Source organism: Marmota flaviventris, chromosome 19 (assembly GCF_047511675.1).
Source record: "Marmota flaviventris isolate mMarFla1 chromosome 19, mMarFla1.hap1, whole genome shotgun sequence".
Classification (NCBI taxonomy): domain Eukaryota; kingdom Metazoa; phylum Chordata; class Mammalia; order Rodentia; family Sciuridae; genus Marmota; species Marmota flaviventris.
Genome location: NC_092516.1, coordinates 39577648 through 39721826, shown reverse-complemented (window position 1 = coordinate 39721826; position 144179 = coordinate 39577648). Strand labels below are relative to the sequence as shown.

Here is a 144179-nt window from a genome sequence, read left to right as displayed (position 1 = left end):
TATATGTTAAGAATCAGTTACTATTATCTAGTATGCCTATATGAAAAAGATTTTATTTCTCTTTTCTAATTATGTAATTAGAATCACTCAAGAGCACTTGAACTGGGATGTGTGGTTTATGTTTCCCCCGTCAGGGTTGCCCTCTAATGTTGGTGAGTTCACAGGCAATAATAGGAAGGAAGACCAAAGAGAATTAGAAGCACAGAAACAGATGAAAAAGGAAATTTACAGACTAAAAATACTAAACCCTGGAGTCTGACTGCAATGTGATTTTCACTAATACTCTTAAGTAATTACTTCCTCTTAGGATAATCCTCATATACTAGCATTCTGAAGATTTTTTTTATGTACAGAGAGGAAGTTGTCTTCTATTCTTTCTAAAGTATTTTTAGTTGTAGATGGACACTATACCTTTATTTTATATCTTTCATTGTAACTCATTTACTTTTACAAAAATGGCAATCATAAATTATACAAGCAATAATAAATGTTGGTGAGGATGTGGGGAGGGGGGAATGTACACTCATACATTGCTGGTAGGACTGCAAATTGGTACAACCACTATGTAAAGCAGTATGGAGATTCCTCAGAAAACGTGGAATGGAACCACCATTTGACCCAGCTATCCCATTCCTCAGTTTATACCCAAAGGACTTAAAATCAGCATATGACAGTAATTTGCAGCCACATCAATGTTTATAGAAGTTCAATTCACAATAACTAAACTAAAGCACCAATCTAGTCCTTTTTTTAATTGTTTTATTAGTAGTTGTTCAAAACATTACAAAGCTCTTCACATATCATATTTCATACATTTGATTCAAGCGGATTATGAACTCCCATTTTTACCCTGTATACATATTGCAGATTCACATCGGTTACACATCACTTTTTTACATACTGCCATACTAGTGTATGTGGTATTCTGATGCCTTTCCTATCCTCTACTATCCCCCCTCCCCTCCCCTCCCATCACCTCCCCTCCCATCTTCTCTCTCTACCCCATCTACTGTAATTCATTTCTCTCTCTTGTTTTTTTCCCCTTTCCCCTCACTTCCTCTTATATGTAATTTTGTATAACAATGAGGGTCTCATTCCTTTACGATGCAATTTCCCTTCTCTCTCCCTTTCCCTCCTGCCTCTTGTCCCTGTTTAATGGTGATCTTCTTTTCATGCTCTTCCTCCCTGCTCTGTCCTTAGTTGCTCTCCTTATATCAAAGATGACATTTGGCATTTGTTTTTTAGGGATTGGCTAGCTTCACTTAGCATAATCTGCTCTAGTGCCATCCATTTCCCTGCAAATGCCATGATTTTGTCATTTTTTAGTGCTGAGTAGTACTCCATTGTGTATAAATGCCACATTTTTTATCCACTCATCTATTGAAGGGCATCTAGGTTGGTTCCACAGTCTAGCTATTGTGAATTGTGCTGCTATGAACATCGTTGTAGCAGTATCCCTATAGTACTCTCTTTTAAGGTCTTTAGGGAATAGTCCAAGAAGGGGAATAGCTGGGTCAAATGGTGGTTCCATTCCCAGCTTTCACAGGAATCTCCATACTGCTTTCCAAATTGGCTGCACCAATTTGCAGTCCCACCAGCAATGTACAAGTGTACACCTTACCCCACATCCTCGCCAGCACTTGTTGTTGTTTGACTTCATAATGGCTGCCAATATTACTGGAGTGAGATGGTATCTTAGGGTGGTTTTGATTTGCATTTCTCTGACTGCTTGAGATGGTGAGCATTTTTTCATGTACTTGTTGATTGATTGTATGTCCTCCTCTGAGAAGTGTCTGTTCAGGTCCTTGGCCCATTTGTTGATTGGGTTATTTGTTATCTTATTACTTAATTTTTTGAGTTCTTTGTATACTCTGGATATTAGGGCTCTATCTGAAGTGTGAGGAATAAAAATTTGTTCCCAGGATGTAGGCTCCCTATTTATCTCTCTTATTGTTTCTCTTGCTGAGAAAAAACTTTTTAGTTTAAGTAAGTCCCATTTGTTGATTCTTGTTATTAACTCTTGTGCTATGGGTGTACTATTAAGGAATTTGGAGCCTGACCCCACAATATGTAGATCGGAGCCAACTTTTTCTTCTATCAGACGCAGAATCTCTGATTTGATATCAAGCTCCTCGATCTATTTTGAGTTAACTTTTGTGCATGGCGAGAGAGGGGGATTCAGTTTCATTTTGTTGCATATGGATTTCCAGTTTTCCCAGCACCATTTGTTGAAGATGCTATCCTTCCTCTATTGCATGCTTTTAGCCCCTTTATTAAATATAAGATAGTTGTAACTTTGTGGATTGGTCTCTGTGTCCTCTATTCTGTACCATTGGTCCACCTGCCTGTTTTGGTACCAGTACCATGCTGTTTTTGTTACTATTGCTCTGTAGTATACTTTGAAATCTGGTATCGCTATACCACCTGATTCACACTTCCTGCTTAGAGTTGCTTTTGCTATTCTGGGTCTTTTATTTTTCCATATGAAATCCATTATGGCTTTATATATTTCTACAAGAAATGCAGTTGGGAGTTTGATTGGGATTGCATTAAACCTATAGAGAACTTTTGGTAATATCGCCATTTTGATGATGTTAGTTCTGCCTATCCATGAACAGGGTATATTTTTCCATATTCTAAGATCTTCTTCTATTTCTCTCTTTAGGGTTCTGTAGTTTTCATCCCTGTCTTGTTCCAGATTTTAGAGGGAATGCCTTCAATTTTTCTCCTTTCAGAATGATGCTAGCCTGAGGCTTAGCATAGATAGCTTTTACAATGTTGAGGTAAGTTCCTGTTATCCCTAGTTTTTCTAGTGTTTTGAACATAAAGGGATGCTGTACTTTGTTGAATGCTTTTTCCGCATCTATCGAGATGATCATATGGTTCTTACCTTTAAGTCTATTGATGTGGTGAATAACATTTATTGATTTCCGTATATTGAACCATCCTTGCATCCCAGGGATGAATCCTACTTGATCATGGTGCACAATTTTTTGGATGTGTTTTTGTATCTGATTTGCAAGAATTTTATTGAGGATTTTTTTTATCTAGGTTCATTAGAGATATTAGTCTGTAGTTTTCTTTCTTTGAGGTGTCTTTGTCTGGTTTCGGAATCAGGGTGATGTTGGACTCATAGAATGAATTTGAAAGAGCTCCCTCTTTTTCTATTTCCTGAAATAACTTGAAAAGTATTGGTATTAATTCTTCTTTAAAGGTTTTGTAAAACTCCGCTGTATACCCATCCGGTCCTGGGCTTTTCTTGGTTGGTAGTCTTTTGATGGCTTCTTCTATTTCATCCATTTATATTGGTCTGTTCAAATTGTGTGTATCCTCCTGACTCAGTCTTGGCAAATCATATGACTTAAGAAATTTATTGAGGTCTTCATTATCTTCTATTTTATTAGAATATAGGGTTTCAAAATAATTTCTAATTGTCTGCTTTATTTCTGTATCATCTCTTTTGATATTGCCTTTTTCATCCCGTATGTTAGTAATTTGAGTTCTCTCTCTTCTTCTCTTCATTAGCATGGCTAAGGGTCTGTCAATCTTATTTATTTTTTCAAAGAACCAACTTTTAGTTTTGTCAATTTTTTCAGTAGTTTCTTTTGTTTCAATTTTGTTGATTTCTGCTCTGATTTTAATTATTTCTTGTCTTCTGCTACATTTGCTGTTGTTTTGCTCTTCCTTTTCTAGGGCTATGAGATGAAGTATGAGCTCATTTATTTGTTGTTTTTTCTTCTTTTGAGAATGACCTCCAGGCAATGAATTTCCCTCTTAAAACTGGTTTCATTGTATCCCATAGATTTCGATATGTTGTGTCTGTATTTTCATTTATCTCTAAGAATTTTTTTATTTCCTCCTTTATGTCTTCTGTAACCCATTGATCATTCAGTAACATATTGTTCATTTTCCATGTGATGTAGGGTTTTTCCTTCCTTCTTTTATCATTGATTTCAAGTTTCATTCCATTATGATCAGATAAAATGCATGGTATTATCTCCACCCCTTTATATTTACTGAGGGTTGCCCTATGGCATAATATATGGTCTATTTTTGAGAAGGATCCATGTGCTACTGAGAAAAAAGTATATCCACTTGATGATGGTTGATATATTCTATATATGTCAGTTAAGTCTAGGTTATTGATTGTGATATTGAGTTCTATAGTTTCTTTATTCAACTTTTGTTTGGAGGATCTGTCCAATAGTGAGAGAGGTGTGTTGAAGTCACCCATAATTATTGTGTTGTGGTCTATTTGATTCTTGAACTTGAGGAGAGTTTGTTTTATGAACATGACAGCACCATTATTTGGTGCATAAATATTGATAATTGTTATGTCTTGTTGGCGAATGGTTCCTTTTAACAGTATATAATATCCTTCCTTATCCCTTTTGATTAACTTAGACTTGAAGTCGATTTTTTCCTCCAGCCAGGCCCCGCTCACCTGTGATGCTCACCACAATACTGGCTACACACCAGGTCTGCTGCTCCCGGGAGCCCTATTTTCTTGAACGACTGGGCACACTCTCCCTGCTTGCCATTCCCTCAGACCCTAAGGTTGTGGAGTGTGGGGCTGAGAACCTCCGGTAGCCATGCCCCGGGTAGCTGGTGCAAGAGACCTCAGTTGTCAGCGCTTGTGGGAGAGGTAGCCAGGGGTCCCAGGCCGCGGGTCCCGCGCCACTCATGGTTCCTTCGGTCTGACTATCGCGCTAGCGGGAGAGCTAGGAGGGGCCCTTGAGGCTTCCCCGCTGTGTGGAGAGGGAGGGCTAGGGGGTTACACACCTGCCGCAGCCAGTTTGAATGAAGTTATCTCCTCCGCCGCATTCTAGTGATCATTCAGTTCTCTGCCATGGTGATATCCCATGCGAATGGCGACAGTTCGTTCCCTTTGCCAGGTGTCTGATGCAACAGGTGGGTCCTGACCAGCTCTCCCAAGCCCCGTCTCAATCCTGTGGCCACTGCCTATGAAGGCTCGGTTGGTATTAACCTCCGCAGGTTCAGGAGTAGCCGACAAGTTGTTTCAGCAGGAGCATTTAGTGCTGACTCACAGCGGTTTGTCTGGGAGATGCAGGTGAACGGGCCCAATCTAGTCCTTTAATAGATGAGAGGATAAAGAAAATGTGAGATATATATTTTTTTTCCAATGGAATATTATTCATCTCTGAAGAAGAATGAAATTATGACATTTGCTAGTAAATGGATGGAGTTGGAGAATATCATGCTAAGTAAAATAAGCCAATCCCCAAAAATCAAAAGCCAAATATTTTCTGTAGTATGCAAATGCTAATTCACAATAAAAGGACATGGCAGTAGAGAAGAATAGAGTTACCTTAGATTAGGTAGAGGGAAGTGAAGGGAGGGGAGGGGTTGTGAGGATATAAATATATGACTGCATGACCAATGTGATTCTACAGCATGTACATTCAGAAGAATGAGAAATTATATCCCATCTATGTATGATAAATCAAAGTGCATAAATGCATTCTACTTCATGGATAACTAAATAAAACAAATAAAAAATGAAAGAAGCCATTTACAGAAATAAATGTGCTTCCACCATATGAAATGCAGAGCAAGAAAAAGTAAGAAATCTGAAATGCAGGCAATTTTGCCCTTCACTCTATGCATGAAAACTTTCCATATTCTAAGTCTTAGCTGTAGAATACATAGAAATTTCATAGAAAAGTTTGATTTTTTATTACTCAGATCAGTAGAAGCATTCTGAGTTATACAGAAGTGAAATTACTGACAACAGAAGGATTAATGGAATAATGCATATGATGTTTTACACAATGTCCATCAGGTAGTAAGCATTTTAAAATTGCTAACAAATTATCATCATCATCATCATCATCATCATCATCATCATCATCGTTGTTGTCTCTCAAGAGCTAAGGTGTTTTAATTGGTCTATTTCTGTTAAGTATGCTGAATGAAATTACTTTTCAAGAATTATTTTTAATTTATGTTCAAGGATTTATTTTATATATTCATACATAAACATAGCATAATTCATTAGATTCCATTCCCTATACTTCTACTCTCTTGATCTCACCAATATTTTCATGAGATCCCCCACTTTATCTCTCCTTTTCTAATGTTTGCATATGAGAGAAAACATTCAATCTCTGGCTTTCTGAATCAGGCTTATTTCACTTATTTCACAGCCTGACGTTCACAAGCTCCAGCAATTTACAAGCAAATAACATAATTCCATGCTTCTTTATGTCAGAGTAAAGCTACATCATGCACATGCATACTACATTTTCTTTATCCAGTTGTATGTTGACAGGCAATTAACAATTTCATAACTTGGCTATTCTGAATTGTGCTGCTATCAACATTGGTATGCATGAAGATATTGATGTTTGGTGGCATAGAATAACTGGCCAAAGATTTTATAACTAGTGACTGGCAGAATAGGAATTCATATTTTGGTGGTTATATATTTTTTGTTAATAATCGCCCCAAATAACACAAGTTGTATTCAAACACTTTTATAGTACACTAGAATTCTGTTGTGTTTCATGGTCCACTAGGAGGAAGAAACGGAAAAAAAAATATGAGGTTTTCCTCTGGGTCTTCTGCTCCAGCTTTGACCACTACAGTTCTATCTTATGTATTAGGTTTTCTCATAAAGTTTTATTTAAAAGAAATGTTCAAACCATTTTAGCATACCCCACTAATAAATTCTTGAAGATCTGGACTCATTATACATTCTTTTTTAACCCCACTATGCTGTTAAAATACCCTGATCTTTTAGCAGGCCTTCAAAGGAAGTAATGAAAGCCCTGGACCACACTGGCCCAGCTGAGAGGCTCTCTTCATCTGGGGGGTCCAGGACAACCACTGTCCAATTGTCTTCACAAATATGTGATTATTTCTTTAAAAACTCAATCCATGGGCTGAGACTGTGGCTCAGTGGTAAAGTGCTTGCCTAGCATGTGTGAGGCACTAGGTTCAATTCTCAGCACCAACCAAATAATATAGATTAATAAATAAATAAAGGTCCATCAACAACTAAAAAATATTTTTAAAAACTCAATTCACTGTTTCTTCACAATATCTGGGGTATTCCTTCTAATATCATGTCTCACTAAACTTCTCCCCAGAGAGAATTGATTTCTTGCCTAAATAGCCTTAGTGGATTTAATATCACAAATTGTGTAAGTAGGGGAAACCTATAAAAAGGGACAAAATTAAAGCACTATTTTTCATATAAACAGGTTTGTAAATCATATTTAATATATGAATCCTAATTTTAACAAACATGTAAAAACTCCTGAAGAAAATTTCTATTGTAAAAGCATACAAATATATCACATATTTTTTGTATGTTTAAAAGATGATTTAAAGTTTTCTCTAAAAACTATACAACTTTCAAGAGTAGTTTGGGTTTAGAAGTTAATTTTAATCAGTGGACAAAAATTATAATTGATAGCACTGTAATAAGGACAATACTTTATACCAGTGTCATGTTCTTTAAAATTAGGTTAATTTCAAGTATTCTCCGTAGCATGTTTGGGGTGATGTAATATACTTTGCTATTAAATATTTAAAGGTATTAATAGATAAGGACTTATTTAAGTACTTCTCAGATAAAGGGCAGGTTATTATAAGCTTGAGAAGAGGACTCCTCAGTGGGTGTATTATGAAGGAGAGAATAGTCCATATCCATGCATTGCCTTCTATTATGCTCCCTAACTGGAAGTACATTCAGGAAGTGGAGTTTCCTAGGAAGCTTTGTGCCTGCACTGAAATATACTAGAAACTTTCTTTGTTTCTTGACATACCAGTTTTAGGCCAAAGGACATGAGAAATACTGAGCACACAGGGAATTATATCCCAGCCCCTTATTGTCAGACAAGCATCGTATGGGTGTGATTTCAAGTAACTACTGTATCATCCCACATTTATTTTTTGAATGAGCATATGATATACAGGAAAGAAGTGGGACCAAGAATTGAACTTTGACCCATCTAACTACAAATGCCTTTGGTTTTGTTTTAACAACTGCTTTATATAACTCTGTGGTTTATGTCCTACTCAAAGAAAATAATGTTTTTGAAAAAATTGGCATCAATTTTCTGTTGAACATTACCTTTATATAGTCCTCTAGGATAGGATAGAATACACCATATTTAGTATCTATCTCTAAATGGTTGGTACAATTATGGAAGTGGATATAGCATTTTGCTACATGACTCTATTTTCTAATATCTTTAAAAAGAAAGAATGTGCTCTTTAAGGAAGACATTTTATTACAAAACTTGCAAACACAGGCAACTGTTACAATACACAGAACCATGCAAATTGAAAGGGTAAATTAATAATGCAATTCAGATATGCAAGAGTTTTAATTAATGTGATAGCATGCAGAGCAAAGACACTGAAACAGATAAAATAAGAATGAGAAAGTACGATTTTTCTGTACATTGTCTCCACAATTCAAGGAAAATCTAAAAGAATAGAGAAAATGTCTCATAAAAATTCTGCCTGAAATTAGTAAAACATATTTTAACTTAGACAAATTCTGCAACATTTCAGAATATTCTCAACCAAAACCCATAAAAATCTTTATGATAAAATTAAGTGCTTCTTTATTTCCAAGTAGCAAAACAGGAATACTACCATTTGTTGTGAATGAAAACCTTAGCCATTAAGACTTCCAGGTCCACTCTGAGAATACGTGGTGTGCTCCACCAGAGTCTTAGGTTCATTCCATTCCAAATATCCATCACATTGGTGCTACTTTCACACATAAGACAAGAGGATTATAGTATATTTTTTACCATTTCCACTTTATAATTGAAAAAGGATTTTTAAATGATTATTCACTGAAACAATTTTACTATGATCCAGAAACCATTATATACAGATATATGCAAAATATTTAGTATATACAGATATTCATGTATAGTACATACAGATATTCAAACTTGCATCAGGTGTAGTGGTCCATGTAGTGGTCCAGGCCTGTAATCCCACTGGGTCAGGAACCTGAGGCAGGAGGATCACAAGTTCAAAACCAACCTCAGCAAAAGTGAAGCACTAAGCAACTCGGTAAGACCTTGTCTCTAAATAAAATACAATATATGGCTAGGGATGTGGCTCAGTGGCCAAATGCTTCTGAATCCAATCTCTGGTAGCCCACCAAAAGAGAGAGAGAGAGAGAGAGAGAGAGAGAGAGAGAGAGAGAGAGAGAGAGAGAGAGAGAAAGTGTCAAACTTAGGAAGCTCCTGTTATACAAGCAGCAAAGGCCTTTCTTCAGTACCATGAACTCAGAGAGAGTATAGCTGATAAGTTATGAAAGATTTTGAAACAGAAAAAAAAGATCATTGGGTGTAAGAGAAAAAGCAACCCTCTAGCATATGCTTCATTCTTATCTGATTCTAAGGAGGCATTAAGCTTTGAGCTAATTTATAACTTTGTAAGGTGGAAATAACTAATAACAGAGTACCTAATATTTGTCTATAGAACTAAATTCTGTCTGGTGGAGAGAAAAACCGATCAATCTACATCCCTCCCCTGGCAGAAAAGCCAGATTATATCTATCTGTAAATTCATTTAACCATTACTAATCTAACTAGTGTAAGTTTTGGTACTTTGAAATATCCTTCTTTCTTCACATTTTCCCCTTTAACTTTTAACTTTGAGCAAACTCAAAGACATTAGCAATGTTGCAGATGCTCCAGTATCTTCTCTGCACTCTAATTCACTCTACTGTGTGTTCTCAATTGTCACATTAGTAAAAGGAGATGGTCAGTGATGGATGTTAGAAGAGAGTGATGCCCAACCTGGATCCTGACATTGACAAGTATGTGAGGGCACACGTGATTTCTACAGAAGTCTCTCTTTAGCCAACTAATCTGACATAAATTTGGTGTAAAATCACTCTCTGTATCCACCCCATAAGTTTTAGTATATTAACATTGATGTTTAATGTAAGACCACTCGTGCTTGAGCTGAAAGCTTACAGATCACATAAGAAACAAACAAACAAAAAGCATGAGTGGGATAGAAAATTGAAGGTAAATTTATACACCTGCTGCTCTCAATTTGAACCAACTGGAGAATCCAGGGAAGAGCATCATTGCCTTTTGCAGAAGACCATGCTTGGGCCCAAGCACTAATAAATAAAAAGGAAGGTGTGGACCTTGAGAGATATGTGAGACCACCTCCCTCTCTGACATGTCACCTTATTGCCATCATCTGAATACTGAATGAAATTCTGAAATTCTTCCTCTGTGTGTTAGTCAATTCATGTAGCATTCATAAAAATAACTCATACTACATTTAACTTCATTGCATAATTACCCTACTTTATCAAAAATTTATATGTAACTATCATCCCATTATTAATTCTTTATTTTAATTCTTGTGCTAAAGGAGTCTTATTAAGGAAGTAGGGGCCTAATCCAATATGATGGAGATTGGGGCCTACTTTTTCTTCTATTAGACACAGGGTCTCTAGTTTAATTCCTAGGTCCTTGATCCACTTTGAGTTGAGTTTGTGCATGGTGAGAGATAGAGACTTATTTTCATTTTGTTGCATATAGATTTCTGGTTCTCCCAGCACCATTTTTGAAGAGGCTATCTTTTCTACAACCTATGTTTTTGGAGATTTTGTCTAATATAAGATAACTATAATTATATGGGATAGTCTCTGTGTTCTCTATTCTGTACCATTGGTCAAAAGTCTATTTTGGTACCAATATCATGCTGTTTTTGTTACTATTGCTCTGTTGTATAGTTTAAGAGCTGGTATAGTGATGCCACCTGTTTCACTCTTCTTGTTAAGGATTGCTTTGGCTATTCTGGGTCTCAATTTTCCAGATGAATTTCATTACTGCTTTTCTATTTCTATGAGGAATGTCATTGGGATTTTGATTGGAATTACATTTAATCTGCATAGTGTTTTTGGTAATATGGTCATTTTGACAATATTAATTCTGCCTATCCAAGAAAAAGGGAGATCTTTTCATCATCTAAGGTCTTGTTTAATTTTGTTCTTTAGTAGTCTGTAGTTTTCTTTGTAAAGGTCTTTTTGCCTCTTTTGTTAGGTTGATTCCCAAGTTTTTTTGTTTGTTTTTGGCTTTGTTTTTGTTTTGTTTTGTTTTGTTTTTTAGGATATTGTTAAAGGGGTAGTTTTCCTCAATTTTCTTTCAGAGGATTTGTCACTAATGTACAGAAATGCCTTTGATTTTATATCCTGCAACTTTGCTGAATGATGAATGTAGATGCTTCATGGTTTGGGGCATATATATTTATAATTTTTATGTCTATTTGATATATGGTTCCATTAGCAGTATTAAATGTCCTTCTTTATCCCTTTTGATTAACTTTGGCTTGAAGTCTACTTTATTTGACATGTGAATGGAAACCCCTGCTTGCTTTCACAGTTCATGTGAGTGGTATGATTTTTTTCCAACCTTTCACCTTCAGTCTGTGGATGTCTTTGCCTATGAGATGAGTCTCTTGGAGGCAAAATATTGTTGGGTCTTTTTTAAAAATCCAATCTGCCAGTATATATGTCTATGTCTTATGATTGGTGAGTTTAGGCCATTAACATTCAGGGTTTTTATTGAGACATGATTTTCATTTCCAGTCATTTTTGCTTAATTTTGGTATTTAACTTGTCTTGGTTTCTCCTTTGATTAATTTTTCCTGTAGTGTAATACCTCCCTTTGTTGATTTTCATTGTTGTTTTTCAATTCCTCTTCATGTAATATTTTTCCAAGGGTGTTCTGTAGTGCAGGCTTTCAAGTTTTAACTTCTATTTATCATGGAAGGTTTTTAATTTGTCATCAAGTCTAAAGCTTAATTTTGCTGAATATAAGATTCTTGGTTGGCATCCATTTTCTTTCAGAGCTTGATATATGTTGTTCCAGGGCCTTCTAGATTTCAGGGTCTGGGTTGAAAAATCTGCACTTATTCTAATTGGTTTCCCTCTATATGTAATCTGATTCCTTTCTCTCATGGCTTTTAATATTCTCTCCTCATTCTGTATGTTAGACCCTTTCATTATAATGTGCCTTGGTGTGGATCTGTTGTGATTTTGTACACTTGGTGTCCTGTAAGCCTCTAGAATTTGGTTTTCCAATTCATTTTTCAGGTTTACAAATTTTTTTGATATTATTTTATTGAATAGATTGCTTATTCCTTTGATTTGGAACTCTATTCCTTCCTCTATCCCCATAACTCTTAAATTTGATCTTTTTATGCCATCCCATATTTCTTGAATGTTCTGTTCATGGTTTCTTACCATTTTCACTGTGTGGCCTACATTATTTTCAAGATTATATCTTTTGTCTTCATTTGTCTGAGGTCCTGTCTCCCAAGTGGTCTAATCTGCTGGTGATGCTTTCAAATGAGCTTTTAATTTGGTTTATTGTTTCTTTCATTTCAAGATTTCTGTTTGTTTGAGGATTTTTTTAGAAACTTTATCTCCCTATTGAAGTAATCTTTTGTATCCTGTATTTGTTTATGTAGCTCTTTGTCAAAATGATCTTTTGCTGCCTATATTTGCTCTCTTATATCATCCTTTAATTTACAGAACATTTTAATTATGTATGTCCTGTACTCCTTCTCTGTCATTTCTTGTGTTGTGCAGGCCATGGATTCTAATAATGTGATATCTTGATTGGTTTGGGGCACTTTCTTCCCTTGTCTTTTCATATTGCTTGTGTGTCTTCCCTTCTAGCTCTGTGGATTCTAGGCATTGCTGTTTTTACCCAATAGGCTTATAGTGCCCCTTTAGGGATCCAATACCTCTCCTTTGAGGTGAAGGACAACATTATCAGACCCCAATATAAACAATATATAACCTAAAAACAAATATTTGATAATAAGATGTTTACAGTTTGGTTCTAATGTACAGAAATGGTAAATTCAATTATTATCTACAATATACTCAGTAGGTTTGTAAAAGGGTTTACAGTTTCTGATGGTAGACAAAGAATCAGGGGTGAGGAGGAGGATGATATGCTGAGGAGGTAGGACATGAGGATATAGAGTTGTTATATCTTAGGAAGTGTGAAGGAGAAATCTGAAGAGGAAGATTAGTAGCAGGAGAAGAGAGAGGAAGTAAATTTGGGTAGACAAGTAAGTGGGAAGACAGTAGAGTACATAAAACAAACACAAATGTATATCAAGAAATGTTAAAATAGCAGAAATTGGTGGGGAAAAATTAAAATTAAAAAATAATAAAAAGAATGTACAACCAAACTGTAATATACTATTCAGACATCCCAGTTCTCAAATCCTAATTCATGCAAAGTACTTGGTTTCATGTATGTTGGGGATGTGAGGGCAGGAAAAAGGAAAGGGAGGGGGGACAAAAGAAAAATCTTGAAGGAAAACACAGGGCTTGTTTTAATTGGAGATCAGTATCTTTCCTGCTTCTTTTCTCAGAAGAAGGTGGGATTGTCTCCTTAGCTGGTGTTTCCGTCCTCGGGATGGTGAAGGTAACCAGGGTTTCATTGTGCCCAGTTAGCAGCTGATGATAGCAGGGGGCATTAGAAACTGGGTACCTGGAAGATGGTGACGAACATGACCCAAGATGGAGTCTCCAGCTTTCAGTGGTGGGGTGCCGGGTTGGGTGAGGGGAGCCAGGCAATAGTGTTGGACAATGAGTTCAGTGACACGCTCTGTAGCTTGCAGTGTTTGCTGACTTCAGAGTCTGTGTGAAGTTCCCAGGTGCAGGCAGTCTCTTGAATGTAAGGGACTATGTCTTCCACTGCAGAGTCCCAAGATGGTGGTGACCAGGGGAGAACCACTTTGGTAGATGGGGGTCCACCCAGGGTGGCAGTCAGAGTTCCTACTCATAGGAAGCTTCCAGGTGTCCTCTGTGGGAGCAGCATGTGATTTCTGTTTGTGCAATCAAAAGTTCTTCGTGGGAGCTGCTGCTGTTGATGGTCTCACTTGGGTACCCAGTACTGTGTGGATAAGTGGTTGGGAGACCTACTCTGATGCTGAGGCCTGGAGCTCTGGACAGGTGGTGCTTCCTGCACAGGGGACAGGAATATGGCTCACAGAGAAGCTGTATTGTAACTACTTGAATCCCAGGTCACAGATTGTTGCATATTCTGCCTCACTATGGCCCAGCATCTTGGATCCTCTTTCTTTTAAAAATAGTGCTCTTAACCTTAGGTCTATGATGTTTTGTATGATTTTAAGTTACTGTTTATTACATGGATCAAGTGTTCAACTTCATTCATCTGCTTATAGGTATCTGATTATTCCAGCACTATTTACTGAAAAGATTGTCCTCTTCCCCACAATGAATTGGATCCTTTGCTGAGCATTACTTAACCCTAAAAGTGAAGTTTTCTTTGTGGACTCTCAGTTTTATTGCTCTGTGTGTCTGTGATTATGCCAATTTTAATTATTTTTCATACATGCATATATTATTCTGTATTTATTGCTGATTCTTTATTCTTTTTCTTGGAGGTGTTTTTATGAGCCATTGTTGAAAAATATAGAAACTCTGAAGGGTGGGGGGCAGTCAATGCTTTAAAAAGCACTTCAACTTTGGGTTATTCTTATCTCTGGAACAGAAAATCCTGAGGAGTAGAAGTGAATTTTGCTACTGTGAGGTGTGCTTTCTTAAGGCAGAGAGTCACCCTCCAGCAGTTGATACATTGACTCTTGTAGCACTATAAACAAAAATAAAGCACTAAATAATCCATTCATTCCTTGTAGATTTCTTGCTCTGAAATTTTGGTTTTCTTACTAGGAAACAAAAGGAAGGAGAAAAAAGAAAACTTCAGTTGATTAACAAATCAGTTTAGGGCTGGGGTTGTGGCTCAGCGGTACAGTGCTCGCCTAGCACGTGCAAAGCCCTGGGTTCAATTCTCAGCACCACATAAAAATAAATGAACAAATAAAGGTATTGTGTACAACTAAAAAATAAATATTTTTAAAAATCATTTTAACTGAGTTAATTTTATCTCATGTTTTCTGAGTTTCTGAAACTTTTCTTATTGAAAATTCATACAAGTATTTTGTAGATTTTTAGAACTTACGTATGAAAGAAGAAGCAATTACTATAAAAATGTTCAAGTTATATTATCAATGTCTTATCTAAAATAAAAACAAATGCAAAACCAAAAAAAGAAAAAAACTACATCATATATATATATATATATATATATATATATATATATATATATTCTTTATTCATTCATCTATTGACAGAAACCTGGGCTTGTACCATAACTTGTCTATTGTGAATTGCACTGCTATAAACATAGCTATGCATGTATTGCTACAGTATGATGACCTTAATTCTTTCGAATAAGTATCGAGGACTGGTATAGCTGGGCCATATGGTGGTTTTATTCCTAGTCTTTTAAGGAAACTCCATACTGATTTCCATAGTGGTTGTAGTAATTTACAATCCCACCAACAGTGCAGAAGTGTTCCCTTTTCTCCACATATTCTACAGTGTTAATTATTGTCTTATTCTTGATGACTGCCATTATGACTGGGGTGAAGTTAAATCTATGTAGTTTTTATTTGCACCCCCCTAATTACAAATGATGTTGAAATTTTTAATATATTTGTTGACAATTTGTTTTTTTTCCTTTTTTATAGATTTTTTTTTAAATAAATACAGTGGAATGCATTACAATTCTTATTACACGTATACAGCACAATTTTTCATATCTCTGGTTGTATATAAGGTATGTTGACACTAATTCATGTCCTCATACATGTATTTTGGATAATGATGTATATCACATAATGTTGAGAAGTGTCTGCTCAGTTTATGTTCCCATTATTTGGGGGTTTAAGTTTTTTGAGTTCTTCTATATTTTTTATTTTAATTCTCTGTCAGAAGAGTTGCTAACAAAGATTTTTCTCTCCCTTTGTAGTTTGTCTCTTCACATTCTTAATTGTTTCTTTTGCTGTTAAAAACTTTTTAACTTGATATCATCCCATTTATTAATTCTTGGCATGATTTCCTGAGCTTTAGAAGTCCTATTGAGAAAGTCATTGCCTGTGCCTTTATGTGGGAGTACAAACCTCACATTTTCTTCCAGGAGATTCATTGTTTTGGTCTATTTCCTAGGTATTTGATAAATTCTAAGTTGATTTTTGTGCAGGATGGGCAATAAGGGTTTCATCTTATTCATCTACATATAGATAACCAGTTTTCCCAGAACTATTTGTTTAAAAGGCTATTTTTTCCTTCAATGTTTGTTTTGGGTACCTTTGTCAAGAATCAGGTGTGTGGGTTTGTCTCTGTGTCTTTTATTCTGTACCACTGGTTTATATATATGCAAGTATCATTCAGGTTTTGTTACTATAGCTTGCCGCAGTCTGGCTGGGCACAATTCAGGAGCCACTTGTCAAAAGAAATAAACTTTATTTTTAGAACACACACACCAAACCACACAGCTCCTCAGGAAAAACCTTCAGAGCCCAACTGCCACCACCGGCTTCCCACAAGCCTCTCAACCTCCCCCACTCCTCCTGCTCTTGAAGCTGATTGGCTGGGTCGCATGGGCAGAGCCAAAAAAAGTCCCCCAATGAGCAGCTCCATGGTCTGAAAGGGCAGGGAAACAGCCCAATGAGCATCACCACAGAGGAGCCAATCAGTTGGCAGCTAGAAGTTTGCTGGGGCTGCTGTGAGCCAATCATCAGCTGGCAGCTAGAAGTTTGCTGGGGCCCCTTCAGCTGTGGCTCTCAACATCCCCCCCTCTCTGTTTACACAACAAGCATGTGGCTTAGGGACCGTGCCTGCCTTAGGTTGTCCAATAGTACATATGGTCCTTACCCATCTTAGGTTGGTACCATTGCAATTGGATCTTACCCGTCATTGACTACCGGTCCAGCATACAGCCACACCTGTGGATAGCTCTTTGTATGAGCGGGGGGGTGAGGTTCTTTGCCTCACCTCTGTTGGCCCCCAAATTTTAGCCGAACGACCATGACAAGCAGAAGGGAGGAAGATACAATAAGCCAATTGATGGCTCCTTTTGGAAAAATTGTACCACCCATGACACCATCAGCAAAAATACCCCAACACTACCACAAGTCGCTGCAACAACAGATAGTTCACAATGCATACAATTGAGTTCACAATGCATACAAGTGATACATAGTCCAGGCAAGTTCTGCAAGCAGCTCAGTGATGGCTATTGCAGAAGCTGTAGATTGGTTTTATCTTTGTCTTCACCGGCACTGGGATAAAGATAGGAATTCTGGCAATAATGGCTGAAGAAAAAAAATTATGTAACATTCCAGAAGGCACTAAAAGAAAACAATTTTCTGAACAATTTACATTATCCTGAACAGAATTATTAAATATAATGAAAAGGAAAGGTGAAAGTAAACAAACAAATCTGTTAACCTCTTTTTTGTTCACATATTAAAACAATCCTCAACAGCTGTTTACCCAATTTAAATTAAACCATTTAAATCACGTGAATAAAAAAAAATTGGGGGGTCCATTTTTTCATGAGCACTCATCATATATGATATATAGACATATGTACATACAAACATACAATATAAAACACAAGTTTGCACACATAATATAATACATACAACACATAACATAACAGTAAAGGCCTTATAACTTTTTACAGGTGAAATCTCCATTGCAATGTTTAAAAACTCTATAGTCAAAAAATAGAACTGATCAGCAAAACATTGACCTAGGTCTGTATGAGCTCAAAAAACAAAATAGAACTTCATGATGTGGGAAAGGGTAATAATAAAGTATATATTGAAAAAAGCATTCTGGTTCTGTCGCAGATGTAAGGATAGCCAAACTGGAGTTTTGGATATAAGCTGTTATGGATTTGAGCCAAATCATCTTCTTTTTGGTCTGTAGAAATCTCTTTAGTTAATCTCTCTGGAATCCAAATCGGCTGCTGTTCTCCCTGTGGAAACACAAAAACAGACCCCCGACTCCAGACAATTACTGGGTCAGGACCTTTCCATTGTCCTGTTAGAATATCCTTCCAAAGTACCTTGGGCTTATGTACATTTTTTGGACACATATGCCTTTCCTCAGCACTTAGTCCTGATGAATCCAAATTTTAAAAGTTTAGAGTAAAAAGGGTTATTTTAAGTTTATCTTTGGGGGATATATACCCCTTCCCAATTCCCTCTTATTGCTTTAATAAGTACATTTTAATAGTTTGATGAGCTCTTTCAACTATGCTTTGTCCCTGTGGATTGTATGGGATTCCTGTTATATGAGTAATGCCAAATGATGAGCAAAATTGTTTAAAAGAGGTAGAAGTATAACCAGGGGCATTATCTGTTTTTAACTGTTTTGTAACGCCCACAGTGGCAAAATTTTGTAAGCAATGAGCTATAATATCTTTAGTTTTTTCTCCGGCATGAAGGGAGCCCATCAAAAATCCAGAAGAAGTATCAACTGTAACATGCAAATATTTTAATTTTCCAAATTCTGGCAAGTGTGTGACTTCCATCTGTCAAATATGGTTAGGTATCAGTCCTCTAGGATTGATTCCAAGATTAACTTGTGATAAAAATGTCACACAATTTTGACATTGTTTTATTATTTGTCTAGCTTGTTCCTTAGTTATTTTAAAATGCTTTTGTAAAGTATTAGCATTGACATGGAACTTTTTATGAAAATTTGTAGCTTCTTCTAGTGTAGAGAAAATATGTATGTCACATGTAGTTTTATCTGCTAAATCATTGCCCAAACTAAGGGCTCCAGGCAATCCTGTATGTGCCCTGATATGTCCTATAAAGAATGGATCTTTTCTGTCCTGGATTAGACTTTGTAGAGTGGAAAGCAAAGAGAAAACAGTAGAGGAAGGGGAAATCCTACCAGCATATGGAGGTGGCCTTGTTGGTTGGACACTTACGTCCTCTGGTGATAGAAAGGTGTTAGTAGCAGTCTCCTGTAGAGGTGGTGCTATTGGTTGGACACTTACGCCCTCTGGTGATAGAAAGGTGTTAGTAGCAGTCTCCTGTTGTAACTTTCCCCCTGATGGCTTTTTCTGCTCTAAACTTTCTTTCTCTGACTAGCTTGAGAGGCCTTCTCTTTTACTTGAATTTTTTCCTCTGTCTGACTAGTTTGAGAGACCTTCTCTTTTAATTGAATTTTTTCCTCTGTCTGACTAGTTCGAGAGGCCTTCTCTTTTACTTGAATTTTTTCCTCTGTCTGACTAGCTTGAGAGACCTTCTCTTTTACTTGAATATTTCTACTATAACTATAATACAACCCAACAAGATAACGCCAAACAAAACTGAAACAGAATGAAACAAAAGTGGAACAACAGAAAATCATTATAGCCTTTCTATCCTCCTGAAATGTCCATCCATCCTTTCTCCCTATCTGTTCCTCAGATGTGAGCAGTTTTTCCTCCATCTTACACATCTCCAGGGACAGGCAACTTAAAACAAAAGTGAAGCAAAACAAAAGAAGAATCTTAAAATAGCTACCCATCCTCTCACCCTGCCCTCAGGGGAGAGCAGTTTACCTTATCACTTACCCTCAGTCGTTCCTCCTGCAAGCCACCAAATGCCGCAGTCTGGCTGGGCACAATTCAGGAGCCACTTGTCAAAAGAAATAAACTTTATTTTTAGAACACACACACCAAACCACACAGCTCCTCAGGAAAAACCTTCAGAGCCCAACTGCCACCACCAGCTTCCCACAAGCCTCTCAACCTCCCCTACTCCTCCTGCTCTTGAGGCTGATTGGCTGGGTCGCATGAGAGGAGCCAAAAAAAGTCCCCCAATGAGCAGCTCCGTGGTCTGAAAGGGCGGGGAAACAGCCCAATGAGCATCACCACAGAGGAGCCAATCAGTTGGCAGCTAGAAGTTTGCTGGGGCCACTGTGAGCCAATCATCAGCTGGCAGCTGGAAGTTTGCTGGGGCCCCTTTGGCTGTGGCTCTCAACAATAGCTCTGTATTGTAATTTGAAGTCAGGTACCTGTGATTCCTCCAGCAGTGGCTTTTTTTGGCTTAAAATTGCTTTGACAATTGTGAGGCTCTGATTCTTCCAGATGAAATTTAGGACTGTTTTTTCCCATTTTGTGAAGAATGTTATTTGTCTTTTATTTGAAATGCATTGATTTTGTATATTCCTATTAGTAGAGTAGTCACTTTAACAATATTAATTCTATCTATCCATGAACCTGGAATGTCTTTCCAGTTTCTTGTGCCTTCTTTAACTTTTTCATCAGTGTTCTATAGTTTTCACTGTAGAGGTTTTCACATTCTTGTTTAGATTTTTCCTAGGTATTTTACTCTTTTGAAGCTTTTGTGAATGGAATTGTTTTTCTGATTACTTTCACAATGGATTCACTATTGGCATATGGGAAGGCTATTGATTTTTGTATGTTGATTTTCCAATCCACTACTTTGCTGAATTTATTATCTAAAGCAGTTTTTTGGTGAAGGGTTTTTTTTTTTAATCTTCTAAGTACAGGATCATATAGTCTGCAAATAATGATAATTTGACTTCTTTTCTATTTGCATCCCTTTTATTTCTTTCTCTTGCCTAATTACTTTGGTTAGAATTTCTAGTACTATATTGAATAGGAGTGGCAAGATTGGACATTTTTGTCATGTTTCAGGTTTTAAAGGAAATAATTTCAGTTTTTCACCATTCTATACTACGATATTGGCTTTGGGTTTGTCATATATAGCCTTTATGATATTGAGATAGATTCCTTCTACTCCTTGTTTCTTCATTGTTTGTATCATAAATGGGTGCTGAATTTTGCCAAAGGTTTTCTCTGCATCTATTAGGTAACTAATTAATTTTGGTCCTTAATTCTACTTACATAATGAATTACAGTTATTGATTTGGGTAGGTTAAAACATCCTTGCCATCTCTGAGATTAAACCAACTGAGTCATGATGTACAATCTTCTTAATATGCTGTTGGATATGATTTGTTAATATTTTATTAAGGAGTTTTGCATGTAAGTTCATCCAGGATATTGGTCTACAGTTATCATTTCTTTATTTGTTCTTCTCTGCTTTGGGTATGAATAAATTTGTAAATGTTTCCTCCCTTTCTATTTTATGAAATTGAGAAGGATTGAAATTAGCTTTTCTTTAAAGGTCTGGTATAATTCAACTAAGAATATATCTGGCACTGGGTTTTTCTTTGTTGGAAGACTTTTTATTATGGCTTCTATCTCATTGCCAGTTGTTGGTCTGTTTAGGTTTATTGTGTCTTCGTCATTCAACTCTGGCCAGTCATACATATTTAGAAAGGTTTTCCAACTTATTATAGCAGAAGTTTTCAAAATAGTGACTAATAAACCCTTGGATTTCTGGTATGTCTGTGTGCTTCCTCCCCTTTTTTGTCTCAAATTTTACAATTAGGGTCTTTTTTCTTTTGATTAGTTTGATAGGGCCTACCAATTGTGTTTATCTTTTAAAAGAACCAACTCTTTATTTTGTTGATCCTTTGTATTTTTTATTCTCAATTTCATTGATTTTGTCTCTGATCTTAAATATTTCCTTTCTTTTCTTCTACTAGTTTTAGAGTTGGTTTGCTTTTATTCCAAGAGCCTTGAGGTGCATCATTATATTGTTTATTTGAGATATTTTTAATTTTCTTATGTAGGCACTTATAGCTACAAATTTTCCCCTTAGAACCACCTTCACAGTGTCCCAGACATTGTATCCCTATTCTCCCTTGATGCTGAGAATCTTTTAATTTCTCCTCGGATTTCTTCTATCATTCATTTGTCATTCAAAAGTGTATTGTTCAATCCCCATGTGTTTGCATGTTTTCTTCAGGGCTTTTTGTGTTCAATTCTAAATTAATTATGATCTGATAAGATGCAAGGAATTATATTCTGTATGTGCCAAACGTTGCTTTGTGGCCTAAAATATGTTCCATTTTAGAGAAGGTTCCATAAGCCCCTGAGAAGAAAGTGTATTCAACTGTTGTTGGATGAAATATTTTCTAGATGTCTGATAATTTCATTTGATTTATATTTTTTTCAGATCCAAACTGTATCATTAAGTTTATGTCTGGATGACCTATCTATTGGTGAGACAGGTGTGTTGAAGCTACCAAATATTGTTGTGCTGGTTTTTATCTGAGCTTTAATTTGGTATTCCCTCTTTCATGTAATTAGGTACACCCATAGTTTGGGGCATAAATATTTACTATCATATCTTCTTATTGGATTGTTCACTTTACCAGTATGAAGTGACCTGTTTTAACTTTTCTGATTAATTGTGGCCTGAGGTTTCCTTTGTAAGATATAAAAATATCTGTTGCTGCTTGTTTGGGGCTCCATTCACATGGTATGTCAATTTCCATTCTTTCACTTTCAGCTTGTGGCTCTCTTTGCCTGAAATGTGAGTCTCTTGCAAACAACATATAGTTGGGTCTTGTTTTAAAATCCATTGTGCCAACCTTCTTTTTATTTAGAAAATAGAGACTGTTCACATTTAATATTACTATAGAGAAATGAGAATTAATTCTTGTCATTTTGTTTAATTTTAATATTTAATTGGGTCCTATTTCTCATTTGCTTAGCTACTCTTCAGATGATATCTGTTCATTTGTGAGCTCTGAGATTTGTTTTCATTTCTTTTGTGTGCAGTATTTCTTTAATGCAGTGCTGGTTTGGTTGGTTGTCATGATTCTTTCAGTTTCTGCTTCTCTTGAAAGGTTTTTATTTTCTCTTATATTTTGAATGATAGCTATGTTGGATATAGCAATCTTGTTGACGGTTATTTTGTTTTGTGACTTGGATCACATCATTTCAAGCTCTCCTGGATTTAGACTTTGTGTTGAGAAATCAGAAGTTATTCTGATTGTCTTGCATCTAAATGTCACCTGACGCTTTCCTTTTGAGGCTTTTAAAACTCTATCCTTGCTCTGTATGTTAGACATCTTAATTATAATTTGTCATGTATAGGTTCTTTTTAACCTTGTTTATTTTGGGTTCTGAATGCATCCTGTGTCTGAATGTCTATCTCATTTTCAAGAGAATTTCTGATATTATTTGTCTGAAGATGTTATCCATTCCATTAGCCTGCATCCTCTCATAACCCTCCTCAATTCCAATGATTCTTAAATTTGGTCCTTTAATGTTGTCCCAGAGTTATTTTGTGTTCTAATCAATTTGACTTCTTTTCATTTCTTTAATACTGTCTAAATATTCAAAGCTGGCCACATTGCCCTCCAGCTCTGAGATTCTGTCCCTGCATGGTCTATTCTATTTTTTTTTCTATTATCTAGAAAATAATAGAATAATATTTTTTTATTATTTAGAAAATGTTCAATTTCCAATTGAACATTTTTTTATTTGTTGTGTCTTTCAGTTCCAATATTTCTGTTTGTTTCTTTTTTCAATATTTCTATCTCCTTATTGAATTTCTTATTAATATCCTGTGCTGCCATATTATTCATTTGGTTGTTTTTTTTAATCTGTTCTCTTAGAATTTATTGATCTTTTTTGTGATATTCTTTTGAATTCTTATCTGATATTTCATCCATTTCAATGTCTTTGGAGTCAGTTGTTAAATTATGAATTATGAATATTGTATTACTTTTATTTTTCATAGTTCTTATATTCTTGTATTGTTTTTATGCATCTGTTGGGATGAATTTCTCTTCTATTTTTATATGTAGGACCTTCTTTTATATGTAGGCTTCTCTTACCAAAATACCCTACAGTGATCTATATTGAGAAACTCTCATAGACATGCTATCTATAGTCTTTTTTGTAATTTTGTCTGTATTCGCTGAAAGAATGGATGTCCAGGAGTGGGCCCTGGGACACCAATCTTAGCTAAGCCATTCTTAGTTGGGTCCTGATCATCAGTTTGTTTGTTTTTTCTCTTTTATTCTTTGCATTTAAGTACAGCTGGAGTTTGAAAATAATTAATTTATGTGTGAAGTAAAGTGTACTCTCCTTAGGCAGAGTTTATGTCAACAGAAGAGGCTTACCCTGTGAATTTGGAGCATCCCCATAGCTTTTCAGTACCTCACAGAAAAGGGGAAAACAAAAAACAGCAACAATTCATGCAAACAATATATAGCATTAAAATAAATACCTGGTGCCTACTATGACTCTACAACACTAATTTTCACAAAATCAGGAATGATGGGGTCAACAATTTTCAACAACAAAAACAATAAATGTGAATTAAATCTGGCATACCGAATTAATACTTCAAGTATCAACTATGCCATCCACAGCAGTAATAATTATAACAACATGAATGGTGGAGGCAGGACTATATAAACCAAATAGTTCTAAAAGATGGTAAAAGCACAGTTATTATGAAGATAAGAAGGTAGAAAGCAGTTAAGAATGTTCAAAATGTGGACAGAGCATGAAAAAGAGATGTAGCATGTGATGGAGGGGAAAATAGGAAAAATAAAGGGAGACAGGAAGAGAGAACAAAAGAAGTTATTAGCTAGCAGGAGAAGAAAGGAAAGAAAGAGAAACAAGCTAAAATAAAATTAAAATACACAAACACAAAACCCTAACACTCAAAAGACAAGGTGAGAAAAAATAACTATACTTTTAAAATCATTTAAAATATTAAAACTAAGGGAGGGAAAGAAACAAATGTGTATGTATTTTGTGTTCACAAACCAATCATGTACAGCAAGAACCCTTAAAAGGTTGTGAGGGAAAGATTCCTGGTGAAAAATGAAAAAATCTTCTCCACTGAGGTGTTCAAAATAGTCAAAAAGAATGGATGGTCACCACCTATGCACAACTGTCTTTCTTTTCATTTATTCTTGGGAAGTATATAGAGTAAGAAAGGAAAGAGCAAGGGTTGGGGTTGTTAACCCTTTCCTCCTTTTGTGTAGCTTATCAAGCTCTCAGTTGAAGTGGCCCAAAATTGAAGCTGGTTGAAATAATCTTCCTTTCCCACTAGTACAAGGTAGAACAGAATGGAACACACTTCAGATTGGAGTTTCTTCTGCATGGACTAAATAAATGCACTCCCAGCATTGGAGTTGCTGCAGAGTTGGAATTGCTGCAGAGTTCTATGAGCAGTTCTTTCTGGGAGCTGAGGCTTAGGTCTACTCAGGTCTCAGGGTATTTGTTGGGTATTATGTACTCTAAAGAGAATAGATCAACACATTCCTAGGGCCCAACAGATGCCAATCTCTGTTGGGAAATGGATCTCGGGAACTTCCTGGGGATTCTACTCACAGGGGAGGGGAGCCAGTCCTCCACACACTTTGCTGCCCATTAACACAGACTGCCCAGGCTTAGGTCCTGAATGTATTCTCAACAATCTGTTGATTCCTGACCCTCTTTAGTTGGACATGTGAGCTATTAGGCTCAAAGGGAAAATAAGTTGGACCCTATTTTTTTATGATTTGATTCCTCCTGAGTAAAATCTTATTTGTGCCTATTTCACTCATGTTCTGCTAGGTACACACCTTAGGCTACACATTACATGCTTGTTTGAGCAGTATAGTGATGTTTGATATGATTTCCTAAACTCTTGCAGCACCAAGCTGCATGGTGGCCTACTCAATGTGATTTCTGCCTTGTTTCAGTCAGCCTTTCCATTGCTATGACCAAAAGACCAAATGAGAATCAAGTACAGGAAAAAAAAGTTTATTTGGGGGCTTGCTATTTCAGAAGTTCAGTTCATGGTCAGCCAACTCCATAGCTCTGGCCTAAGATAAGGCAGAACATCATGGTAGATGGACAATGCCTATAGTTATTGTCCAATTAATTCATGTCAGTGTATTAATGCACTGATTAGGTTAAAACTCTCAGAAACCAATCATTTTACCTCTAATATTTCTTGCATTGCCTTACATATGAATTTTTGAGGGATGCCTCATATCTAAACCATAACATTCCACATCTTGTCCCCAAAGTACATACCCATTCTATAATTCAAAATACATTTAGTCCATAACCTTAAACATTTCAGCATTACCCAAAAGTCCAAGTCCAAAATCTCCTCTGGAACCCAAGGCAAACTTTCAGCATGAGCCTCTATAAAAATCAAGAACAAGTTACATACATCCAATATATAATGGCATTGAGGAAACATTTCCATTTCAAAAGGGAGAAACCTAGGGGCAAAGAAAAAAGGGATGGGACTAAAAGAAAATCAAATCTAGTATATGAACAAGTTCTCTAGATCCAAGTTCTCTAGCATCTAGGAAATATGGCATTGAGATGTTCTCTCCAAAGGGTTTGTGTAGCTCCACCCCTATGATATTGTTTTACAACACACATGGCCTCTCTCTTGGCTCATCTCTGCTCAATTCTTACAACTTTTCCTGGAAGACATCCCATCCTACTGGCATCTCTTAATCTTGGGAATCTCCATTGTAGCCTTGGCTTTCTTCTCACTTTTTCATGCAACATCCTTTCAGGAGCAGCCTGAAGTGACGTCAACCCTGCTGCACTTTCCCTGGCCTTCCAGACCTTCCTTTGAAATCTTGGTGGAATTTTCCATGGCCACCTAAGTCTAGCATCCTACAATCCTGAAGAACCAGCACCATGTGATTGATGCTGAGCTCTGCTGCCATCTTGAACAGTAGCCAATCCTCCTGGGACTACAGCTGTAGCAGCCTCTGAGTGCCTGTGGAGCTAAGCATAGTAAAACAACTTCCTAGGACCACAGTGCAAGCCAAGTGCCCCCATGGTCAAATCTCAAAGAAATGTTTACTTTACACCCTTGAACCTGAGATGGGTATGGTCTTGCCAATTCTTGTGATGAAGTCAAGCAATCATTCCTATTGCCTCTGGTTAAAGTAGTTAGCAGTTTTAGTGGCTGAAAATTCTTTAACTACCACACTTACTTCCTTAGCCACAGTTTTGCTTGAATTTTACTGGTCCATCTTCAAGCTCTTTCAAATCTTTCTGCTCTGCTTTCTGCTCCAGATTATCACAGTAAACTTGATCAAATGCTTCCAGTAATACCCCTGCTTTGGCTAAATACTGGACTGCTTTGAAATTTCTTCCATTGGATTAATCAGTCCATTGCATTTACATTTAGCTTCACAGAAAATCTTGGGACATGGGAAAAATATAAACAACTTCTTTGCCAGAACATAGCATGAATGGCTTCTAGTCCAATTTTCAATAGTCTTTCTCTTCTGAATGCACATGAGCTAAATCTTAGCAGTCCACAATCCTATCTGCAGTGTAGACTTCTGAGGTTCCACCAGAACCATCCATTAAGCTCTGCTTACAACATTCTTAAGCATTTCCAGCTGGCACTTCTACCACCTTTTAAAAGTCTCTTCAATATCTTCAACATAAATTAACTCCAAAGGCTTTTCTTTTTTAACATGCCATGTAGCCTACAAAAGACCAGCCATATTGTTTTTAATATTGGTTAACAATATCACCTAATAAAAACAGCATCATGATTGTTTGAACTAAATTTTAAGTTGCATGCTAAAAACTTAACCTCCCAAATTGGGCTATAACATCTTGGTAAAAAATGTAAGAAAAAATTATTTGATAAAGATGATGAGTTTTCACACCTGAAAATAATGTTTTTATTCCAGTCTATCTTGATCAACTGCTGGCAGAAACACATTGCAGATGTAATCTCAAGACTTTGTGGTGTGTACTTGTCACTACATACATAACTTACTACAGACACAGAGTTACAGAAATTTTGAACATTATTTGTATACAATTAAATAGACCACATTGGAAGAAGGCAAGAAGAACATAGGTCTCTGAAGTGCCAAAAAGTAAACTTAAGCCTGTTATGGAAGCATTGAAACATCAGCAAAATACTTTCAGATGGATACAGTCAAATAGATCCTGCTTCCAAGAATTCTAGAGAAAAATATGAGTTTATGGGTAAGAATCTGATAGAAAAGGGCCCAGGCCTGGGAAGATTTGCAATGAGAGAAAATCATCATCTTCTTATGTCTTCCTCCTCTTCCTCTGTGATGCTTACTTGCTTAGGATGTCCATTTTCCCAGAATACCTTACTCCATCACTCCATCAGAACCTGCTCTGAGACTGCAGTCCTTATATCTATAATGAGATGATGTCATTCCCTAAACCTCAGAGTATGTATTATATGAAACTTTCTGTCTATACTGTGTTTTTCTTCCCATTTCTTGGTTCTTTCTACATGACAGTAGTACCAATTTTTTGACATAATTATAAAAGCATGTGATATATCTTTTTAAATTATTTTTAGTTGTAGATGGGCACAATATCTTTATTTTTATTTATTGGTTTTTATGTGGAGCCAAGGATCGAACCCAGTGCCTCATGCATGTGAGGCAAGAGCTCTACCACTGATCTTCAACCCCAGCCCAATGGAATATATATTGTTCTAATTCAATCTCCAGTAACTCTCCTTCCTCTTTCCTCCCCCCAACTCCATTCCCTCTATTGATTTCTCTGCAATTTACCCTTAGTTTTTTTTTTTATTAATTTCTTGTGGATGTACAAAATGGTGAGATTTACTGTGGTGTATTCATATATGTACATAGAAACGTTATGACAGATTCACTCAATTGTCTTCCCTGTTTGCAACCCCCTTTCTTCCCTTTATTCCCCTTTGTGTAATCCACTGAACTTTTATTCTTTCCCCCACTCCTTATTGTGGGTTAGCTTCCACATATCAGAAAATATTTGATCTTTGGTTTGGGGGACCTGGCCTACTTCACTTAGCATGATAGACTCAAGATTCATCCATTTTCTAGCAAAAGTCATAAGGTAATTTTCATTTGTGGCTAATATATACCACATTTTCTTTAACCATTTATTTGTTGAAGGGCACCTAGTTTGGCTCCATAACTTAGCTATTGTGAATTTTGCTGTCATAAATGTTGATGTGGCTGTATCACTGTAGTATGTTGATTTTAAATCCTTTGGATATATATTGAGTGGGATGTCTGGATCAAATGGTGGTTCCATCTCTAGTTTTTAAAGGAATCTCCACATTGCTTTCCAGAGTTGTTGCATCAATTTGCAGTCCAATCAGCAATATATGAGTGATCCATTTTCTCCACATTCTCATCAACATATATTGATGCTTGTATTCTTTATAATTGTCATTCTGACTGGAGTGAGATTAAATCTCAGTGTAGTTTTACTTTCCATTTTTCTAATTGCTAGGATGTTGAATATTTTTCATATATTTGTTGGTGGTTCATATTTCTTCTTTTGAAAACTATCTATTTAGTCCCTTTGCCCCTTTTTTGGTAGGGTTGTGTGCTTTGTTTCATTTTGGGTTCTGTTTGTTTGTTTGTTGTTAACTTTTTTGAGTTATTTGTATATATTTGTTATTAATGCCCTATCTGAGGAGCAGGGGGCAAAGATTTTCTCCCAATTCTGTAGGCTCTCACTTCACGCTATTATTTCCTCCACTTTTTAATTTTAGGTCATCCCATTTATTATTTTTTTATTTAACTTCTTGCACTTTAAGAGTCTTGTTAAGAGAGTCAGTTCCTGAGCCAATATGGTGGTGTCGGGGGGCTACATTTTCTCCTAGCAGATGCAGGATTTCTGGTCTAATTCCTACATCTTTGATGCACTTTTTGTGTAGGATAAGACATAGGTGTTAAATTTCATTCTACTATATATGAATTTCCAATTTCCCAGCACTATTTGTTTAATAGGCTATCTATTCTCCAACATACATTTTTTGGCACCTTTGTCAAGTATGAGATAACTGTATTTATGTAGGTCTGTCTCTGTGTCTTCTATTCATTGGTCTTCATGCCTGTTTTGGTGCCAATATGATGCTTTTTTGTTACTATAGTTCTGTAGTACAGTTTAAGATCTGATATTGTGATGGCTCCTGTTTTGCTCTTCTCACCAAGAATACTTTGTCTATTCTGGACCTTTTATTTTTTCAAGTGAATTTTATGATACCTTTTCTATTTCTATAAATAATGTCATTGTAATTTTGATGGTAGCTGTATTGAACCTGTATATCACTTTGGAAGTATGACCATTTATACAATATTAATTCTGCCTATCCAAGAATATGGGAGATCTTTCCATCTTCTAAGGTCTTCTTCAATTTCTTTAGTGTTCTATAGTTTTCATTGTAAAGATCTTTCACCTCCTTTGTTACATTGATTCCCAAGGGTTTTTTCTTTTTTCTTTTAGGCTATTGTGAATGAAATAGCTGTTCTTAATTTCTTTTTCAGCATATTCATCATTGGAGTATAGAAAAGTGATCGGTTTATGGGTGTTACTTTTATATGCTACTTTGATGAATTAATTTAAGAGTTCTAGAAGACTTCTGGTAAATTATTTTAGGTCTTCTAAATACAGAATCATTCAGTTGGCAAACAGAGATACTTTGAGCTCTTTCTTTCCTTTTTGTATCCCCTTAATTTCTTTCTCTTGCCTAATTGCTCTGGCAAGAGTTTCAAGGACTGTGTTAAATAGGAGTGGTGAGAGTGGGCATCCCTGTCTTGTTCCTGTTTTTAGAGAGAATACTTTAAGTTGTTTCTCCATTTAGAATAATGTTTGCCTTGCGTTTGTTGTATATAGCCTTTAAAATGTTGAGGTATATTTTGTCCATCCCTATTTTTCTAGTGTTTTAAACATGGTATATTTTGTCAAATGATTTTTTTTATATCTATTGAGATAATCATGTGATTCTTGTCTTTAAGTCTATTTATGTGGTGAATTACATTGATTGATTCCATATGTTGAACCAACCTTGCATTCCTGGGATTAAATCTACTTGCTCATGGTGCACTATCTTTTTAATGTGTTTTTATGCAATTTTCCAGTATTTTCCTAATTTTTGCATCTATGTTCATCAAGGATAACAGCCACATATTTAGTTTAGTTTTAGCCCCTATGACACCACTTCTCAGTGCCAATTTCTTTTTTAACCAACTTGTTTATCACTGTGACCAAAAGATTTGACAAAAACAATGCAAGGGGAGCTCACCCCTTTAGAGGTTCAGTTCTTAGTCAACCAACTCCATAACTCTCCATAACTCAAGATTAGTCAGAACGTCATGGCAGAAAGGCATGTTGGAGGAAAACAACTTAGGACATGGAAACCAGGAAGCAGAGAGAGCTTGCTTGCCCCTAGTGACTCCTCCAACGACTCCCTACCTGCCTACAGTGATAGCCCAGTTAATTTATATCAGTGAATTAATGCACAGAATCATTTAAAGCATTCATAAACCAATCATTTCACATCTAAATTTTCTTGCATTTTCTTACACATGAAATTTTGGGGGCTACAGTTCATATATAAACCATAACACACCTCAGATCTCCATTTGCCAGCTGAGAAATTTATGGAACACTTATCAAACACCAGTTTGCTGTTCAATGTCTGAATCAACTAAGTTCAGGCTACTCTCCTGATCTACAGAATTTTCCATACCAGATATTTCCATCATGTTTCTATGCATTTTCCCACTTCTCTGTGGTGAACCAGCACTGCTACTACTGCTATGGCTGCAACCAGCGTGGCCCAAATACTCTTTCTTGTTCCTTGTTTATAGCACCCAAATTTCCAAGTCTCTAAGACACTCTTTTGACTGTTGAATACTGAATTTTAGTGAAATCCCTCTTTCGCCCACCTTGCTGAGGAGCAGTACTCTGCTTCTCATATCCCAAGACATGGAGAAATTAGAAATGCAGTTTTTCTCTAATGCATCATCTTGAATTGATACTCTTTTATGACTACTTAATTGTGGTCTAATTTATTCTTCAGTTTTTTTTACAAGGCTAATTTCCTCTTTAAAACTGGAAAAACATATTGGTAGTAAAGTACTTTTTATTATCATTTATTTCTAATGTTTTAATTAGTGCATTGTATTCATTCATAATAGTGAGGTTCGTTCATTTTTACATAATCACACATGCATAGAACATAATTTGTTCCATTTCAGTCCCCAATACTTCTTTCTTCTTTTTCCCATTTTCTCACCTTCTTCCCCTGCATGAGACAGTTTTTACTTTAAGTTATTTTAGTTCCAATAAGACACATTTTTCACCTTTTAAAACTTAACACCAAAAATCAAGTAACAGTCTGTTGGTATCCCAAAAATGTCTAGAATAATAACCCAAACATTAATCATCCTTATATTGTAATTTATTTTTAAAAATCAAAGGCTGCAATACTGTTAATAATGGATATTCATAGGCCTTTTCATTTTTCCAGCCATTGTAACAAAAATACTATAAAGTGGAAAATGTAAGAATAAGGTCAAGGGAATTATACCAGTTTTTAACAATCTCATTCCCTCTTTGGCTCAGGTTGGAAGACACATAAAAGAAGAAGGTTTATTGTAAACTGGGACTATTGGTGTGGTTCTTACACTAATCTGGGAAAATTACCCATGCTGACATCATCTTCTAAGCCAGGACTGCTCTTTGGATTGTCTTTATAAGATATTTGTGATTGTGAGAATAACCACTTGCCAAACCTGTCTTGATAAGTCTTTTCTTTTGTTGTCCTCATTGAAGGGTAAAAATTTGTTTTTTGAGGAACTTCATATTGCACATTTTCAGGAAGAAAGCAAAAATGTTATCCTCCCCTCATCCTAGAAATAAAGGCATGAGGGCTGGGGATGTGGCTCAAGCGGTAGCGTGCTCACCTGGCACGCGTGCGGCCCGGGTTCGATCCTCAGCACCACATACCAACAAAGATGTTGTGTCTGCCGAGTACTAAAAATAAATAAATAAAGAAAGAAAAAAAAAAGAAATAAAGGCATGATTGGGTTATTTGGGTTTGTTTGTTTGTTTTGTTTTATTTTGTTTTGGTGCTTAGCTTTTTGAGTTCTTTATATACCCTAGAGATTAGTGCTCTATCTGATGTGTGAGGGGTAAAAATTTGCTCCCAGGATGTAGGCTCTCTGTTTGCCTCACAGATTGTTTCTTTTGATGACAAGAAACTTTATAGTTTGATTCCATCCCATTTATTGATTCTTGGATTTAATTCTTGCATTATAGGAGTCTTATTAAGGAAGTCATCCCACATGATGAAGATTAAGGCCTACTTTTTCTTCATTGAGATGCAGAGTCTCTGGTTTAATTCCTAGGTCCTTGATCCATTTTGAGTTAAGTTTTGTGCATGGTAGAGGTAGGGGTTTAATTTCATTTTGTTGCATATTGATTTCCAATTTTCCCAGCACCATTTGTTGAAGATGCTATCTTTTCTCCAGTGCATGTTTTTGGCACCTTTGTCTAAAATAAGATAATTGTAATTTTGTGGGTTAGTCTCTGTGTCCTCTATTCTGTACCATTGGTCTACCAGTCTTTTTTGGTGCCAGTACCATGCTGTTTTTGTTACTATTGCTCTGTAGTATAGTTTAAGGTCTGGTATAGCAAGGCCACCTGCTTTACTCTTCCTGTTATCATCTCACTCCAGTCAGAATGGCATCTGTTATGAATACAAACAACAATAAGTGTTGGCAAGAACGTGGGAAACAAGGTACATTCATACATTTCTGATGGGACTGAAAATTGATGCAGCCAATATGGAAAACAGTTTGGAAATCTGGGAATGGAATCACCCTTTTACCCAGCTATCCCTCTCCTCAGACTATACCCAAAGGACTTTAAAACAGCATACTACAGGGACACAGCCACATCAATGTTTATAGCAGCACGATTCACAATAACTAAACTGTGGAGCCAACCTTAGTGCCCTTCAGTGGATGAGTGGATTAAAAAAAAGTGGCATATACACACAATGGAATTTTACTCGGCAATAAAAGAGAATAAAATCATGGCATTTGCAGGTAAATGGATGGCAATGGAGAAGCTAATGCTAATTGAAGTTAGCCAATCCCAAAATAACAAATGCTGAAAGTTTTCTCTAATATAAGGAGGCTGACTCATAGTGGGGTAGGAAGGGGGGAATATGGGAGGAATAGATGAATTCTAGATAGGGCAGAGGGGTTAGAGGGAAAGGGAGGGGCAGGGGATTAGCAAGGACGGTGGAATGTGATGGACATCATTATCCAAAATATATGTATGAGGACATGAATTGGTGTCAATATACTTTATATACAACCAGAGATATGAAAAATTGTGATATATGTGTTTAATAAGAATTGTAGTGCAAAAAAATAAATTACATGTATAAAGACATGAATTGGCATGAACATACTTTATATACAAAGATATGAAAAATTATGCTCTATATGTATAATAAAAATTGTATTGCATTCTGCTGTTGTGTATTTAAAAAAATAAAATCAATTAAAAATAAAGGTATGAAATTTCCTTTTTTATTTTTTAATACTTATTATTTTTAATTGTAGTTGAACACAATAGCTTTATTTTACTTGCTTATTTTTTTAATGTGGTGCTAAGGATCAAACCCAGGGCCTGCATGAGTGCTAGGTGAGAGTTCTACCACTGGGCCACAACCCCAGCCAGAAATTTCCTTTTAAATAATGACACTTAGAAGTTTACCAGCAGCATCCAAAATGAACAAAACAGCAGGGAACAAGTGCTTTTACTATATATTTTAGATTTCTTTGGTTAGGGTTCTCCCTATGTGGTGTTCATATTTCTTCTCTCAATTTATATTACCAAAGGAGAGAGAGAGAGAGAGAGAGAGAGAGAGAGAGAGAGAGAGAGAGAGAGAGAGAGAACAGACAGACACAGGAAAAATATGTATATAAACTTAGTGGTTGCTGAAACTGAGGAGGTTACTCTCTAGTATTCTGTGCAGGCATTTCCAGAATTGCAGCTTGCTGGAAATGCTGAGAAAATATTCTGACATTTTCATTTTGCAATTGTTTCTTGAAGAATTACAGTATATATTCTGATGTCCAAATCTTGATTACTCTTTTATTGCTTAGATGTTTCTTTGGTGTTGGTAAAGTTGTGGGTGTGCCTTTTGTTTTACTTTTGAATGGTCATTAATTCTTTAGGTCACCCTGCTGGTAGTAAAGGTGCCTGGGGAGCTGCATGTCAGTCAACACTACTCTGCTCAGTGGCCAGAACAAGGCTCTCATTTGGTGTCTCACTTGCCTTGGTCTCTTTCCCATCCTGTGAAGGAGCATTTGGAGGGCAACGCCTATAGTTATAGGGACACCGGTATCCACAGAGAGCAGGTAGTTGGTTTGGAGCATTGGATGCTTGTTGGTTTTCATCTTCATCCTCTCCAACAGCTGGCACAAGTGGTGGGCAAGAAGGTCCCCTAAGGTACCTTGGGCGAAAACTTGGATTTCTATGAGCTGGTCCCTGAAGCTGTGTTCCCTAGAGGACTCCATTCTTCATCCCTCCAATCTCACCAGTCTGCATTCTTTGGGGATGAAGAAAGATCCACAAGCGACAGTCAAAATTCTGTCCCATGTGGTAAGTTGGGAACCACCGGGGCCTCCAGTACTGATGGTGGTACTGGGGGCACCGCAGCTGACTCCTGGCCACAGAGAACTGCGCATCCTGGCAAGAGGGTCAAATCCTTCAGTGCTGCTTCTTACTTCCTCTTCCTCTTCCTCCCCAGCATAATTATGGGGAGATCCAAGGCGTTGGCCATAGTAGCCATATCTGTAAAGGTGCAGATAAGTAGCACAACAACTCCCTTCCATGGGCCAGTCACATTGGATGCTTCAGAGCCCATTTCTCCTTCAACCACATCAAACACTACAGTTTCTCTATCTCCTACACTAGGCAAGTATTTCTGTGGGTTATTCTTCTTGATTGCAGTCTGATGGACAAATACATCTTTTTTGGTGTCATTTTGATTTATAAATCTATATCCATTTTTGACATTGAACCATTTGACAGTACCAAGGACTTTTCTGGAAAGAATGCTTTTTCAGTGTCTACAAGGCCAGTAGTGGCTGAAGACGTGGGGGTAGAAGAGGTGGGGGCCGCAGTCCTGATGACAGCAGGGACTGAGTCCCCATAGGGATTTCCTGCAAAGATGGCTGAAGGCCCAGGAGTCATGGTGTGGAGCATGCTACTATCCACCAGGCTCTTTTATTATTATTATTATTTTAGTTGTTGTTGGACACAATACCTTTATTTTATTTACTTATTATTTTTATGTGGTGCTTGGAATTGAACCCAAGGCCTAGCACATGCCAGGCTAGTGCTGTACCACTGAGCCACCCAGCCCTAATCATTTTTATTCTTAATTTAAAAAATAAGGCTAAAGGCTCCTGCTGAAACAACTTGTTGGCTCCTCCATGAACCTGCGGAGGTTAATACCAACCGAGCCTTCATAGGCAGTGGCCACAGGATTGAGATGGGGCTTGGGAGAGCCGGTCAGGACCCACCCGTTGCATCAGACACCCGGCAAAGGGAACGAACTGTCGCCATTCGCATGGGATATCACCATGGCAGAGAACTGATGTCACCAGAATGCTGTGGAGGAGATAACTTCATTGAAACCGGTGGTGGCAGGTGTGTAACCCCCTAGCCCTTCCTCTCCACACAGCAGGGAAACCTCAAGGGCCCCTCCCAGCTCTCCCATGAGCACAACAGTCAGACCGAGGGAGTCAGGAGTGGCGCGGAACCCGCAGCACAGGACCCGCGGCGCAGGACGCCCGGCTACCGCTCCCACCAGCACTGACAACTGAGGTCTCTTGCACCAGCTCCCAGGGGCGTGGCTACCGGAGGTTCTCAGCCCCACGCTCCACAACCTTAGGGTCTGAGGGAATGGCAAGCAGGGAGACTGTGCACAGTTGTTCAAGAAAATAGGGCTCCCGTGAGCAGCAGACCTGGCGTGTAGCCAGTATTGTGGTGAGCATCACCGGTGAGTGTGACACGGGGCCTGGCTGGAGGAAAAGTGGGGAAGTGACTAGACACAAGAAAAGGCCCTAGGCACTCAGGATTGCAGACCCACCCAGTCTGGGAGGAGGAGCTGCTTCACGGTGATTGGTTCCTGCGTATTGAGAGGAGAAGCTTGGCCTGGTGGGTACAGTTCCACCTACTGGAAGAGAAGTTAATCAAACTCTAAGAAGGCATTTTTTAAATTTTTATTATTATTATTATTTGTTTTTTTATTTTTTTATTTTATTTTTTTAATTGTTTTTTTAATTTTTTCTTTTTTATTTTCTATTTTTTTCTTTTGTCTTTTCATTTCTTTTCAATTTCCTTTTCCCCTTTCCTTGAATTCTACCTGTTTACTCTCATTTTCTTTAGTGACTTCTTCCCTCCCCTTCTAATACATTTCCTCCCAAGCATCATGACACTGTTTATGTGTAATTTACTAAATATGTATAGGTAAATGTTCCAAGGCATTATATAGTGCTACCAAGTCCCTAGCTACCCCCAAATACTCCAGACCACTCTCCTGTTAATATCCCTCGTCAGTAGAGAAACCTTCCAAGGTTGCCAAGAGATACCAACCTCAATACCATCACATCATTCGACCTAAATATAAGTCCCAAGACCATACCGCAGACCACTATATGCCATCAGAATCCATACACAGTTTAGGAAACGAATGAATCTGCATTAAAGAGCAAAAAAACTCATCATCTCTAGTCATAGTCTCCCATCACAAAAGAGAGACCCCAGAGACACACAAAACCAAATAAATTTATAGGAGTAAACAGTAACTCAGCAGTCAAACAGAACAAGAAATAACATGAGCAGCATGAAAAAGCAAGGAAGAAAAGGAGTACAAACAATGCAGGACAGCCTAAATATACAGGAGGACCTAGAGGCATCAGAAAAATGGTCAAATAAAGAACTCAAGGAATACCTTAGACAGATGGAATGGAATCTTAAAGAGGACATGAGACAGCAAATTCAAACAATGAAAGAACACATTGAAAATGAATTACATACACAGATAAAAGAAGCAAATAAGCATCTTTATCAGGAGATAGAGATTATTTAAAAAATCAAATAATAATCCTAGAAATGAAGGAAACTATTAACCAAATTAAAAACTCAAATGAGAGTATCACTAACAGAGTGGAGCAAGTAGAAGCTAGAACGTCAGATAATGAAGACAAATATATCATCTTGAAAAGAGTATAGCCAACTCAGAAAGGCTGGTAAGAAATCACAAGAAAAACATCCAAGAGATATGGGACAACATAAAAAAAACAAACTTAAGAGTTATCAGGAGAGAGGAAGGTATAGAGGTTCAAACCAAGGGAATGAGCAACCTGTTGAATGAAATAATTATAGAAAACTTCCAGATATAAAAAAGGAAACGGATGTACAAATTGTAGATGCATACAGGACACCAAGCATACAAAATCACAGTAGACCAACGCCAAGATATATTGTTATGAAGATATCCAATATACAGAACAAAGAGAAAATATTAAAAGCTACAAGAGAAAGGAGGCAGAATACATTCAGGGGTAAACCAATAAGGTTAACGGCGGATTTTTCATCACAGATGCTGAAAGCGAGAAGATCCTGGAACAACATATTTCAAACACTGAAAGACAATGGATGCCAACCAAGAATTTTGTATCCAGCAAAATTAAGCTTCAGGTACAACAACAAAATAAAAATCGTTCATGATAAACAAAAGTTAAAAGAATTTGCAGCCAGATAACCAGCATTGCAAAGCACATTGAGCAAAACACTACACGAGGAAGAAATGAAAAACAATAACCAAAACCAACAGTGGGAAGTACCTCAGTAAAGCGGAGGGGGGAAGCTAATCATGGAGAAACAAACCAAATTTTAAAAAAAAGATAAATAATCAAACATGGCTGGAAGTACAAACCATATATCAATAGTAACTCTAAACGTTAATGGCTTAAACTCACCAATAAAGCGACATAGGCTGGTAACATGGATTAAAAAACAAATCCAACAATATGCTGCCTCCAGGAGACACATCTGATTGGAAAAGACATACCCAGGCTGAAGGTAAAAGGTTGGGAAAAATAATACCACACACACAGTCCTCGGAAGCAAGCAGGGGTGGCCATCCTCATATCGAATAAAATCGACTTCAAGACTAAGTTAATCAAAAGGGATAAGGAAGGACATTATATACTGTTAAAAGGAACCATTCACCAACAAGACATAACAATTATCAATATTTATGCACCAAATAATGGTGCGGTCACGTTCATAAAACAAACTCTCCTCAAGTTCAAGAATCAAATAGACCACAACACAATAATTATGGGTGACTTCAACACACCTCTCTCACCATTGGACAGATCCTCCAAACAAAAGTTGAATAAAGAAACTATAGAACTCAATAGTACAATCAATAACCTAGACTTAACTGACATATATAGAATATATCAACCATCATCAAGTGGATATACTTTTTTCTCAGTAGCACATGGATACTTCTCAAAAATAGACCATATATTATGCCTTATGGCAACCCTCAGTAAATATAAAGGTGTGGAGATAATACCATGCATTTTATCTGATCATAACGGAATAAAAATGGAAATCAGTGATAAAAGAAGGAAGGAAAAATCCTACATCACATGGAAAATGAACAATATGTTACTGAATGATCAATGGGTTACAGAAGACATAAAGGAGGAAATCAAAAAATTCTTAGAGATAAATGAAAATACAGACACAACATATCAGAATCTATGGGACACAATGAAAGCAGTTTTAAGAGGGAAATTCATTGCCTGGAGGTCATTCCTCAAAAAAAGAAAAAACCAACAAATGAGCTCACTCTTCATCTCAAAGCCCTATAAAAGGAAGAGCAAAACAACAGCAAATGTAGCAGAAAGCAAGAAATAATTAAAATCAGAGCAGAAATCAACGAAATTGAAACAAAAGAAACTATTGAAAAAATTGACAAACCTAAAAGTTGGTTCTTCGAAAAAATAAATAAGATCAACAGACCATTAGCCATTCTAACGAACAGAAGAAGAGAGAGAACTCAAATTACTAACATACGGGATGAAAAAGGGAATATCACAACAGATGCTACAGAAATACAGAAGACAATTGGAAATTCTTTTGAAGCCCTATATTCAAATAAAATAGAAGTTAGTGAAGACATCGATAAATTTCTTCAGCCATATGATTTGCCCAGACTGAGTCATGAGGATGCACACAATTTGAACAGACCAATATCAATGGATGAAATAGAAGAAGCCATCAAAAGAATACCAACCAAGAAAAGCCCAGGACCGGATGGGTATACAGCGGAGTTTTACAAAACCTTTAAAGAAGAATTAATACCAATACTTTTCAAGTTATTTCAGGAAATAGAAAAAGAGGGAGCTCTTCCAAATTCATTCTATGAGGCCAACATCACCCTGATTCCGAAACCAGACAAGGACACCTCAATGAAAGAAAACTTACAAACCAATATCTCTAATGAACCTAGATGCAAAAATCCTCAATAAAATTCTGGCAAATCGGATACAAAAACACATCAAAAAAATTGTGCACCATGATCAAGTAGAATTCATCCCTGAGATGCAAGGATGGTTCAATATACGGATATCAAAAAATGTTATTCACCACATCAATAGACTTAAAGATAAGAACCATATGATCATCTTGATAGATGCAGAAAAAGCATTCAACAAAGTACAGCATCGCTTTATGTTCAAAACTCTAGAAAAACTAGGGATAACAGGAAATTACCTCAACATTGTAAAAGCTATCTATGCTAAGCCTCAGGCTAGCATCATTCTGAAAGGAGAAAAATTGAAGGCATTCCCTCTAAAATCTGGAACAAGACAGGGATGCCCTCTATCACCACTTCTATTCAATATAGTTCTCAAAATACTGGCCAGAGCAATTAGACAGATGAAAGAAATTAAAGACATAAAAATAGGAAAAGAAGATCTTAAATTATCACTATTTATGGATGATATGATTCTATACCTAGAAGACCCAAAAGGGTCTACAAAGAAACTACTAGAGCTAATAAATGAATTCAGCAAAGTGGCAGGATATAAAATCAACACGCATAAATCAAAGGCATTCCTGCGTATCAGTGACAAATCTTCTGAAATGGAAATGAGGAAAACCACCCCATTCACAATATCCTCAAAAAAAAATAAAATACTTGGGAATCAACCTAACAAAAAGGTGAAAGATTTATACAATGAAAACTACAGAACCCTAAAGAGAGAAATAGAAGATCTTAGAAGATGGAAAAATATACCCTGTTCATGTATAGGCAGAACTAACATCATCAAAATGGTGAAATTACCAAAAGTTCTCTATAGGTTTAATGCAATGCCAATCAAAATCCCAACGGCATTTCTTGTAGAAATAGATAAAGCAATAATGAAATTCATATGGAAAAATAAAAGACCCATAATAGCAAAGACAACTCTAAGCAGGAAGTGTGAATAGGGTGGTATAGCAATACCAGATTTCAAAGTATACTACAGAGCAATAGTAACAAAAACAGCATGGTACTGGTACCAAAACAGGCAGGTGGACCAATGGTACAGAATAGAGGACACAGAGACCAATCCACAAAATTACAACTATCTTATATTTGATAAAGGGGCTAAAAGCATGCAATGGAGGAAGGATAGCATCTTCAACAAATGGTGCTGGGAAAACTGGAAATCCATATGCAACAAAATGAAACTGAATCCCCTTCTCTCGCCATGCGCAAAAGTTAACTCAAAATGGATCAAGGAGCTTGATATCAAATCAGAGACTCTGCGTCTGATAGAAGAAAAAGTTGGCTCCGATCTACATATTGTGGGGTCAGGCTCCAAATTCCTTAATAGTACACCCATAGCACAAGAGTTAATAACAAGAATCAACAAATGGGACTTACTTAAACTAAAAAGTTTTTTCTCAGCAAGAGAAACAATAAGAGAGGTAAATAGGAAGCCTACATCCTGGGAACAAATTTTTACTCCTCACTCTTCAGATAGAGCCCTAATATCCAGAGTATACAAAGAATTCAAAAAATTAAACAATAAGATAACAAATAACCCAATCAACAAATGGGCCAAGGACCTGAACAGACACTTCTCAGAGGAGGACATACAATCAATCAACAAGTACATGATAAAATGCTCACCATCTCTAGCAGTCAGAAAAATGCAAGTCAAAACCACCTAAGAAACCATCTCACTCCAGTAAGATTGGCAGCCATTATGAAGTCAAACAACAACAAGTGCTGGCGAGGATGTGGGGAAAAGGGTACTCTTTTATATTGCTGGTGGGACTGCAAATTGGTGCGGCCAATTTGGAAAGCAGTATGGAGATTCCTGGGAAAGCTGGGAATGGAACCACCATTTGACCCAGCTATTCCCCTTCTTGGACTATTCCCTAAAGACCTTAAAAGAGCATACTATAGGGATACTGCTACAACAATGTTCATAGCAGCACAATTCACAATAGCTAGACTGTGGAACCAACCTAGATGCCCTTCAATAGATGAATGGATAAAAAAAAATGTGGCATTTATACATAATGGAGTACTACTCAGCACTAAAAAATGACAAAATCATGGCATTTGCAGGGAAATGGATGGCACTAGAGCAGATTATGCTAAGTCAAGCTAGCCAATCCCTAAAAACAAATGCCAAATGCCATCTTTGATATATGGAGAACAACTAAGAACAGAGTAGGGAGGAAGAGCATGAGAAGAAGATCACCATTAAACAGGGACGAGAGGTGGGATGGAAAGGGAGAGAGAAGGGAAATTGCATGGTAAAGGAAGGAGACCCTCATTGTTATACAAAATTACATATAAGAGGAAGTCAGGGGAAAGCGGAGAAAAACAAGAGAGAGAAATGAATTACAGTAGATGGGGTAGAGAGAGAAGATGGGAGGGGAGGGGAGGAGGGATAGTAGAGGATAGGAAAGGCATCAGAATACCACATACACTAGTATGGCAGTATGTTAAAAAGTGGATGTGTAACCGATGTGATTCTGCAATATGTAAACAGGGTAAAAATGGGAGTTCATAATCCACTTGAATCAAATGTATAAAATATGATATGTCAAGAGCTTTGTAATGTTTTGAACAACTAATCATAAAAAATTTTAAAAAAATTTTTATAATTTATAACTAAGGAGACCAAAAATTTAAATTTTACCAAAGTTTTGAATCAATAATTCAAAAAGGTATTTTACAGATACAAATTGAACACAATAAAATATATTCAACATTATCAATATTTGAGGAAATTCAATTGTAAACCATAATAAAATACCTCTACTATTCAAAAAAAATTTAAAAAATTAAATATCTGATTTAGCAATTTCAGCAGCATAAGGAAGTGATAATCTGTTCTCCTGTCTGAAGAAATAGGACTATAAGCCTGCTCAGATGAGTTAGAACTTGCTCTATAGAGAATCTACATTCCCCCCCACAAATACCTTCTTGAACTCCACATTGCTCCTAAAGTCTCCTTTTATGCCTTTAGATGAAGAGATTTCTCAATCTTAGCTTTCTGAGGTTTAAAATCTGGTTTATTTGTATTTCAACTATTGAAGCATCAGTATATATTTTTCAACTATTGAAGCATCAAGATATGTTTATTATTTGCATATAGAATGATTTTTTGAAAACACTGAGTTTCTGTTATTGCTCATTGATAAACCCAGTAACCACTGTTAAACAATATTTCTTGAGTATCCAGTATCCTCCAAGCATAATAGCAGATGTATGGCATTTTATAACACACATGCATCTGTAAGTGACAAAAACTGTTACTGGAATTTTATTACTTATTATTCACAACAAGTTAAGGTAGTAGCAACATTGCTACTTTGCAAATTAGGAAAGAAAAACACAGAAACTTACCCAAAATTACACAATTATGAAGTGGCATAAATGGCTTTTAGATTTCATGTAAGTAGAAGACCAAAAAAAAGAAAACAAGCAAAATTGGAGAACACTAAAAATCTGCTCTCCATAATTTTCAAGAATATAATACAATAAGTATTGTCAGTGTGTTATATAATAAATCTCTTAAATTCATTCTTTCTGTATAGCTAAAGTTTTGTGTCATTTGACCACTATATCCACAGTCCAGTAATCACCACTCTATGGTCTTCAAAATTAACTTGGACCCTTCTAGCCATCCATCTGGCATCAATGCTGCAGTGCTTTCAAACTGACTTCTGGCAAACAAGAGTGGCAAGTACCCTTCCCTTGACTGTATGTTTGAAATGACATTTTTTTCCTTTGCTTCCCCAAATGACATGTTTTACTATATTAATCAAAACTCCTATCTCACAAGAGGCATCTCCAGGCAGTCAGCCAATATGCAATCCTGTAGAGAGCAATAAGAGAAACAGTTCTGGAGTTGAACTACACCTGGACTGTGAATCTATTTTTGTAATAGCATCTGTTTTAAAGGTAAGAAATGTTTACCCTTTATAGACCCCATCATGTAGCTCTGGAGCAAGATACATTATATGTTTCATTTTGAACATTATTCCTATCTGCAAAGAGCCATAGTAGATCTAGAATCTAGAAAGTGTTTAAAAAAAATATTTCACAAATTTGGCACTGGAATTTAAAAGCCACCAATGATATGACATGTCAGATATGCTTTACTCCTTTCTCCTCACACAAATTTTTCTCCTCTTCTGCCACTCCATGCACAAAATAAAATGTGAATTTAAATTTAAAATAATCAGTGCATGCCCTAATCAAAGCATAGTAAAACAAATCACCATTTATGGTGATTTTCTATCTCATTGTTTTTCTAAGTGAGGCAAATTTTTCAAGTATAAATTTATCCATATTTTGAAAATAGTTATAGAAATTTACTATGGTAAATAATCATTTTCCTTCCTACTGAAACAAAAATTGCCAAGACCACAGAAAATTCTATTCATTTCCACAACTATGCCCACAAATATTCCTTCCTCTCATCCCCTCATGACTCCTATTTCTAAGTGGAACAGAAATGATTCCAACATCTTTTACCTTAACCACATTTGGTGCTCTTATGGTTCTTACCCCTTACCCGTGTTTCCTTGTCACATCTGAGTCTTCTTTTTTAAATATTTTCTTAGTGGTTAATAGACTTTGCTTTGTTTATTTATATGCAGTGCTGAGAACAGTGCCTCACACATGCTAGGCAAACACTCTACCATTGAGCCACAACCCCAGCCCCACAGCTTTTTTCCCCTGTGGTGCTGAGGATTAAAACCAGGACCTTGTGCATGCTAGGCAAACACTCTACCAATTGAGCTATATCCGCAGCCCCTACTTGTTATATCTGTACTTGTAGAATTACACTGCTCTAAAATATTTTATTCCCCATGTTCTTGGAAATGTCCTCTATTTTTTGTAAATCTCATGTCAGAACCAGCTTTAAGCAGTGATTTTCATCCCAGCAATAGTTTCTGCAGTCCTGCCTCAGGCTCCCATCTTCCAAAGGATTAGGAGGTATTGAAGCCAAGAGTATATAAGGACCTAGCTTACCTCCCAGGGCATGCAGCATCGAAAACTAATTAATGAAAACATCCATATCCCAATTTTATTACTTTATGAAAACAACAGATGTTTATTGGTAAATGGGTCATATCTGTTCTTCAACAAATCCTGCTATAGATTTATAAAGTAAAATCATTCAAAAAGTTTGGAGGGAGCCTAATCTAGTTTTTACTGTGTTTCAATCTTAGAATACAATACTCTATGGCATTCTTAGCCAGATATATATTTGTCAAAGGAACATATGAAACATAAAATTTTTCCTTTCCTTCATATAATTGGATTTTTCTCCCATCTCTTAATTTAGGAAGTTAAAACCTATGTTTTAGAACATTTTCTTTACCATGCTGTTCTTTAGAGGTTCACACTTGTTGAATATTCTTTGGTTTGAGGCTATTACAAAAAGCAATTTTTCTACAAGGGCTAACTTGTGTTTCATATTGCAGGAATCTTATCTGTCTATAGTAATAAAAAATAATAAATGACCCAAATGATTGAAAAGCCTATTAAAATGGGTTCCATGCAACCAAAGTTTTATTATCCCTTTTTACTCCTAACTAATCTAAAGTGTCTTCAGGAAAGGGGATAATTTTGCCCAAATTTTAAGCTTTTCTAAATTTTCATTGATATTTTTCTAGTTTTAAAGACCATTTTCAGTGGTACTTACATTTTCCTTTCATTTTTCACTTATACCATGTTGGCTTAAATTTAAGTTCACCTCTTCAAATAAGAATTGGACAAAATCTCTTGGAGACCCATAACTTTAATGCCTCAGATCTCCGAAGAAAAGTTTCTATTTAATCCATGGTTTCTCATCTCAAATGAATTGCAGAGTTCTGAAGGCCCAGAATCTGGTTCTGAATGGGAGGAGACTTTTAGTTAAACTATGCAAGCATGACTTGTAATTCAGAGCAGCTCTCACACCTTTCTCAGCTGTAATGATGGTCGTATTTCATAATTTCTTATTCCAGCTCTGGGAAAGTTCATTGTTAAGTTATGGGTTGTTACATTTGAAGTATAGACTTATGATTTAATGACATTTATCTTCAAGACAATCATAAGTGTGTTTTGCACTGAGATTTATAATGGAATCCAATGTCACTCCACCATTTTTAAATAACATTTTATTTTTTCTAAATTTGACTTTTAAAGTGGGTGCTTCAACTAAAACTTCTTTGGGTGCTGCAACCAAAACTTCTTTGAAATTATGAAAACTCAATATCAGTATCCTCCAAAATTTAACTTTTGTGAGGATATATCTGAAACAAAGTATCAAGCTCCCTTCATCCTAGAAGACATCATAAAATAAGGGAACACAAATATGAACCACTCCCTCTTCCTTCTTATTAGCCACTCTTTTTTAAAAAGAATGGAAATAGAGTGACATGACTACAAAGAAGTTCCTAAAATTATCAGAGTATCTAATAATTGTTGGTTGGCCTTCCCTAGTCCCTCATTTATCTTTGATCATATGACCCACAATTCAATAATGGCCTCTTCTGTGGCTGAACTCTTGCTTAATATTGATGTGCACAAAGAAGGTGAGGTCTTCCCCCGCCCTGCCAAAGGTCATAAATGGGTGGGGTAACGGGGAGGTGACCACACAATCAGCTAATTATAGCAATAAGTCAGCATTGCTTCCATATTAGTAATATAAACATGATATATAAGTAAAACATTGTTTGTTGCCTTCCACAAGGCACATACATAATGTTATTGATTTGGTTTTCTAGCAAAGTAAAATTGACCAATTGCAGGTTTTCCCTTGTCTTCGCATTGTAAACAGGAGTTTGCAAGAGGATAGCCAACAATGGGTACAGTACTCAGATACTAAATGGAGTTCTCTCTGCTTGAAGCTTACTAAGGTAGGCATAAGGTCATAAGCTTTACCATTTTAATACCATTCCAACAGCAACAGAGAGAGGGGGAAGGGAGTCAAAACCAACTCACTAGGACCAGTAATAAATTCAGTTTACTTTAAGCTTTTTGTAAATAAAGGCCAAACAGCAAACACCCCTGATTATATATTGTTTGTGTCATAATCTGGCTTTATCATACCCTCATTGCTGGTGTTCTGAATAGAATGGGGTCTCCAGGAAAGAAAAATACACTGTGGACATGTTATTTAACATTGGTCAGGAGGTGTTGCCCCATTTCCCCAGGACCTAGACATCACCTAGAATGCTTCCCCATCCCCGAAATATGTGAAAGCCCTTCTTTGGAAAATACAGGGAAAGCTTTGATGGAGCTGTGCCCCACTGACATTGGAACATAATGTTCTTGGATAACAGAGATTTTATTTTACCTCACTTTTCTTTTCCAAACATGTTAAACATTGCCTCCCATGCTTAAATAAATACCTATAGAAATGTTTGAAAGTTACTAGATTATGAATCCCACAGATGTCTTGGTGCCTTTCCTTGAACTACCTATTAAAGTAAAAAGAGGATTTGGGATAGTTTACTGCCAGATCATTTTCACTAGTTTGCTAAAATGTATACAAATAGAATGTTCTTTATTTTTTCCATCCAAGTGCAGACCAATTATTCCATGATATTTTGTTAGGAAAAAAAATGAAAGCACATGTTCTATGTACACAAATCAGTGGAGAGTAAGCATACAGCTCCATATACTTCAAAGAACAGAAGACTTAACTTTTCAAAAAATCTCTTCTAAATTCTCCAACACATATTTTTGGTGAGAATAATGATTTCAAATATTTGTGGGGTTCTTTAAAATCTGTTTAAGGATTTTCAATAAAATACTCCAGGAAGTTTTTCATCAGATCTCTGATAACTGGGTCTGTATAATGTGTCAAGGAAATGATGAAGAGAAAATAAATAAAATTCAAAGGTAATTATTATAATAGGCCGTTCTTTAAAAATGCTTCTAAAATATATGTACTTGTAGGATTTCTATTAAAATTATGACAACTAGAATAGTCATATCCATATGAACTAGTTTTAAAATAGGTTTTGCTGCTTCTGTCATTGTTGATATTTTTCTCCCTCTTGTCATTTAAATGGAATACTTGAATATTTTATACTTTCTGTACATCTGAATCTGATAGGATCTGACACTCATTATTCCACTAGCTAATACTGTAGGCACAATCTAAAGTTTATATATTGCATTCAGCAACTGAAATCATAGAGAGGAATGACTTATTTTCTCCCCTATGGGAAATCACAGCTTTGTAAGTAAACTGAGAATTGCATTTACAATAAAGTATAATTAGTGCTATTAAATGCATTTGAAGAGTGTTGTGGGAGAACATCAGAGTGGCAGGTACTTCCTAGAGAATTGACACTGAATAAAAGGAGTCACAAAGTCACAGTCTGGTCATGAAAGGGTGCAGGGAGATTGCTGTGCAAGAGTATAGCCCACATTCCATATACAGGAATGTGGGCTATACTCTGAAGATTCTCAGATTTATACTGAAGCCCCAAAGAAGTGTAAAGTACTATACTGTAGCTGCATGGAGCTTTTGGTGCCATGTTGTCTAAGTAGGAATAGGAATAAGGATGACTGAAAGATAACTGTTGTTAGCACTGGGGGCACAGGCTAGCCCTTAATGCCCACTGGGATTTACCCCTTTATGTCTTTGGGGATACCTAACCTCAACCCCTTACCCCCTCTTCAGGAGAAGGGTGGGGCACCCACAGCAGCTAAGGAGATCTAATGATGTAAGTCTCTCAGTCTCAGCAGAACCACTCCCAATTAGGGAGGAGGATGTTATTTGCAGTTAGCTACTGAGGCGAGATATTCTACTCAGAATAAAAAGCCAGTCCTCTGTGGAGACAAATGCATGGAGTACTGCATATATGGCATATGTTAAGGGCATCTGAGTGGCAAACCATTCCCCTCATGCTAGGCACATGAACAGCAAACCACTTACCCCATAGACACAGCCCTGGGCATGAGGCCAAGTGTTGCAGTCCCTGCACTTGCTCTATGGCCGGATCCTCAATGGGTTGTTACAAGGACAGTTGGCAAGAAATTGTATTGGTGGCTGCCTATAATCTGCTTAGCTACTGCCCAAGTATGTATACATGGTAATTATGCAATAAAATCAGACCTGCTTCCAACTTGGTCTCCGGAGGTCTAATTAGTGACTCCGCAGCTCTCACTCTCCTCTACTCTGTTCCATGCATCTCCTAGCTGGATGAGAGAGAGCCCATGCAGGCCTCCAGCCTGGGAAAGTGCAGACAACAAGGCTGAAGACACTCTGAAGTCACATAATATCATGCCACAAGCAGGCAGGTGGAGATTGACATAGAAGACCAAAAAAAAAAAAAAAACTTGATTGTAGTGAAGCATTTGAAGTAGAAATATGATTTATAAAGATCAAATAATAAATATATTTCTGATAGGTACATTACAGTTGCTGTGGCAACATGCAGAGACACTCAGAGATTATACTGTGGAGGCTTGAATATCTACTATACCTCTGAATATCAGGTGTAATTCTGACTGTGGAGTCACACTAAGAACTCACTCCATCTCAGAAACATCAGCAATGAATAACTTGTGACTTATTAACATTAGCCTTTCTTATTTCACTTTTATAACTTTGTGTATAAATAGGTTCCCTCACAGTGTTGGAAATTATTCTTTAATCCATTATTAATCACTTTTCATCTGTAATGTTATAATGTGTTAATTAGAGATGGTTATGCTACTGTTCCTCATTTTATTATAATCTGTCCCTTGTTTCTCTCTCCTTCCTATTTTCTCTCCAATCTACTCTCTTTCCCCTTCTCCCTGGTTTTTGTTCTGTTTTAGTGTGTTTGTGCTATGCCTTTTTGGTTCTTTGGAGGGTTTTTTTTCTGATTTGTTGTTTAGATTTTTGTTTTAGGTTTATTCTTTCTGTTTATATTTTTAACTTATTTTTTGTTCTGCTTTGTTCTTTATTTTCTTGTTTTTTTGTCTGTATGGGCTGTTTTGTTTTTTAATTTTAGTGGGGGCTGCTTATTTGTCATTGTTATCAGAAGTATCATATTAACTGGATCTACTCATTGCATCTTTTCTTTTTACTATTTCCTATACTTCTACCCTCTTTTTTGTCTACTCATTATTTTATATTCTGTCTCCCTTTCTTTTCCTGAATATTTTATCTCATTTTCTTGTCTTTCTCTTTTTATTCTGCTTTATCTTTCTCTTTGACTTTGTGCCCTATATAGTATAATAGCAACTCCCCTTCTTTAATACCAACACTTTAGCTCATTTTAGTGTAGAAGAACATATGTTTGTTAAGAACATGCATAACATTTTTAGTGAAATAATATCAGAAAAAAATTCTAAACCTTTGGAATGAGTTTTAAATACAAGTGCAGGAGTTTTCAAAACCTCAAATGAGAAGATCAAAAAGATCCACTCCAAGACATATTGTAATATCACATTAAAATGCCTAGTACACAGAACAAAATAAAACCTTCCACGAAAAAAAAAAGTTAAAAGAATTTACAAGTAGAAAGCCTGTATTAAAGAACATCCTGAGCAAAATATTCCATGAGAAGGAAACAACAATAAAAATCAGCAAAGGAAGGTGTTACACTAAAGAAAATACTAATCAGAGGACAAACCAAGTCAAGTTAAATACCAAAAATAAACAAATATGACCAGAAATACAAGTCATGTCTCAATAATGGCATAAGCACACCAATCAAAAGACATAGACATAGACAGGCAGATTGGATTTGAAAAACAAAACAAAACAAAAAAGACCCAACAATATACTGCCTCCAAGAGACTCATCTCATAGGAAAAGGCATCCACAGACTGAAAGTGGAAGGTTGGGTAAAAAAACATACCACTCTCATGGACTGTGGAAACAAGCAGGGGTTCCCATCTTCAAATCAAATAAAGTAGATTTCAAGCCAAAGTTAATCAAAAGGGATAAAGAAGGACATTTCTTACTGCTTAAGGGAACCATACATCAACAGGACATAACAATTATAAATATATATGCCCCAAACAATGGAGCATCTACATTCATCGGACAAACTCTTCTCAAGTTCAAGAGTCAAATAGACCACAACACAATAATTCTGGGTGACTTTCACACACCTCTTTCAGCATTGGATAGATCTTGCAAACAAAAACTAAAAAAAGAAACTATAGAAATTAATAATACAATCAATAACTTAGACTTAACAAACATATATAGAATATTTCATCCTTCAACAAGTGAATACACTTTTTTCTCAGCAGCACATGGATTCTTCTCTAAAATAGACCATATATTATGCCACAAAGCAACTCTCAGCAAATACGAAAAATAGAGGTTTTACCCTGCATTCTATCAGATCATAAGGGAATGAAATTTCAAATCAATGATAAAAGATTTAAAAATTCTTACAGGTAAATAAGAACACTGATACAACATGTCTAAATCTCTGGGACACTATGAAGGCAGTACTAAGATGAAAGTTCATTGCATGGAGTTCATCTCTTAAAAGAAGAAAAAGTCAACAAATAAATTACCTAACATTTAATCTAAAATCCCTAGAGAAAGAAGAACAAATCAACACCAAAAGCAATAGAACACAAGAAATAATTAAAATCAGAACTGAAATCAATGAAATTGATACAAAAAAATTTTGAAAAAATTGACAAAATGAAAAGTTGGCTCTTTAAAAAGGTAAACAAAACTTATAAACCCTTAGCCATGCTAACAAAGAAAAGAGAGAGAAAACTCAAATTGCTAACATTTATGATGAAAAAGGAAATATCACAATGGACACTACAGAAATACAGAAGATAATTGGAAATTATTTTGAAAACTTGTATTCCAATAAAATAGAAAGTATCAAAGGCATTAGCAAATTTCTTGAGTCATATGATTTGCCAAAATTGAATCAGGATGATATACACAAATTAAACAGATTAATTTCAAGTGAGGAAATAGAAGACACCATTAGAAACCTACCAACCAAGAAAATCCCAGGACCACAAGGATACATTGCTGAGTTCTACAAGACCCTCAAAGAAGAATACCAATACTTATCAAATTATTCCATGAAATAGAAAAAGAGAGAACCCTTCCAAATTCATTCTGTGAGGCCAATATCACCTGATTCCAAAACCAGACAGGCACATCAAAGAAAGAAAACCTCAGACTAATATCTCTGATGAACATAGATGCAAAAAATTCTCAATAATATTCTGACAAATTGAATACAAAAACATATCAAAAAGATAGTGCACCACAATCAAGTAGGGGTTCATCCCAGGGATGGAAGTTTGGTTCAACATACGGAAATCAATAAATATAATTCGTCACATCAATAGACTTAAAGAATCATATGATCATCTCAATAGATGCAGTAAAATGCATTCCACAAAATACAGCACCAATCCATGTTCAAAACACTAGAAAAACTAGGGATAATAGGAACATATCTCAACATTGTAAAAGCTATCTATGCTAAGCCCAAGGGCAACATCATTCTAAATAGAGAAAAATTAAAGGCATTTCCTCTAAAAACTGGAACAAGACAGGGATGCCCTCTTTCACCACTTCTATTTAACATAGTTTTTTAAACACTAGCCAGAGCAATTAGACAGATAAAATAAATTAAAAAGGATACTGATAGGAAAAGAAAAACTCAAGTTATCACTATTTGCCAATATGTGATTCTATACCTAGAAGACCCAAAAAATTCCACCAGAAAACTTCTAAAACTAATAAATGAATTCAGCAAAGTAGCAGGTCATAAAATCAAAGGCATTTATGTACATCAGTGACAAATCCTCTGAAAGAGAAACTAAGACAACTACCCCATTTATAATAGCCTCAAAAACATAAAATACTTGGGAATCAACTTAATGAAGAGGTGAAAGAACTCTACAAAGAAAATTACAGCATGCTAAAGAAAGAAATTAAAGAAGACCCTAGAAAATGGAAATATCTCCCTTGTTCTTGGATGGGCAAAATTAATATTGCCAAAATGACCATACTACAAAAAGCACTATACAGATTTAATGCAATCCCAATAAAAAGCCCAATAACATTCCTCATAGAAATAGAAAAAACAATCATGAAAATCACCTGGACAAATAAGAGACCCAGAATAGCCAAAAATATCCTTAGCAGAATAGTGAAGCAGCTGGCATCACTATATCAGACCTTAAACTACACTAATAGTAACAAAAACAGCATGGTATTGGCACCAAAATAGATTCATTGATCAATGGTCCAGCATAGAAAACACAGAAACAAGCCCACACAAATACAGTTATTTCATATTATACAAAAGTGCCAAAAACATATACTGGAGAAAGGATAGCCTCTTCAACATAAGTACTGGGAAAAATGGAAATCCATATGGAACGTAATTAAATTAAGCCTCTATCTCTCACCATACACAGAATTCAACTCAAAGTGGATCTAGGAATTAAACCAGAGACCCTGCACCTAATAGAAGAAAAAAGTAAGCCCAAACCTTCATCATGTCAGATTAGGCCCCAACTTTCTTAATAAGACCCCTATAGCACAAGAAATAAAATCAAGAATCAATAAATGGGATGGAATCAAATTAAAAAGCTTCTTCTTTGCAAAAGAAACAATCAATGAGGTGAATAGAGAGCCTACAGCATGGGAGCAAATTTTTACCACACGCACATCAGACAGAGCACTAATCTCTAGGATATGTTAAAAAAAAAAACTCAAAAACCTTAACTCCAAAAAAACAAATAACACAATAAATAAATGGACCAAGGAACTGAACAGACACTTCTCAGAGGGTGATATACAATCAATCAATAAATATATGAAAAAAGTGTTCAACATCTCTAGCAATTACAGATTTCATCTCACTCCAGTCAGAATGGCAACTATTAAGAAGACAAATGTCAGTAAGTGTTGAAGAGGATGTGAAGGAAAAGTCAAACTACACATTGCTGCTGGGACTGCAAATTGGTGCAACCAATATGGAAAGCAGTATGGAGATTCCTTGGAAAACTTGGAATGAAACCACCATTTGGCCTAGCTATCCCACTCCTCCATTTATACCCAAAGAACTTAAAAACAGCATATTATAGTAATGCAGCCACATCAATGTTTATAGCAGCACAATTCACAATAGCTAAAATATGGTACCAATCTAGATGCCTTTCAGTAGATGAATGGATAAAGAAACTGTGGTATATATACATAATGGAATATTACTCAACATTAAAAGAGAATAAAATCATTTATTTTCAGGTAAATTGATAGAGTTGGAGAATATTATACTAAGTGAAGTAAGTCAATCACAAAAAAAAATGACAAGTGTTTTCTCTGATATGTGGATGCTGATCCATAATGGAAATGGTGGGGGGTGAGCACAGGAGGAATGGAGGAGCTTTAGATGGGGCAAAGGGGAGGGAGGGGAAAGGAGGGGGCAAAGATGTAGGAAAGATGGTGGAATGAGATGGACATATTTACCCCAAGTACATGTATGAAGATATGAATGGTGTGCCTCTACTTTGTGTACAACCAGAAATGAAAAATTAATTGAAATGTACTCTGCTGTCATATATAACAAATTAGAATAAACAAAATTTTAAAAGGGTATTCCAAGCTCTAAAAGAAAAAATGTCAGCCAGATTGCTATGTCCAAAAAATGCTATCCTTCAAAATTGATGAAGAAATAAAAGTTTTCCATCACACCCTCTGAACAAGCAGCCTCAGACCTCTGGGTTGACAAATGAGAACTGGCTGGTGGGAACTCCATAGCAACTAGGGAGTGGCTCCTCTGCCACAGGACATATTTTCATTTTTAGAATGTTTTTAACATAGTTATTTTTCCTTGCCTTGGAGGCATCCAAAGCCAAAGAATATTGGACATATTCTAAAGCTCTGATGAAATTCAAACCAAGATTCAATGAGAAATTTCTTCACTTTGAGGGGAATACTTGGGAGGCTCCTGAGATACAGACTCCCATCAGAGATCATCCACTGCTAGACCCTAAGGGATGTGTTGATCTAATTTCTCCAGAGCAGACAACACCCAACAGAGCCCCTGGGGCCTGATTAGAGATCTAAGCTCCAACTTCTGGAACTCCCCCCATAGAACTCTGCAGAAGCTTTATCCTGAGAATTTATTGATTTGCTCTGTATGAACAAAACTCCAACTAACAGTACTTCCTAATATATCCCACATTATACTGGCAAGAAGAGAAGCTGAGACTTATTTCAAACAACTTCATTTATAGGCCACTCCAACCGGCAACTCAGAGAGCAACACCAAAACAGGAAGGGGGTTAACAACCCCCAGCATTTGCTCTCTAGTAAATAGCTCGAGAAGAAACAGAAAGAAAGACTGTTGGGTGTGGTCAGTGACCATCCATTCTGGTAAACTATTTTGACCACCTCAGTGGGGGTGATTCTTCATTTTTCTTTAAGAATTCTCCCTCCCTCCCCTCCCCCTCCCCCTTCTGAATAATTGCTATGCTATTGATTCAGGGACATGATGCATATACATATTTGTTTCTATTTTTTCATTTTTAGAATGTTTTTAACATAGTTATTTTTTCCTTGCCTTGTCTTCTGGGGGGGGGGGTGAGCATATTTTGGTTTTATTTTGTAGTTTGTTGTTTGTTTCTTTTTCTGTCTTTTCTTCTGCTAAGGGCCAAATTCTATTGTTCTCTCTTCTTCTCACCCTTTATTTCCTTCTCCTATTTTATCTTCTTCTTCATTATAATCATCACCTAGAACATCCCTTCTCCATTCTCTCTGTTCACATTTTGCAATTATAAAATCTTTTCTACCTTTCTAGCATGTTTTCCTTATCTCCTAGTTAATTGTATTTTATCATCTTTTAGAACTAATTGGTTTATATAACTCCTGCCCTCACAATTAATGCTGATGCAGTTATTACTGCAGTGGATGGCATATTTGACACCTGCTGTTTCTTTAAAGTTAGATCTAGTTCTTTTTTTTTAACTGCCTACAATTGCTGACCCCTCACAATTGCTGACCACACCATTCCTGTTTTTGTGGTAATTAATGTTGTAAATGTCATAGTAGGAAATGGATCTTTATTTTAATACTACATATTGTTTGCACTGACTGTTACTATTGTTAATTTTGCCCTTTTCTGTAAGGTGCTGGGAATGTATGGAGATACTACAAGTTTTTCAAGGTAGAGACTCTGCTGCTGAACTAAACTCAACCAAAAGACAGTGTACATTTCTCTACAAACAAATTAATAACACTCAATCTTCAGCTACACCTTAATACAAAATATAGAAGAGAGAAAAATCAAATTAACCATTAGACTATTTTCTACCTCTTTCAAGTTCTAGTGACTATTGATATAATTGATGACATAGTAGATACCTGCTGTCAAAAGCACGAGTTTTTATTGTTGGTACTTTATTAAATACTGACCCCACAATTTCTATATAGATGGCAATTAATGTTACAGATATCAAAATAGACACCAGACATCTATCTTATAGTTGCACATCTGTTGCTGATATTAGAACTACTTCTGGATCCCACTCCCTCTAAGAGGAGCCAGAAAAAGATTGAGAAACTTCAAGATCAAAGAAGAGAGATCCTGAAGCTGAGAAATATGCACATCTCAACCAAGCAACAGAGAATCTCACTCTACACATAATCTAACCCAATATTAGCCCCAACATTACTCCAATACAAAGAATTAAAGAGACAAAAGCCTCGAACTACCAAGAATGATTGAAGGAAGACAATCAGAGAGGGACCTCAGGTCCCACCCATTGACATCTACTCATATATTAAAAACAGAGAGAATTATTTCGAATACATTCCACTGTCTTTCCTTTGCCTATCCCTCATCCATTCCCTCCATTTCCTATTATCTAATCTACTGCACTTCTATTCTTCCCCCTCACAACCCCACTATGATGGGTTAGCTTCCACATATCAGAGAAAAAAAATTCAACCTTTGTTTTTTTAGGACTACCTTTCTTCACTTAGTATTATAGTCTCCAGATCCATCCATTTGCTGGCAAATACCATAAAGTCGTTCTTCTTTAGAGTTGAGTAATACTCCATTGTGTATATATACCACATTTCAATGTTTATATCTATCAGAGGGCATCTAGGTTGATTCCATAGTTTAGCTATTATAAATTGAGCTATTATTAATGTTGATGTAGCTGCATCACTACAGTATGCTGATTTTTAAATCCTTTGGGTATATAACAAGGAGTGGGATGATTGGGTCAAATGATGGTTACATTTCAAGTTTTTTGAAGAATCTCCATACTACTTTCCAGAGTGGTTGCACCAATTTACACTCCAATCAGCAAAGTATGAGTGTAGCTTTTTTCCCACATTCTCTCCAATATTTACTGTTACTTTTATTCCTGATAATTGCTCTTCTGACTGAAGTGAGATAAAATCTCAGTAAAGTTTTAATTAGCATTTCTCTAATTGCTCGAGATGTTGAACATTTTTTCATATATTTTCAGGTCATTCATATTTCTTCCCTGGAAAAAGTGTCTGTTCATTTCCTTTGCCCACTTGATTGGGTTATTTGGGTTTTGTATATTTGTTTGTCTGTTGTGTTAAGTTTTTGAGTTCTTTATATACACTGGAAATTAATGCTCTATCTGAGGTGCAAGTTACCAAGATTTTCTCTCATTCTGTCGGCTCTCTCTTCACAGTCTTGTTTCTTTTGCTATGAAGAAGCTTTTTAGTTTGATGCCAGTCCATTTATTAATCATTGATTTGACTTCTTGTGCTTTTTTGTGTCTTATGAAGGAAATCAGTTCCTGAGCTGATATGCTGGAAGTTGGACCTACATTTTTTTCTAGTTATGCAGGGTGTCTGTTACTACCTAGGTCCTTGATCCTCCTTTAACTGAGATTTCTGCAGGATAAGAGATAGGGGTTAAATTTCATTCTACTACATATGAATTTCCAGTTTTCCCAGCACCCGTTTGTTGAAAAGACTACCTTTTCTCCAATGTATGTTGTTAATGCCTTTGTCTAGTATGAGGTAAATGTATTTTTGTGGGTTTGTCTCTGTGTCTTCTATTCTGTTTCATTGATCTTCTTGTCTTTTTGGTGCCAATGCCATACTGTTTTAGTTACTGTAACCCTAGAGTATAATTTTAGGTCTAGTATTGTTATGCCTCTTGCTTCGCTTTTCTCACTAAGGATTGCTTTGGTTACTCTGTGCCTCTTATTTTTTCAAATAAATGCTATGACTGCTTTTTCTATTTCCATGAAGAATGTCATTGGAATTTTGATGGGATTTTGCATTGACTCTGTATGGCACTTTTCTTAATATCACCATTTTGACAATATTAATTCTGCCTATCCATCTTCTAAGGAATTCTTCAATTTCTTTATTTACCATTCTGTAATTTTTATTGTAGAAGCCTTTCATCTCTTTTGTTAGATTAATTCCAAAGTAGGGTTTTTTTTGAGGCTATTGTGAGTGAATGGCTTTCTTAATTTCTCTTTTAGCTGATTCATCATTGGAGTGTAGAAGTGCAATTGATTTGTGAGTTTGTGTATCCTGCTAATTTACTGAATTCCTTTATGAGTTCTAGAAATTTTCTGGTGGAGTTTTTGGGTCTTTTAAATATAGAATCATGTCATTGGCAAATACAGATAGTTTGAGCTCTTTTCTTTCCTATTTATAGTCTTTTTATTTCATTCTTTTGCCTAATAGCTGTGGCTAGAGATTTGAAGATTATGTTGAATAGAAGTGGTGAAAATGAACATCACTGTCCTCTTCCTGTTTTTAAAAGGAATGCTTTTAGTTTTTCTCCATTTAGAATTATGTCAGCCTTGGTTTATCATATATAGCTTTAACAATTTGAGGTATGATCTTTTTATCTCTATTTTTCCTAGTGTTTAATTATGAATTGATGCTGTATTTTGTCAAATGCTTTATCTGCATCTATGAGATAATCATGTGATTCTTTAAGTCTATTGATGTGATTTTTTTTTTCCTTGTGTATATATGGATATATTTTCAACATTTTTATTGATTAAAACAATGACAGCAGAATGCATTACAATTCTTATTACACATATATACCACAATCATTATCCAAAGTACATGTATGAAGACAATAATTGGGTGTCAACATACTTTATATACAAACAGAGATATGAAAAATTGTGGAATATTGATGAGATTATTACATTTATTAATTTCCGCATGTTGAACCAATTTTGCATCCCTGGGATACAACCCACTTGGTCATGGTGCACTATTTTTTAAATGTATTTTTGTGTGTGATTTAGCAGCATTTTTTGAGAATTTTTGTATCTATGTTCATGTAGGATATTGAAGTTTTCTTCCCTTGATATGTCTTTTTTCAGTTTTGGTATCAGGGTGACAGTAGAAAGAGTCTGAAAGAGTTCTCCTCCTTTTCTATTTAATGGACTAAGTTGAGGAGAATTGGTATTAGTTCTTCTTTAGAGATTTGGTAGAACTTGTCTGAAAATCCTTCTGGTCCTGGACTTTTCTTAGTTGGTAGGCTTTTAATTGGCTTCTTCAATCTCATTTATTGAAATTGATGTGTTTAAATTTTCTATATCCTCCTGGTTCAGTTAGGGTAAGTTATATGTTCCTAGGAATTTATCAATGTCTTCAAGATTTTCTAGCTTATTGAAGTGTAGATTTTCAAAATAGCTTCTGATTAGCCTCTGGATTTCAGTAGTGTCTGTAATAATATTACCATTTTTTTAATTTTTTATTTGTTTTAATTAGTTATACATGACAGTAGAATGCACTTATATACTTTGATATGTCATACATAGATGGGATATAATTTCTCATTTTTCTGATTGTATAGATTATAGAACCACATTAGTCATACAGTAGCATATACACATAAAGTAATAATGTCTCTTTCAATCTACTATCTTTTTTTTCTTCAGAGAGATATACTTGGCTTCTTTTATTATTGCTATGCTCCCCAGGGTCTGCTGACTCTGCCACTCCCTACCACTAGCCTGAGTAGTGAGCCTATTGTGAGAAATCTATCTACTATCTTTCTTATCCCCAATCCCCTACCTTCCCCTCCTTTCACTTCCCTCTACCTAATCTAAGGTAATGCTATTATTTTTTTTTTTTGCATTACAATTCTTAATACACATATATACCACAATTTTTGTATAAAGTATGTTAACACCCTTCATACATGTACTTTGTATAATGATGTCCATCACATTCCACCACCCTTGCTAATCCCCTGCCCCCTCCCTTTCCCTCCCACCCCTCTGCCCTATCTAGAATTCATCTATTTCTCCCATGCTCTCCCTCCCAATTCCACTATGAGTCAACCTCCTTATATAGGATAAATTATTAGGTATTTGGTTTTATTGGAATTGGCTGGCTTCACTTAGCATTATCTTCTCCAACACCATCCATTTACCTGCAAATGCCATGATTTTGTTCTTTTTTAATGGTGAGTAAAATTCCATTGTGTACATATGCCATATTTTTTTATCCATTCATCCTGCTATAAACATTGATATGGCTGTGTCCCTATAGTATGCTGTTTTTAAGTCCTTTGGGTATAGTCTGAGGAGAGAGATAGCTGGGTCAAATGGTGGTTCCATACCCAGTTTTCCAAGGAATCTCCATACTGCTTTCCAAATTGGCTGCACCAATTTGCAGTCCCACGAACAATGTATGAGTGTATTTTTTTCCCCACATCCTTGCCAACACTTGTTGTTGTTTGTCTTCATAATAGCTGCCATTCTGACTGGAATGAGGATGTTTCCATTTTCATCACAGTTTTTTTCCACCATGCGACCAGCACACTGGTTTCATTAAAGAGGTTCTTGGCATAAAAATTAGCTAGCGAGATCAAAATAAACACACCGACTCAATTACCTTTTTCTATGACCAGGTCCGAGATGGCTCTCACCTCTCTGGCTCACACGTCGAACCACCCGGTAGGGCAGCAAGGATTACTCAGGGCTAGCAGGAGAGAGAGGCAGAGCACACCAGGGAGTGGCCTTTTATTGGGGAACAAGAAATTCAGGGGAGAATTCCATCCAATTAAGGTCGAGGGGGCAGCACTCCAAGGTCAGGGTCAGTGATTGGCCTCAGGGTCAGTGGTCAGTCACACCCCCACATGGACAGGCTCTCGCACCAGGAGAGGGTGGGGAAAGCTCTGACACAGTTTAGCCAGAGCGCCTCACACCCAATCTGGGAGTTGCCCAATCACGTGTGAGAATGGCTTGCCACATATCCCTCCTTTTTTCTCTTAAAAATGAGGTGGTGGTTCACTCTTTGGAGTTTCTGTATTCTTGTTCTGAAGACTCGCCATCCCATAATTACAACACAAAAGAGAATTAACAGCAAAGAGAATAATCCAATAATGTACCAGGTTGAGTGTTTAAGAATATTTCCAGGGTTGAATCCATTCAATTCCTTCAATATTTGGTTAGCCAAAGAAGAAGGATCCGAAAAATCAGCTCTATTATTTTGAATGTCTTGGATATGGTGATGAAGTTCTAGAATATCCAAATACCTAACAAATGGTTTTTAACCTTCTCCCAATCCCAGAGAGAAGCATTGTACTTGGCAGCTGTAACACACACATATTTATAATTTGCATGGCATTTAACCCTTTCTTTAAATTTTAAGGCTGAAAGTTCATTACCTATGTCTATAACAGTCACCTCTAAGGCGTTTAATTTAGTCTCAATCATTTCATCAATATTTACTTGATTACGCAGAGCCTTGGAAGTATTTTGAGCTAAATTATTAAGAAATTTTGCATGCTGAATATTTTGAGACAATGTCAGAGGCACAGAGACAGTGGAGGCAATAAAAGAGACTAAAGCCAAAACACCAACAATTATAATTCCAATAGCACGTTTGGGTCTTGCTAGCTGGGCATGAATTTGCTGCAAGACTTGTAAACCAGTATCAGCATACCATGGCTCTGAAATATTAGCAGGTAATAAAACAAAAGAGGGATGATGAGGTATCAGCACTCCTTTTCCTCCATTATACCTAGTAATACAATTGGTTAGGTTACATTTGTTACAAGTAACAATATATCTGTCATCTATCCATTTAACTTTTACATTTCCAATAATTAAAACATAAGGAGATTGGACACAGGCTCGTAAGCCATAGCAAGATCCCTCCTTACAGTTCTTGCCAGCAAATTTTGGTAAAGGCTTGTCTGTAAAATGTAAGAATTCTGAGGCAGCAATTAAGCACCAAACATCCTTTTGAATACCACCCTCACTATAAGTCAAAATATTACTAACAAATCCTGCAGGTGTCATAGCAGAATTTTTTCGTAACTGTCTCGTATCAATTTTTGGAGACCAATCTAGAATATACCCACTATCTTTAGACACCTTATGTTGTACAGGAAGACTATTTACACAATCCATCCATCTAGGAAAGGTACCAATCTCAATTGTAGAACTATTTGGACAGTGGGGTATCCGTGGAGGTCTTGCAGAAATGACTGGCTTGTTATGGGAAAGTCCCATCTTAATTACTGATCTAGTATAAGGTTTTAAGTCTCCATAAATAGAATTATTTGTCAGTCTAGGTCTACCAATCGCTGTCTTTTCCTCGAATGATATTTTCAGACAGCCAGCATGTTTATCGTGGGACCAACACAAAGGTAATTAGGCACTGTAGCCAGAATAATTAAATCTAGTTACATGATTGGGAGTAATATGAGTATCTGTAAATCCTCCCATCATGAATGAGTCATTAGTAAATACTGGAATAGATTCTCCAGTCCACACAGCTGGGTGTACCAGGGGTGGATCTGGGAAATATGTCCAGTAAGTGTCTATCTGATTCCCCTTTACCTGACAACCCAGCAGGGCAATTACTGTTGCTACCATCATCACTGAGGTCCTGTTCTTTCCTAGGAGTCGAAGTATTCGGGAAGCCTGTGTTGTTAGCTTCTTTACCTCTTCCCATGAAATCAGCTTTTCGGCTGGGTCAATCTGGTTTTTCTTCATCTTTTTCTGATATCTCTTCCTTTTGGATAGGAGCTCCTCCGGGTCGATCTTCAGTCGCTTGAATCTTGGTTCTATCTCTTCCATGTCTGATCGCGCGTTCAGGCACCCAGATAGGATGAAAAGCACCTTCTGGAAAGATACAAGCATGACCTCTGCCCCACATAATCACTGGGTCTGGGCCTTTCCATTGACCAGTCTGTAAATCTTTCCACAAAACTCTGCCTAAAGGGCCTGTTACTGAGGGAGACATTTGCCTCTCAGCAGCAGTGTGACCTTCTGCGTCACAGTTTAAAAATTTTAAAATGAACAAAGTATGATTGAGGCTATTTTGGGGAGTCATAACCCTATTCCCCCCCCTTTAATTTTTGTAATTGAAGCTTAATAGATAAATGAGCTCATTCCACAATGGCTTGACCTTGGGGGTTATAAGGAATTTCTGTTTTGTGATTAATTTGAAACTCTTGGCAAAATTGTTGAAAAGAAGAGCTTACATAAGCTGGAGCATTATCTGTTTTAATCTGCATAGGGCACCCTAACACAGAAAAAGCTGCTAGGCAATGAGAAATTACATGTTGAGTATTTTCCTTAGTACGTGCTGTGGCAAAAATAAATCTTGAATATGTGTCCACTATGACATGCACATAACATTGCTTACCAAATTGAGGAATATGAGTTACATCCACTTGCCATATTTGATTTGGTTTTAATCCACGGGGATTTACCCCTGATGGTGGAGATGGAGTGTGAATAACACACTTAGGGCATTGGCTTACAATTTGACGAGCTTGTTCTCTGGTAATATTAAATTTTTTACATAAGCTAGAAGCATTTTGATGATGTAAGGAAGCTTGTGCACAGTTATATGAAGACATTTGTTGACAAAAAGTTACTAATTTATCAATTTTGTCATTACCTGAAACTAAAGGTTTTGGAAGATTAGTATGAGCTCATATGTGTTCTATGAAACATGGGTATTTTTGCATTAGCACTGCCTTTTGTAAATTATGAAATAATTCAAATAACTCTTATGATGAAGTATACCCAATAACTGAAGTTTCAATATTTTTTGTAACTCCGACTGCATATAAGCTGTCATAATAAATATTAATAGGCTCATTTGAAAAGTAATTTAAGGCACAAATCAGAGCTTGAAGCTCTGCTCTTTGGGTAGAAGTATATAAAGTTTGCATTACCTCTGTGTGAACACGACTATAAAAACCTGCTTTACCTGAGCTTGAACCATCAGTGAACACCAATAAAGCTTCATCTATAGGACGTGCACATACAATCTTTGGAAAAATAAGTGACGTTAATGATGCAAATTGGATAATCTTATCACGAGGGTAATGGCTATCTATCTGGCCAGGAAAATCAGCAAAAGCTATCTGCCATAAGCTAGAAGTTTGAAAAAGCCAATTAGTCTGTTGAACAGAAAATGGAATAATTATGATATCAGGCTCAGATCCAATTAATTGTAAAATCCTAGTTCTGCCTTTAATTACTAATTGAGCTACAGAGTCATGAAAAGGAATTAATGTTTTTTGAGGGGAGTGGGATAAATAAATCCACTCAATAACTCCTAATCTTTGCCATATGGCTCCTGTTGGGGTATGCTCAGTTGGAAATATTAATAAATACACTATTTCTTTAGGATCAACTCTAGTAAGCTGTGCATTTTTAATTGCATTTTCAACTCCTCTTAAAGCTGTTTTAGCCTCTAAGGTTAGCTGATGTGGAGAGGTTGGAGAAGGATTTCCTTGTAATATCTGAAATAAAGGACTTAACTCAGAAGTAGTTAGTTTTAAGGATGGTCTCAGCCAATTAATATCTCCTAATAGCTTTTGAAAATCATTAAGGGTATGTAACTCCTTAACTCTTATCTGAAGATTTTGAGGACAGATTGTACGTCCTTGAATTATCTGACCTAAATATTGAAAAGGAGGCACCTTTTGAATTTTTTGAGGAGCAATGCATAAACCCATTGCTGTAAGCGAAGCCTCTAACTGAGTAAAAAATTCTGAAAGTACCTCTGGATTAGCATGAGCCAATAATATATCATCCATAAAATGAATAATATACGCATCAGGAAAGCTATTTCTTATGGGATCTATCGCCTGGTCGACATATTTTTGGCACAAGGTAGGACAATTCGCATTCCCTGGGGGAGTACTTTCCAGCAATATCTTTTAACAGGTTCCTTAAAATTAATTGCTGGGACAGTGAAGGCAAATCTCTCACAATCTCCAGGATGTAACCTTATAGAGAAAAAACAATCTTTTAAATCTATTACCATCAAGTTATAGTCTAAAGGGATGGCTGTGGGGGAGGGAAGTCCTGGCTGTAATGATCCCATAGGCCGAATTGCATGATTTATCACCCTTAAATCCTGTAGCAATCTCCAATTTCCTGACTTTTTCTTAATAACAAAAATAGGTATGTTCCAAGGACTAAGTGTTGGTTCTATATGACCAGCCTGAAGTTGTTCCTCAACTAACCTATGAATTATTTTAAGTTTTTCCCCTGAGATGGGCCACTGAGAAATCCATATAGGCTCCACTGTGAGCCAGGTGATTTTTTCAGCTGTCTTAGGGATCGGGGAAGTACTCAGGGCCCCTAGTAAAAATTTTGGCTTGGAGCATTTACTAATCTTTGTCATGGAGACTGGTTTGTAAACAGATACTCTCCCTGAAGGGTCTCCTTATCATCTCCAGGAAAATACCTCTGATTAACTTCCTCAACTGACCTTATAGAATTTGGAGTAACTAATAACAATCCCATTTTGGCTAAAATATCCCTTCCCCATAGGTTTACTGGTAAAGACTCTAACACATAAGGTTTAAAGACTTCACTGTTCCAATCAGAATCTTCCCAACTGAGATAATTGGCACTTTGAGCAGGCTGTGAAATTTGTCCAATTCCCTCTAGGTTAGCTGGTGCTACACGTAAGAGCCAATTCCTAGGCCAGAATCTACTAGAAAAAACCGAAATGTCGGCCCCTGTGTCTAGGATTCCTAAGAACCTTTTATGATTAATTTTAAGTTCTAATAAAGGGCGTTCTTGTCACACTAACTGAGACCAGTACACTCTGTCCGGCGGTTTAGAAACTGAATTTACTGGTGGGTGTTTATCCAAATCACAGGGCAATAAAATTAATTGGGCAAATGTATCCTTTGGAGTGAGCCTTAGGGCATAATTGGACCTTACAGTAACATTTAATTGTCCTTTAAAATTTGAATCTATCACACCAGGTATTACCTCAATGGCTCCCTTTAAATTATTACGTCCCAAAATTAAAACTATAGTATTATCAGGAAGCGGCCCGAAAATCCAGGTAGGGATTTGTTTTGGCCCTGATTCAGGATTCAATTTGACTGTCGTTGAGGGTCCTAAGAAAACTGTCTGCAATCTACGTTCCGGTAAAAATAACGGGCTGTCCTGGTCGGCGCCAGTGACGTCACACTGTGCGACCTCTCCTCGAATTCCCCGTATTGTTGCTTGGCCCAGGGAGGGGCCGACCAGAAGTTTTTTGTTCTCCTGCTAGGAGGAAATGACGGCGAGAAGGCGGGCTGATCCGCGCCATCTTGATCCACCACATGGGGTTGAGTCCTGCTATATCTATTATCACCAGTAGATGGAGCCCTGAACTTAAAATCGTGCATGCAACATTCACGCGCAAAATGGTTATTTCTCCCGCAAACATAGCACCTCCCACAGGGCTTTCGTACTAATTCCTGCAGCTTTAGTGTTTCTTTTAGTGCCACAGCTAGGGCTACTGTCTGAAAATGGGTAGAGTCTATCTCAGAACACAAGCGGATAAACTCAGAAACAGTCCCTTTTTTACGGTGCGGCCTAACATCTTTACAATATTTATTCGCATTTTCAAATGCCAATTGCTTAACAATAAACTCGCATGCCCCCGGGTCCCTGATAGACCAGTTTGCAGTCTGATACAATCAGGCTATGAAATCTGAGTACGGCTCACTCGCACCCTGCCTGATTCTGGTAAGAACTAAATTGGACTGGTCTTTAGAGACTATTTGCTTCCAGGCACGTTTAGCACAATCAGTTATTTGATCATATACTACAAATTCATAATTTAACTGTCTTTCCAAATCAGCAAATTCACCCGTTCCTAAAAACATTTCTACTGGATTCTGTAAATTCTGTCTTCTATTTTTTTCTGCCTGTTGAGTACAAAAATCAGTCCAATAAGAACGCCAAAGTAAGAAATCCCCTCCACTCAAACAAGATCTGGCTAAGGAAATCCAATCACTAGGTGGGAGAAGCTGCGAGCAGATATTATCAATTAGGTTCTGTACAAAAGGCGTATTCGGACCATATGTCTCGCATGCACTTTTCAATTCCTTAATGGTTTTAAATGGGATTACAGCATGAACTCTAACTCTCTGATCTTGTTCATTAATCTGTTCAAAAACTGGGAAAAGTTGAAAACCGCTAATATCTTCCCCGCTTCCTGTGCCTTCTTAATACCTCGCTGGAACGGGGTAAGAAAAGTCATTGTTAATTCAGAGTACCTGTTAAATTTTGTCCTTTTAGCAGGTAATGGTTGAATTCTAATAGCCTGGGCAGGCGGTGTTAAATGCAGCCTGTTAAAATTTCTCTGTAAGTCCTGAATTTGAACGTCTGATTCTTCTCCCTCAGAGTGCAACTCGTGGGTAGAATCTGCACTGTCGCCATTTTGAAATTGGGCTTCTAAGCCACGTGGTGGAGAAGAACTCTGTGCCTCTCTAAGAATCTATTCCAGATTTTCCTCCCCGGGAGGATTGTCTATCTCTTCCAGAGGACTTTCTAGGACTGCGGAGGTTTCTTCTCTATAATCTCCCTGCACGCTTGCCTGATCATGCAAGTTCAAAGTCACATTCCTAACTTTCGGTTTAGCCCCTAGAGCCTTTGTTTTTAAATGGCTCAAGGGAAACGGAATTAACTTAGCCTCAGGTGGATTTTCCATTTGAATAGACCTAATAGCTCTCTGAATGCCTTTTAATAGATCTTCAGGGGGCCACGAACTCTGGCCCATATATTAAAAAAGACAAATTTCCAGAGCCGACCAAGTTTTCTGAATATTTTCTATGCCTCCAGGTAATTCATTAGAAAGACAAACCTTTCGTAATTTCCTCCCTAGTTTCTCCCAAGTAAGTAAATTTGGGGACTCTTTTTCACAAAACCAAGGGCAATATTCACCTACAATCTTTAAGAATTTTATAACTGAGTTTTCTTTATCTGTTTTCCTTTCTGATTAATTATAGTGTCTAAAATAGTCAGATACATCTCCTTATCTGTAGAAGTTGAATTTCCCATTTTAATTAATTTAATGTCTCGTTCCTTCAATATCTCCAGGTACTTTTGTGACCCAAAATTGTTACCACTTCCTTTATCTTTATAGTGTGCTCCCACTCAATCTAGCTAATCTAGAATGCCCCCCTTGTGGGTGCCAAATTCCACCATGCGACCAGCGCACTGGTTTTATTAAAGAGGTTCTTGGCATAAAAGTTAGCTAGTGAGATCAAAATAAACACACCGACTCAATTACCTTTTTCTATGACCAGGTCCGAGACGGCTCTCACCTCTCTGGCTCACATCTCGAACCACCCGGTAGGGCAGCAAGGATTACTCAGGGCTAGCAGGAGAGAGAGGCAGAGCACACCAGGGAGTGGCCTTTTATTGGGGAACAAGAAATTCAGGGGAGAATTCCATCCAGTGAAGGTCAAGGGGGGCAGCACTCCAAGGTCAGGGTCAGTGATTGGCCTCAGGGTCAGTGGTCAGTCACACCCCCACATGGACAGGCTCTCGCACCAGGAGAGGGTGGGGAAAGATCTGACACAGTTTAGCCAGAGCGCCTCACACCCAATCCGGGAGTTGCCCAATCACGTGTGAGAATGGCTTCCCACAGATTTTAATAATTCACCTTTTTCTCTTCCTCTCAGCTTGGCTTAAGGTTTATCAATCTTGATGATGTTTTTTTAAGAATCAGCTTTTTTACTCATTGGTTTTTTACATTTTTTAAATCTCAATTCATTGATTTTGGCTCTGATTTTAATTATTTCCTGTCATCTACTGATTTGGTGTTGATTTGTTCTTCTTTTCCTAGGGCCTTGAGATTTAATATTAGATTATTTATTTGGTATCTTTCTGTTTTGTTAATCTATGATCTCAATTCTATGAATGTTCCTCTTAGAACCATCTTCATAGTGCCACAGAGATTTTCATGTTTTATCATTATTCTCATTTACCTGTAAGTATTTTTTATTTCATCCCTGACTTCTTCTGCTATCCGTTAATCATTCAGTAGTAAATTATTTAGTCTCTACGTGTTTGAGTAATTTCTATTTTTTATCTTATTATTGATTTCTAATTTTATTCCACTAAGATTTGATATAATGAAGGGTATTATCTCTATTTTTTTATTTGCTAAGAGTTGCTTTGTGTCCTAAAATATGGTCTATTTTGAAAATGTTCCATGTGCAGCTGAGAAGAAAGTGCATTTGATCACTGGTGAATTAAATATTATGTATGTTCATTAAGTCAAAATTATTAATTGTATTTTTTTAGTTCTGTAGCTTCTTTATTTAGTTTTTGTTTGCATGATCTGTCTAGTGATGTGAGAGGCATGTTAACATCACCTAATATTATTGTGTTGTGGTCTATTTGATTCTTGATATTGAAAAGGGTTTGTTTGATGTACATAGATGTTACTTTGTTTGGGGTATAGATATTTTCATCTGTTATTTCTTGTTTTTTTATGGCTCCTTTAAGCAGTGTGAAATGTCCTCTTTATCTCTTCTGATTAACTTTGCCTCAAAGTCCACTTTATCAGATATGAAAATTAAAACCTCTGCTTGTTTATAAATGATACGTTTTCTCCCATCCTGTCACCTATGGTCTGTGTATGTCTTTGTCTATGAGGTGAGAATCTTGGAGACAGCATATTGTTAGGTCTTATTTTTAATCCAATTTGCCAACCTATGTCTTTTGATTGAAGACTTGAGTCCATGAACATTCAGTGTTATTATTGAGAGATGATTTTGTTTCCTGCCATTTTGGTTTATTTCTAGTTTTTAAGTTGAATTACATTCTCCTTTAATATACTATTCTTCTAGTGTATTTTCACCATCTGCTGATTTTCATTTGTATTCTCCATTTCTTCTTCATGAAATATTTTATTGATCATGTTTTGTAATGCTGGCCTTCTTGTTAGGAATTCTTTTAACTTGTTTTTTGTGGAAGGTTTATGCCTCATCTTCAAATCTGAAGCTTAATTTTACTGAATATGCTATTCTTCGTTGGTATAAATTTTATTTCAGAGTTTGGTATATATTAATCCAAGACCTCCTAGATTTGGGGGTCTGGGTTGAAAAATAAACTGAGATCTGGAATGTTTTATCAAATATTTTCACTGATATATGGAAGTTAACCCACAATAAGGGGCAAGAGGAGAAGAACAGATATTTATTAGAATAGACAAAGTGGGATAAAAGGAAGGGAGGATGATAGGAAAAGAAAAGACAGTGAAATGAATCTGAAAGAATTTTCCTATGAACTTGTATGAATACACCATCGTGAATCACACCATCATGTACATCCGTAAGAATGGGGTCCTAACAAGAATAAGATATATTCCATGCTTGTATAATTATATCATAATGAATTCTACTGTCACATATAACTAAAAGGAGTTAATTTAAAAAAAAAAGATGCCCTAGGTGTTGTAAGGAAATGGAATTGGTTTTGTAAAATAGACACATGCCCTTAAAAATGCTGAAACAATGGTTGTCCTGGAGTTCCCAGGTGAACAGAGCCCCTCACCAGGGTGAATTTTTCTTTGCATCAAAATGAGCTCTTTTCACCTGCAATCCCCATGACTCGGGAGGCTGTCAGTAAGATCGTAAGTTCAAAGTCAGCCTCAGAACTTAGCAAGGCCCTGATCAACTTATCAAGACCCTGGGTACTATGATGAGAATTTTTGAAACTCAAATCATGATAAAAACCTCATACAATTAAATTGAACTCACAATTTTTTTTGCTATTAAGAGCATACACTGTATATTATTCTAGGAATTCAATGAAAAACACTGACTAAAAGATAATTCTTTTTTAAAAACGGCTTTAAAGAATTATAGAACGCCTCAGTTTATACCCAAAGAACTTAAAATCAGTGTACTACAGTAATGCAGCCATGTTAATGTTTACAGCAGCTCAATTCACAATAGCTAAACTATAAAACCAACCTAGGTGTCCTTCAATAGATGAATAGATAAAGAAAATGTGGTATATATACTCAATGGACTATTACTCAGCTTTAAAGAAGAGTGAAATTATGGCATTTGCCAGTTAATGGATGGAGTTGAAGAATATCATCCTAAGCAAAATAAGCCAAAAAACCAAAGGCCAAATGTTTTCTTTAATATGCTAATTCATAATAAGGTGGGGAGCACTAGAGAAGAATAGCATTACCTTAGATTAGGTAGAGGGAAGTGGAGGGAGGGGAGGGAAGAGGATGTGGGAAAGACAGTCGAATGAAACAGACATTATTACTTTATGTATATATGTGACTACATGACCAATATGATTCTGGAACATGTACACTCAGAAAAATGATAAATTATATCCCATCTATGTATGATATGTCAAAGTGCATAAATGCATTCGACTGTCATGTATAACTAATTAAAACAAATTTTAAAATTAATAAAACAAATAAAGGAAAATGATTTTAAGCATAAGGGAACAAAATAACCTATTAAAACATAGAGAAAAAAAGTATTATAGAACAAACCCTACCTTTTTTCTAGAAAGACTGTGACTTTTGACTAAATGCTGAAAGCTACAATTTGACATAAACTATACTCTATGAAATTCCCAATTCAAGACAAATTGGCCAAAACAACTCACCACAATAAATATTGCTCTTGTGACAGAATTTCAAGTAGACCCATCACCAGAGAAGACACACAGATGGTTAATAAGCACATGAAAAGATGTTCAACATAATTAGTTTTTAGGAAAGACAAATTAAAAACTACAATAAAAGCATACTACATACCTATTAGAATGGCCTTTAAAAAAACAGTGACGGGCCAGGCATGGTGGCACCCAGCTATAATCCATTTGGGAGGCTCAGGCAGGGGGATCACAAGTGGGAGGCCAGCCTGGGCACTTTAAGAGAGACCTGGTCTCAAAATAAAAAAAAAAAAAAAAATATTGCTCTTGTGGTGGGACTCTTATCCTGCAGAATGGCATTTTATGTAACAGACAGCATGAAGTTTATACCTATTATCAGTCCTTGAAAACCAAGCAACTTTAAAAGTTAGCAGCAGTTTCTGCAAGTATGAAAATACACATTTATTACATAGCATTCATTACAATCTATATCATACAAACTCGAAGAATTTTAATGCATCAGATTAATATATTATTGACTGCTAAAATAAAATAAAATTACCTGTAGTCTGTTTTTAAATCATACCATATAGTACTTTACAGCAATATCATCAAACTATTCACATAAAGCTTCATAAGTGTATCTAAGAGAAGACAGAGTATGGGAATACTTCTTAAAGAAGATTAGCAATAATTTCATATGGTTCAAATTTGGTAGATTATTTTTCTACATGGCAAGATGAAAGAAAAAAAGATTAGAATTCTTATTTTCGGAAAGTAGAGAATAATTTCTTTCAGAAAGACACTCCAAGTCATAACAGCTTCATTTACAGCATGGAGTTCTGACAGTAGTATGCCCTAAAGGTAAAGGGTGTCCCCATTGACTTTATATATTATATCACAAAAGATGCATATGGACAATTCTGTGAAATAATATGGAAGTGGCTGGCTCTAAGATGAATCTACTTCACAACTGAGATGGCCAGTGTCATGAAGACACTTTAGGCAAAAAGTCTAAAAGTTAATTATAATGATTAAAGCAAACTGTTGAGGGCCACAGCCGAGTCGGGATGACGCATGGCATTTTTGCCTGAAGTAGTGGTTGAGAGGTGACACCAGCAAGTTCTCGCGGAGTTCCCGTTGAGTTCCAGTTGAGATCTCATGGGGATTCCCAGAGAGTTCCCATTGGTTGGGAAAGTGCTGGAGAAGGGATATTTCCGGCTGCTGGTTCCTGGACGAGCCGCGTGGCATTCGGGAGAATTCCCGGGGAGCGTGTGGAGTGTGCTGGTGGAGTTCAGAAATAAAGTTTGTTCCTGCTTCAGTGGCTCGTGATTTGTGCGCAGCCAGACTGCAGCATTTGGCGGCCCGTGCGGGGAACACCTGAAGCTCGGGGGTAAGTGAAATTGCTCGCCCCTAAGGGAAGGCAAGAGAATGGGTGACCATTTCAAAAAAACAATGAGTTCTTGTTTTGATTTGTTTTGTTTTTGTTTCAAACTGCCTATCCCTAGAACTTTCTCAGGCAAACTGGGAAAAATGGTTGGCTCAAGGTTTGAAGTTGTTCAGCCCTGAGGAAGAGAAAATTGATACAACGATTTTTTGTTCTGTTTTTGTTTCATTCTGTTTAGGTTTTGTTTTGTGTTATCTTATTGGGTTGCATTATCTTTATAGTAGATTAAAATTAGTAAAAAACAAACTGAAAGAGTGTTAAGTAAATTGTTAGATGTCCAGACTATGGTATAATACATGTTAGATCAAGTAAAAGAGAAGGTCTCTCGAGCTAGTCAAAACAGAGGAAGAAAATTTAAAGGAGGAAGAACTATCAGGGAAACAGTTACAACAGGAGGCTGCTACTAACACTGTTCTATCACCAGAGGGCGGAAGTGTCCAACCAACTACTCCACCTATAGAGACAACATATGCTATGGTGCCCCCAACCTCCATAGTTGATAGATGGGATCCTGAGACAGGACCTCAAAGATTAGCATGCCCTGTACTTGAGCAGGCAGGAGGGCAGCAAATTCACCATGCTCTAGATTTCAAAACAGTGAAGCAGTTAAAGGAGGCTGTAACGACCTATGGCCCTCAAGCACCCTTCACTGTAAGCATGGTCGAATCCATTACCAACTTGGACATGAGCAAAGCAGATTGGGCTAGCATGTGTAAATCTGTGCTAAATGGAGGGCAATATTTGTTATGGAAGGTTGCCAATGAGGAATTTTGCACGGAGACAGCTAGGCAAAATGCAGCAGCCAGTTACCCTCAAAGAAATCTAGATATGCTGTTAGAAAAAGGACCTTATGAGGGTCAATGGCAACAAATTGAATATGATCCTGCTATATATGCACAAATTGCTGCAGATGCAGTTAGGGCATGGAAGACTTTACAAGGACATGGAGATTTACAAGGTCAATTATCTAAGGTAATACAGGGAGTTAATGAAACTTACACTGAATTTGTAGATAGGCTTATTCAAACAGATACCAGAGTTTTGGGGGATACAGAACAAGCAATGCCATTAATTAAACAACTGGCTTATGACCAAGCAAATCGATGGTGCAGAGAGGTCATTAGACCATGGAAACATGGAGATTTAAACACATATATTAAATTATGTAGAGACATTAATGAACAAGGGCAAGACGTGGCAGCTGCAGTAAAACAGGCTTTAGATGCCAGGCCAAAAACATGCTACAATTGTGAACAAACAGGACATTTTAAAAGGAATTGCCCCATAGGAGGAGGGTTTAACAAAACTAGGTATCAAAGGAATAGAATACTGGGTATTTGCCCACGATGCCATAGAGGGAGACATTGGGCTAATGAATGCCATTCTCAAACCACCATAGAGGGTACTCCATTATCAAAAAACGGACAAGGACCAGGTGTTTACCCATGATATCATGGAGAAAGGCATCCGGTTCCACTGCCAAAAAACGGACAGGGGGGCCCAATGCTCCGGGGCCCAGGACCAAAAATATACGGGGCACTGGAGGAACCCAGAAACACCATCAGGGTAGTCACATTATCCATCAGATCTCTCATCAGACAAACCAGAGGGAGCACAGGGTTGGACATCTGCACCTCCGCCATAGCAGTACTAACTCCACAGATGGGAGTTCAAATCATTCCCACAGGAGTAAAAGGACCTCTTCCCCAAGGAACAGTAGGCTTATTGTTGCCGCAGTTCTTCTACAATAAAAGGACTTATAAGTCCTGGGGTAATTGATCCTGATTATGAAGGTGAAATAAAAATTATAGCTAGTTCTCCAAAGGGTATATCAGTAATTTCACCAGGAGATAGAATAGCACAGTTATTAATAATACCCAGCCTACATGATAAATTTTCCAGTAGTAGTATAGAAAGAGGTTCCAGGGGATTAGGCTCCACAGGTGTAGATTGGGCTATGCTGTCTTTAAATTTAGATTCTCGCCCAATGCTACAACTAAATATTCAAGGACATGAATTTAATGGGCTACTTGATACAGGTGCAGACCTTAGCATCATATCTCGTCAAGAATGGCCAAAACATTGGCCGTTACAACAAGCCACTCAAACGCTTCGAGGCCTAGGAGTGGCAACTAATCCCCATAGAAGTGCAATGGTATTAGATTGGAAGGATCCTGAAGGATGTGAAGGAACTATACACCCATATGTATTGGATCATCTTCCTATAAATTTATGGGGACAAGATGTCCTAGATCAATTAGGTTTGACATTAACAAATAACATCAATCCAAATGTGCCCACTATTAGGGCTAGACAAGGTTTCAGGAAAGAAAAAAATTAGGAGACCAAGAACAAGGTATAGCAGCACCAATTCAAATAGATCAAGGAGTAAATAGACATGGATTGGGTTTTCAGAAGGGGTCACTGAGGCAATAAAAATTACTTGGAAATCAGAAAGACCAGTATGGGTTCCTCAGTGGCCCCTGACTAAAGAAAAGATACAAGCAGCCCATGACCTGATCAAACAATTAGCGGAGGGACATATACAACCTTCCGTATCTCCCTATAATACTCCCATTTTTGTCATTAAATAAAAATCTGGTAAATGGAGATTATTGCAAGATTTAAGAGCCATTAATAATGAGATGGTTATTATGGGACCTGCTCAATCAGGGATTCCTCAATTGTCTGCTTTGCCAAAAACCTGGTACGATTTAGCTATAGATGTTAAAGATTTTTTTTTTCAGTTCCAATTCATCCTGAGGATAGTCCACGTTTAGCATTTACTATCCCTGCACTGAGTCATGAAGGTCCTGATCACAGATATGAATGGAAAGTACTCCCTCAAGGGATGGCTAACAGCCCAACTATATGTCAAATTTATGTTAACAAAGCAATCCAGCCACTAAGAAATCAAAATCCTGAACTACAAATATTTCACTATATGGATGATGTATTGTTAGCACACAAAGATAAAAACACATTGCTAGAATGTTATGCCACACTTACAAATTTATTAAAAAATTATAATCTAGAGATAGCAATAGATAAAGTACAATTAAATTTTCCAATTAATTATTTAGGAGTTCTATTATCCTCAACCATGTTGTGTCCACCAAAAATTCAAATACGAGTAGATCAACTCAAATCACTTAACGACTTTCAAAAGTTATTAGGAGACATAAATTGGATAAGGCCTTATCTAGGATTACCAACAGGAGAGTTGGGACCTTTATTTGATATCCTAAAAGGTCTCATGTTAACACCTGAGGCAAGAAAGGCATTAAAAATCATTGAAACATATATGGAAAATATGCATTTGGATAGAATTGATATAAGTTTGCCTTTATTATTTATTGTACTACCAACAAAAAATATTCCTACAGGAGTATTTTGGCAAGAAGGTCCATTATTTTGGATACATTTATCTTATTCTCCTAACACTATTCTTACTAGGTATCCTGAGGCTGTAGGACAATTGATACTCAAAGCAATAAAAGCAGCAAAGGGAGTGTTTGGAATTTCTCCCAATAAAATTATTACTCCATATACTATGGATCAAATTGATGAGTTAACCCCCAAGTACTTCTGTCTATTCTCTTGTTAATATCCGCCTCCATCTGAGCAACCCCCCAAAGAAGCTAACATATACTAACCTCCATACCATCAAAGCGCCCATCCTCAACATAAAATCCTAAGTTCAAACCTCAATTCTATATATGCCATCAAATTCTGTAGACCTCTAATAAAACTAATGAATTTACCTTAAATCACAATTAAATCCAACATCTCTAAACATTGTCTCCCAACACAAAGGAGAGATATTGGAACTATAAAAACCAAAACAGATTTAAAGAAGAAAACAGAAACACAACAGTCAAACAGAGTTGGAAAGCAACGTGAGCACCATGAAAAAACAAGGGAAAAAAAGGATTACAAACAATGCAGGACAACTTAAATTCACAGGAGAACCTAGAGGCTTCAGAAAAATGGTCAGAGAAAGAACTCAAGGCATACCTAACTCAGATGGATTGGAATCTTAGAGAAGACTTTAGACAGCAAGTCCAAACAATGAAAGTATATTTTGAAAATGAATTAAATAGGCAAATTCAAATGGCAAAGAACGAGCTATACCAGGAGATAGAGATTTTTTTAAAAAAAATCAAACAAATTGATGAGTTAGCTAATGAGTTAAATACTTGGGCAATAATCATGTGTAAATCTAATGTTTCATTTGATAATCATTTACCATCTAATCCTTTGTTGTCTTTTTGGTCCTTGCATCCTGTAGTTTTTCCAAAAATGACAAGAAAAACACCTATCATGAATGCTCCAAATGTATTCACTGATGGGTCAAATAATGGTACAGCAGCAGTAGTTACCCCTGATCAAACTTTCACATTTTTAGTACCCAAACAATCAGCTCAAAAGGTAGAGCTTAATGTAGTTTTACAAGCTTTTGTGATGTTTAAAGATTCTGTATTTAATTTATTTTCTGATAGTCAGTATATAGTTAATGCTATAGTATCCCTTGAAGATGCTGGTAGGATTTCTCCTTCCTCTACTGTTTTCTCTTTGTTTTCCACTATACAAAGTCTAATCTGGGACAGAAAATATCCATTCTTTATAGGACATATCAGGGCACATACAGGATTGCCTGGAGCCCTTAGTTTGGGCAACGATTTAGCAAATAAAACTACACATGACATACATATTTTCTCTACACTAGAAGAAGCTACAAATTTTCATAAAAGGTTCCATGTCAATGCTAATACTTTACAAAAGCATTTTAAAATAACTAAGGAACAAGCTAGACAAATAATAAAACAATGTCAAAATTGTGTGACCTTTTTACCACAAGTTAATCTTGGAGTCAATCCTAGAGGATTGATACCTAATCATATTTGGCAGATGGATGTCACACACTTGCCAGAATTTGGAAAATTAAAATATTTGCTTGTTACAGTTGATACTTCTTCTGGATTTTTGATGGGCTCCCTTCATGCTGGAGAAAAAACTAAAGATGTTATAGCTCATTGCTTACAAAATTTTGCCACTGTGGGCATTCCAAAACAGTTAAAAACGGATAATGGTCCTGGTTATACCTCTACCTCTTTTAAACAATTTTGCTCATCATTTGGCATTACTCATATATCAGGAATCCCATACAATCCTCAGGGACAAGGCATAGTTGAAAGAGCTCATCAAACTATCAAAATGTACTTATTAAAGCAAAAAGAGAGAATTGTAAAGGGGTATATATCCCCCAAAGATAAACTTAAAATAACCCTTTTTACTCTAAACTTTTTAAATTTGGATTCATCAGGGCTTAGGGATGTGGAAAGGCATATGTATCCAAAAAATGTACATAAGCCTAAGGTACTTTGGAAGGATGTTCTAACAGGACAATGGAAAGGTCCTGACCCAGTGATTGTCTGGAGTCGGGGTTCTGTTTGTGTGTTTCCACAGGGAGAACAGCAGCCGATTTGGATTCCAGAGAGACTAACCAAAGCGATTTCTAAGACCAAAAAGACTCAAATCCATAACAGCTGATATCCAGAGCTCCAGCTTGGCTATTCTTACATCTGCAACAGTGATTAACCAGAATGCTTTTTTCAATATCTATTTTATTATTGCCTTTTCCCATATCATAAAGTTCTATTTTATTTTTAGAGCTCATACAGACCTAGGTTAATGTTTTTCTGATCAGTTTTATTTTTTGACTGTGGAGTTTTTAAACATTGCAATGGAGATTTCACCTGTGTAAAGCTACAAGGCCTTTACTATTGTCTTATGTGTTGTACGTTTGTGTGCACACTTGTGTTTTGTGTTGTATGTCTGTATATGCGTATGTCCATATATCATATATGAGGAGCACTCATGAAAAAATGGATCCGAATTTTTTTTTCAAGTGATTTAAATGGTTTAATTTAAATTGGGTAAACAGCTGTTGAGGATTGTTTTAATATGTGAAAAAAAAGGAGGTTAACAGATCTGTTTGTTTACTTTCACCTTTCCTTTTCATTATATTTAATAATTCTGTTCAGGATAATGTAAATTGTTCAGAAAATTGTTTTCTTAGTACCTGTTGGAATGTTACACAATTTTTTTTAGCATCATTGCCAGAATTCCTATCTTCATCCCAGTGCAGGTGAAGACAAAGATAAAACCAAACTACAGCTTCTTCGATAGTTATCACAACAAACTGTATAAACTGATGCATCAATAAATAATAACTCAACAAGTAATGCTCAATCAAGAAGTCGATTTACTTTGAGAGGAAATGGACATATTGATGGATTCCTCTGCTTTGAACTGCTTGCAGAACTTGCCTGGACTATGTATCACTTGTATGCATTGTGAACTATCTGTTGGTGTAGCGAATTGTGGTAGTGCTGGCGTATCTTTGCTGATGGTGTCACCGGTGATACAATTTTTCCAAAGGAGCTGTCAATTGGCTTGGTGTCATGGCATTTCTGTATCCTCCTCCCTTCTGCTAGTGATGGTCTAAAATTTGGGGGCCAACAGAGGTGAGGCAAAGAACCTCACCCCCCACTGACACCAAGGCCAAATTTGGGGGCCAACAAAGGTGAGGCAAAGAACCTCACCCCCCCACTGGTGCAAAGGCCTATCCACAAGTATGGCTGTATGCTGGACTGGTAGTCAGTGACGGATATGATCTAATTGCAGTGGTACCAACCTAAGACAGGAGGCTGATGCCTAGAGGTCAGCTCATCTGATGACAGGTAAGGACCATGTGTAGTATTGGACAGCATAACAGGCACGGTCCCTAAGCCACATTGCTTGTTGTTTAATTAAACAGAAGAGGGGAGATATTGAGGGCCACAGCTGAGTCGGGATGACACATGGCATTTTTGCCAGAAGTAGTGGTTGAGAGGTGACGCCAGCAAGTTCTCATGGAGTTCCCGTTGAGTTTCAGTTGAGCTCTCACGGGGATTCCCAGAGAGTTCCCATTGGTTGGGGAAGTGCTGGAGGAGGGATATTTCCGGCTGCTGGTTCCTGGACGAGCCACGTGGCATTCGGGAGAATTCCCGGGGAGCATGTGTGGAGTGTGCTGGTGGAGTTCAGAAATAAATTTGTTCCTGTTTCAGTGGCTCGTGATTTGTGCCCAGCCAGACTGCGGCAGCAAACAGGGTCATGTCTCCCAGAGACAGGTAGCACCCATAGCCAATAAGAAAATAACTTCTCTCTTGGGCTGGGGATGTGGCTCAAGAAATAGCATGCTCGCCTAGCATGGGTGAGGCACTGGGTTCGATTCTCAGCACCACATAAAAATGAAATAAAGATATTGTGTCCACCTAAAAAACTAAAAAAATAAATACTTTTAAATAAATAAATAAGATAACTTCTGTCTTAAGAGAATACTGTTTTGTAACTTATAAATTTATCTTGCAACTTTAGGATGAAGGAAGAACATCTGATATGACAGTCTCCTGGAAATTGATTTTTTTAAAAAATTAGAATAAGCTAGTTTGTAGAAGAAAGGTCTATTTGATAGTGGGCTAAAAGTGATCACATGGGCCCTGTTTTATTTCTTATAAATTAGTAGTTAAAATGAAGGACGATGCACATTAATTTTTGGTGCTATTCATCCACACCAGTTAGAAAACCCTAATAATTTATTCTGAGGTGAAGAGATATACTGGCATAAGCTTTAAGAACAGACAGAGGAAAAAGGTCCATGCATATACAAAAAACTAATGGGATCTAAATCATCTACAGTTCAGAAGTCCTTTGGGACAAAACTATAGAAAAAAAATCAGGAAGTAAGAAAGTCCAAAGCCAAAGACCATCTGATAAAACAGGCAGCCATTTAGTTGAGTATTCTATTCTGTGACTTCTCATAACCTGCCAATCTAAAAATATTATAGAAAGTATTATTTATAAGTAATATTTTCCCTTGCTGAGTTGAACGTGAGGGGCATGACTGAAGAGAAGCATTTCAGCCAATAGATGTCATACTTTGCTCATGGATAGGTAACAGTATTTGTGTAACTGAGAAAAGACTGGGTTGTAGTCTTTCTCCCAGTGGGAAGCTAGTGAATGCTATCAGGAGGTCACTTTCTTAGTAGGAAAAGTTACATATCTGGGATGTGTTCCTAGTACACAAGTGTCTTTGGAAAAGGCACTAAAATGACCAAACACATCTGTTATGGTTTAGATATGGGGTGTCCCTTAAAAGCTCATGTATGAGACAATGCAAGAGGGTTTAGAGGTGCAGTGACTGGGTTATGAAAGGTTTGACCTAGTCGGTCCATTAATCCACTGATAGAAATTAACCGGGTGGTAACTGTAGACAGGAAGGGTGTGGCTGACAGAAGTGAGTCACTGGGGTGTCTCATTGGGGTATATATTTTGTCCCTGAAGAGCCGACCTTATCAGTCTGTGTCTGTCTCTCCCTCACCCTCTCCCTTTCCATCTCTCCCCTTCCTTATTATCATGTTCTGAGCTTCTTTCCTCCTCCCCATCCTTCTGCTATGATACCCTTCCTCATCTTGGGCCCATCTCTCCCCTTCCTTATTATCATGTTCTGAGCTTCTTTCCTCCTCCCCATCCTTCTGCTATGATACCCTTCCTCATCTTGGGCCCACAGCAAGGGAGTTAGTCATCTTTGGACTAAGACATCTGAAACCATGAGCCCCCAAATAAATTTTTCCTCCTTTATAATTGTTTTTGTCACCGCAGGGGGAAAAAAAAAAGCTGACTAAAACAATTTTCATCTTTCTCCTCCAGGTCTGTTTTTTGGAGGCTTTGAAAAGCAATTCGACACTACTTGGAAAAACAAATCAACAACCAAAAAAAATAACCAATATACATGGTCTTCACGGCTCTTTTCTCCACTCTAGCAACATCAGTGGACTGGTTCCTATAGTAATCCTGTGAAGATATAAGATGCTACAGAAAATATTGTATTTTGGGTTATAGGATAAAAATATAATGTTTTCTCTAAGACATTATAGTATTAACTATAGGTTGTTACCTATCTGTTGGGGACATGGCCCTGTTTGCTCTAATCATTATAATTTACTTTTTTCTATATTCTTGCCCCCCAAAAAACTAATGGTTTTTAGATGCCTAAGACCCCATTAGTTTATTTTATACATTGCATTTCTCCTAGGAATAAATTATCAGGCCTTGACAGTCAGTTGGAAAGGATAGTACTAAAAACTGATGTACATCTCCCTTCATTTTAGCTATTCACCTACAAGAAATTGCTTAGAGCACACTAGCTCAAATTCAAGGAAAGGTTTTATATGCTTTACTTCACTTCCACACATGCTTTTCTTCTTAATTCTTTGATTATTGGACTTTTTCTGGTCTGCTTATTAAACACTCCATGCACTGTGAAGAGTTTTTTGGTACTATTCCCTTTGCTCTCAGGCTCTGATTCTTTATGTATGATATCCTGGTTTTCCCAGAACACTGACCTCACAGACTTGTTGACAGGTGTCTGTACATGTTTCCCTAGCCCTCTTCATGTATCCCTAAAATTCCAGGACAGGACAAACCTCAGGATTTAATAAGGAAAGGCTTATCAGATATTAGGTGATAAAATCTTTAGTATTTATGTTTTGCCAAGTAGTCTCAAAACAATTGTTTAATTGCCCCAGTATTTGCAACAATTATTCTTATGCTACCTGTCTCAGATACCTTCCACAAAGGGGTCATAATACTGTCTGTATATTGTTGTTAGCCCAGTTTCTGTTCTTGTAGACATCCAATTCTTATTATAGCAGAATAACTTTGGTTAATGTCTGTACCCATCATTACACACTACTTCAGGCACTGCATCTGGACTGTGCACATTTTTCATAATTACAGAGCTGGATGATAAGGCTCATCATCCACAAGGCACAGGACCAGCGGAACCCTTCTTTCCCCATTCTCCTCTCTGGTGGGATTTCTTATAAAGTTTGAATCTGCTTCCAAATAGCCTGAATGGAGAGCTGCAGTGTTTCTCTGAGTCCTGACAAGGCTAATAGCTTCACCATGGAGCTGTACAGTTCTAAGTCCTTCAGCCGCCTTTAGGAGTATGTCTTTCTGTCTCTCTTGCTGTGAGTTGGCTTTAGGAACACCAAAAGTATGTGGAATTGACTGAGTAAACTATTACAAAACTATGTTTTCCCTTTGTCTGGCTGCCTTTGTGTTCTTTTTGAGAGCCCAGTTTTGCAAACTGGTCACACCATTTCTCAATCTTGTGCTGGGGTAAAAAAGTTACAGAATGCATTTGTGAATGCCACTCTATAGTATACTTTTTTATATAATCTGGTGGCTGCTGACCTGCCCTGTTAAGGAACTGGGTATTCCAGAAATGAGGTTAGAATTGCTTAAGTCAGAAAAAAAATCTTCCCTTTTACTTTGACCTTGAAAAATACAATCCACTGTAGAGGATATGTCAGTGGATATGAACACACAGTGTTCAGAAATCTGAGATGAAGCATTGTCCTTGGAGTTCACTAATGAGCCTGACAAAGATAAGTTAGAATAGCCAGGTCTTGGGCAAATATTTTGTTTCAGGGTAAAACCTCAGTGCTTTGATTCATGTCACTACTTTTGCCCATCTCAATCCCCATGCCCAAACTCTATTTTATTCTGATGGGATAAAATAAATTTTATTCCCTCGATTTGCTAAGACTTAGGCCATTGGAGACAATCTTCCTCTTTACATAAGAGACCAGCTTCACAGCTGGTTTTATATTGTTTCTTTGAATGAGTGCTCCTGAGATAGCTCAGTGTGCAGTCTTGGTCACCTGAAGTGGGCTCTGAGCAGCACCAATGTGTCTTTGAACTCTTGAGAGTATCTACTGTGTTTGGCGAGGAATATCCAGATAAATCTGCATTGAAGGGTTAGTTCTAGGAATGATACTGGTAAAGCATATGACTATAAGATACCACAGAAATGGTCACTGGCTTGGATTTACTGAAAGGTGTCAATTTCCTTCATTACCAGACAAGCTTTTATTTTTTTTAGTTGTCAATGGATCTTTATTTTATTTATTTATATGTGGTGCTGAGAATCGAAGCCAGTGCCTCACACAAGCTAGGCAAGTGCTCTACCACTGAGCCACAACCCCAGCCACAAGCTTTTATTCTTAATGATCTGATTTAAATGGTATTTTCCTTGTTGACATAGTGCCTGTAACTAAACTTGTCTTACTCATTTCCTTCAGGGTTTAATTCTTGTTCAGATAACCTACATCATTTTGAGATACAATAGCATTACAACTACACTTACATAACTTTTTCTGATAAAATTCCTTAATATAGGAAAGTTTTGAGTTTAAGGAGTCAGTGTTGGTTTCTGAGCATCAGTGGTACCGGCCACAAAGTTTCTGGAGCATCTGCCACAGTTGTGGACAGGTAGCTGGGTCTACAAATGCCAGATGGAGCCTTGGCATATCTCTCCCCTGTGTGATCTTTCTGTACTTTATTGAAATATTCACCAGCTTAAATTCAAGAGGTTCTTTCATTTGAATGTCTGCCACAGTCCGGCTGCAGCAAAATAACCGGGGGGTGACGAGCAACTTGTGTAGATTGATACAGCAGGAGTGGAAGCCGTTTATTGTAGGACCACAGAGGTATTTATACATTCCACACAGCTTATCTAATTAACATAAACTAGATACATCAGTCAACCAATAAGGAGTCTCCACACTTAATGGCTCGCAGTCAACCAATAAGGAATCTCCACACTTAATGGCTCTATGGCATTACTTCACAAACCACTCCCTCTGGCATTTAGCCAGGCACCATCCAGACTTGTTTACAGACTCTAACATTTCTCTGGCAAAATGCCAGGCGCCATCCTGACTTGTTTACAGACTCTAACAAATGTCTTCATGTTTAGAGTGATCTAAGTCAAAACCATTCAGGGTTAAAAGATTTTCCAGCTGAAGCTGGCCAAGGTCATAGTCATTGAAGGTTAAGATAAAATCCTTGTTTCTGCTACACTGACCATTCTACATCATCCTATTTTCCAAGCTATCATAGGAGGAGTTATCCAGTTGGAAGCTAGAGATATCTGTCAAAAAATCGAACTATGATAAGCATTTTTACTTACCACAAGTATATTCTGTGTTGTCTTCAAACTACAGTTAGTTCAATGCTCTGTTTATATACAGTATTCAAGTTCCCACTCTCAAGAATGAAATAATCACAATGTTTCTAACTATTAATACAGCAGAAAAAAAACCTGTTGAGGTATAAATGATTCATTTCAGTTCACAAGGAAATGGGCTATCTTGGGGGTAAGATTTTCTTAAATCAATAAACACAAGTAAATATTTATTCCCAGGGACATTCTCTTTTATGTCATATCTTACTAAAACTTCTCCCAAGAGGGAAATAATTTCGTCCCCAAATATCCTATAAGCAATTTCTAATCATAAATTGCATAAGCAGGTAAGCCTATGAAAAAGAAAAAGATGAAAGTGTTACCTTTCATTTAACCTGTTTACAAAGCACATTTCATATATGAATCCTGATTTTAACAAAATTCACAAAAACTTAGAGAAATAATTCTATCTTAAAAGTATATAAAAGTATGATTTTTGTGTATTTAAAAAAATACAAAAGTTTCCCCTAAAAAAAAAAAATATGCTGCTTTCAAGAGCAGTTTGGGTATAGAAGTAAATTTTAATCAGTGGAGTAAAGTTCTAATTTGAGCCTTGGACTTTGTCTTCAAAATTAGGATAATTTCAAGTATTCTCCATAGAGTGTTTGAGGTGAAGAAATATACTTTGCTAGTAAACTGTATAAAGTATCAATAAATCAAGACATATGAAAAGTACTGCTCATGTAAAGGGCAGCTTGTCATAAGCTTGAGAAGAGGGCTCTTCTTTGGGTATATGATAAAGACAGGAGGTAGCCAAAAAGAAGTTGTTTTTCCTGACTAGTTGATATCCATTCATTGCTTTCTACTATTCTCCCAAACTGGAGGTACATGAGGAAGAGAAAAGAGTTTGCTAGAGCTTTGTGCCTGCATTGAGATATACTGCAAACTTGTTGTGTTTCTTGCCCTGATAACTGAGAATAAAAGGGAGGAGAAATGTTGGGACCAAAGGGAAGTGATATCTCCAAACCCCTTCATAACAGTCAGATGTTGTAGCAGTGCAATTTCAAACAACAACTGCATCATCATCACCCCCATTTTTAGATGAGGAAATTGTATATCTGGCAGGAGATGGGACTGAGAATTTAACTTTGGCTCGTCTAATTCCAAAGTTCTTAGGATGTGTGTTTAAACAACTATTTTCTTATCAGTCTATGATGTGAGTCAGTCCTGCTTATTAGCCTCCTTAAAGGGAAAAGTTGTTTTATAAAAAAATCTGCTATGGCTTGGCATTATTTCCTGAGCTTCAGGAGTCCTATTGAGAAAGTCATTGCCTGACCCTAAAAGCTGGAGTGTTGGTTCTACATTTTCTTCTAGGAGTTTCATAGTTTCTGGTCTAATGTCAATGTCTTTGATCCATCAGCAAAATATTTTTAAACTCTTCTAACATGGATATAACTTTAACAGTTTTCATCATTTTAATAGACGTGTTTATAAAATGTAAATATTCTAGAAGTATTTTTGAGACTTGCCAATTAGAATAATTACCTTTGAATTGTATTTATCTTCTCTTTATCATTTCCTTGAGTCATTACTCAGACCCATGATCATGGAGATCTGATGAAAAAAATATTTCCTGACTATTTCATGGGAAATCCTTCAACAGATAAAAATGAAAATTTTTAAATCATTATTGTCATTGGAAATATGTAGTAGAGAAATTAGAAAACATTCTTTGAAATGTTATATCTTCTGTTTTTTGAAGTATGTGTAGATTTAGGCCAACTCCCCACTAATTTCTGCATGTAGAACATTTGCTCTGGTTCCTGTCTCACAATAAAACAGGAGATATTGGAGGTCTGTATTATGGTGGTAAAAGTAAAAGACAATCTTTTAGGGCTGAAAACTCCTTTTCATATAGTTTAGCAAAGTAGTACAACATATTAAGATCTGGCAGTAAACCACACTAAACCTTCCCCCCCCCTTCCTTAAACAACTAGTTCAAGTAAAGGCCCTCAAGATATCTCTGAGGCTCATAATCTGGCAATATTCATTCTATCATTCTTAATGTGTTTGTCATACATATGAAGCAATGTTTGATGTGCTTGAGATAAAAAAAAGTCTATAAAACAAAATCCCTATAATTTGGGAACATTATGTTCCAGTGGTACTGAGGCAGAAATGCATCAAGTTGTTTAGTGTTTCCCCTATTCCCCATAGAATGCCTCTCATATATTTCAGGAGATAAAGCATCTAAGTGATGACTGAGTTCTGGGAATCTGAAGCTGCACCCCATGTCTGATGTACATTGAGTAACATGTTCACGGTATATTATCTTTTCCTGAAGATCCCATTCTGCTCAGAATCATGGGCAGGGTCATGTCATAAAACCAGGATATAACCCAGTATTTGGTGTTTGGATTTGTTAACTAAAAGCTTACAGTAAACTAAATTTGGTCCTGGTCTTTTACAGTTGATTATGTCCAGCTCACTCTATTGCTTTTGAGTTGATATTAACAAGGCCAGGCTTGTGTTCTTGTTTTCCCCTCAGTAAACTGCAGGCAGAGAGAAGTTAGTGTCTCAGCACTGTATCAAAGGTTGGTTAGCCCCTTGAACATTTCCTGCTTACAGAATAGAGGCTGGTGAAAATCTGCAACTGGGCAATTTTAACTTGCTACAACCAAATCAGGAATATTATCTATGTGTCTTATAAAGGCAACAGGCAATTTGTTACTTATATCTCATGTTTATATTATTCATATGGAAGGTGAGGTAGCTTATAGTTATCATTTCCTAATTATGTGGCCATTTACCCCCTGCTTTGAGCATTTCTGGAACAGGGATGGACCAAGCACTTCTCTGTGCACACACACATATATTAAACATGTCCCAGTCATCTGAAGAGGCCATTACTGAATTCTCACTATGTGTCATATGGTCAAATATTAATGGGGGACAACAGAAGGCCATTCACCTCTAATTAAGATGCCCAGATCCTTTTAAGAGATTCTTTGTTGTCATGTCACTCTATTACCATAATTTTTTTAAATATTTATTTTTTAGTTTCAGGTGGATATCATATCTTTATTTTATTTTCATGTGGTGCTGAGAATTGAACCCAGTGCCTCACACATGCTAGGTGAGCACTCTACCACTTGAGCCACAATCCCAGCCCATCTATTACCATAATTTTTAACAGTGGCTTATAAATATGAAGGTGGAGTGATTCAAATCTTCCCCCCTTTTATTATATGTTCCAGTAAAAATGGATCTTGATATTTATGATTCAGAATTATCATCAAAAATTTACATTTGGGGCGGGTGGTACAGTTATTTAGTTTTCTTTATAATTCCATACCACTTTTGGTAACCACACCCATTTTTGAAGTCAGGCTTAAAAGAGGCAAATCTGTTATTTTAAAATGGTGTAATGACAATAGCTCTCTTATTAAATCTTAGTAGAAAACCCACTTATGATCTGAGAAAAACATCATTAAATATTAAAACCTACACTTGAAAGATAATAACTTGTAACATCTGATTGTGCTGTTCAAAGAAGAAACCATCCAAGTTGGATTTATTTGACATTCATTATCATATTTTCTTCTAACTTTGAGAGAAACATCAAAATCCACATTTTCTGGGGTCCCTGGAGTACTATGGGCTGAGCGTGGGGCCTGATGCTTCATGGGGAAGCAGCTCCAAGCCCTGTAATGTTACCGTTTGTATTTTCGGTCCTTGCTTCTGGGACAAGTTAACACACACTTAGTGGCTTAAAACAGCAGAAGCTCATTGCACACTTTCAGAAGTCAAAAGGCCCACATGGCCCACAGAAGCCAAAAAGCCCAGGACAGGGACAGAAGCTCCAGGGGAGGTTCTGTGGTCTTGATTTTCCAGCCTGAATAATCCAGGGTCACCTCCCTATCTGGAGATCATCTGAGGAGCAGCCTTCTCCCATCTGCTTCCTACACCCTCTCTGCCATGTAAAGCAACACACTTATGGGGTTTGAAGAGCAGGACATGGATATGTTAAGTTTAGGGTCTTCCCAACTCACCACTGGAGTTTCAGCAATGTCCACTCCACAGACAGTGGCCAAATCTTTACTGTATGCCAGATGCTTTGTCTTGGGGACATCAGAGAGCAAAGCCTAGGGACACCCCTGCCCTTAAGGTCCTACTTCAGGATAATTCCCAAATACAGATGCAGGTACATGAGGAAGAAGGGTCATGAGGGAGCAGGCTGCGTGTAGGAGAGCGAGCCCAGGAGTGAGGTGGGGTCTGGAATGAAGGGCAGGGGCTTTCTGCAAGGTGAGATCAGAGCTGCCTTCTGAAGGGACAGTGGCCTGCTGATGACCTTCTGTTGATAATCAGAGGTTGTGATGACCCATGGTAACCAGGTTTTTCATGAAGTTTTTCCAGTCAGTAGTAAAATTAGAAAAACCAGAGAAACAGGGAAAAAAGAGTAAGCCTAATGATCAGCTCATACTAGCTCATAACCAGCATCAGCTCTCCCCTAACCTTGATAATGTCTAACCACATGCGACAGACACATGGATTGCATCAAGGTGGAATAACATAGCCAACAAAAGATCAGGGTTGTCAACCTGTGTTCCTGTGCAGAAGTGTCCCCCAGAGACATGCAAGCTGGCCTGCCCCACCCATGACCATGTGACAACTGCACACAAACAAGGTTACTTTTTGTCCCTACCTAGGAACCCAGCAAAGCACATGTTTACCAGGTGGCCTCTCTTGGCCACATGGAGTCTTCTAGTTATTGCTTAGGGCTATGGAGATGAAAATACGGGACACAACATAGGACCCCACCCAGGAGAAGCAAAGCAGTCTCTCCAGGGCATGCCTGCCATGAACAGAAGTTTCTGTAGGGCAATTTGGCATGAGGCCTTGACCCCTGCAGGCATCCACCCTTCTGAGGACCTGAACTAGGGCTGCTCTCCTTTGGACTAATCTTGGACCTCCAGCCAGTTCCCAGATTTTTGGCATACAACTTTTCACAAACTAGATCAGGGAAGGAGGGAGGAACAATTCCAGGGCTACCTCCAGAGACAGATCACAGAATGGTCTTGTGGATGGGCTCTCCTCTCACCCCATTTCTCAGGTAGAGCCAAGGACTCGGCAGCGAAGGTCCCAGGACCTTGTTCCTTGGGTACTTCCCTATGTATAATGGCCTTAATCTCCTCTCCTAGCTAGCGCAGGAGGCTGACTGGCATTCCTTCCAAAGCCCACACTCATGAATCCCTCAGCACTAAGGCTGGGCTAGCCACGCTGGAGGCAGAATTAGCATCAGGAGAAAAATCAGCAGTGCATGGACTGTGGGGGAGGCTGCTTCCAGGAGGGCCTGATCCTTGGTACAGCCTGCGTGTCCTGACTCTGCTGCGCCAACACAGCACGTGCAAGGGCTTACAGGATCACTGGCAGTCAGTTAAGGACCTGAAAGTTTCCTTTAGCAGGTCATTAATGTGCAAAGTGGCTAAGAAGGCTCTAAAATCATACAGAACTTGATTCTTCATTTTTGCATTTACTGTTCAACAAAGCTATGGTCTAGCACCCATCCCTTATCTCACCCCATACCCACAACAGCAACTCAAGTGAACATCCCCCTCTCCAAGGACAATTGATGACACATAGTCAATCACAAGCCTTCCTGGGAATTTCTAGACCAAAACAAGAGCCAAGACTCTTCCCTTCAGGGAACAACACCTGTGGCGGCCCAGGTGCCACACCCCTCCCTTCTGGGGAGTGACACCTGACATAGTCCAGTTCCAAGGTCCTGCTGATTTCTCTTACAACCAAACCACCTCTAGCTGCGTGGGCTGCTGGAGTCCCCCTCTCCACCCCCGATTAGTTTTACAGCATCCTTCTGGCTCTGAGAGCCAGCTCTCCTCTGCAAAATCCTCTCTGGCATGTTTAGTGGGAACCCCCACTCCCTCCTGTAGCCCTGGATCGTGGCAGCAATCATTATGGCCCCCAGGATGCAGGGTCACATTCAGTTTGCTATTTTCACAGACAGGCAAAGTTCTAGTGGCTTTCCTTGCCCTTTTGTAAGTAGTGGCCCTTCCTCTGTGGACCAGAGAATCAATGTTCTGCCAGTTGCCAGAGAGTCAATTTCCATTAATTTAGGAACTGTTGAAAAAAAATCACGAGGTGGGTCTGAGCAATGACTTGGGCCACTGTGAGATGACCTGAGTAAAACCCTGTACCTCTGCTGACCTCCAAGGGCCCCTAACCTTACTGGACGACCACCCAAGCATTTGGAGTCAGAGGGATTAATGTCAGTTCAGAACCAGATTGAGTAACTCCTGAGAAGTCTGAGTAGGTCCTTTCAGGGAGGGGACAATAGCTACAGTTGCTGTGAGGAAGACCAGGGTCTGTGTGCTCAGCTAGGGCCATGCAGTGAGTCTCCTTCCCCACCCCTGGGCCCAGAGCTTCATCTAGTTTTGGAGGCTTTGTCTGACTCTGTCTTGGTGACTCACGTCACACTTCTGTTCAGCAGACCTGAGCTTGGATCTGTTGCCCAAATATTTGCCAAACTGGCTCTGCTAAAACTTGCAAAGGAATACTAACATCTGTCTGCAGCCCACACAAGGCATCTGTACTCTGCCAAGGGGCTGGCAGGGCTCTGCCTGGCCTGTCTGTTCCTCTCCAGCTCCTCTGTCCACAGCTTGTCTCCTGTGGCTACTCTGCCTCCCCGACTACTGGTCAGTGGCCTCCTCACTGGCCCTAGCTCTGTTTTGCTCAGCTCTTCAGCAAGGCCTTCCTGCATACACTGGGACTTTCTTCCTGTCCTCCATATTCCCATCCCTCTTTTCTGTTTTACTTTTTTATAAAAACCTTATTATGACCACATCTATCTACCACCTACTGTCACGATTTAGCTGCTCATAGCCTGTCTCCCTCATGAAGTTCATTCTGCATGCACTCATAACTGTTTCCTGAATTAATCAGCAAGATTGTCAGTGCTCTGTCCCTTGCCTGATCTCTAAGAGCCCCTACCCTTCCTAGAGCACCACCCTGGCAGTTGAGATCCTCACTGTGCTCTGACCTAGTGACAATCACGGAAGTTAGTCAGCCCTGCAATTCTGATTTGAAGAAACAGAAGAGGTGATTGGAAAAACAGGGTATTTTGTATTGTCATGGCCAAGTGCCAGCATGATCACCTTCCTGCAGGGGTTACCAGATGTGTGGTGTTTGCCGTGACTTACTTCCTCAGACACTGGGGCAGCCTTCTCCCATACCTGCTCCTGAACCCTGCAGCACTGTACTCTGGGCATAGGATGTGTCTTGAACATCACAGATCAGCAATGCTATGGGTGGCACTCAGCCGGAATGCTCACTAGGGAAGACAAGGCACAGGGGCTTCAGGTGGAACCAGAAACTGAGCATGGGGCTGTGCCCTCCCAGGTTCAGTAGCCAGACCCACTTCCCTCTCAAAGGCCCCTCTTCTCCACAGGCACTTCTCTGCCATGCTGCCAGGTTCTGACACAAGCCTGTTGTCAAACTTCTTAAACTGTGTGATACAGTGTTGGTTCTTGTACTTCCTGGATATGACATCATTGGGAAGAGCTAGCAGATTCAGGTTTCGACCAGAGCTCACCAGCTGATGGAGAATCTGGGGCGAACCTCCCAGGAGGATGGGGGATCAAGGGCTTATGGGTATGTGACACTCCTGTGGGATGTGGGCTCTAGGCTCTCCAAGGTGCTCCTTCACCAAGGCTACCTTGAAGCTATGATGTGGTGCAGAGAGGGCCCTCGACTCTGACTTTGCTCTCCAGTGCTATAACTTCCTTCCCAGAGAAACACCCTGCTGCACCTTTCTGCCCCATACATTCCTCTCTGTGACAGAGCTCTATACTATCCTGTGGTTTGCAGTGTCTTTCCTCTTTAAGGGAAGTCCGAGCTTTTCAATGTGGATTTTCATGATTCCCTAAAGAAACTTGAAATCACATTCCAGATGATCTCATTTCCTTGACACTCAGCCTATTTCTTCCCTATTTGGAGCTAATGTGGCCCCATGGCCACGTGGGTGGAGCTGAGAATCATCATCCACAATTCTGCAGTTTTCCTTTGAATTTACCTTAGGACTCAGGTCAATCTGCAGTGAGGAAAGGTCTCTCCAGTGGGCACTTGCTGCCAACACCCTATACCATTTGTTATCTTTGAAATCTTTGAACCTTTGCTGATGTCCGTCTGCTGGGCAGGACAGCAGACTCGAGGCCTGGAAGCCACTGCCTGCCTTACCCTTGTATCCCCAGGCCCTAGCACACTGCCAGGAGTGACAGATATATATGTCAGCTTAACTGGGCTAAGGGACATCAAGGTAGCTGACAGAACATCATCTCTGAGTGTGACCTGATCATGTTTCCGAAGAGATCAGTATTAAACCAGTGTGCTAAGTAAAAAATGATCCATTCATCCTCCCTGATGTCGGTGGGCACCATGCAATCTGCTGAGGGCTGGGCAGGATAAAAAGGCAAAAGGGTAACTCTCTCCCTTATAGAGGGGCCAGCCACCCTGTCCTGCCCTCAGCCTCTAGCACTCATGCCAATGGACGTTTTCCCCAGGCCTTTGAACTCCAGTGAGTCAGACCACCAGCTTTCCTGGCTCTCCAGCATATAGACAGCATACCACAGGACAGTCCATCTTCCGTAATCCCATGAGCCAATTCCCATCAGATATCCCCTGTGGTCTCCCTCTATACACTCCACTGGTTCTATTTCTCTGGGGAAGCCTAAACAGCCCACTCAGCAAGTGACTTTGGGTGACTGAAAAGCCTGAGTGGCTTCCTAGGCCCACATGTAGCAAGGCTGGAGCTGTGCTCCATGAAGCTATAGTTTTGGAGGCTAACGTCCAGGAAGGTTGGGATGTGTTATCGATTTGAGTTACAGAACAACAGGTTGAATTTGTATACTGTGATAGGGACTCGTTGCAAGAAGTCATGATCACTGGCTTCTAAAAGCTGAAAGGATTCTGGTGGGGAAGGGTCAGGATATAGGGGCCTGGGACCCCCACCTACAAGAGGGAAAGCACCATCAGAAACAAGGGTGGCAATGGAAAGTGTCTCCAGCCTGATAAGGTCCAGGGCTTGTGGCACTACCTAGTTTCACCTGGTGGCAACCCAGGAGGTGGTGGTATCATACACTTCATTCTAGCCGTAAGAAGCCAGAGCTCAGAAAGTTACAAGGGCAGAGCTGTTGACAGCCTTGCTGCCCTTGGAGCCCAAGTGAGAATAAGCTTGGGAAACTTCACTGACATAGGATCCTCCTGCACAGCCAAGAGATAACCAGACAGAACAGTTGTGAGGAGCAGTCTAGCCTGCAAGGGGAAGCAGCCATGGGAACCAAGCCATCAGGGTGAAGACATGCAGCCCATGAGGATGCGAGACACTGAGGATCCTTGAGTAGTGGGAACCCAGAGCCTGTGTAAGTGGAAGGTGCCTGAGAGCATTTACCCTGAGCCTGGACAAATCTCAAGCACTGCACTGACACACCCATAGTCGACACCTGGCCAGGAGAGAAGGAAAACCCGGCCCCTGGTATGTCCCCTTGACTTGGAAGGAGACAAGGAAGATGTAGGACTGATTCAGGAAAAAAAAAAAAAAAAAACCTAAAGAGAAAAATCCCCCAACAAAACCTCTTACAAGAAACCCAGGAAAAAGATATCCCCCACCCATGGGGAGGAGGTACGTGTCAGGCCACATGGGAAAGGAAGTGGTAGAAAGGAAGGCCAAGTGTGCAGATTTTGGTCAGAGGGGCTAAAGAAAGCCATGGCAGGTGAAAGGTCAGGGTCTGCAGGGGTGGAGGGACATCTGGGGCTGGGACACTATGTGGTCAGCAGAAGGATCAAGTCAGAGCCAGAAACAGACTCACGTCCTGTCCTGAAGCCCCTCCAGTGGCCCCTGACTCCTGAGTCTCTACAACTGTTCAGTGATCATGGCTTCCCCACTTCATGGTCAGAGCAAGTCGGGTCTGTATTCACCCCTCCATGGGGCCACTGAGAGCTGGGTGAAGGTGCTTCTATGCCTCGGGGTTCTGCCTGTTTCTCTGTCAGCTGGTTCTCTCGTGTCTTTCCTTCTCCATCCATGTAGAGATTGTGCCACATTTGTCGAGTGCTCCCCAGTTACCTTAGTTCTCATCATCCCACCTTAAATTTATTTAAACAAGGAAACGACCCTGTGAGGGTCACTTCTTATGACAATACATTAGACCTACACTGAGGACAGTGGGGCATCCTGATTCTTAGGATGAGTTCCTCAGCCCTGCTCCTAAGGCCAGTGATCACACTCCCTCTCCTAGCCCATGCCGACCCCTCCTTTCCCTGGGCCTCTGGTGTCCAGAGACCCTCCTAACCTCTGTAGCTGCTGTGGGGGGACAGCCACAGGGCATCCTACTCTCTCGACACCCAGGACAAGTCAGCTTCCCAACCCCAGTGCAGCTAAGCTGAGCACTGAGCACACAAATCCTACCCAGCACCAGTAGCCACTGTCATTTGTGTTTACCATTTTACCCATGTCCTGAGAGGACAAGTCACATGAACCTAGAACATCTACCTGTCAGAAGGGACTTCCAGCTACCCTGCAGGGGGAGCTAGAAGTCCTCACTTCCTGTGGATAGGCACCCCACGTAACACTCTCCTTCCTCCTCAGGTGGTACACACTCCAGAAAAATGTCCTGTCTGAGCTCACCTGAAGGTCAGTACACACCCCAACCCTCCACAGACATTGCTGTCACCAAGTTTTCAAGGCTACCCACCCCTGCCCTACCCTACCAGGCTCCAAGGTTGGTTCTGCATCTCAGAAATCATATGGCCCTTGCAGAAGTCATCAGCAACACTGTTTCCAGAAGCCCCTGTCCTCCAGCTAGGAGAAGGTCAGTATCCAGGAAACCGTCCTGCAGAATTTCAGACAGAGGCAGCTCTATTAGCATTCCTGTAATCTCTAATCCAGAGATGCTCTGCAAAACCAGTAATGAGCAGAAAGGATTTGCCTGTGCTGACCTCTCAGCAAAACTGCACAAGGAGCTCCACATGTGATCAACAGTGCTGCCTAAAACCCTCCCATGAGATGAGTGCTCTTCTCCCCACAGAGCACTGTGCGTGGTGAGCAAGGCCTGGAGGCATCTGGAAGTCAATTTTTCCCACATATGCAAAGCACCAGTGTCCACACAAGCACCCTGTTTATGCTTATTTCCTGGTCAGGCTTGACAGTCAAGCCTCAGTCAATCATTTATTCATCTGAGACTTCAGCTTGGGTCACTCAAGTGGCACAAAGGGAGAGAGAAAAGATCTTCCAGGAAGACAGCTTCCAGCTTCCGTGGGATAAAAGCAGCCCCATCCATGGTTTCTCCTGCCTTTCTGCATACATGTTTATGCTCCTGGACTGTGACTTGGACATGACACAGCCCATCTGTGCCTTTTGCTCTTCTGCATCTTCAAAGTTTACAGTTTCCAAATGCTTTCATTTTTTTTTTTTTTTTTTTTTGAGTCTGGAGGAGAACTACCAAATGTAAGAAGACCCCTAACTTGGCTTGAGATGAAATGGATTTGAGGTTTCTGGAATCCCTCAAAGGCTGTGCCCAAGCCAGCCACAAGCTGAAAATTTTGTTTTCTTCTATGATCAGGAAGATCTCACAAACAGAGCTCCAAGCTGTTATCCAAGAGAACAGAAGGCTCCACCCTATATGTCTCCTCAGGCCAGTGCATGATGGGAGTTGTGGGATTGAGGGATTGAGAGATTGAAGGATTGGAAGGTAGAGAGAGGGAAGGATGCAGAAGGCATGTGGGCCTCACCCACATCATTCAGAATGGGTGTCCAGCCAGGCCAGGCTTGGGCTCCCCATGCAGCCATGTGGATCTGTATGTGAACCAAGAACCTTGTTCCATCCACCATATCAAAGGTTAGCTCAGCCAGCTTTCCTGCCAAGTGCAGACTGCAAGTCAGGAGGCTGAGTGTGAGATGAGCAATCATTCACCTCCCCACACAGCCCAGTCTTCTGGACCATCATTGCCCTATGGAAATGCTTCACTGTTATGGTCTTACTAAGGAAAGGCATCACCTAGTCTCAGTGGATCATAAAGTGGAAAAGTGACAGAGGGAGGCAATTGATAGGCTCTCTGGACACCCTGGTAGAGCTGATAGCACACACTGGCTTGGACTCTGGGTCCAGGATGCTGCTTTCTCCTCTCACAGCACATGGTATCACTGATGCATTCATGGGCTCATTGTTCTTGCCACCCTGGAGTCACTCAACTGGTTCTGTGGCTTCAGATGAGGACCAGTGTGTGCTTCATGCTGCTGAGTGGTGAGCGGTACAGAGCGGGCTTCTCTCCTACAGCTCACATTAAAACAAATGGTGAAAGACTGAATTCTCCTAAGTGGGGAGAGAGGGAAAGATTAGTTTCCAATTTCACCTCTTCAACATTGGTTCCAGCCAGTGCAAAGAGACACAGAAAAGGAAGAAGATACAAATATAGGAAGGAAGGAATGACATTATCTTTATTTTCAGGTAATATGACATAGAAATCCTAAAGGATCTATAAGAAAACAACTTGAACTAATAAGTGAGTTTTGCAACATTCAGGAAAGCAAGTCAATATATAAGTTCTGCTTCTACATATTATTGATTTAAAATGAAATTAAGGGGTGTAGCTCTGTGTTAGAGTACTTGCCTAGCATGCATGACACCCTGAGTTCCATCCTCAGCACCACAAAAAAAGTATATACCTGTATATATGTATAGGTGTATATACACACATTTATATGAGTATAGACACATACACACACACACACACACACATATATATATATATATATATATTTCATATACATATACATATATATATAAAGTGAACTTGAAAATACAATTTACAATAATATCAAAAATTGAGGGATGAATTTAACAAAATCTACCAAAAAAGTCTATATCAAAAGCTATAAAACATTGCTGAGAAAAATCATGATAAAGAGAAATATCTTAGATGGAGGATTCAAATTGATGTAGTCAGTCAATGAAATCCCAACAGACTTCTTTCCATAAATTGACAAAATAACTTAGAGATTTAATGGAAGACCTAACAACAGATACAGCCTCCAGGTGAAAATCTGAGGCATTTGCCAAAACTGGTTGTGAAATAAAGCTGCTGAGTTCAAGGCAGGTCTGACCAGAAACCCCAGATAGATGCACTGGAGAAGCGTCAAGTCCAGAAAGGACAAACAGACCCACAAGTGACTTTCAGCAAGGGACCAAAACAATTCTGCAGGGAATCCCAGCAGAACACCCCCGCCCTGGCCCAATGGCCATCACACGAAAGTGAGCTCTGTGGTGCCTCTGAATGTTCACATATGCTGGGAAGAGACACTGTGAGGTAACCACTTAGGAGACAGTTCGGAAGTTTCTTAAATTCATTGCATTTCTCCATCTTAGTGTTCCTCATCAGGGAGTGACACATCTGGACAGAGAGTGTGCCAGATCCTTGGGTACCTCCTCACTTCACAGGCCAGGAGACCAAGTTCTAAGGCAGAGGACAGGCCAAGCCAGCCCTGGGTCCAGCATCTCAACTGGCCTGCCAACACTCACCCACCCACCTCCCTTACCCCATCCTCCTTCTATCGTTCCCCTCCCCATCCTCCTTCTGACCTCCTCCCCTCCTCCCTTCCTCCTCCCCTACACCATCCTCTTCTCTCTCCTACTGTCTCCCCTCTCCTCCCATTCTCCTCCCCTTCTCTTCCCCTTCTTCACTTCCTCTCCCTCCTCCACATCCCTCTCCTCTTCTCCCTCCTCCCTTCCTCTCCCTCTTCTCACTCCTCCCCTCCCCACTTCCTCTTCTCCCCCTCCTGGTTCCCAGTGCTTTCAAAGTCAGCCTCTGCAGAACCTGCTAATGAACAGAATTAAAAGGCAGAACACACACTCACCCAAGCCCTGGAGACTCCTTCTTGATATGGGTGGTTTAAAACTACTTTCCCATTAAATTTTTCTATGACAACTCTCTTAATGAAGAATCAAAAGACTCTCTTTAAGTCTTGCTGTTCAGAAGGTTGACTGTGGTGGCTGACATGAGACTAGGCAAGGTAAATGCCAGGAGCCATCTGCAAGGGCTCTATCTTATTTTGCCTTTGTACAAAGTGATGCTCTTCCCCTTTATCTCCCTGACCCTACCCCAGTGTTGATGGCCTGTCTCACCAATGACAAGTTGCATCAACCCAGGGAAAGAGCTCTACCAGGCTCTGTTTTATTTAGCAAGGGAAGATGTAAAAGTCCCATGTGTAGTCGAGGAATGCTGTCATGTTTCACATGGCACCCGAGCCTCCATGAAAGACCCTTCAGGAAGGGGCAGTGAGCAGAGTCCTGGGGAATTTCTATGCAGACCCTTCCACTGTGGGTCCCTCAGGAAGCAGAAGTGCAGACTCTGTGACTAGCCATTGGCCAGATACACTTAAGAGTTCCCTTTCATGAGTTGAAGCCAAGCCCAGGCTGAGCAAGTGGCCCTTTGACTCAGTATCAGGCTCCCATCCCTCCATAACTGCTCTAACCAGACTGGACACATCCGGCTACCATGCAAATCACTGCTAATTGGTCTCAGGAACCACAGATCCCTCTCCCGGAGAATAAGCAGAGAAGAGTCAGAAAGTGGGGAGGCATGACAGAACTCTCCAGCCTTAAAAGCAATAAGCACATGTTCTGGCCCTTCTGCAAGTTTCCATATACGGATTGGCCTGGCTAGATCAATGATGCAAACTTTCAGGTCACTTGACAAAAATTAGGAAGTATCTGCCATGCCCAGGTGAGCTGGACCTTCTGGAGAATCACAGGGCCTTCCAGGGTCATTGGAGAGTGAGTCAGTTGTGCTTCTTTCCAGGAACTCCCTCTCTGCTCTGTTCCTTTTCCCTGGCCTCTCTGGCCATTCTGTCCTCTTCATATGTCCTGCCAAGCCCACTTCTGAGTGTCTTGGTGCTCCCTTGCCACTGACACTTGGCTTGTGGGTGTGGATTGCAGGAGGGTGCATAAGAAGGGCTCCAATCCAGGAGCAGGAGTTGGCATCCCCAGGAATCTTGGGGCACAGAACCCCATGTGGAGAGCAAAAGACTCTGGCTGAAGCCAGGGCTATGGGAGGCTGGGATCCCAAGTGTGTGGTCCAGAGAGAAGTCCCTGCTTATGTGCAGCTCTCTTGGAAGTAGGGGGACACCCTCTGGGTGCCTGTAGGATGGAAGCAGCCTATGGCAACATCCCCTGGGAAGTCCCTCATGGCTGCAGTCTCCCAGGACCCAGTGCAGGGCTGCAGCCCTGCTGGGAAGTGCCCACCAAGAGTACACCTGGAAAACCTCAAAGCCAGCTACCTGGACAGCTGCTGCTCCAGCCCATTCTCACCAAGAGAGGAGATGGGTGGGAAAGGAATTAGGTATAGGAAAGGGCAAGGCAAAGCCTCTACCCTATCCTGGACCCACTGCATCAGAGAACAGCTTGGGTCAGCTGCCCAAGGCACTGTGCCTCTGCTGGCTTGGGCAGGCCTCCCAGCCCTGCCTCACTTCCTTTCCCTAGCAGGATGGCCAACAGTTCTGCTTTGAGCCCAGCTAAGCCTCCATTTCAGCCCAAGAGCCTCATCCAGCCACACTGACCAGCTTTCCCATTTTCTGAGCACACAGGCACTGTGCTCAGGCCAGCAGTTTGGGGGAAGAGGGGTCCTGCTCCAGGCAGTGACATTTGGCTCAGGCTCCACCCTGTGTCCAAGGAAGAGGAATCACACCAAGGTGCATTCCCACCAGATATGGGCATGGTCAGATAAATCTGGGCCTCCAAAAGTGTCCGCCATAGAAGAACCTGGGTATGTATCACTTTGCATGCAAGAAGCCCTTTATGGATGTGGTTAAGATAAGTACCCTGAGGCTTGGGATCACTGTGCTTATCCAAGTGGGTGTTTTTACAAAGGAGGCAAGATGCCCAAAGAAGAGTTGAGGGGACAACAGGAGCAGAGAAGCAGCTTTGAAGACAACAACCTGCAGCATTCAGAAGCCCAAAGAGGCCAGGACTGAGCCCAGCAGGTCCAAAAGGGCCAGCCCTGCTGATACCTTCGTTCTGACTCCGTGGAGTGCATCCTGGACCTTGACTTCCAGCACCAAAAGGGAGTGAGCATGTGTTGTTTTAAGTCTCTAAGTCCAACGTGGTTTGATAAAGCAGCACCAGAGGTACAGGAAGATGCCCTGTAACTTGGTCAGCCCCAGCCTGGCTCCAAGGAAGCAGGCGTTAGCCTTTAGTTTGTCACCAGAGGGGATGATTAGCAGGTGAAACTAATGCACATAAAACCAAACAGTACATGGAGGCAGCATGACCATGCTGGACACGCCTGCTTTTGTTTGGGTTTTTGTCTCTTGGGGACACCACCTGACCCAAAGCTCTGCGGGAGGCCCAAGATAGGTATGGGAAACTTTGTGGCAGTCACACCTGGAAGAAAACAGAAGCCAAGACTCTCAAAAACCTAAATGTCATCTCCATTCAAGTCAGAGGTCCAGGTATTGATTGGTCCACTACAGCCTGTTTGGTAGCAGGAATTACAAAACTAAATTTGCTCTGTCTATTCATCTGCATCGCTAAGGCACTGTGGGTCGGTCCTGAACTCCAAAACAGCTGGTTAAGCTCCCCACACAGAGTTTTCACTCTAAACCAACTCATAGAAGCAGGTGAGACCATTCCCTCCAGGCTCTGCACACACAGGGTCCCTCTGTCCTCCACCCCCAGTCCTTTACTGCCCATCCATACAGTCTGGCCGTAGGATGCTGAGGACTGTTTTCACCCAGGACAAGACACAGGATGAAGGGCTTCGGGTGACATGGATTAACTGTGCCAGGAACCACAGTTCCGAGGGCAACTGTGCAGAGGTTTCCAGCCCCTCCATGAGGTCTGCCCCATGGAAATGAGTTCCTGAGCTGAGTTCCATAATTTATGGAAATAAACGCCCAGAAAAAAAAAAATATATTAAAGAGTGCTTTTTACAATTCACTATAGCTAGACTATGGAGCCAACCTAGATGTCCTTCAATAGATGAATGGATTAAAAAAATGTGGCATAGATACACAATGGAATATTACTCACCAATAAAAGAGAATAAAATCATGGCCTTTGCAGGTAAACAGATGGAGTTAGAGAAGATAATGCTAAGTGAAGTTAAGCCAATCCCAAAAAAAACAAATGCAGAATGGTTTCTTTGATATAAAGAAGCTGATTCATAGTGGGATAGGGAGAGGGAGAATGGAAGGAATAGATGAACTCTAGATAGGGCAGAGGGGTTGGAGGGGAAGGGAGGGGACATAGGGTTAGAAATGATGGTGGATTGTGATGATTATTATTATCCAAAGTACATGTATAAAGACACGAATTGGTGTGAATATAATTCATATACAACCAGAGATATGAAAAATTGTGCTCTATATGTGCAATAAGAATTGTAATGCATTCCACTGTCATATAAATAAAATTTTTTTAAAAGAGTGCTTTTTAAAGAGTGATTTCATTAGTTTGCTTAAAATTGGAGTCCAACTAAAAGCTAATAAAATTCTAATACCCCCAGAATTCTTAGGAAGGGAGTATGTTTTCCTCTTCTCTGGAGAGCCTCTGCCTGGGTTTGTGCCATGAGTCCCACAAGACTGCACCTCACTTTAGGACAGCTGTGGTTCAGGAGAAATGTCTGGAAATGGTGCCCATACACAGGTGACACCAGAGTCCCCAGCATGGCTCTGAGGCAGCAACCCCAACTCCTGCCCCAGGTGAGAGGAAGTGGAACTCCTCTCCAATGGGGCAGAGGTCTTCCCAGACAAGACCGTGGCCATGACCAAGCAGTTTGTTCACCAGCTTATCTGCCACACGTCTATGATCTCCCAGGGAACAGATGTAACCCTAGCCCAGGCAGCCAGCAATGCTCTCCCATAGTGCATGTTCTAGGGAGCAAGACACATGGCAAATTAATCCTCCGACTTATAAGGAATGTGGTGAAGACACAGATCAACTAAGGGGAGTGAGGGTTCCCATGAGCTGCACACAGAAGGTGCAGAGGACTGAGAGCACAGGTCTTAACAAAGTATGACTTGAGCACAAGTATGATTATGGGGCAGCCACTCTCAGGCTGACAGGAGTTTCTTGGGAGCTGCAGGGAGCTGAACACTTGGAAGGATCTTCTCACCCCGCTATGTTGCTGTGAGGTAGGTCCAGGCAATTCTATTTTCAAAGGATCAGAGCGAGTATGACATTGGCCTGTGATGTTTCTAGGGACAGGACTCCTCACCTCACCTCTCTATCCTAGCTGGAAACAGAGCAACTGCTTTATGGGAGAACCCTCCCTGAAGCTGCCAGGGTGCAGTCTCAGACATGGGGAGATGGGCCTGGTGACCTAGGTATGTGTAGCCAGAGGAAGGCTGAAGACGCCCTTTATGTCTGGCAGCTCCCTGGTGAGCAGGGAAGTCTGCTTTGTACCATTTTGGGAACCCAGTTCACAGAAAATACTGGGCAGTGGTGCCCCACACATGGGAGCAGGAAGGAAAATCCTGAAGCTACCCCCAAGAAATGTTACTGGTCTCAGCAGACTTCACCTGTGCCCACTTTCCCATCAGGCATCCTCAAGCCTCTCAGTTTGGCCAGAATCAGCAGTTTGCAATGGGCAGCATGGGACACTTATAATCCCCCCCAACCAGGTGCACTCAGCCCTGATGGACGGCCCAAGATGAGCACTCAGCTCCCCTGCCCCAGGAACTGAGAAAGGAAGCAACATCTGTAACAACTATTATCCATGTAAGAAAGAACAGGGGAGTCCCCACTCCTACATGTCCCTTTCTCTGCTAACATGGGAGGCAAGGAGGCCAAGCCTGGCAGAGCTGGGCAGCTGGCCCAGCCTGTCCTCCATCTGCCAAGTCTATGCTGATCAGACATACAGTTACTCGCACCTAGAAAGCACCCAAACCACTAAGAGATCATTTTTAAGGCACAGCAGAGATGGGACAGCTGGGAGTTTGAAGAAAGTGGAGAAGAGAGTTCTCTACTAAGGTCTTGGCATGTGAACCACCACTCACACATGTGAGGTCCTGGATGAGAGTTGACAGCTCTGTCCTAGGCTCAGGACACCGCCATGGCCAATGTAGCAACCCTGGACTCCTCAAGGATAAAACAAACCCACATACCTGTGATTTCTATGCCCGCTCAGCACCCTGCAAGCACCCATCACAGACCCACAGGAGGTCAACTCAAGGTCCCAAGCCCAGGAGAACATCTGCCAGAGCCTGAAGGTCATTCTACAGGAGCTGAAGGGGAAGCTGGGAGGCTCGCAAGGTCCCTGGGCCTTTATCCCAGATGCGCACCCATGGAAGGCCTGGCTCCACCTTGTGTCCCGTGTGTGTGACTGGGGCCCCACCCTCCCGGAGAGCCTGAGAGGCTCACAGGCTCTTCATGTTCTGGGCCAGTCCTTGGAGCTCCCTGGCCTGTGTGGGACTGCTCTGGGGAGGGCTTTGGTCAGCAGGCACCTGACTGGTTGTGCCCAGACTTTGCCCCCTCCATGATGCAGGCCTCTCCCCTGTAGGAGCTCATGTGCTTGCTTTTCTACCAGTATTCTGTGTCCCCGGCCATGCAGGCCTGGGCCTGGACAATGTCCAAGAGAAACTTGCCATGTTGATAAGGCAGAGAGGGAAGTAGTGGGCAGCATGTCCACCAGGAATGGCCCCTCTGCAGCTGTGTGTGTGGTACATTGTTCCTGCAGTCACCCCAAGAGTTCCAGAGCAGCTGCTCTGGGGAAGCTATGCTACTCAGAACCTGAGGGTATCCAGCCGGTCCTGAGGCCAGGCAAAGTGGCTTTGCTTCTGTGCCCTTAGGGAGAGCAGGAGGCCCAGGCTGGAGGCCACGGTCTGGAAACCCTGGCAGCTCCTGCCTCTAGCAGCTCCGTCTTTCCAGATGACCCTGCTGCTGTCTTAGGAACAAGTTCTTTATTTTTGCTGAGCTAGTTATATTTATATTTACAAAAAAAAAAAAAAATCTCTACAATATGAGCAAGTAAGAGCTGCAGCTTCTGGTGTAGAGATGACCAATCCCCAACAGGTACCATACCTGGTGCTGGAGTCAGGGTGAGGTGGGTTCCTGGAGGCATCGCAAGAGTTAGTGTGGACCACAAGCTCCTGCAGATGGGAGCATCTGCTGCTCTTCTCCCTGGGACAGAGGTAGAAGAAAAGCAAGTCCCTCCCCTCATTTCTTCTGGGTTGTTAAGGGAGACAAGGGATAGTAGAGGGTGTGGAAAGTGTCTCCATTTCTTCACTCCTTCCTAGGTATTTATAGTCACAATGTTCAGAATGATTTGCCAAGCCTCCCCCATCTGCAGAAGTTACTCCAGACACCTGGGCTCTGGGTACACATGAAGACCCCATGATCAGAATGATCATGAATCGCTTGCAGGAAATGATCTAGTTTTATGATGGAGAATTGTGGGGACATAATTTATGCCATGGCAAGGGGCCAGGCAGTCCTCTGAGGAAACGAAGAGAACAGGCCTCAGTCAAGCCATCACCTTGCATGGAGAAGTTTTTATTTAGTGAAGCTAGTCTGCCTACTTCTGAGATGCAAGGGGCGGCTGCCTTCAGAACACTCAAGCACTAGAAGTAGCTCTCAAACCCACCAGCTTGCATTGCACCAGGCAGGCAAAAGGTCAGAGGGTTCTACCTTCCTTGACCAAGCGGTCACTCCTTGCCTTCCTATGGCACAGCTGCCAGCAGATGGCTCCCTTCCAACAGAGCTGGACTCTGAGTCAGTCAGCATCCCCAGGGACCGTGAAACTGAGTCAAGTGGTAAAGCCCAGAGGCTGGGAGCCAGGCTCACCCCATTGGGTATCCTAGCCCTGCAGTTCACCCATGGCAAGGTCCCTGAATGGCACCAGCCCCCCATTGGCAACACTGAATCTGAAAACCAGAGGGATGGCAGCTATTCAGAGTTTATATGTAAGAGGTCAATAAATGTCCACTTCATTCTTAAAATTCTGACATCACTGCTCACAGAACGAGAGCAGAGGAGATAGCATGTCCCTGCTATTTGAGCTCCAGGTAGGTGGGGGAGAGAGCTGGCAGCCTTGCCTTAAGGCTGGTCCTTGCTGTCACCACAGCTCTGGAGACCATGGTGTGACTCTCTTTCTCCACAGTATAGCCAGGCCAAGGATGTTGTCTGCAGAGCTGGGGAGCAATGGATATTTGGATATTGTTTCCTGGGCATGTGATGAGAAGGAGTCTGTCTAGACCCATCAGTGACTGGAGTAACAAGTGGGGACCCTTTCCCATCCTTGCCACTCAAAGTCAGGGTCCAGACCCAAAGGGTCTGGAAAAGGAATGGTGTCTGCAGGCACTGGTGGTCCAAGGGAATCTCTCTGGGCCCAGAAAAACAAGGAAACAAGTTCCTGCTCCAAGTGCAAGACCCAGCAGGGGTGAGGGGAAGAGTGGGCCCTTGGTCTCCTGCAGAGATGGCCACTTGAGATTCCCAATTGCCACTCTTGCACTCAACAAGATACCTCCATGAAATGAACTTTGAACTTATGCAGACTCTCACGCAACCCAAGTCTAGAAGACCTAGAGCTCCTTGGTAATGCTCAGAGGGCCTTTGACTGAGCCTAAGGAGCCTGTGGGCACTGTCCTGAGGGCCACAGCCACCACCTTCCTGGTGTCCTTTTAGCAATCATGAAACACCAAATGGCATCATTCAACACCCATGGCATGTGTAGGGAACATACATGGGGAATCACATGCCGGTGAACGGTCCCTAGACCCCCACTCTGGACTTCAGGCCATGCCTTGACTGTGCCAGGCCATGCCTGGACTGTGGTATCCTCCCACAAGGCCCATGAGTAACTACCACAAGGAAATGACCCCATGCCCTCATGAAGCCTTGGGTGGGCCTGCCAGTCCAAGGGCTGGAGCCCCATCTGCCCTAGTCAGCCCAATACAAAAGGGTAAGCCCTGTTCTGAATACACCTGCCTTAGTGACCTTCGCCCTGTGACAGTCAGCCCGATCACGTCCTGAGCAAACTCACAAAGCCCAAGGGACATTTCTTCCCTTCACAGCCTGGCTGCACTGGGCACCATCTGAATCCATAGGCCAGAAGTGTTTGCCACCCTCCTGTCCCAGCTAGAAATCCAGGCACCCATCTGTGTGCGTCTGCATGTGTGAACATGTCTGTCAGCACATGGCAGTATAAACACATGCCTATGTATCCTGTGTGTGCCTATACACAAATTCAGGTCTATGTGACAGAAGCATGTGGGGGGGGGGGGCATGTGGCGGGGGGTGGGGGGGCATTGGTGTCTAAGGACACACACAGCACCATGTCCTGTGGTACCCACTGGCCTGCAGGAAGGAAGCCCGTGGCAGACATGCAGGGTCTGAAGCAGCCCTTGCCACCACTCACACGCTGCCCAATCTGTGCCCAACTTTACCTGCCAGGCCTCAGTTTTTAGAAACCAGGAGCAAAGATCCCTTCATCCCTGATTTCCACTGATGTGTTGTTTCCCAAAGAAGAAGGGAGGGAAAGGCTGGGAGGAAATGTGAGCTAATCCCAAAATAGTGCCCACCACCTTCCACTGGAGCTTAGCCCTGAATCTGACACAGTCCACTGAGCTGCTGCTGATTACTTTTATTATGTTTTTTTGCTCCTTCCTTATCTCCGTCCAGTCTGGAATTGAAGGCTCTGGGACTGTGCTCCACTGGGAGAGGTATAGGCCTTGGATCCAGATATCACGTGTAAGATCTGAGCCCAGCCCCACCCTCCTGATACTGCACGTGCCCAGCAGGATGAGAGACTATACTTAGCTGAGATGTCAGACCTGGGGCTGGCCCAGGGCTGGTCAAATGTCCCCAGTCTCCTGATGTATCCCCAAATAAAAAAAGTGTTCTGGGCTCTCCAATAGGCTTCATCCTAAACACCTGGCTCCTGGCTTCTCCTGCGACCTGAACCTACCAGTATGACCTGAAAACTTAGAGATTGGCCACCAGGAAAGCATCAAGGCCCCAGGCCTGGTTCTGCTAAGAATAGGCCCCTGGCCCGTCCTTTAGATCCCTGGATCCCCAAGGTGGGGACCATCTACCTCCTTTCTGAGCCCAGACTCAAATCCCTATAAAGAAGTATGGCCTCCACTGCTTCCTTCAGGCAGCAGATCAGGTCTCATGGAGATCAGCTGTGTCCATTTTAAGGTCCCCATCACTCCTTCCCACGGGACCCTCCAAGCCACAGGCAGGAGAGAGAGATTTCCCCAGGGGTCTGCCAATGTCCCACTGAGTTCTTTTCTTTAGCCTGGACCAGCAAGCAGACTCCTTAAAACCTGGAAATTTGACAGGCTTAAGAATAAAAAGAGGCAAGTGCATGTTTATTTCCCCCAAATGCACACAGTGAAATCCAGAGTACCCACAAACAGTGTCCCATGTTGGGGATGGCTGAGTGCCGGTTCAGCCCTCCAACCCCACATGGCCTGTCAGAGAGAGGGCTGCAGGATTTTGCCCTCGCCTTTTCTTTCTGAGCCTTCTGACCAATTGAGAGTTTTCTGACAAATTCACATGGTCTCCATATCCCAGAGATCCAGGCCTCGGGGTAGGGCTGACAAGGGTCCCTGTGTCCAGGTTTGTAAAGTGCTTGCTGTCCTGGCCATGCCTAGCCCTTTCTTTTAGCTGAAAATATGGGTCCCCCCATAGGTTGGTAGGAGTCTGTCCATGCTTTAGCATGTTCCCATCAGGGGCCTTGCATGAGGCTTGCCTGGGACAGAGTTTTAGTGGGCCTGGGAGAGGATAGAGTCCCCAGAAAAGGTCAGAGGATGCCCATTGTGGTGCTGCCTCTGGAGAGGCACCAGCAGGGGCCACTGCAGCCCACGTACATTTTCAAAGTCCCTCTGGCTGCTTTGCAGAGACAGTCATGATTCAGGTACCTTCCCCGTCCCCCAGGACTCAGAGTCATGTGCTACCTGGGCGTTCTCCTCATTAATTGCCACCAACTTTCCTCCAATGATTGGAAGGTAGCTCTCAGTATGGGTCTCTGCACCCCCTGGGAGGCCCCTGCCAGCCATGTCTCAGCCATCCAGGAGGAGACACCCCAGCCTGGGGGCATAAGATCACCAGGATGGGGAGAAGAATTGGTGGTAGCCAAAGCACTGGGGTCTGTGAGGCAGAACAAGAAAGGCCTGATTCCCAGCCATGTTCTCCATCTTTGACGATAGGTTATCAAAGCCCTGCTTCCTTTAAAGCATGTAAGGGACCTTCCCACACCCTCACAACACAGAATTTTCCATGAGCACCTCTGCCAGCCAAGTTCAACGAGGCCCAGCATATGAACAAGCCAGTGTGCATTGTCCTGGTGCCAAGAGCAAAAGGTACGCTTGCAGAGGTCCTGAGTGTGCTCAGCTGCAGCCAGTGCATCTGTGCAAGCTGCCATCAGAAGAAGCTCTACTGTTCGCTTCCCCCAAGAGTGGGTCAGGCCCTCACCCGTGCATGGTCCCATTGTGCTCTGGCAGAAGCCCCATAAACCCCTGTTCCGATGGTGCTGCCTCTTTGTGACTTCTATATTGAATTGAGCAAAAGGACCCAAGGCTGTGCTGGAGACACTAAGAGCTGATAACGGCTGTGTGACAGGGGACAGGGAGCTTCAGGCACACGCTTCTGGCTTCCCAGTTTCTCTCACCCTAGGCACAGTCTCAGCTGAAGGTGCCACTGACACCAGGAAGAAGAGAAGATGTGGCCCCTGAGTCCCTTTGTGGACCCATGTGCAGGGACATCCTGGGGTCAGGTGTCAAATGGGGGATGAAACCTCCCTCTGGAAGTCACCACCTCATTCGTGCCCATCCTCCTGTGTCCCATGCTGCAAAAAGACCTGTTTAAAAGCACACAGTTATTCCCTCGCAGCTCAGCAGGTGGGGAATCTGAAGTGAGTGTCCCTGGGCTGAAATCAGGGTGTCATGGGGCTGGTTCCTCTGAAGACTCTCAGGGAGGTCTGCTCCCCTGTCTGTCTAAATCCAGAGCTGTCGACATTCAGGGCTAAATAATTCCCATCACTTCCTCTTTGGTCAGGTAGACTCTGGCCCACCTCAGTAATCCAGGGTCAACTCCCTATCCTCACCCTCAATTCACATTCACAAAGTGCCTCTTTCCATGTCAGGCACCATATTTACAGATTTCACACATGTCATTGGAGGCAGAGTCCTTGGGACCTTGATTCTACCTGGCCTCCAGGCTGTAGGCAAGAGAGCAGCTCAGTGAGGGACACTGATGCGCTATAATCAGTCCTCCATCTGTGCTAACAGAATGTCCATCTTACAAAATCCCTCCAGGCCTCCTGTTGCCTTGAAGCGACCCCCATCAGACAGCTCCCACTTCTGCAGCAGCAGCTGTGCCTTTCCCAGGCTGCTCCCCCATCCTGTCTCGGGCACCCACCTCCCTACCTCTCCTGTCCTGGCTTCTCTCATCCCCAGACTCTGCAAATACTCCTTGGCATACATCCCATCCACTTCTGATTCTTAAGTGGAGTTTTTGGAGGGTCCTCACATGGCATTTTAGGATTTGAAGCCATGCTTCATGGTTAGCAAGCCATGGAGGAACTTCCAGGGGACCCTCCTTCCCACATCTAAGAGGTCACAGACCCAGAAAGGTAGTCAGCTGCAGGTTCAGCATGGCTGGTGGCAGAACAGTTGTGCAGCAGCTGTTCTACCGACCCACCCAGAGGTGTGGTCCATAAGCAGAGGGCCTGTGTCTATACCTGTATGCCTAAGTGAGTTTGAGCAAGTGTGTTTGTGTGTCTCTATGTATCTCTGCGTCCACTCTCTCGCAGGACCAGAAACCATAGTCCCATTTTCCCTTCCCTGTTCAGGCTTCTTTGGTGACACAGGGAGGTCAGTGTCCCACAGGGGCCTCTGACTCACAGGCCACTTCCTCTTGCCCTGCCACCCCCAGGCAGGAGCACAGGCACCCACAACACAGACCAGAGCATGACTCACCCACCTGCCAGTCTCCAATTGGATGGCTTCCTGGGAAGGGCAATAGAGACATGAGAAAGGCATGAAGAAGGGGACCAGGCCTCCTTGGGCCTTGATCCAGATTTTTCCCACCTTCTGTTCCATGGTTAGCATTTTTGTAGTGTGGGTAGGAAGCCTGCCTACCCTAAGGCCACAGGTCGTCCTGCATCTCCCAGGCAGAGCGTTTAGAGAAGACTCTCCTGAGAGTCCTCCACCCATCAGTGGATGACCTGATGTGTTACAGGGGACAAGGGCTCATTCTCTTCCACATGGAAACCATCTGCCATGCCCAGGACTGTCCTGTTCCCACAGGAGAAAAGGGCATCCAGAAGGCAGTGGCTGCAGCCCAGAGGCCCACCCTTGGAGGCCATATGTCTGGAATCTGTGGAATTCCCAGAATTGATTCAGCATGGCATGGACTCTAGTCTGCTCTACTTTGAGGAACAAGCGTTGAGCTGTGAGTGTGCACATTGCACAATCAGCTGTCAGTGACACTGGACTCAGGGTTTTTCTGTTGTCCTTACATTGAGAAGGCTGAGCAGACAGCTGGAGCACCCAGCCAAAGGGGAAGCACGGACCTGCACAAGTGCTTTTGTGCCTCTGCGTGTGCCTGTGTGTCTGTGTCTGTGTTCATGCGTGTGTGTAAGCTTGTGTCTTATGACTAAATTCTTATGTGTCTGTGTGCATCATGGTTGTCTGTGTGTACATCTATGTGTCTACATGTGCCTGTGTACACACATCTGAGTTTTTGAATCTGGGTGGGCATGAGTGTGTGTCTGTGCATGTGTGTATCTGAGTATATACACCTGTATGCATGTGTCTCTATGTGCACATGTATATGGATATGTGTGTGCATGGGTGAGCATGTGTGTGTGTGTGTGTGCATATGGGTGTTGAATGTATATGTGGTTTATGTTATGTGTTTGTGTCTGTGCATGCACATGTATGTGGAGTGTGTGAATATGTACGTGTGTCTGAGCTTTGTGCCTGGAATATATGAATGTGTGCATGTACACATGGGTATGTGCATGTACATGTTTCTGTGTGCATGTGTCTGCGTGCCTGTGTGTGCACATCTATGTGGATGTGGTGAGGCATGGGTGTGTGTGAGATGGGCTAAGTCAGCATTGTCAAAGTGAGCAGGCCCCACAAGACTCCTTCCCATGAGTACATGGAGACCTACCCATATTCCAAACAGAGATCAGATGAAGATGGCAAGGCAACTTTGGCCAGTAGTGTCCTCTCAGAGGGGACATAGAACCTCTGCTCACAGAGTACTTGTTCCCTTTGGCAGCAGAATCCATCTCCCAAGCCCAAGTTCAGTTCTGAGGAAGTGCACCCTTGGATTTGGGTCCAGAACCTTCTCTGTCTTAAGAGCAGGAGAGGGAGTTCCAGGCTGGAACACCTATCTCATACAGGTGTGGTCTCCCTCACCTGCTCCAGGCTCCAGCGGGGTCAGACATCCAACAGTGAGTGCAACTGATTGACTTCTCTGCTTTCACCCTTGAGGGGCCCCTGCTGCTGTCCCAGGACAGTCTCATGATCCAGGCCCCACTCAGCCTACCCTGACTACCATGTTAGGTGGAAGATCCCATTCACAGGCACTAACTAGTCCATTCAATCATTAACTCCCAAGGCCTACCTGTCCCAGGACTCAGATCCCAGTGGTCAATCAGCCTCAGGTTGAAGTCCATGTCCACCACTTCTAGCCAGGATATCCTGATCTCCCTGGTCTCCTAACTTTCTCTCCTCTCCTGGGTGGAACAAAAGAATCTCCTGCCACACATGGTGGCCACGCAGATAGTCAGACACAAACCCCAGGGTTGGGTACTATGATTTCTCACCACTCTGAATCCCCAAAATGAACCACATGGAGAGGAGGAAGGTCCAAGGCCAGTCTTGGCCCACAGAATAATCCCAGGTATTCACTCAGTTCTTAGTAGAACCACCCCCAACCCCCAGCCCCAGAGAGCTCCACTCCACACTCAGAGGAGGTGCAAGGCTGGATGTACCTCTTAATGAACTGTTTGCTGCAAATGCTTTCCACCTCCAAGCCACACTCTTGGAGTTAAACCTGGCATTTGAGTATAATAATAAAGCCAGGGAAGCTCTGTTAGCCAGCAGGACACTATGAAAATCCAATTAAGTTGTGCATTTTAATTCCTTTGCCTGCCCAGCTCACTGCTGGATGAAGAGAGGGAGAACGTGGTTTATCTGCACAGCCCAGAGGCAGGTGCTTCCCCACCGTGATAAACCCAACTGAGCTGCAACCAAGAGGGTGCATAATGGAAGTCATTTAAAAAAACAGCATTTCCAACGCTGATCTTTCATTAATGCAGACATAAAGTGCTGGAATAAGGAGATTAGTTTGTACAAAAGGGTAATTAATTGTATTTAGGATCTTCTCACTGGCAGACCCCAGGGCAGGGAAGGTCTCTGGCCATCCAGCAGGACCCTCCAATGGTCAGAGCTGGGATTAAACAGCTCCAAGAGAAGGGCCCTGGCTAGACACCCCACCAGGTCAGCAAGGAAGCCTGCTTGGGTAGTCGGAATTTGCACCTGTCAAGGCCTTGAGTCTTGAGATTGGATTGTTTGCCCTGAAATCAGAGCATGCAGTCTGTGTGGCCCTTAGAACCTGTGTGAATGGGTTTTTTTATAATCTATAAAATCTGGAAGAGAGCAATGTAATGGCTTTGCACTCCTTTGGACTAAGTGATCCTGAGAACAGGCTGGGCACTCACCCCTGAGAGTAGGTATCTATGTTCAAACAGGCACACCAGGTCTCACAAGGCCCTGCTCATATCTGGAGGGGCAGATGCACCCAAAACCCCACTTGGTATCTCTTCTCAAAGAGAGACGACTCCCTGAATGTTCTGCAGGGGGCCTCTACACTCTGTCTTCTGCAATGAGCATGTCCATTTCTAAAATCTCTAGTCCACTGGTGACTGCTGCCTCTCTGGAACCCCATTCCCTTTACCTGGGGTTTATTTCTTCACGTACATCAACAATTGCATTTTAGTTGAGTGTAGAAATGCTGGCAGCAGATAGGCCCACTCAGTCTGCTCTCTTAATCTACAGATGCTAATGTTCAGTCAATCGTCATGATGCCCACTTGCTTCATGGCCCAGTGCATGCCAAGGTTTGGGACTGGTTTCCTTAGAGCCAGGACAAATGCCAGGATATTGTCAGCCACCTCTGGGTAGTAATTCTTTGGGTAATTTGATGTTGACATGTGTGGATGGAAAGAGGAAGAAAAGGCAAAGCCTTCACTCAGATCCTTGTCCTTTGAGGGGAGGCAAGGCCCTCTCCTAATCCTCTAGGAGGAGCAGAAAATCCACATCAGTTTAGTTTAACTTGACAAGCCATGTAGGCACCATTTTCATTTGAGGTATTTTTTCAAATTAAAAATGTAATAGTAAAATGGAACAGGTTACCAAAAGCACATATGGATTTCTATTACCCAATAACCTGGGACTTTTAGAGCAGAACATGTCTCAAGTAACCAGCACACTGTGGGCATGGTTCCAGAGAGAGTCTTCTCAGGCCTGCCCTGGGCACAGCTGGAAGCAGCCAACACTGTGATCTCCTGTGGCCTCACTCCTGCTTATTGTCTAGGCCAAGCACTGGCCTGATACCTCATGAGTGCAATGCTGTGGGCCCTGCACCCCTCAGACTCGGCTGGGAGCCTGGATAGTAGAGTGGAGACTTCCCGCATTATCACAGCTCTCTGAGCATCTTGGCATGAACATATGCTTTCACAACTAGATTGGGCAGATTAACAAGATGCCTTCAAAGACAGAATTCATTTATTACTGGTGGAAAAACAGGCACAGACACTTACACACAGGAGTGAGGTCAGGTGGCCGAAGCAGCACAATCTTATCCAGCCTTTTGAGAGAAAGCAGTACTTCTGAACTTGCGGCAATTCTCACCTGGTCCAGAGGAGGAACCACAGTGGCTGGGCTCTGGGTTCCTGAGAACCCAGGGACTTGAAAGTGGGAAGAATGGCTGCCTTGGACCCCATCTTGGGGTGTCATTCATTTGCTGTGTGACTTGGAGTTGGTCCCTCTGCCTTGCAACATCTAGATGGTCTTGTTATGTGAGCATTACTCTCTCACACCCCAAAGTGCAGCAAAAAATAAGAAACTGACACCATCAGTGTGGGTTCATCCATAGAATAAGTGCATAAATCATGATACTTCCTAATTAACTGGAATATTACAATGAATGGGCTCTAATTTATAAATCAACCTAGTCCAAAAATGAAATGGGTAGAACAACATAAGCAAAATGGAGGACTAGGGAGCCCCAAATCCTTATTCCATATAGATACCATAAAGGCTAAATAGGCTATGTTACAGTTTCAGGATCCAATTAAGAGGGTGCAGCATCCCATGTAAGAGAAAAGTCAAAGGAAAGTAGGAAAAGTTATTGTATTTTGTATACTTGTGTCCCTGCCCCTCTTCCCTGGCACAGCAAACCACAATAAAGAAAAAAAAAAAAAACACAATTTTCCTCTTCTTTCTCAAGAGGGATGAGAAAAGTAGAATATGCATCTGATGCTCTGCCTCTGTGGCTGTCTGTCCACTGGTCTGGTGTCTGTTGCATCTGACCCAGAGCACTGATGAGAACTAGTATAGTTTGGATATCGGGTTGGGGGATGCTGAGAACAAAGGCAAATACCATGGCTTGTTATGGCATCACACAGACTGCAGTGTTACAGACAGACACCAGAGAAAACCAGGATTGCAGCTCCTTAAGAAACAGGAATGGGCACACGCCTGTAATCTTAGTGGCTTTGGAGGCTGAGGCAGGAGAATCACGAGTTCAAAGCCAGCCTCAGCAACAGCAAGGCACTAAGCAACTCGGTGATACCCTGTCTCTACATAAAATACAAAATAGGGCTGGGGATGTGGCTTGATGGCCAAGTGCCCCTGAGTCCAATCCCAGGTACCTTTTTTTTAAAGAATAAGGAAAAAGAAACAGGGATGAACATTTAATGGGGACATGACATATACAAGCCCAGAGAAAAATGTATCCCCAGGAAATATTTGAGAGGTCCTCAGAATCTCTTAATAGGGCTTATTGATATGAAATCATTCCCTAAAGACTGTCAAAGGTGACTATTTATTTGAAATGTCCAGATCTCAATAAATGTCACACACAAGACAAACAAAAGTAACAGGAAACATGAAACCATCAAGGAAACGAACCAAATATCCATAAAGGACCTTAAAGAAACAGATCTATGATTTAACTGACAAAATAGCCATTTTAAAGATGGTGAAGGAGCTAAAAGAAAGCCAACAGCTAGTTAATTCAGGAAAATAATTCACAAGCAAAATAAGAAATATATAAAATAGGGAAAACTATTTTTAAAACAGACATTCTATTCTTTCTAGATTATTTTTCTTTTGATCTTTTTCTATTTTTAATAGAACACAGTAATTAAAAAAAAAAACATTGCTTAAGGAGTTCAACAGCAGACAATGATAAAAGAAAGAAAGATCATTTTAAATTATCAAGAAGAGCAAAAAGGAAAAGGAATGAAAATGAAGAAAGCCTAAGGGATTTGTGAGAAACCTTCAGGCACCAGTATACACACTGTGGGAATTTCAGAATGAGAGAGAAAGGGTAGGGTGAAGAAATAATAACTGAAAACTTCCCAAATTTGAGCAAAGAACTGAACATACAATTTCTAAATCAAAAAAAAAATTATACAATGAGATATAATTTAGTTGCAGGTGTCAAAGACAAAGAAAATCTTGAAAGCAGGACAAGTTATGCAACTCCTCATGGACAAGGGAGCTCCATGAGATGGTCAGAGGATTTTTCAGCAGAACCCTTGTAGAGAGATGTGGCAGGATATATTCAAAATGCTGAAGGAATACAACTGTCAACCAAAAATACTATATCCAGCAAAACTGTCTTAAAAATGAAGCAGAAATTAAAACTTACTGAGATAAATAAAAGCTCTGGGATTTCCTCACCACTAGGTCTGTCCTATTAGAAGTGCTAAAGAAGTACTTAAGGTTTAAGTGAATAGAGACTAAGGAAAACCAAAACCATATGAAAAAGTAAATCTCTCTGCTAAAGGTAAATATGTAGATGAATATAGAATCCTGTAATGTTGCAATGATAACACATAAATCATTTTTAATTGCGAATAAAATTTAAGAGCTAAAATTAACATAAATAATTATAAATCTTTGTTCCATGATCCAATCACATGCTGTCTACAAGAGACTCACTTTAGATCTAAGAATATCCTAGGTTAAAAGTAAAATGATCAGAGAAAACATTCTGCATTTGTATTTTGGAGATTGGCTAACTTCACATAGCATTATCTTCTCCAATGCCATCCATTTACCTGCAAATGCCATGATTTTGTTCTTTCTTAATGCTGAGTAAAATTCCATTGTGCAGATATGCCACATTTTTTTTATCCATTCATCCACTGAAGGACATCTAGGTTGGCTTCACAGTTTAGCTATTGTGAATTTTGCCGCTATAAACATTGATGTGGCTGTGTCCCTGTAGTATGCTGTTTTTAAGCTCTTTGGGTATAGTCCAAGGAGAGGAATATCTGGGTCAAATGGTGGTTCCATTCCCAGATTTCCAAGAAATCTCCATACTGCTTTCCAATTTGGCTGCACTAATTTGCAGTCCCACCAGCAATGTATGAGTGTACCTTTTTCCCCACATCCTCGCCATCACTTATTGTTGTTTGTCTTCATAGTAGCTGCCATTATGACTGGGGTGAGATGATATCTTAGAGTGGTTTTGATTTGCATTTCTCTGATTGCTAGAGATGATGAGCATTTTTTCATATATTTGTTGATTGATTGTGTATCCTCTTCTGAGAAGTATCTGTTCAGGAGGTTGACTCATAGTGGGGTAGGGAGGGAGAGCATGGGAGGATTCGATTAATTCTAGAAAGAGAAGAGAGGTGGGAAGGGGCAGGGGATTAGCAAGGATGATGGAATGTGATGGACATCATTATACAAAGAAACATGTATGAAGACTTCAATTCGGTGTCAACATACTTTATATACAAACAGAGATATGAAAAATCGTGGTATATGTGTATTAAGAATTGTAATGCAAAAAAAACCCAGAGTACATGTATACAGGCATAAATTGGCATGAACATACTTTGTAAACAGAGATAGAAAAATTGTGCTCTATATGTGTAATAAGAATTGTAATGCATTCCACTGCTGTCATGTATTTTAAAAAATAAATAAATAAAATCAATAAAAGAAAAAAAAGTAAAATGATGAGGAAATATATTCCATGCAAATGACAGCCAAAAAATAGTAGGGCTAGCCCAACTTACAGCAGACTAAATAGATTTTCAAAAGCCGTCATGAGACACAAAGAAGGTTGAAGACTTGAACATCATAAATACATATGCACCTACCACCAGAGATCCCAAATATAAAGCAAACATTGACAGAACTGAAGAGAGAAATAGAGGGAAGTGTAGTACTTACAAGAGGCTTCAATACCCACTTTCAATAGTGCATAGAAAAATCAGGCAGAAGACCAGTAAGGAAACAGAGGGCTCAATCAACACTATAGTTTCAATGGACCTAGCAGACATACCATGAATATTCATACTTGGAGCCAATAGCAAAAGGGTGCACCTACAGAGGTCACAGGGAACATTCTCCAGGATAGAGACACATTAGGACACTAAACATTCACGAATTTAAGACTGAAATTAAGTAAAGCATATCATCTGACCAAAGTTAAATGAAACCAGGCATCAATAGCAGAAAGAGAATTAGAAAATTCACTAATGTGTGGAAGTTAAACACACGCTCTTGAACAACCAATAGGTCAAAGAAGATATCACAAGATAAACTAGAAATGTTTTGAGATAACTTAAAACAAAAAGCACAATATACTTAAAGCAGCATAAACAATACTAGGAAGGAAACATTTCGTTGAGTAATAAGGTGGATCTCAAATGAATAACCTAACTTTATACCTCAAGGAACTAGAAAAAGAAGAAAAAAACTAAACCCAAATTTATCAGAAGAAAGGAAACCATAAAGAATAAGTGCAGATTTTTAAAAGGAGAAGAAAGAAAAATGATAGGGAAAAAAATCAACGAAACTAAGAGTGGACTTTTTGAAAATATCAACAAAATTGAAAAACACTTAGATTAAGAAAAAAGAGAGGAGTAAACTAAAATCAAAAACGAAAGAGAAAACATTATAACCAATGCCTCAGAAATTTTTTTAAAAAGATTACAAAAGAATACCATAAACAGTTAATATACAGACAAATTGTATAATCTAGGAGAAATGGATGAATTCCTAGAAGCATGCAGCCTATCAAGACTGAATCATGGGAACATGGGAGGAATAGATGAATTCTAGAGGAGAAGAGGGGAGGGAGGGAAAGGGAGGAGGCAGGGGAGTAGCAAGGATGGTGGAATGTGATGGACATCATTATCCAAAGTACATGTATGAAGTCATGAATTTGCTGTCAACCTGCTTTATATACAAACAGGGATATGAAAAATTGTGGTATATATGTATTATAAGAATTGTAATGCAAAAAAAAAACAAGTACATGTATAAAGACATGAATTGGTGTGAACATACTTTATACAAAGATATGAAAAATTCTGCTCTATATGTGTAATAAGAATCATAATAGATTCTGTTGTTGTGTATTTAAAAAAATTAAGTCAATTAAAACATTTTTTTGAAAAGACCTACACATCGTAAGGATATTGAATCAGTAATCAAAAACCTCCCAAAACTGAAAAGCCAGGACCAAATGGCCTCCCTGGAAAAAACTCTACAAAACATTTAAAGACTTCAATAACTATCCTCCTCAAACTCTTCTGAAAAACCAAGGAGGCTTTACTTCCAACATTACCTGACATCAATATCAAAAAGGAAAGGAAAGCCAGAGACCAATTTCACTAAGGAATATTGATGTAAAAATTCTTTTAAAAAATACTAGCAAATAGAATTCAATGGCACATTAAAAATAGTACACAACATGGCTGAGTCGTGTTTATTAGTGGAACGGAAGTTCAACATCTGAAAATCAACCAAGGTAATGCATCACAGTACCATGATGAAGCACCAAACCACATGGTTATGCAAAAAAAAAAAAAAAAGAAAGAAAGAAAGAAAAAAACACTTGACAAAATTCAACACCCTTTCATAATATAAAAAAAATAAATAAATAAAAGTGGGGGGGAAAGCCACTTAACAAGGTAGGAATGAAAAGAAATTACCTCCACACAAACAAGGTGAGAAATCAAAAGTTCCCAGGGGGCATCATATTCAATAGTGAAAGATGGAGAGCTTTTCCTCTAAAATCAGAAACAGGGAACCAATGTCCACACTTGCAAACGCTATTCAATATGATACCAGAAACTGTACCAGAGCAATTATGGGGGGCGGGGGGGAAGGCATTTAAATTAGAAAGGAAAAGGTAAAATTACCTTGGTTCTCAGATGATATGATCTTATAGTAAAGAACCCTAAGGATTAAAACAAAACCTGTTAGAAATCACAAACTCAGCAAAGTAACAGCAAGATACAAAAATCAATACATAAAAATCAATTCTATTTCTATACACTAATAATCTGAAAAGGGGAATTAAGAAAGCAATTCATGTGCAGTAGCATCAAAAAGAATAAAGTTCTTTGGAATAAATCTAACCAAGGAAACAAAAGAGCCTTACACGCAATGAAAACAAAATTTAAAATTTAAAAAATAGCCAGGTGTGTTGGCCTATGCCTGTGATTCCAGCAGCACTGGAGACTGTAAGTGGGAGGATCGAGAGTTCAAAGCCAGCTTCAGCAACTTAGTGAGGCTCTAAGCAACTCAGCAAGACCCTGTCTCTAAATAAAAATATAAAAATGGACTGGGGATGTGGCTCAGTGGTTGAGTGCCCCTGGGTTCAATACCCAGTACCAAATAAATAAATAAATAATCAAAAAAAAAAAAAACTGCTGGGCTGGGATTATGGCTCAACGGTACAGCACTCACCTAGCACGGGCGGGACTCAGGATCGATTCTCAGCACCACATAAAAATAAAGGCATTGTGTTGTGTCCATCTACAAAAGAAAATAAAAAAGATTCTCTCTCTCTCTTTAAAAAAAAAAAAAGATTGCTGAAAGAAATTAAAGAAAGCATAAATAAATAGAAAGACATCTTCTGTTCATGGATTGGAAAGCTTAATTTTGTTCACCTGTCCACACTACAAAGCTGTCTGCAGGCTCAATGTAATCTTTATCAAACTCCCAGTAGCCTTCTTTGCAGAAATAGAAACACAAACCTAAAATCCATATGAACTTTCAAGGAAGAAGCCACCTTAAAAAGGAAGAATATTACAAAGCTGCAGTGATCCAAACTGTCATAAAGATAGAGAGAAAGCAAGGGAGGGGAATAGAGACCCCAGAAGAAAACCCTAGTGCACATGCCAATCAGCCTGCTTCAAGGTTACCAAGACCTCAGAGCAGAGAGGGACAGTCTCTTCCACAAATGATGTCAGGAAACTGCATGTCCACTGAAGGAGGGAAGTGAGCTAATGCATCAATTAGCTCAAGTGGAGCAGAAGACCTGAGCATAGGACCTAAAACTATAAAACTGATGGAAGAAAACATACGAGAAAATCTTCATGACTTTGGCTTGTCAATGATTACTTGGATATGACACCAAAAGCCTGGGCAGCAAAACTAAAAATAGACAAGTAGGCAACATCAAACTTAAAAACTTCTGCTCAACAGGGTGAGTGATCCATTGAGTGAGATGACCTATAGAATCAAAGAAAATATTTGCATATATAATCTGGTGAGGAATTAATCTCTGGAATTTATAAAGAACTACAACTCTACAACAAAAAGATAAATAGCTTGATTAAAAGTAGGCAAAAGACTTGAACAGACATTTCTCCAAAGGAGGTAGAAATGGGCAGCAAGCACTTAAAAAGATGTTTCACATCACTGACCATTAAAGAAATGTCAATCAAAACCGCAGGATAGCAACTCACAACCATTAGGATGGCCACCAATAAAAAGAAAGACTGAGTGAGGTAAACAAAGAAGGGAAGGAAATAAAAGAGAAGGAAAAGGGAGGGGAAGAGAAAGAAGAAGGGAGGGAGAAGGGTGGTAAGAATGTGTAAAAATTGGAACCCTTGGCACTGTTGGTGAGAATATAAAAGGGTGCAGACCCTATTGCTATGAAAAACGATGTCATGTTTTTTCAGAAAAAAAAATTCATTTCAGAAATGAAAATTTCATTTCACTTCAGTATAATACAGCATTCTAGGGTATACATCCAAAGAATTAAAGACAGGATCTTGAAGAGTTATTTGCAGACCCATGTTTTGTACAGAAGTGTTCACATTAGCCAAGAAGTAGAAGCAATCTAAATGTCTGTGGATGGATGAATGGATTTTAAGAAATGGGATGCACACACACAACAGAATATTCTTTAGCCTTACAAGTGAAATTTTGACACATGCTACTACATGGATGAACCTTGAGGACACTGGGCTAAATGAGATAAGCTTGTCACGAAAATACAAACACCACCCTTCTTGATCTATCACAGGAAGTTCCTGATGTGCTCAAGTTCATAGTGACAAAAGGTGAAGCCATGGCTACCAAGGCTGGGAGGGGATCAGTCCGTGATTGGGCAGAGCTTCAGTTTTGCAAGTTGAGAGAAGGTGCTGGAGATTCATTGTGTGGCCTTGTGAACATACTCATCACCACTGAAGGGGATGCTTAAAATTGATGAAATTTTGTGATTTTTAGCAAATCTAAAAAAAAAAAAAAGTTTAAATGTAACAAATAACATAACTACCACAAAATGATAACCATGTTTGAAAACATGTAACCCATCTTTGTATTGTATATGTACTGTGTGCTTGATCTTCAGAGACACTGAATTTCGCATGGAGCCATCCTCTCTGGGTGGTGAAGGGAAGGAGAGTGAGGACCACATACAGCCACAGAACCTAGGTTGAGATCACAGCCACCTGCTGGGTTTACTGGATGCAGGCCAAGGGAGAGGGTACCAGGCTCTTGCTGTGTCCAGTGAGCTGGAGACTCCCCATGTGGTGCATACTGACTGTACTGCCCTCTGGTCTCCCCCTCAGTACTCCATAAAAAATATGGGTGGCAGAGAAAGGGGTAAAGAGATGCTTGGATGCATTTGAGATGTAATCCTCCCACGTGCATCTCTGAATGACACCAGTTGAATGGACAAGGCCTGTGGTCAGGGCCTCCATGCTGTTGCTGGAACAGGCTACTTCTCCTCGAGCTCTTGGAAGCCCAAGACCAGATTCCCTCTGGGTTCCTATTTTGGGGCAGAGATGTCCCTGGGGAAGCCCTTGGTTTCTTTTTGTAGGAAAGTAAGCTTGCACTGCTGAGTCTGGCCCTCTCCATGCTTCTGTGGCCAAAGTGGTCACACACAGGCCGCTCATTTTCCAGGCCCCTCTTGCCTGCTGCACTGAGCCTGTGAATCTCAGATGCTGGAGCAAGGCCTGGACCCCGGTGCTCCGTTTCAGACAAGAGGGCCACCGTGGACTCAGACATCCCTGGGATTTGGTGTCCTTTGGAACCCTTAGGGAGAAGAAGAGGAACTCGGCAGAGCCTGCCACCCTCACCCCTGAGTGTCACTGCAAACCTCTCAGCCCCAAGGGCCCACTGTTTGTCTTTGTAGAACCTGATAACTCCAACCAAAGGAGAAGCTGGCAGGGTTCCCTGCAAACCCCGCAGGCTGACCATAAGCTCATGGGAAAGTCCCAGCAGGAGGGGCCCTCTTCTGCTCAGAACCCACCAGCCTCTCTACACACACCCCTGAGGACATGGTGCAGCACACACTGCAGAGACCAGCTAGCCACTGGGCACTGCTCTAATCTTCAGCCAACCAAGTGGGTGCCTCTGCTGCCCACAGGAAGGAAAAGCTGGACCCACCCCACTCACTGACCCATGCCCTGGAAGATCAGTCACCTCTGCCTTGTGGAACCCTGCCTACTTGCTCTCCAGGAGAACCAGCCCCACAAGACTCCTCTTCTTGTCACCTAGCACAAGTGGAGAAGCTGATGGGAAGTGGGCAAGGTTCACCACCCTGTCCTCAGGGTCTGGGTAGTATCTTCTTCTCCCCCTCTTCCCTCATTCTTCCAAGCTCTGTACCTGGGCGAAGGTGTGCAACACCTGACCCAGATCTCACAGGGCAGTTAGGACCATGGATCAGGACACACCACGACTCAGAGAGGTTTCCGGGCTCCAACCCCCCAAGACAAGATTGAAGGGGTCAAGAGACAATGGGAGGTCTTTTTGGAGAGGGTAGCATGAGCAGAGCCAGTGGCAGGGAGTTCCACCTGGGCATGCCTCACAGAGGACAAGGGACACGATGCACAGTGGACACTGCAGCCAGGACAGATGCCCTGCAACAGACAGATGGCATGGAGTGGCTGAGAGAGGAGTCACTCACCTCCCTGGTTGCCTCTTGTCTATAGGTGGGTGATCTCTGGTCTGCTGCAGGATCTGGAGGGGTGGTTCATGAAATAAGCCAGCACTCTTTGTCCCTCAGAAAGTTCCCCCTCAAACAACACAGAGGATGGCCCTGGAAATTCCTCAGATAGACTGAACCGGTGGATGAGGAAAGGGACAAACTGCATTGAGATGTGTCTTCTCATTAGCACTCAGGAAACCTGGGGAGTATGTCCTTTTGTGCCACCCCTTGATACCAACAGTAGGTCATCCCCGACAGCAATGGGTGAATCCTCCAGCTCATGAATGTGCCGCATGGAAATTATTTAATTATTTAAATTCCTTCTTTGAGGCAGGAGGGGTCATTGGCTGAGCACTATGGGGTGCACAATCTTCCTGAACATCACCTAGGTTTCACCTTCTCCTGTTGGGTTATTTAAAGGAATGCACCTTTAGTTGTCCCCACTTTCCTTTGCTCTCTTGGGGTGGGAAGGCTTTCTTGGCTTGAGTGCATCATGGAATATACTGCAGTTAATCTTTGTTGGTCAGGCGGGCTCTCCCTCTCACCTCCTGTTTCACACCCCAGTATTACCCCCTTGTAACTCTCCACTCTGCTCTCTCCTCCTGCTGCTTTTTCTACACCCCAGGTAATTTTGCATTTAAGGCCAACTACTGTTTTCTGAATATGGACCACCAGACTTTCTATTTCTCACACAGGGGACAGCACCTTTCCTGCACATGCACACACACATACATACATGGGTGCACACACATGGGCATGCACATATGTGGCATGCACACACTTGCACAAGAGACCCAAGCACAGCTCACCATGGCAAGAACACCCAGGAAGTGACCACCATGCACAGAATCCAAGAAGGGATTGTATGGCTGAGTATCGTGCAGAACAAATATTGAAACTGCTAGTTAAGAATAGTTTAGCCAGGCGAAGCGATGAACACCTATAATCCCAGCAGCTCAGGAGGCTGAGACAGGAGGATTGCTAGTTCAAAGCCAGTCTCCATAAAAGCAAGGCACTAAGAAACTCAATGAGACCCTGTCTCTAAATAAAATACAAAATAGTGCTGGGGGATGCGGCTCAGTGGTTGACAGCCCCTGAATTCAATCCCTGGTACAAAAAAAAAAAAAAATAGTTTATGAAATTTTTGAAGTACATTGACTCAAAGCTGATTTTAAATTAACCTGACACAGCCATGTATCTAAACAATTAGTCTCTCCTGTGATCTCAGCTCTCAGTAAAATCAAATTTCAGTGGAAGAAATGGCACATTGGGGCCACAACTGGGAACCAGGGGCATGTCCATCCAGCTTGGACCACCAGAGCAGGCAAGTGAGACAGGTGCAGCATGACCCACCATTGTGACAACACCCGCCCCAGGCACCTCACTGCAGGTGCCTTGGCCAAGAACCATACATCATTGGTGCTCCTGTGGAGACAGGGAAGGCACGAGGCATTCCTGTGAGCCAGACCTCTACTCTTCCCAGGTGAGAAACACCAGCCCCAGCAGTGAGAAGCCAACCCAGCCCAGCTGTTTTCAGCAACACCTCCCTCCTTGCATCTTGATTCCCTGCCATGCCCCAGACTCAAATGAACTCATGAGGCTCCTCTGTGTGCAGGCACATGGCTACACCATGCCATCCTCACAAGGTCATCTCCAGTGATCCCATCCATGTGAGTAGATGATGGGATTTTGTCCTGAGACACAAATCAGAAGTTTGAGAAGGGATTGTGGCCCCCTCAAGTCCAGGGCTCCTGCATGAGGATCTGCCCATATCTTCAAGGCACAAGTGGGGGGCCATCGATCCCATCTAGACATAGGATCTTCACCGCCCCCCAGAAAGTTCCGACCTCTGCAGATTCCCTCCTCCCACTCGCAGTCCCAAATTGATCTTTAGATCAAACACAATCACAATTAGACTTCCAACACATTTTTGGTACAGATTAATGTGCTGATTCTAAAACATGTTTGGGTGAACAACATAGTTTGAACAGCCAAAACAAATCTGGAAAAGAATGAGATTGGAGAACTTAACTACCTGCTCTGTTACGATCCTCCAGGGAGAGAGAAAGTGGAAGATGAACAATAGCTAAGGTGCCAGTTTAGCTTTACGATTAGGATTAGGGCTAGGCATTGATTTAGGGTAAAACCTAGGTTTAGGGTTAGGTCAGTTGATATTTGGCCCATTGTCCCAGGACTTTCTGAAAAGGTACTACATGTGCCAAATGCAGCCTTTACCACTGCCCTCACCTGTAAACATCTTTCCATCAGCCCCTTTTCTCATAATTCATTTTTGTGTTTCCTTATTCTTTTAGAAACCAATGCCCTAGCACAACTATACCATATACAGTACACAGATAAGTTAAAGTTATAACATGAATTCATCATCCCAGCTACCAGCATTAAGAGAATTTAAATTCATCCATGCCAAAAAAAAATGATTCCATATTGAAACCTTATTCAAGCAATAGTTTGGAGAGCAATGCTATATATGCCTGTCACATACATATGTTAATTCCTTGCCAGAGGTGACACAAACTCAGGGGTGGGAATGGAAATGTTCTATCATATGCTCACGAACTGTCATGAAATTATGTGATATTACTTAAAGGATGACTGTAATTAGTTAAATCTGCATACTATGGATTCTGAGGTGTATATACATGCACATGTAAACCCATACCCTACAAGCATTCTGCTATGCGCCAACCAATGTAATTAAATTGTTTGATAAAGTAACTCAAATAATCTAAATGAAGACAGACTCAGAGGAACAGGGACACTCCAGGTATTTGGGCAAATAAACACCAAAAAACAAGATGGTAAATTGAACTCAACCATTATCAGTAATAGTATTAAATGAAAATGCGTAAACCACTGGCCTAATACATGATCTAATTCAAAGCCAACCATCAGGTTGGCTAAGCATTAAGACCCAAATAAATGCTGTCTATACCTCCTTTTCAGTATCAATTTGTGAATAAGTTACAAGTAAATGGATTGAAAGAGATGCTGTGTTAGCACTAGTGAAGGAAATCTAGAGTGGCTACAGGAGGATTCCATAAGGTAGATCACAGAGCACTGAGTACGACTAGGCATAAAGAAACTCATTTGACAGCTCCATGTAAGGGGCCAGGTAATCAAGAGAATGACACTAAATATCTCTGCACCTAATAACCCAGTTTCAATACAGACGTGAAATTCTTAACTTCTGGTTGCAACATCTGGGCAGTCATGAGATCTGTCTCAGTTGGTATCCTCTTAAGAGCATGCTCCCCTTAGTCAGCTTTTTGCATGTTGAGTAACTATGAGTTGAGTCCTGGGTCTGATGACTGTGGTATTGTGGAGCTTCTGGATTCCGGCTTTGTACTCACTGCTGATGTTTCCCCTGGGGTGGAAGTACAGTCTTGGCTGCACTCCAGCTGCAAACCTGCTCTGGGCCAGCTCCAGGCCGGGCTCAAATCCCCTGTCATGTCAGGCTGCCCTCAGTTCCAGCGGATGTGGTCCAGGACCAGTGAGAGGATGGGTGTGCAATTTGAAGACTCTCCTTCCCTTCTTCCTTCTGGAAGCTCCCACTGTGGTGACAACACCTTCCCCAGTTTCGGCTTCCTACCCTCCAGCCCTAAAGGTTGTGGTTCCCTGGAAGGCCCAGCCCCCTCCTGCCTGCCCCAGCTGCAAAGCCCTAAGCTAAGAGCCTCAGAGCTCAAGAATGCACCTCAGCAACTCCCTTCTCCCAGGGGTGGGCCCACAGGACCTGGGGCTGCTACATGCACTTCCCAGTGCTCTCAGGGGGCTCTTTTCTGCATTATGTACAGATGTGTAGTTGTTTTCTGCGGGGGAGTGATTTGTGGCATGATCTTTCAAAATCATTGCAGGAAACAGAACCAGCAATTACCCATCCAGTTTTAGAACTGCCTTGAGCATGAACCCTGCACCCTTTGAGTCAACTTGGAAGAAATGTGTGCTTCGTCTCCAACAAAGGTCATGGTGGCTTCATGGGGAAGAACAAAAGAAACAGGATGTTGTGTTCAAGAGGGCTTGGCTGCAGCAGGGAAGAACCCTGAACAGCCATGCGGTCACCAGATGAGAAATGGGGACTATCCACCAGAAAGAGAGTGAAAGGGGTGGGGAGCAGAGTGGGGCAGAGAGAGAGGATGGGAGAGAGACAGAGAGAAAAGGAGAGACCGAGGCAGAGAGAAAGGAGAGAGTAAGAAACAGAGGGAGAGGGGAGAGACAGGCAGACAGAGACAGAGAGAGAAGAAGAGATGTGGAGACACAGATGGGGCAGAGGGGAAAGACATGTGGCCAGCCACTCCCTTTAGGCTTCCTGTTCTCCCCTGACCGCCTACTTTTCTCCATCGGCCCTCTCCCTTCCTTCTTTCATTGTCCCCAGGAAAAAACAAAGCAAGCCTTCTTCTCTCCTGCTTTGCCCTGTCTGCCCTCAGCTCCTTCCCAATGTCAGGCTCATCTCCTAGCTGCCATCTCTGCTGAACTCCTATGGCCTCTGGGGTCAGTCTTGCAACCCTCCTCCACTTGGGCTTCCTGCTGAGCAGTGGCCACCACTCTCCTTGTCCAGCATCCCAGGGATCTTACTGCTTGGGAGAGAGCTCCCAGACACTGCAGGGCCTCCCTTTCCTAGCCCCTGGATTGACCCATCTGAGAGGATGAGATGCTAACAGTGGTCATTGGGAAGGGGAGGCAGGGTCCTAAAATGCCAGGACACCAGGAGCCCTGTCTTGAGCTTCCACAGCTGGGGCTTTGGCACGCCAGGCTTGGATGCAGCAGAGGGCAGGGTGCTGTAGGCTGGGGGAGTACTGGAGAGGCGCAAGGGGCAAGAGCTGTAAACGGGGACCCTGTGGGCAATGTGTACAGATGCCTTTGTTCCTGTCTTCAAAGTCCAACCTCTCCTTGACTGGTGTTCCTGCCCTCCTGTGTACTCCTGTCACCTAAGGTCAGACACCAGGGTGGGGAGAGATCTCTGCCTACAGTTCATATATTTCTTCATTTCCAGTATTTTAGGGATGCATTCCTGAACCCACCAGCAGATTGGGGTCAGTGGCCTAGGGGCTGGGTTCTCCTTCTCAAGCCATTCATGGCCTTCCCTTGGGGTTCAGCCTGAGCCCCTGGAGCAGAGCCACTGAAGGCCAGGAAAGAAATAGACCATCAGTGCCACTGGAATTGGACCAGGGAGGGGGCATACAGGCTGGTTGTAGACCCTGATGCCCCCTTCCCGTCCCAGTGCAAGCCCTGAATGCATTCTCACTCTCTGTGGACAGTTGACAGTGTTGTTCCCCACCCCACACACAACACCACATGCAGTTGTCCGATAGTCCACCCTAACTGTGGGGGCAGGGGGGAGATGAGTGGGGCTGAGTGGTAACTATTCCCAGCCCCGCCAGTTCAGATGCGGTCATGATGTAGATGCCAGGACATCAGCTTGTGGGGCAGATGTCCCTGTCCCTTTTACCTATGGGACAGCAGGCTGAGGCCACTCCACATCTCACCCCCATCCCACACATGGCTGCTGGGTAGGTGACATCAAAGTCCAACCTCTCCTTGAAGAAACAGCTTCCTGGCTGGGGCACACAGTGTTGAGGAGCCTGCTCCTGCCCTTCCTGACCAGTCTATCTGGCCCTTGTTCTGTCATTCTAGATGTTTTCTGTCTCTTCTGAGACTGAGAAAGGAGCATCTACAATCATTCATTCTTAATTCATTGAACAACTACTTGCAGTGACCCTGTGGAACCAAGCTCAGTGCTAAAAAGGACCACAACAACCATGCCAGGTTCCATTTTCAATCAGTCACTTCCAGGAAGAGCCACAGGGCAGTGCCCACCCTGCCCAGGGCCCAGGGACCTGCCAGCCCACCTTGCCTCACTCCAACAGTGCAGGAAGAAGTCCAATGCCTGGGACATGATCTCGCACCCCCAGTTTTTCACCCTGTAAGGGCCAAATGACAGCCAAGTTCCTTCCCACTGGACGGTTGCACACAGGTGAATTTGCACTCGCATTAGCAACACCTAGTTAGTGCCAGGACACAGGCAGCACTCAGATGTTGAATTGAACATACACATGAATGGAGCAAGCAGAGAGGGAGGAAGGATGAGATGTTCTCCACTGGACTCTGCTGAGCAGCCATGTCACTGAGACCTGGAAGGCATGCAGATGACAGGTAGGTGCCTTCATGGGATGCCCCCTCAACAGCTAGTTCTGTGAACAACAGAGGGCACACACTCCACAGGACCTAGAGCAACAGCCAGTTCTTGCAGAGCATGCCATCCTTGTCTCCCAGATCTTCAGGAATCCTTGAGGGGCTCAGCCCAGAGCTCTTTCCTGCACACCCCCACCATCAGGAGCATCAGTGGGCCCTTTTGGCTCCTCCTCCTGTTCTGAGCTGGGCCTCCCACTCTAGCTCCCTAGCTTCCACCTGAAAATCTGCTCCGAACAGGGAGGGGGCCTGTGGACATCAATCCCCTTGCTTCACACTCCTGCTTCCCTGTTTGGAACTCAGCCTGCCCAGACCTGGATGGCACGACAAGCTACACTGCTTTCTTTTCTCCCCAGGTGGCTCTACTCTGTTGGATGCTGCCCATGCTGTTCTGAGGACCATTTTTCTCCCCAGTTTTCTGGACATTCAGTTCTCAGCTCCAGCATCAGCCTCAGAGAGACTAGTGAACCACACCGTCTTCTGAAGATGCTATCTCACAACCAATGCCCTCTGTGGTTTCCCACCACCAATGCGTGGTTTATGTTGCTTATTGTCCATCTCCCTGGCACAACAAAAGTCTCAGAGATCACAGGCTCGGTGTCTCCTTGGCTCCTGCCCAGTATCTCATGGATGAACAAGAAGTGAATATTGTTGGATGAAAACAGTGGCTGAAACCTCCCTCCTGGGCCTTTCTCTGTCTACACACACAAGTGCGTGCTGCACCAGTGTGTGAAGCCCCCCACCCACCCTGCACAGCAGCTGGCTCCCACACTCTCCACACAGCCATCGAGTAGAAGCCACACCTAACCAGAATCACACATGAGCAAGGTACGGCACTTGTCTGAACTACATAGAAAAGAACAAGCTGCCCTCAGCACCTTAGGTTCTGCAGAAATAAGGGGAAATTTATTCTAAGGCCTTGGAATAGAGTGAGCTCTTCATAGGGCTCAAAACACAGGTGGATCCTGACAGGTGCAGAATCTCTAGGTCCCAGCACCTGCTGTGGGATGTGATGAGGACACCCTCTGCCCCAGCTGCATTCTCTCCTGCTCCCAAGACCTGCAGATGTCCCACCCCACCCACACACACACAAATGCACACACATTCACACACATGCATTTCCCTGCCCTCTGGGACCTGCAGACAAATAAATCACCCACACATATGCACACACTCTCCTGATCCCCAGAACCTGAAAATGACCCCATCCCACCCCACACGTGCACATGCATGCACTCCCCTGCCCCCAGATCTATAGGCCACCCATCCCCACACATATGCACATACATGTGCACACACACATGCACATCTGTGCTCACATTGCACACACTTACATATACACATTCACATGAATGCACTCATACGCTTTTACACAGACAAACCTGTGCACTTAACACATGCACACACAAGTTTATACAGACACTCTTGCATACATGAACACGACACGTGTGTGTGCACCTGTGCAACTCACATAGATGCTCCAACACACCCTTCCTTCTACCCGGAAGTGGCTCTCTTTCCAACATTTGCTCCTGCTTGCACCTGTCGTCAGACCTCCTAGACTCCACCAAGACATTTGCACTGAAGGTGGAAACCAGATGTGAGACAGAAGGAGGAATCAGGGCCAGGAAAGAAAGCAGCTGCACTTTTCCAGAGATGTGTCAAAGCACTGCTCAAGTCATCTAAGGGATTGGTGAAAGGACTTCCTAAAGGGAACCCAGCACCTGCATCCTGTCTAGGGATCCCCTCCGGGATCCACTGGAGATCTGAGAAAATTAAGCCCCCCGATGGTGCTGTAGGAGCCTTAGTGCCGGTATGGACCAAAGTTAGATCCTCTAAGGTGGCAGTGACCTGTCACAGGCTGTGCCCTAAGAGACAATGTTTTAGTCAGCTTGTTTGCTCCTGTGACCAAAAGACCTGACAAAAACTATTTTAGAGGAAAAGTTTATTCGGGGCTCACAGTTTTAGAGGTCTCAGTCCATAGATGGCTGATTCCATTGATCTGGACCCAAGATGAGGCAGAACATCATGGCATCGTGGAAGAGGAAAGCAATTCAGGGCAAGGTAATCAGGAAGGAGAGAGAGAGAGAGAGAGAGAGAGAGAGAGAGAGCTCCCCTCACCAATATATATATATATATATATATATATATATATATATATATATATATATATATATATATATATATATATATACACACCTCAAAGGCATACCCACAATGACCTACCTCCTCCAACCATACCCTACCTGGCCACAGTTGCCACCCAGTTAACCCATTCAAGTGGATTAATGCACTGATTTGATTAAAGCTCTCATAACCCAATCATTTCACCTTTGAACTTTCTTGTATTGTCTCATATATGGGCTTTTGGGGAATACCTTATTTCTAAACTATAACAGGGAGAGGTGTCATGCAAATGGAGTCCTCAGGCTGGGTGACTAAGGAGACCCTCTCTGCACACATAACTCACAAGCACTGGGGAACAACACCAGACTAGAGCCCCTCCTCCCCAGCACCTACCAGAGTACACTAGGTACCCAACAATTCACCTCACTGCCAGTCTGTGGGCCTCACCCACAGAACTATGTTCCCTTGAGGGTGTGACTCACACCTTCCCTCCACAGACACAGTCCTACAGGTCTCCCCAAACCCCCACCTACCTCCCTGACCCCTCCCCATCTCTATGACCCTTCCCCTCTCCATGACCCACACCCCACCTCCACAAAACCCACCCCACCTCTATGACCTCTCCCATCTCCCAGACCCTTGAACCCCACAATCCTCTCCACCCTGGGGTCATCCTGGGCTGCCCCTACTGCCCTGCAGCAGCTGATTCCTGAGTAGGCTCTGCTAGCCTCTCTTCTGTGGGTCATCCTGTCCCTGGGACTGGCCTGGGTGATCATCCTGGTCAGACCCTCCCCTGGCTCCTTTTCTTGAATTATTTTGATGTCACCCAAATAGTCCAGGCTGTCTTGTACCCATCTTTCTTAAATTTTCTGAGCAGAGCAGAGCCTATTCTAAAAACGTGGAACTTTTGTTTTGGCCAAAATTCAAAATTAAAAGATAAACCCCTTATTTGTAAACCTGTAAGATGGTCAGCTCAGGGCTGGGGCTGACCTGAGCCCCACTGGTGTGAGCCACAGCAGACAAGCAGCCATTTCTGTAGGAGGGCATCTGGGACCAGCCCTGCCAGCCTGTGCAGCTGGAGATGTCCAGAACAAGATTTAGAGCCTTCACCCCTAACTTTCAGGGCTTGATTTGGGAACTTAGAAAAAAAAGGCAAACCCTGACCTGGAGAGCGAGGTTTGAACATGCAGGTAGGTGCCTGTGGAGCCAGCACAGGCAGGACAAGGCCAGCATAGTCCCCCTGAGGCTGGCCTGCATCGGGGCTGTGGACCCTGGGGCTCAGCAATGGCTCCCGTGATGGCCACGGGATCAGCAGAAGAATTAGGGTGAGGACAGGTTCTCCATTCAGGTCAGAGGAGCAGCTCTGCCCAGGACCACCTGGGTTCCCACAGGCAGGGCCCAGGTTCACACGGAGGTGTGATGAAAGCCATCTGTCCTTTGTAAAAGGCAACTGTTGCTTTTCTACAAAGCTGTAAGCCACATGGAGCCAGCCAGAGAACAGCCATGAAATCTTGAATGACAACCCAGCACAATCTCCAACAGAAAGGTTATTCGAGGCAGCTGTTGGCAGATTATTTGTGTGCAGGAATTTCACACCCCCAGACTTTAATGTGTTCTCAGTCTGCCACCTCCCCCAGAGGCTCCCCATTAGCAGGGCTGCCACGTCGTGGTGAATGTTTTACAATTCCCATTGCCTCACACTGGGTCTGAGCACAAATCAAACTTCCTCATTCCAGGAGTTGTGGTCAGTCAGTCCTGGTGGCCCCTCCAATGGCTTAGCTGGGATCACCTGCTGGGCTGGCTATACCAGGGACCTCAGTGGCAGCAAGATTCCAGAGTACCTCTGCCTGATCGCTCTGAACTCACCAATTAGATACAACTGCCTACAGGAATCTTTGTGGATGATGCCCCAGACCCCAGTAAAGGCTGCTCTCCCAGGTCCACTCTACTGGCTGAGACTTTTGTCCAGAGACTTCCCCCTTCTGATGGCGTGCGAGGCATGCTGCCCTCTTCACTCTAGATCTGTGTGGGCAACAAACTGCCTCAGTCATGTCATAAGCTTTGCTACGCTGCCTCCTCTGTGTCTCACCTCGTCACACACCTGAGCCCTCACCAGTCTGGGATCTCTTAGAGAAAGGCCCACCTTGTAGGAATCTACTGGACGCAGATCAAATAAGAGCAATAGAGGCAGCTGCCAGTGAGAATGGGGGCCCTGGAGGGGGACACCTGGTCACCATCAGACACGCAAGAACTAGGCCGTTTGCCAGGATAAAGACCAATCCCAAGAAAGGAATGCTCTGAGCATCCATTCCACCCTGAGGCCCTACCAAGGAGGGAAACAACTTCCAGTCACTGTCCAGAAGGAGATGGCGTGTCACCGGGGAGGTCTTTTCTATTCTACCTGCTCATACTTATGAATATCCTCCTCCCCTAGAGAACCTCAGACCATCACCATCTGGGGTGAGTCTCTCCATGGCATGAGTGACCCATGGCTGTCCCTGGGGCCTCAGCTGTGCTTTGCTCTACCCAAGGATCAGGCTGATTGTGACCGAGGCCGGTGGCATCTATCTGCCTGTTCAGGGTCTGGTGGGCTGCCTGGTCTCAGGAGAGTGGGCTTCAGCACGTTCTTCTTTTTCTTCTTCACTCCAGGGACCGCTGCGCTATCAGTGACCACCACAGGCCTGGATTTCTCAGTGTTTCCTCTGAGCCTGAGCAAAGGCACAAGAGGCAGTGAAGCAGAGTTTGGGGCCCTCCCTCCCATTTGAAATTGGGAACAGCTCCCTCCCATTTGAAATTGGGAACAGCTTCCTCATGCTAAGAGTGGAGGCTGGGGAGACTGTGACCCCCCAACCCTGACAGGCACCAAGGAAGCTGGGGGGAGATAGCCCACTCTGACCTCACATTTTCCACCATTTCTCTCACTAACTGGCTGCTGTCTCCCCCAACCCTCACCACCTCCTCTTTTTTAAAGTTGTGCTAATTTGCAGGAATTTCAGAGATGGGGTTTTTTAAACAATTAAGTTTCTTTCACCTTCCTTCAGACTTTGAAAACTATTTTCCTACCAATTTGATTCTGAACATTTCTGGATCAGAGTGCATTGTGGAGGTATCACGTGCTGCATGGAAACAGCAGGGCCACTTCAGAAAGGGCCCAATCCCACACTCTTGTCCTCAAATGCCTACTTGTGGAAACCGCCAACTCAGGTGGCTACGTACGTGATAAGAGCTTGGTGGACCCAAGGATGTAGCACAAATCCAACGGACAGCAAAGCTCTTTGGGAGCCAACAGGATTGGTCTCCCTAGGCATCCTCTGCCCAATTCTGAGGCTTCTCTTGGTGGTGACCAGTGCCCTGAAACAGTCTTGTGGTCACACAACTCAGGACACAAAGCCACTGAAACGTGAGCTCCACAGGGTGAAATGTGTGGTCTGTAAACTGGAGTTCCAGAAAGCTGTGTAGATAAATAGATGCAAGGAAAATGGAAAAGGTAAAGATAAGAATCAGTGGGCAAGTACAGATGCTGGGTGTTGGAGGTTTTGGAAGCACTGGCGTCACCTCTGTTCCCTGAGCTCTGGAACTTCCAGGTGTTCATCTGCAGAGTACAGGTCCTATGGGTCCCCACCCTGGCCCAGGGCGGAGACCCAGAAGATGGTGGAGCTGGGACCCAGCACTGCCTGGTAAGCAGGAGCATCACACATGCCTGTGCTTCATCTAGTTGTTAACAAATCATTAAGGTTTCTATGGATCATTGCCACAGTGAGTAAAGGACAAAGTCAGCAGAGGTCAAGGACTCCTTAGCTGCCAGAAAGGGGAGAGCAGAGCAGAAATTCCATGGTGTCTGAAGGGAATTAAGAACCATATTCTCAGGAGTCCCATGAGGGCTAACTAGCAGCTCAAAGGGATAGTGGATACCTTCTCCCCAAAACTGCAGGCGGGAGCCCCAACAGGCAGGAGCCCCTGACCACTGTCTCTCGAAGCGGGGGAAAGTGAGATCCACCTACGCTGCTGCTGCGTCTAGACTAGGGAGGAGGGGAGGAAGTGGAACTCGCTGGAGAGTTTCCAAGGCCCTTGGGTGAGTCACCAGACAATTTCTCAATTTTCTCAACTCTACTATGTGTCAGTGTCACCCCTAGCCTCAGCACACTACAGACAAAGGGACAGCGCTGAGAACCCCCCGCTAGGCACGGACTGCAGCTGTGGACTCCCTGCGAAAAATAGCAAGTCTGGTGGTCCATTTTCAGAATATGGCCTTAACTGGATCCAATTGTAGCCATGTTAATTATGTTCTTCCCTTTGCCTGCCCCAATTTTAAAATTAGCTAATCACAAAGAATGTGCCTGGAGCTCCTCCAATCAGAGCAAAGGACAGCACTGCATTAGGGATAAAAGCAAGTGGACTGCCTTTCTTGTCATGCTGCGGTGGCCAGAGGTGGGTCAGGCATGTGCATCACACAAGCCCCACCTTGGGGTTGGCCAACAGTAAAGCAATGGCTGTCCTTGTCATAATAAGGGGTGGCAGCTGATACAGCACCCCTAGTTCCACACTAGGAGGTTGGCGGATATGCAGGATCCCAGCATAGTGCCAGTGCTGAGCAGGCTTTTTGTTAGGGAGGCTCTCTAGGTTGAGGGCAAGCCCCTGCCTCCCTGCCTGGCCTCCTATTGAGTGGCCTTGTGACCTTCCAGTCACATACACCACAGCCACCTCCTCTCTTGTCCCAGGCTTTGTACCCTAGGAAGCTTTGTTCACACCCTCAAGGACCAGCCATGGTGTAAGTCCTAGGATCTTGGTCCCTGCAGGGTGCAGCAAGATGGAAAAGGGGCCACCATGACAGCCTCATAAAACTCTCCCAGACAGCATCCCCGGGTGACCCCAGGCCTCTGCGGAGTGGGCAAGAGCCTCCCCTCCTGGCTCTGGACCCGCTCTGGCCTCTGCTTTGTGCTCGCTCTGGAAACACCCTGTGGCTTCAGTGATTACTCACCAGTGTCCCTGCTTCCTGTGCTGCGGGCTAGCTGGTGTCCTTTTTGTTGGTTCTTTATATATTTTTAAAATTTCAAGTGTTTAAACAGGAAGGGGAGGGAACAGCATGGAACACCACGAGGCAGTGACTCTCTGCCGTGGCTTAGATGTCATCTGAGTGTCTCCAGAATCCCTGTGATCAAATCTAATCCCCACTATGAGGTGTGACAAGGTAGAAACTCAGTTTAACTGTTTAGAGGTGGGGCTTTAGGAAGTGGTTAGAATTCAGTAAGGTCATCAGGTGGACCCCCATGACCAAATCCTGGTGGACTATGAAGAGGGAGAGACCAGAAGACACACATGTGTACACACAGACAAATACACACATGCATACACATATGTGAGGACACACAAGTACACATGCATGGGGGCACACGTGCACATACATGATGGCATATACATGTATGCATGCACACGTGCATCCAGGCACACCTGTGTGCACCTACATGTGAACACGTATGTACACACATACATGAGAACACACACACATGCACACACACACATCCTGCCTCTTGTCATGTGATGCCCTGGTCCACTTTGGACTCTGCCCACAAGGATGCGGTCACCATACACCCCTCAACCTTGGACCTCCAGAATCATAATAAGCCAAATTAAACCACTTTTTGTGAAAACTCACTCAGCCTCTGATACTGTGTTTTTGGCAACAGAAAACCAACTCCCCATAGCACAGAGAGCCTTAAGAACAACTGAGCCCCAAACTCTGTCTCTGTAGGGTCTGACACTCAGGTGAAACTCTGGTACAAGTTTCCTCCACTCAGGTGACCAAACTTGGCTCCACAGCCAGGGGGGAGGGTTCTCTGCTCAAGGAAGGAAGAGCTCTGAGCAGCCAGCTCTTGCTCATCTCAGGATGACAGAGGCCCAGGGGTTCATCTTTGGTTTCATCTAGAACAGAGACAAGCCACACGAGACCCTGGCAGAGTCTGAGGTTATATGCCACCTGGCCCGAGTGGCAAAGTCCCAGAACCCGTCTACTTGAACCCCACCCCCCAGGGAACCATTTCTGGGCAGGTCCACCCCATGGCCACCACCTTGGTTAAAGGTTTTCTTTCCTGTCAGACATCCGATTGCCAGGGGTTGTCCCCTGAAGGCCTAGACCTGCCCACAGAACTGGAGCTGAATGTGGAAATGGAGATGCCTTGGTAGAACCCCCACTGTGCCTTTCCTCCAAGGACATTCAGACACATGGGAAAAATGTTATGAAGTCAAGTGCACATGCTCTCTTCTCTGTACAAACCAGCAAACAGGTGATCATTCCAGTACTGTGCCCCTGCAGTGGGTGGCAACACATGCTCGTGAGTCCACAGGGCTGCTCCATCTGCTGCCCAAGTCCTCCACTATTTCACGCACTAAGGATGTTAACTTTTCCATGTGCATGCTGGACGTACATCCCACTGCTAGGGCTTGATAAGTGTTCCCAAAACAAATGCTCTGCAGGGAGGCTGGGGTCTGCAATTTCAGGGAAGTGGGAGTAAGAGGAAGGGCAGTGGAAAGGCAAGAAAGGAGAATAAACACAGTGATGGCTTATTTTTATTTTGCTTTGTTTTATTCTTCTGAGCTGGCCACAGACTATAAATAAACAGCTAGATGGCAGCTCGTGAAGGGTTTCAGGAGGCCACTGCCTTTCGTGGAGATGACAGGAGAGCAGGCAAATTTCTGCCAGTCTCTTTCCTTTGGCCAAGATCCCTCCAGCCACCAGCCTGTGCCTTAAGAGGGCTGAGATCTAAGGAATCAGGGCAGAGTCTGAGGTTATATGGCAACGACTAGGGAGAAACCACCCCAACTGGTCCTTGCCTGGCTGCTGGGGGTCACACTGAGTGAGCACAACAGCAGATAGTGACATTCAGGCTACACACTTCTGCCTGATCTGGGTCGGCTGACCCCACACCTCTGCTTGGTCTAGGTGCCAAACATGGCTGGACACCATGGCTTTGGGGTCCTCTGGTGCACTGTCTGCATTTCAGAGCATCCATTTACCATCTTGCAGATTCTCCTGCCCTACGTACAGCTTCTGAACTTGCCCACTTCCCTAGGCTCCTGGGGGCTGAGCTGCTGGCGAGTCTATAACCCTCAGCCACTGAGGGACAGGGACAGGTAAGGCACAGGAGTGCACAGATCCCCTGTGGGAGCTCCCTTTCATCCCCCTTCCCTCCTGGTGCCTCTTCCAGGTCATTTTTTTTTTTTTTTTTTTTTGGTACCAAGGATTGAACCCAGGGACACTTAACCACTGAGCCACATCCCCAGCCTCATTAAGTTGATGAGGCTGGCTTTGAACTTGCGGTCCTCCTACCTCAGCCTCCCAAGCCACTAGAATTGCAAGCATGTGCCACCCCCCCCCCCGGATACTCATGTCATTCTTGCACCAACTTTCATGTCACCCTGGCACCAACCCTCACACCAGGATCTCCACCAGATGAGGTGCAACCCACGTCCACACTCCAGTCTCGGGATTCCACTCCCAGAAAGCTGCTCACCAGTGGCCAGAGTAAGAATCCAAGAGTGAGGGTGGGAACTGGGTGGAGCAAAGTAAATAATGCCATGCCTTGTACACTGTCATGTTATGAATTCATAAAGATGATGAAGAAAGAAAATACCTCCCACAGACCAAGATATCCAGATTTGTTTTATTTTTTAATATAAATTACAAGACAAAGTGCACTGTGTGATTCCATTTTTGAAAGAAAAAAAGAAACCATTCCTGTGTGAGTAAAGTAAAGAAGCTGCCCCAAGAGGTGATGGCTCAGCCCTTGGATGCCATCCTGGAGCACAGTGTCTGCCTGGGCCTCTGGATCACACCAGGAAATCTAACACACGACTCAGGGTGTGGCTGTGAGTGCCAAAGGTTCAGCTCCACCTGGTGCCCCAACATAGGTGCTAAACAGCAAGACTCCTGTTGTATACTGATGCTGGTAAAGTGGTGCCATCCACAGAGAGGACAACCAGAAGTTCCCTGATGGAAACCTGTCATGTTCTGCCCTAACAGTCTTTCCCTTGGTTGACTTTAACCTGTGTCTTTAACCAAGGTCTTCTACCTCATTACCACACCAAAAGGTACCACACCAAAAGGTACCACACAGGTGCGTCCCCGCCTTGCAAACAGAGGCAGATGAGAGGCAACTCTGTAGCCATCATCCCTTCCAGCCCTGCAACCACCCAACCTTATGTACCTGAAAGTGTTATTCAGAGACTGGAAACTGTGGCAAATGCTAGAAGTGATACCTCTGTTGTGTTCTTATGTATACACCAACTTACAAAGTTTGGGTCTCCAAGAGCTCAACACAAGCCAGTCAGGCTGGCTAGCCACATGCTTCTCCTGTGGATTCCATTGGTCAAGATGTAATCAAATGAGAGGCAGGTATGTCTGCTCCCAGACCTGTCCATGCTACCTGTCATTTTTCCTGTGGACAGGAACTTTGTGCAAGCCAGTCGCATGTCAGTCTCAAGGCAAAGGCAAGATGGTTTGGGGAAAGCCAAGATAAATGATATAGGACATCAAGGTAAGAGCAAATTAAGTTGCTTTAAAATCTGCTCTAGAGTAAGGGTTTCTCTGGTTAGAATTGTAGCTGAAGTACAGACTGTGTAAATATCCTGGAGAGTTGCCCAAAATAGAGAAATTGCCCAACCTTCAGAACCCTGAGGCAGAGAAAGCAACGATTTCTCTGCTCCTCCAGCTGCTGCTTCCAGAGGAGGGGCTTCCTGGACCCATAGGTGTCAACAGCCCCAGCCTTTCCACAGGACATCCAGGGATGTGCTACTGGAAGAGTAGACTCTTCCAGTCTATGTCCAATACAGGGCTCTCAGCTGCAGCATCTTGCAGCCACACCTAGTGACCAGGGCCAGTCTCATTTCCTTTTCCAGACATGCAGGGCCTCCACCATCTGCAGGTGGTCCCAGCCCTACCTAGAGAAATCCCAAGATCAGAGGGCAGAGGGCAGCAGGGAACAGAAGCCTGGGGCCCATTATCTGAAAGCCACTGTCACCTCCTCCTTCACCTGGGAAGGGTCACCTGGCATCTTTTCCAAACAGTACACTCCAGGACATTTCTCCCTGGGCTCCCATACCACCTGCTTCCCTGCCCACCCTATTTGAACTGATTCTTTGAGAGTTTGGCTTTGAGAATTTCCTCTACAAGTTCTTGAAAGAACATGGAGCTCCTCAGCTGCTATATTCCCACCTGGTAGCCTGTTGGCTTGAGAGGTGAGAAGCTGTTGGGCAAGGCAGCCTCGTAGGTGGGAGACTGTAGGGTAGAAGTGAGAAGAAGCCAGCCAAGAAATATATATATTTCTACACACACACACACACACAGATGTGTGTGTGTGTGTGTGTGTGTGTATATAGTTCTGCTGCACCAAAGATATATATGGTGCAGCAGATTCTGATCTCCCCAACCCACCCCAGAAACATGCTCAATGCCCTACAAACGTCAAAAAATGAAAAGGAAAAAAAAAAAAACAGGATAAACCAAAAATCAAAATGAGATTAAAATGTTAACACCTACCACTGTGAGAAGCTGGTTTGCAACTTTGCTTGTAGCTACAGCCTCAGCCTGTCTTCAGGCCTCTCCCTGACCTGTGTGAGTGGCTCACTCCTCAATTTCCTGCTTTCTTCCTAGTGTGTCTAGCAGGACCTGAGAAGACAACGTGAATCTGTTTAATTCACTTACTGGGTCGCCCCTAAAATACAAGCTGCCAAAGGATAAAGTCAGCCTGTTCTGTCATAAGCACCCTACAGAGTCTACCCTTGAGGACAGGGGAGGCTCTTCCCTGCTTACCCCCTGCCTGCTGTGACACTTGCGTTCTGCCCATTCATCCAGGCCAGGCCTTTATTTTGCACAAAAGTTCAGTATGAGCCAAAGGGGCCCAGTGACCATTGTTCAGTCATGTGGATGCTGACCTGTGGTCAGTGCTCACAGGACCTGTAGTCATCCTATCCTGTCCCAGGCCAGCTGCAGGAGCAGGTATCGCGCCAGCCCCCTCCTCTTTCCTACACCAAGCTTCCTTTTCCCAAATTCTCACCCATGGGCCCCAGAGAAATGTAAAAATGCTATGTCTATGAGACAGTCCTTGAGACATGGTGACTTTCCCCAGTTTGAGAGATCAAGGGTCACGTGCACCAGCTATCTGGCAGCCTGAGCTCGGTGTAGCTGGGTTTTCTACAGTCCTACAACAACCTCTTCACGTCCCTAAAAGGTACAGGAACTCCAGACTGACCACCACCTTCTAAGATACCTGTGGGATGAAAGCAAAAGCCTCTGGGGGGAGGCTCGACGTTCATCACCCAAGACTTGGCCAGGAGGGCTGCACCGGCCGCCGAGAGAGGTGCGCTGTGCACAAGAGAAGGGTACAGGACTCACAGCTCGCCCGCCTTGCCTGAGCCCGCGAGTTAACTGCGCTGGAGCGCCGACCCACTCCTCTGCGCTTGCGCTGGAGCCGCCGCGCCCCGCCTCTCTGACCGCTCCGCTCTGCGCGTGCGCAGGGGTCGCACCGCCGCTATCCACACTGCCCTGGGCCCACCTCTCTGCGCGTGTGTGGGGACCGCAGCGTGTTACACCCAAGGATACAGTGCAGTAGGGTTGGGTTCTTTGTGTTCTGCACGGTTCTCGCCTTTCACAAGGAAGCCATTAAATTACGTTTTAAAATAAATACCCGGAGCCGGGCACTCATCTGTAATCCTGGGGGACTCAGAGGCTGAAACAGGAGGTCACAAGGTCAAGG

The 144179-nt window shown here is 41.2% G+C and overlaps 1 long non-coding RNA gene and 2 pseudogenes across 1 annotated transcript; all 3 read right to left on the bottom strand.

Moving 5' to 3' along the window:
* Positions 1–34507: 34507 nt before the first annotated feature.
* On the bottom strand, positions 34508–36387 carry LOC114081222 (Y-box-binding protein 3 pseudogene; annotated as a pseudogene).
* Positions 36388–83157: 46770 nt separating this feature from the next.
* LOC114081221 (rho GTPase-activating protein 20-like) lies at positions 83158–113294 on the bottom strand (annotated as a pseudogene).
* Positions 113295–115402: 2108 nt separating this feature from the next.
* Positions 115403–143858, bottom strand: LOC139702854 (uncharacterized). Its single transcript, XR_011705428.1, has 5 exons — positions 143694–143858; positions 142964–143092; positions 121626–121694; positions 121076–121113; positions 115403–118532 (listed from the first exon to the last, which is right to left on the bottom strand). It is a non-coding gene; the product is annotated as an uncharacterized lncRNA (long non-coding RNA).
* Between the last annotated feature and the right edge of the window lie 321 nt (positions 143859–144179).